We start from the raw sequence: 144,179 nt of genomic DNA, 5'->3' as shown, positions 1-144,179 counted from the left end.
TGACTTCTGTGATGGACCTAAACTAAATACCTTCATCCCGGGACGGGCCGATATTTGCATGTTGGAAGCCTCATATCCCCCCATTACAGTCGAGGCAATGCTGCCAGCGCTCATCAGTCGTCCCGGTCCTGTATATGGGTCAGGAGAAAAAGGCTTCCAGCCTGCCATTTCAGGCAAGTACGTTTTGAATTCGCAACTTTCTCTACCTGACAAGATCATCACTTCTAGTCAACCTACTCCGTGTATTTTTTCTGACGACAATGGATTATCACCGGGATGCGTGCCTGCTAGTCGTAAGGAAGCCCCATATCCCCTCAACACAGTCGAGCCCCTCCTGCCAGCGACCAACAGTCATCCCGGTCCTGTGTTTGAGATCGGAGGAAGGGGCTTCCGCTCTCCTATTGCAGGCAAGTATTCATCTGTTTTGAATCATTCGCTTCCTCAACCTTCAACCGATCGCAGATTTTCTACGTCAACGCATACTGAAGCATGTCAATCGCCTCCAACATTGGAATCGTCACTGGGATGCGCGCCTGCTAGTCGTAAGGAGGCCCCAATTCCCCTCAACACAGTCGAGCTTTGCCAGCCAACGTCCAGCAGTCATCCCGGTCCTGTGTTTGAGATCGGAGGATGGGGCTTCCGCTCTCCGAGCGCAGGCAAGTACTCATCCGTTTCGAATAATTCGCTTCCTCAACTTTCGACCGATCGCAGATTTTCAACATTTACGCTCATGGGTGTTGGGGTCGTCACCGGGATGTGCGTCTACTAGCCGTAAGGATGTTGCTCGTGCTTGGATGTATTACCAAAATGTCAGAGGATTGAGGACTAAATTAGACGACATTTTCCTTGCTTCGATCGACTGTAATTACGACGTTATTATTCTAACGGAGACTGGTTTAGACGACAGCATCAACTCGCTGCAGGTGTTTAGTACCTCTTTCAACGTTTATCGGTGTGATCGGAGCCCACTTAACAGTGATAAGCGTTCTTTTGGTGGTGTACTGATAGCTGTAGTAGAACGACACTGCAGTTCACGAATTGTTGCGTGTCATGGTAGTAGGCTTGAACAGGTGTGTGTTGCTGCCAGCATTGGAGGTACTCGTTTCCGGTTTTGCGCTATCTATGTTCCTCCGGACAAAAGCCGAAATGCTGACTTGATGGATGAGCACATTTCCACCGTTCGTGAGCTTTGCGAAAATGCGTCCGATGATGACATCGTGTTCGTATGTGGTGATTACAATCAACCTCGAATTGCTTGGTGTATTGATGAGAACGGAATCCGTCATGACAATTCATCTTCTGTGACCCCAGCAGGAACCGCTTTGCTAGATGGAATGGATTTCCTGAACCTATTCCAAGCAAATGTTCAACTCAACAGTTTAGGCCGTACACTCGACTTGATTTTCGCTCCAATACACAGTCGTATTTTGGTACATGCTGCAGAAGATCCCTTGCTACCAGTCGATCTCCACCATCCACCACTGAGCGTCCGCTGTGATGTTTCTGGCAACAGACAACTGCCTCTTCAAGAGGCAAATAGATTCGATCAAAAACTAAATTATCGCAAAATTGACTTTGACCTCCTCCTTGCTCACCTGTTTGGTCTGGAATGGAGTTTTATTTACGACAGTGAGGATGTGAATGATATGGCTGCTAAATTCAGCGATGCAATCTGTGATTGGTTAAGTGCAAATGTTCCTATGAAAAGGAAACCGGCGGTCCCTCCCTGGAATACGCCTCAACTGAAAAAAAAAATCTGAAGGGTTATGTACAAGACACGACCGCCCAACGTAAACTACGTAAAACAGTTTGGTGCATTGAGGAATGTAGTCATATTTTAAGATAATTCATTTGATTACTTATGTCACTGGTTTAGAACAAAATTACCATAAAATATAAAAAGTGTTGGATACCGTAGTCAGGGGTGTCGTCCGAGCCCTCACCGACAGTCTGGAGGTCGGATAACAAAATCGTTCAAAAAGGTCACTTATAATTCAGTTTTATTGTTCTCAGATACATTAAATCTATTCTACAAGCCTTCTATGTAGTTGAAACAGTGACCCATTCTCACCCCCATTTGACCCGTTGTCTCCCCGACGACGGTACGATAACTTAAAATTTTAACTTTAAAACCCCAAGTGGTAATAATGCTTTTCGCAATTCCAACTGTTGCATTCGACTTAGAGTAAAATTAGTAGGGATTCAGTTTCATTCCAAATTTTCGACCACTATTCTAGTTTATTTGTAGTAATATATATGTTGAAATAGTGGAGTATGATTATTAAATAATACTATTCTGAAATAAAAATAACTCACTAGTGTTACATGGTTATGATATCCCAAGCAGCACACGTTGAGCCAATCTTGTTGCAGTAACCATAATGTGAGAGAATTCGGGCACATATAAGTTACTGTTATCGATGTGCAATATGTTTGTTGCTGGGGGTGAATACTGGTGAGTGCGTGTACCACGATTTAGCGATTTTACGACAGATGCGAGACGATACGCATCGGCCCTGGACCTTGCAAAGAATCTCTGCTCTGGCTACGGACAAACAGGTGCCTCTGTCCAATGGTAGTCAGAGCATCGAGTCATCGCTGGTGGAAGAATACGAGCCTTGGACCTTTGGCAGAATCTCCGCCTTCTGTTATTTGGAGTGACGAGGAATAGTTGGCAGAGAAGGAATAGTCGTATTGTTGAGTCCGACAAAGAAGCGCGAGTCGATAAAACCCGGTTGCGCCAACTAGAAATCTACAAATACTAGCTATGTACCGTTTTGACTCAAATTCCGAACATGACTCATATTCCGAACTTATGCTTTTAAATGCCCATTTTAACTTTATTCGTGTAATTCTCTCCACAGGAGTTTGAATTCGTTTGTTATCTTGATCCTCAGTGCGGAAAACCAATGACAGTTTTAGTTTTAGGGCGCTAAAACGCCAGTGTTCGGAATATGAGTCATATTCGGGATTTGAGTCAGAACGGTACCAAAAACCAAGCCATTCGGTTGAGATGCGCCAGAGTAGTAAACGCTGCGGACGGGAATAGGGTATTTGTGCTATTTTATTACAATCTAACTCCCACTATCTGGCAGTGGCATTATGGATAACATATTCGTGCAACCATATTATTAATATAATTGCAATAATCTTAGATCCGGGAGCTAGAAAGTAATAGTTCTATTGCAACCTATAGCCCGTTTCAATAAAGTATGCGTTCCGAAGCTATAGCTGTTTACAATAAGCCCCGCATGATTGTACCCACAGAGTATCTGAAGTGCATTCAAACTTCCTGAATTAAAATTGAGTTCTTTTGATTTTGGCGCATATTTAATAATAAAAATATAATTAACAATTTGCAGTTTATCATAAAATGGCTTACCATTTTCCTAAGTTATTTTTGAATCGAACATGTTTGTTCATTTGCATTGCGATTATCGCATTATGACACACACACACCTTGCACAAACATGCGCTTGTATGTATATCACCGACTGCGGTCACTGCTCTGGCCCTACTTTTTGTGGCAAACTGGTGCGAAGCACCGCACAAAAAGAAGAGCCCAAAAACCAACTACACTGAACGACGGCCGAATGAGACTCACGTTGCGAACGGGAAAAAAAGGTGCTGCCAAAATGGTCCAATACCCTACTTTAACGTTGATAATCAAATGTTTCAATATAACTGGAAAATTGGTGGAGAGTTTCCGAGTCGATTGATATATAAATCTCAAAAATCCATCGAAAGATGAATGCGCTATTAACGTTCAAAATCTTACATGATTTCGTGACGGTCTCGGATTTGGAAATTTTCATTTGTCACCCTGTATCCGAGTCTTCCCCTTAGACGTAGTTTACGTCAAAAACTAAAGCGCAGTCGAAGACGTTGGCATCGTTACTGGACAATGCACTATCCGAAAATACTTGCGCGAAATAAGCCTAATGTAAACGCTTGTTAGCCAAGACAATTCCCGTTTACATTATGCTAATATCGCGCTAGTATTGTCGGATAGTACATTGTCCGCTAGAACTAGCCAATATGTAAACGGGCCATTATGGCCCGTTTACATATGAGCTAGTTCTAGCGGACAATGCACTATTCGACAATACTAGCACGAAATTAGCATAATGTAAACGATAATTAGCGAGGACAATTCCTGTTTACATTGTGCTAATATCGCGCTAGTATTGTCGGATAGTGCATTGTCCGCTAGAACTAGCTCATATGTAAACGGGCCATTACTGACCTTGTTGTTTTCTAATTTCTTTGCAACGCGAAAGAGTCAAAGCAGTCCGTGCAGGACTGCAACTAATTTTCCACAGTACAACTTCTCTATGCCGTCGTTGATAAAGCTTAAACACCACTTTTGCATATTTTTTAATGGCAAAGAAAACATAAAAATAACATCCCCACGGCTAAGGAAGGCCCTATCATGAACAAATAACTTAAAGCATTTTTGTCCGTTTATCATTTGTGTGTGCGTCCGCATTTTTTCTACGTTGAGCACAGCACCACGCATGTCAAGAGATGCAAAAACCAGTCTTCACGAAAACATGAACCGCGTTTAAACAAGTGCAGTTTTCCCGTGTGCAAGTTCACACTCAAACATGCATACTAGATCCAAACCGAGTTCATCATAAACCGAACCAAAATCGCACCCGGTTTGAACACGAGTGTGCGCCCAAGTTCAAACACACGGGTTTGAACATGGAAGTTTAAACATCAGTTTATACACAGCATGCTGTTCATCTGTTCATATTGGTCAAGTGGTTTCTCTTCTTGAGTAGCGGTGATGGCCTAGTGGTAACTCGTTTGGCGTTCACTCAGGGCATTAGTGTTTGAAACCTAGTCTATGGATTTTTTTTTGGATGGCACATGAATAGTTTAAGTTTTATAAATGCTACTTTTCAGCCCTTGTCAGGTGGTTTGCGCTTGGTCCGATATTTCAATATCACAACAATTTGTTTGCTCAACATTTTGCATACAATCTTCAGATATTATTCTTAATGTTCATAACAACTGAATATTAGGTGCATTTTCCCGGTAAGACAACCAGCAGCCTCCAATGTAATGATTATTTAAAGTGTCCTTGCGTTTATGTTCTAAACGAGGTAAAATACATAAGTCTCTGTTCGTCTATCTAAAATGTAGCCCCTAATTATTTTATATCGTAACAATGCATTTTGTTTTGTTAGATACGATGGGATTTGCATAGCGTGAATAAAATATAGATGTTGATTCCAAAAAGTTCTAAAACACATTTTTAGCGGGGGAGGGAGGTTGTTAACCAAACATTCAAATTGATAGAAATTTTAATAGATAGTTCATAGATAGTCTGTTCATAATGTATTCTATTTGCTATGTATAAATAATACGCCGATGACATTATACAATACAAAGAAAATTCACAAACGATAGACCACCAAGTCCAAGTGAGAAATGAGCCCACAAATCCTTAACCATAAAAGTCTTATAAAATACATGGCTCTCATAAATGATGAAATCTCCAATTATGACAATCTAAAAAATTACGAAACTGGAATTAAAGCCCCGTTGATCATAAGGTTCTTCAAAAAGGTCGAAAACCCTTTCTCCCTGGAATAAAGAAATCTCTATGCAACCCAGAACTTCGCTTCAGATTCTCGGTATATTTATCAAGTACCACTGCAAAGTAGAATAAATTATCCTTATATAAACGTGTCAGAAAAATCTTATCCCAAAATTTTATAAATATGAACTCATCAGTTTTTTGGTGGTTGCAGAAAAAGAAATGCTTTCCGACCTCGAAAATGGAACAAAAAGTTCCGCTCAGAGCAGATTCGAACCTAAGACGTCCTGAATGAAAGGCCTGAATCAAGACCTCACCTCTATAAATGCTTCGTTATGCAAGTGCGAAAAATTTGCACAACATGTTTCAATTTTTCAATCATACCTTCATTGAAATTTGGTCAAATTCTCTTATTCGAGATATGAAGGTAACAAGGCTGGGAAACGGGAAGAATCAACAATAGTTTCCCTAGCAACCCGTTCATTTATCCAAGCGTAGCTTTCTCGTGTGCAAGCGCACATGTTTGAACCCAAGTTTAAACTCGATGTTTGAACATTGTACATTGCGCCTGAGTGTATCGGAGTTCAGGCTCGTGTTCAGATTGCTATGTGCAAGTTCGAACATAGCAAGCAATGTTTGATTGGGTGCACAAACTTACGTGAACATCTCACACATGTTGCACCTTGAAGACTGGCAAAAACAAAATAACAGAACAGACAGTTTACTGTGATTGGTGAAAAACGGCCGAAAAATGTATCTGACAGCCCTGATCAGTAATGCATCATCCAACGGAAAAGTTTTTCTTTATGCTTTCCTGTCGGCAGGATACCACCCGAGAACCGACGTGGAAGAAGAAAAGGCATTCGTTGAATTCGGTCAGAATTGTTATGGCAACTTGGAAACTTTCAAAAGTGATTTTCTAGCTCCGGAATGGCCAAAAACATTCGAAAAGCAGATGCGTAAACACCTTCTCGTCAAAGTGACAGACACCGGATAGACAGACGGCAGGTCGTCCCTAAACTAAGACGGCTTTTCGCCCGACCGGGGGAAGATTTAATTCAGGTTAACTAAGCAAACCATCTCACCGGAAAGGTTTGGCGTCGTTCAAGGAAAGCCCTACTTGCTTCGAGCGTACCTTTTTGGACCGGAAAAGTTTATTCACGCGCTTCCCAACCCCCGGGGCAAACCAGTTGATCGTCTATCACAGCGCCCATTTCGGCAAAAGGCACTAGAAAAGGATTCACCCGGTCTTGCGTCTTGGTTGACTGGTTGCGGAGCTGGAAAGCGAATAGAAAAGTTGGGTAACATTGGAATTTTCCTTTCTGCCGGCTGATGCCGCTGCCATTTGGCTGTTGCCTCCTTATTTGCCGTCCCGTGCGTGCACGGTGCAAAGTTTTCCGATTTATCGCTCTGGGAAATTAGATTGCCATCAGCGATTACGATTTCAAAGACGAAAGAGTTACTCTTCGGCAGCTGGTCGGGCAAGTTGGACGCACTTTGGAATGGATTGGGTTCACTTTCCATCGCGGCAATCTGTTCCGAATCGGTGGTGAGGTGTGGGTTGCGAATGCGGGGATGGGAGGGCAAATTTGCCAAACCGAAGCTTTGAAGCACGTCTCTAGTTTACTGGAAGGACCGAAGTGTTGCCTGCACGTGAACACTATTGTGGCCGTTCCGGGAAGGTGATGTCGTAATACGGCTCTTACGGAGTCGTTCACAGTGCAGTAGATTACAATGGAATACATTTTTGCTGATTGAAAACTTGTTGTCGTTTGGTTTTCGATCATGCTTCCGAGTGGCTGGGATTTTGTCAAAGAAAAGTAAATGTCTTACCCATGGGCAATGAGATTTATTTTATTCGTTAATTGTTATACCTTGTTGGGAAGTATGTTGCTGGCATTCTGCTAAAACAAGACACATTTGGCAACAGGAAATGAGATACAACTTTATTATTTTACATCTTATTATTTTCTTTAATTTTTATTTTTAAAAGCAAACAATATTTTGCCAGCGATTCTGCAAAAGTTTCCTCTGCATGTTTTTTTGTTACTATACGGTTTTGCTTCCATTTTCTATATCAACATTTATAATTTATTTCCTCAATTTTAAAGCCATATACGATATAATCAATCAAGAACAGTTGTGGTTGACATGTTGAACGTGGGAAGAATTAATCTAAATATATATTTATTGAAATACTTGAAACAAATGAACATGAGTACAGAACCCCATGGCAATACTTTACGGTAATATGTACCACGTCGATTTTCTCACAGTGGGTGGATGTTGCACAAATGTCTACCCTGCAGGGAACGATCTCGATTCGGAAACCAGCAAAACATTTCAACGAATTGGGTCGGGGGTCATTAAAAACGCATGAATGAAAATCAATTTCCGAACGTATAAAACACTTTTTCCCACAGAAGCGTACATATAGTCACATGGGCTATAGTCTGGCGGATACAAAATCGATTGATTTATCATTACACACTATCTCTTGTTCACTGATAACGCTATCGCTAAATATGCACAGCAAGACATGTTTTTCCGCAATCCGTGCTCTATCCGCCAGTCTATTGCAAAGCAGCCGCGCAGAAGTGTGGCTCATTTTGACTCGATTCGACAGGCACAGCGTGCCAGGCGCTTATGCGACTGACGACCGTTCTGTTGTGGGTGTGCGTAGCCACGTGAGTATGTACGTGCGCTTTAAATGGACCAAAAATAGACGCGTTTTCCACCCCGGCGACTAAGATAATAGCAAATTAAGTGAGCGAATTCGGTTTCGGTCTTGGTCGTCTGTTCCGCGAACTCCATCCATTGAACCCGTAAATGGATTTCGGGAAATGGTTGCCATTAAAAATGGTTAATTTGAAAAGTATTAGACCGAACGGGAGTCCTCAAGTGGTTTCCCGCTTTAACTGGCGTGATTGAAGTACGAACCGCGGATTTGATGCCGTGTCTGAATATGCCTGACCTGAAGGAATGAAAGTTGAAATGCTAGAAAGCAAGACTGACGGAAGACTGAAAATAAATTCGTTAGGAGTAATAATCAATAAGAACACGTTTTCGTTCATATACATTTTTCGTCGTTATTCGATGGAAACGACTACATGGGTATTACATTACCGCTCTGCAGATCATGTTCAATTGTCTTCCCCAAAGTCTCATGACTGCATCATAGAAACACAAACAATGAATATTTGATGATAAGTTTGTTTCTTTTCTTCGTGGCAAGTCGCTTCGTTTGTAGGATGCCTCACTGTCTGTTAGCGAATCCGACATTGGACCGAAAAATGTGATCCAAGAAACCGTACATATGCCACTAATGCTTTTTCAATTGGACGTTTGTGAATTAAGACGCATCTTTTTAAATGTTGTTGTCTAAGCACTTAGATGTCGGAGAAAAAACAGTTTGTCATTTGATCGAGAGCATGCGAGTAACTTTTCATAGGTTTGTTAGCGTTCATTTACAAATTACGTTACGCTAAATTTGATGATTTTGAACCCATATCCTTTTGAATGGATCGTGATGCTTGGCCTGACCCTCTCCCTCCCCGTACAGCGCACAGTGGCGGGCCACCATACAAAAGCCGGACAAAACATTATATGTTGTTTGAATTATTCAACAAAGAGTAATGGTTCTCCGGGAAATTTGAGGCATCCGCTTGAATAATTAATTCCAGAAGTTTATCCCAGAGCTCTACATTTTATTTCGACACCATCCATAGCGGGGGAGTAATTGTGCAATCAATAGTGGGAATTTTCTGTGACGTTTAAATGTCCACAAAAACGTCCACCGGGAGATCAGGAATATCGGTGAAAATGGTCAAATCCAAAAGTTTATTCCACAGCTTTGCTAATTTTCGCATTCCTTCATATGGGTGGATTATGTCGTCGAAATACATAAGTATGAGGTCGAAATACATATCTGTCAAAGGTACAATCAAGTGATAGAATTAAATGGATTTGTACAAACTCGTCTTATCACAATAAAAGACATTCCACACTGATAGCTCAAAAAACAATTTTCTTATCAGTAATAAAATGTCCTTCGTAAAATCCGGAACATCCGTAAAAATGGCCAATTCCAAAAGTTTAGCGTAATAGATCATCATCAGCCAGCGACAGCGGCGTTGCGGCGTTCCTCCTTGAATTCCTCCGAAGCTTCTTCAGAAGCTCCTAGCTGGAAGTTCTTCAAGAACTTCCTTCGGAAGTTCGTCCAAAAGTTTCTCCGGTAATCCCTTCGGAAGTTCATCGAGTAATTCCTAGGAAAGTTCCTAAAGGCATTCCTCTAGAAGTTTTTCTAAAACTTCATCCGGAGTTCCTTCGCGAATTCCTCCAGAAGTTCATCAAGTAATTCCTCGGGTAGCCTCAATTCTAAAATTTTATCTCAGAGCTTCGCGATTTTTTCGTAGCAATCCATCCTGGCGAATTGATCTTCTTCTTCTTATTATTGGCATTACATCCCACACTGGGACAGAGCCGCCTCGCAGCTTAGTGTTCATTAAGCACTTCCACAGTTATTAACTGCGACGTTTCTAAGCCATGATACCATTTTTGCATTCGTATATCATGAGGCTAACACGATGATACGTTTATGCCCAGGGAAGTCGAGACAATTTCCAATTCGAAAATTGCCTAGACCGGCACTAGGAATCGAACCCAGCCACCTTCAGCATGGTCTTGCTTTGTAACCGCGCGTCTTACCGCACGGCTAAGGAGGGCCCCACATGCATTTTACTTATTAAAAAAAACTGTTGTTCTTATGTATGACGACAATTGTTACACCCACCCTATATCACAATGGCCATTTCGTTTCCAGAAAAAGTGGTACATGTGGATTTGTTTTTTCGTCGCATTTCAACATAAATTTTGGATATTCTGCTTCAAAAACGTATGCAAACCATGAAAAAGTAGATATAAGGAAAAAAAAATTTTTAGATCCTCTAGGTGTTCCAAACCCCCTCTTGAGTTCAGATCTTGATGATCTACATCAGCGGTTCTCAACCTTTTTCTTGAGAGGTACCCCTTCGAACTTTTGCATTAATTGAGGTACCGTCAACTGGGGGGAAGATGATCATTGAGGTGAAGATGATCATTTGATGTGTCAGTCAAAAGTGCCAAATTTTTTTATGAAACGGTAGTCAACAATATTTTCCGTTCAAGTAATGTTACCGCTAGGTAGAAATCCGAGTTTTTCGATTATAATCATGAAAATGTATTTTGTGGAAGAAAGAGAGAGTTAGTCATAAATGACGCTATTTTCGTTTCAAATATTGACTTGAGTAACTTCAACATTCATACAAATAACCTACACAGCTACTTTATTTTACCGGAGTCGGTAAAATTTTACTGAGTTTTTGGACTACGGATCACCCAGTAATTTCAACAGCAATATTTTACATTACCGAGTTTTCAGCATAAACGAGAAATGTCAAATAAACATTAAAACCGGTAATGAAGGATGTTTGTTTATATGAAAATAACTGAGTTAGTCAGTAAGTGAGGATTAATTTTTTGGAAAATATTTTACCGACTGGACAGTATATCTGATCAATACCTTCGCATGAAATATAAAAGCCTATTCATATCACGATAATTTACGCGGTATTTGACATTATAAAGAGTGTTTTGATGTCAATGTTTAGTCATCGTATTTTCATTTAACTTCTTGTCATTTTTCACGTGAAATACCTCGTAAATTATCGTAATCTGAACAGGTTATAAATATGAAGCAATGAAGACTTTGGCCGGGTATAATTTATCAGTCAGACAGGAATTGAATCCTAGGCTATAAATGAGAAAATCTGTCTTTTATTAACATCATCCTTAGAACACCGACAAATCTCAACACACCGACATCATCCTTAGCACACAGACCTTAGCCCGTCACACCGTCGGTGCTTAGCATACCGTGAAAAACATTTTAAGCAAGCTACATAGTTACGATAATTCAAGGGGCTATTCTCCATGACAAATTCTTTTAAAAATAGTTCCCAGAGGTAGAAGGCACCGGCAGGTTATTTATAATATAACCGGCAGGTTATTGGTTCCTGGCACCGGTTCTCATGATACATTTCACTTGTTTTACACAGCGATCTGTGGCTGAAAAGTTCACTTTTTAAAACGCGTCAACCAGCACGACGGAAATAATTTTCAAAATGGAAGCTCAACCGGAGGAAAAGAATCGAGCATTTTTTAATGACTATTCGGTAAATTTGGTATAGATTTGTACCGACTTTTTGCGTTGTTCAGTAATTTAGGGATTAAATGATTTGTTCAGTAAAAATAAGTAAACGTCAGAATAATAAACATATTTTTTACTGAAACTCGGGAATTTATTACTGACAATCATTTGTGGTTAACTAAAAAACTAATATTTCGGTAAAAACAAAATTTTGCAGTTGAAACTCGGCAAACAAAATACCGAACATCGAAATGCTGAATAAGTGTGTAGTGTATTTTGACTACTAGGTCATAATGATTTTAGTAGAGCTGTCTTGATCAACTTCACCCCAAACCAGATTACTCAAAAAATGTGTGATAATTTAATTTATTTTAATAAATGCGAACGCATTTCAGAAAACTAAAGTTGTTGATTATTGCAACGTATAGCAGTACATGTTTTGAAAATATTTGTTTCGATTTAAAATGTAAACACACATTGTTATTGCATGTTTTGTCTTAAAAATGATCATCTTCCCCCCAGTTGACGGTACCCCTTATTTTTTGCTGTGAATGAAAATAAACGGAACTCATAAGTTATATGAATAAAGGACGTAAAAAATAACAAGATATATAGCTCTCTATAAAGTGGGCTGAAATTTTTATTATTCCGTGAATCTTTCCAACTCACATAAAGTTTAACTATCAAGCTTCCTACATGACTTTTATTACTATTGGAAGCTTCTGGGCCTCTTGAAGGAAGGTTTATGAGCATCTTCAATGGAGGCAATTCGAGCCTCTTGAGAAAAGGCTTCCGAATCTCTTTAAAGAGGGTTTCCGACCGTCTTGAAAGGAGGCTTCCGATCCTCTTGAAAGAAGGCTCTCGATTCTCTTGAAAGAAGGTTCCCAAGCCATTTGAAAAGAGGCGTCCAGACCACTTAAAACGAGGCTTCTGCGCTTCTTAAAAGGAGGCTTCCGGGCCACTTTAAGAAGCTTTTCAAGCCTTTTGAAGGGAGACTTCCGAGCTTCTTAAAGGGAGCCTTCCGAGCCTCTTAAAAGAAGGCTTTCAAGTCTCTTTATAAGAGGCGTCCAAGCCTCTTAAAACGAGGCTTCCGGACCTCTGAAAAGAAGGTTTTCGGGCCACTTAAAAAGAGGCTTTCAGGCCACTTAAAAGGAGGCTTCAGGCCACTTAAAAGGAGGCTTCCGGGCCTCTTGAAAGGAGGCTTCCGGGCCTCTTGAAAGGAGGCTTCCGGGCCTCTTGAAAGGAGGCTTCCGGGCCTCTTGAAAGGAGGCTTCCGGGCCTCTTGAAAGGAGGCTTCCGGGCCTCTTGAAAGGAGGCTTCCGGGCCTCTTGAAAGGAGGCTTCAGGCCTCTTGAAAGGAGGCTTCGGGCCTCTTGAAAAGAGGCTTCCGGGCCTCTTGAAAAGAGGCTTCCGGGCCTCTTGAAAGGAGGCTTCCGGGCCTCTTGAAAGGAGGCTTCCGGGCCTCTTGAAAGGAGGCTTCCGGGCCTCTTGAAAAGAGGCTTACGGGCCTCTTGAAAAGAGGCTTCTGGGTCTCTTGAAAAGAGGTTTCCGGGCCTCTTGAAAGGAGGCTTTCGGGCCTCTTGAAAGGGGGCTTCCGGGCCTCTTGAAAGGGGGCTTCCAGGCCTCTCGAAAGGAGGCTTCCGGGCCTCTTGAAAGGAGGCTTCCGGGCCTCTTGAAAGGAGGCTTCCGGGCCTCTTGAAAGGAGGCTTCCGGGCCTCTTGAAAGGAGGCTTCCGGGCCTCTTGAAAGGAGGCTTCCGGGCCTCTTGAAAGGAGGCTTCCAGGGCCTCTTGAAAGGAGGCTTCCGGCCTCTTGAAAGGAGGCTTCCGGGCCTCTTGAAAGGAGGCTTCCGGGCCTCTTGAAAGGAGGCTTCCGGGCCTCTTGAAGGGGGCTTCCGGGCCCCTTGAAAGAGGCTTCCGGGCCCTCTTGAAAGGAGGCTTCCGGGCCTCTTGAAAGCAGTCTTCTGGGCCTCTTGAAAGGAGGCTTCGGGCCTCTTGAAAGGAGGCTTCCGGGCCTCTTGAAAGGAGGCTTCCGGGCCTCTTGAAAGGAGGCTTCCGGGCCTCTTGAAAGGAGGCTTCCGGGCCTCTTGAAAGGAGGCTTCCGGGCCTCTTGTAAGGAGGCTTCCGGGCCTCTTGAAAGGAGGCTTCCGGGCCTTTTGAAAGGAGGCTTCCGGGCCTCTTGAAAAGAGGCTTACGGGCCTCTTGAAAAGAGGCTTCCGGGTCTCTTGAAAGGAGGTTTCCGGGCCTCTTGAAAGGAGGCTTTCGGGCCTCTTGAAAGGGGGCTTCCAGGCCTCTCGAAAGGAGGCTTCCGGGCCTCTTGAAAGGAGGCTTCCGGGCCTCTTGAAAGGAGGCTTCCGGGCCTCTTGAAAGGAGGCTTCCGGGCCTCTTGAAAGGAGGCTTCCGGGCCTCTTGAAAGGAGGCTCCAGGGCCTCTTGAAAGGAGGCTTCCGGGCCTCTTGAAAGGAGGCTTCCAGGCCTCTTGAAAGGAGGCTCCAGGGCCTCTTGAAAGAGGCTTCTGGGACTCTTGAGGAGGCTTTCGGGCCTCTTGAATGGAGACTTCCGGGCTTCTTGAAAGGAGGCTTCGGACCTCTTGAAAGGAGGCTTCCGGGTCTCTTGAAAGGAGGCTTTCGGGCCTCTTGAAAGGAGGCTTCCGGGCCTCTTGAAATGAGGCTTCCGGGCCTCTTGAAAGGAGGCTTCCGGGCTTCTTGAAGGAGGCTTCCGGGCCTCTTGAAAGGAGGCTTCCGGGCTTCTTGAAAAGAGGCTTCCGGGCTTCTTGAAAGGAAGCATCTGGGCCTCTTGAAAGAAAGCATCCGGGCCTCTTGAAAGGAGGCTTCCGGGCCTCTTGAAAGAAGGCTTCCGGGCCTCTTGAAAGGAGGCTTCCAGGCCTCTTGAAAGGAGGCTTCTGGGCCTCTTGAAAGGAGGCCTGGGCCTCTTGAAAGGAAGCTTCCGGGCCTCTTGAAAGGAGGCTTCCCGGCCTCTTGAACGCAGGCTTCCCGGCCTCTTGAAAGGAGGCTTCCGGGCCTCTTGAAAGGAGGATTGGGCCTCTTGAAAGGAGGCTTCCAGGCCTCTTGAAAGGAGGCTTCCAGGCCTCTTGAAAGGAGGCTTCCAGGCCTCTTGAAAGGAGGCTTCCAGGCCCTCTTGAAAGGAGGCTTCCGGTTCTCTTGAAAGGAGGCTTCCGGGCCCTCTTGAAAGGAAGCTTCCGGGCCTCTTGAAAGGGAAGCTTCCAGGCCTCTTTAAAGGAGGCTTCGGGCCTCTTGAAAGGAGGCTTCCTGGGCCTCTTGAAAGGAGGCTTCAGGGCCATTTGAAAGGCGGCTTCCGGGCCTCTTGAAAGGAGGCGGGCGGCCCTCTTGAAAGGAGGCTTCCGGGCTCCTTGAAAGGAGGCTTCCGGGCCTCTTGAAAGGAGGCTTCCGGGCCTCTTGAAAGGAGGCTTCCAGGCCTCTTGAAAGGAGGCCTGGGCCTCTTGAAAGGAGGCTTCCGGGCCTCTTGAAAGGAGGCTTCGGGCCTCTTGAAAGGAGGCTTGGGCCTCTTGAAAGGAGGCCTGGGCCTCTTGAAAGGAGGCTTCCGGGCCTCTTGAAAGGAGGCTTCGGGCCTCTTGAAAGGAGGCTTCCTGGGCCTCTTGAAAGGAGGCTTCCTGGCCTCTTGAAAGGAGGCTTCAGGCCTCTTGAAAGGAGGCTTCCGGGCCTCTTGAAAGGAGGCTTCCGGGCCTCTTGAAAGGAGGCCTCGGGCCTCTTGAAAGGAGGCTTCCGGGCCCTCTTGAAAGGAGGCCTGGGCCTCTTGAAAGGAGGCTTCCGGGCCTCTTGAAAGGAGGCTTTCGGGCCTCTTGAAAGGAGGCTTCCGGGCTTCTTGAAAGGAGGCTTCTGGCCTCTTGAAAGGAGGCTTCCGGGCCTCTTGAAAGGAGGCTTCCAGGCCTCTTGAAAGGAGGCTTCCAGGCCTCTTGAAAGGAGGCTTCCAGGCCTCTTGAAAGGAGGCTTCTGCTCCTCTTGAAAGGAGGCTTCCGGGCCTCTTGAAAGGAAGCTTCCGGCCTCCTCTTGAAAGGAAGCTTCAGGCCTCTTGAAAGGAGGCTTCTGGGCCTCTTGAAAGGAGGCTTCCGGGCCTCTTGAAAGGGAGGCTTCCGGGCCTCTTGAAAGGAGGCTTCTGGGCCTCTTGAAAGGAGGCTTCCGGGCCTCTTGAAAGGAGGCTTCCTGGGCCTCTTGAAAGGAGGCTTCCGGGCCTCTTGAAAGGAGGCTTCTGGCCTCTTGAAAGGAGGCTTCGGGCCTCTTGAAAGCAGGCTTCCGGGCCCCTGGAAGGGGGGCTTCCGGGCCCTCTTGAAAGGAGGCTTCCGAGCCTCTTGAAAGGAGGCTTCCGAGCCTCTTGAAAGGAGGCTTCCGGGCCTCTTGAAAGGAGGCTTCCGGGCCCTCTTGAAAGGAGGCTTCCGGGCCCTCTTGAAAGGAGGCTTCCGGGCCCTCTTGAAAGGAGGCTTCCGGGCCCTCTTGAAAGGAGGCTTCCGGGCCCTCTTGAAAGGAGGCTTCCGGGCCCTCTTGAAAGGAGGCTTCCGGGCCTCTTGAAAGGAGGCTTCCGGGCCTCTTGAAAGGAGGCTTCCGGGCCTCTTGAAAGGAGGCTTCCGGGCCTCTTGAAAGGAGGCTTCCGGGCCTCTTGAAAGGAGGCTTCCGGGCCTCTTGAAAGGAGGCAAATCTTGAAAGTCTACAAGATCAACAGAGTAATTCATAGGTTCCCGAGCTTGTGTGTTAGTTGGAGAAGGCCCATGGAACATCATTACAACAGTATATTCAAAATACAACATTCTCAAAATATCTACGGTATTCCAAACAATTTTTGAGTTCAAATCTTTGAGGCCTACAAGACCAACAGAGTGATTGATAGGCTCCTGAGCTTGTGTGTTAGTTGAAGAAACCCCATAATACATGATTAGGTCAATATATAAAAAATCTACATTCTACAGCTACGGTACGTCAAACCATTCTCAACAATATTCCTAGAGTTCCTGCGTTAATCCAAATCATTCTTGAGTTCAGATATTGAAAGTCTTCAAGACCAAGAGAGTGATTCATACATTTCGAGCTTGTGTGTTCGTTGGAGAAGCCCCATGAAACATCATCACACCAGTATATACAAAATACAATATTTCCAGAATATCTACGGTACTCCAAATCATTCATGAACTCAGATCTTGGGGGTCTACATGGTGGTCTACGGGCCCTCCTTAGCCGTGCGGTAAGACGCGTGAATACTTATTATACATATTATATAATTTATACGATATGTTTACCATTTCTATAAGTATTGAAACCATCAAGGGATATCATGAGATGACATTCTAACCAATAAATGAGGATTGCGTACCTAGAACTGAAGAAAACTCGCAACACATTCAATCGACAATATAATTGGTTTCAGTATTGCACGGAAGTGGATGTTACTAAGACTAACATTTATATGTAAGAGTAAAGTAATTTACGTATGAATAATATCACAAAATTCCATTTCAAACATTTTTTCACCATACATATTGCAAAATGAATAAAATGTAATACCGTCGTGCGGGGCTTCTTTGTATTTTTGATTTTATAAAAAAGGAAAACAAAAAAAATACCAAATTTGAAACAGAAAGCTGCCATCTAGCTATCAACAAGCAACCCGAATGGTGATAATGGCAATTTGCTAGTAATTCACGTTGTTATTCTTGTTTCAAAATGTCCAAAGTAGCCCCCGATTTGTCAAAAGAAGCCCCGCACGACGGTAGCTAAAACATGTTGTTAAAAAAGCAATGGGTAATGTTTCCAACATAACCGCGAGTAGACGTAGGACTTGTATAAACTAAACGTATTTACATTTAACTTTTGGATATATGGAGTTTGATTATAGGTATTGTTATTGGAAACGACAACTTCCATGCTGTGTAGAATTATTAGCAATTTGTTTATTCAAACTTCTGGAAATAAAACTAATAATCGGCCTCTAGCCGTGAACTCCGAGCGATGCGATGAGCGATTGCATCCATCGCAACCGACACCTTGTCCTTCTGACATCAGCTAGAGTGAGAGGGTGCGTACTGTGGGGTCTGCCTAGGATGTGGTGGGGTTCGACAGTGGGCTCTGTTGAACTTCTATAAAAAGCTGCATGTGTCCCCAAGCAGGCCCTATCAAAGTGACCGTGTGCCACTCAAAGCGCACTAGCCTAGTCCTGGTGTTGGGTGGGACTTTAAACAAATTTGACCCGACTGATCGAGCTTCTGTCCACCAAGGAGGTGCGGCTCCTACAGCGTCTGTTCTGGAATCCAGCGGCTGAGTATGAAATGCTATTCCCCGGAAGCTATACCTAAGATGGCAGCCCTATCCCGGTGGATAGGGAACCTTGGGCCAACAACCTACTGTTCCCGAAACATCAATTTGTTCGAGAATCCGATAATGAAAGAATACGGACTGATTTTACGGCGACGCTATTCTGCGCGAAACAACGGACACGAATAGGAACATGGAACGTTTTAACCCTAGCCCAACAGGGTAAATTGGCACAACTTGCCAATGAGGCACGCCGCATGAAGCTTGAGATCCTGGGACTGAGTGAAGTCCGTTGGCCAAACTTTGGAGAACACAGAACGCCGTCGGGACAAGTTCTGCTATACTCTGGTTTACGAGGTGAATACGCTCCCCGGCATCGCGGAGTTGGCTTCCTACTAAGCGCTCAGGCACACCCTGCGCTTATGAAGTGGGAACCTATAAGTGAAAGGATATTCGTTGCCAGATTTAGAACTCGGGTCCGAAACCTTACTATAATCCAATGTTATGCGCCAACCGGTGCTGCCGATCTGCAAGTCAAAGAGAATTTCTACAGTCAACTCAATGCCGTCGTAGTAGAATTCCGAAGGGTGATATCAAGATCTGTTTGGGCGACTTCAATGCGAAGATCGGATCCGACAACTCGAACCATGAGCGCATTATGGGACGCCATGGTCTCGGAGAAATGAGCGAAAACGGAGAGCTGTTCGCAGAATTTTGTGGTAATAACGACATGGTGATCGGGGGATCGCTCGTGCGGGGGATCGCCCGTGACGGCTTTACAGAAAATCAAATCGACCACATCTGCATCAGCCGAAAATGGAAACGGAGCCTTCTTGATGTACGGAATAAACGTAGTGCCGATATCGCGTCTGATCATCACCTCCTCATCGGCGAAATACGCCTGCGCATTGCGCGGATTCGTCGGCAGGAGGAAAGAGTTGGACGACGATTCAACACACGCCGACTGGAAGATGCCACGGTGAAACGGTCCTTCGTTGAAGAACTGGAGACGCGTGCTGCAGATATTCCGGAAGGTGGCAGCGTGGAAGACCAATGGACCGCCATCAAGAATGCCTTCATCGCCACCAGCGAGAACAATCTGGGCGAACTACGCACCCAGAGAAAACAATGGATCACCGATGAGACCTGGAGGAAGATAGAGGAGCGAAGAGAAGCCAAAGCCGCGATAGAGCGATCGAAAACCAGAGGGATTCTGCTAGAGATTCAAACAGCCATCCAAAGCATGAAATCGAATAAAGCCCCAGGGGTCGACCGCATATCAGCCGAGATGCTCAAAGCTGACCCCATGACATCCGCTCAACTACTGCATCGTTTATTTCGTAATATCTGGAACACCGCAACTTTCGCGGTCGACTGGATGCAAGGTATATTAGTGAAGGTGCCCAAAAAGGGTGACCTGACTGTATGCGATAACTGGCGAGGCATTATGTTGCTGTGTACCGTTCTCAAAGTTCTGTGCAAAATTATCCTAGCCCGGATTCAGGAGAAGATCGATGCGACTCTCCGGCGGCATCAAGCTGGAAGATTCTGTGTGGACCATATTGTCACGCTCCGCATCATTTTGGAGCAGGACCTGAGGTTCCTGAGAAAATCATCGACCTCATCGAAGCACAGTACGAGGCCTTTTCGTGTAGAGTGCTGCACAATGGGGTCCTGTCCGACCCTATCCGGGTCGTAGCTGGTGTGAGGCAAGGATGTATTCTAACAGCGTTACTGTTCCTCATCGTAATCGATGAGATTCTGGTAGATGCGATTGACCGTGAACCAAACCGCGGGCTGTTATGGCAGCCTATAACCATGGAGCACCTAAACGACTTCGAATTGGCGGATGACGTTGCACTGCTCGCGCAATGGCGCTCTGATATGCAGAGTAAGCTCAACGACCTTGCCGATCGCTCCTCCTCGGCAGGTTTAGTCATCAACGTCAACAAAACCAAATCGTTGGATGTAAACACGGTGACCCCTTCCAGTTTCACAGTAGCCGGGCAACCAGTGGAGAATGTTGAAAGCTTCCAATATCTTGGTAGCCAAATGGCGTCAGACGGCGGTGCCAAGATCGACATAGGCGCACGGATCAAGAAAGCAAGGGCTGCCTTTGCGAGTTTAAGAAATATCTGGAAAAACAGGTAGATAAGTGAACGCACCAAAATACGAATTTTCAACTCTAACGTGAAATCTGTGCTGTTATACGCTAGCGAAACATGGTGTGTATCAGTGGAGAACACTCAACGGTTGCAGGTGTTCATTAACAGATGCCTGCGGTATATAATTCGGGCCTGGTGGCCTCACAACTGGATCTCAAACAACGAGCTCCATCGTCGTTGTCACCAGAGGCCGATAACAACAGAAATTCGGGATCCGAAGTGGGGCTGGGTCGGCCACACTCTACGTAGGGGCGGAAACGAAATCTGTAAGCAAGCATTAGACTGGAACCCAGCGGGACATCGCAGCAGAGGCAGACCCAGAAGCTCATGGCGGAGAAGCCTCAATAAAGAAATAAAAGAAGTCGACCGAAATCTAACCTGGCAACAGGTTAAAGCGATAGCCCACTATAGGATTTCGGGCGGTCATTAATCGAAAATGTCATGTCTTCCGAATTATTTTAAAATATTTTCTCTCCATTGTCAATACTCTAATTAAGAGAAATTCTGAATTTGAAGTCTCTAGGTGCACTAGTTCCAAAGATATAAGGTGGCAAAGTCAGAAATGGGTAAAAAAGTTAGCAAATTTTCTGAAAAAATATTTTATTTTCAACTATTTATTGAAATATTTTTAAATGTTTTTCTTCAATGTTAATACATCATTACAAAGGTTATTGTATGAGCTTTTAAATGCTGTGAAAACATTATTGGTTAAACTGTGAAAAAATATTGAAAAAAATGCGGAAGCAATATTTTTTCCAAAAACGACGCTATTTTCAACTTTGATAGTGAAGAACTTTTTTTTCCTCAGGAATCCCAGGTTCTTTTATGATACACATCAAGGACAAAGCTTCGACTAAAATGTCCCGAAAGAATTTCTTGCCAGTATTTGCAATTAACAGAGTTAAGTCACTCTGATTTTTTCATTTGTTTTTTACCGTGTTTTGCCTCTCTCGTACTCCAAGGTTAATGCTCATTCCAAAAACGAATGTTTGATAGAAGGCCCGGAGACCCCTAGTGGTATATATCAACTAACTCAGCGCGAAGAATTGAGGTGATGTCTGTATGTGTGCATGCGCGTCTGTATGTATGTGCGCAAAAGAACGCAATCGCCATTTAGACACTTATTTGTGTCCGATTTTCTCGCAACAAGTTTCATTCGACGGGAAATCTAGTCCCATCGTTTCCTATTGAAAATGGTTCAGACTGAACTATGCGCTCAAAGGGTATGGTCAAAATACATTTATTGGTAATAACTTCGACTTTATTTATAACCATTTGAGCTCATTTAATTAACTTTTCAAAGGAGTAAATGAATAAAACCCCAATGCAATGCAGCACAACGGTAACGGAAGGATTTAACAGTTCGCTCATATATTTCCTGTCAAATTTTACCGTTTCCGTCGCCATTCCGCTGAAATGCGTTTGGGGCTTGAGTGGTTTGAGTCATTCTCTAAACCTAATTTTCTGAGCTATTCATTAGCTACTGATGGAGAACTAAATATGAGATTTCATAATATGTAAATATTTATAAATCTCCTGGAATCAATAATTCCCGACATGTTTATTGCAAAAGTAAAGACGAACAATATCTTAGTTAGAACGGAGCGTATGAAATTCCTGCTAGTGTTCATGAATGTCTGGCTAATGGTAGGGAAATATTTATTCACTCATCTACACTTTGAGGTTCACTGGCTGAACAACCAGCGGAAAGTCAATATAAACAGTTGAAGAAATTTAGAACTCATAATGCAAGAAAATGATCAAGAGAGGCAAATGTTGACATTTTCCTTCGTGCCTTACATGAATCAGATCCATTTTAAGCTCGATTTGGATAACGAGGAGACGTTGGAAAAAATTTTTCACTTAGTTATTCTTATGCCATGCGTAATTTTGTAATATTTGAAGATTTTCAAAAGTTCTTTATCTTCTAATACTTTAGATGAATTTATCTCATCTTCCATCGTTGATGGAATTGAAGAAAATATCATTGAAGACTTAAACCTTGACACAGAAAAAGAATGATGCTGTATATAACTTGTAGAAATCATGAAAACAAATCAAAAGTAATTCAAATAGTGTTGTTATTTAAATTAAAAGAATTTTGCTTTTCGGAAGAATGGAGCATTCTTACATTCCACAATGAATGTCCACATTTTTGAGAATATATTAATCTCATTTTTTGAATAACTTGTACACGTAAAAATGTCATGGGATTGCGATTTCTAATTTGCTAATACCCTTTTTCAAAAGTTATTTTCAATTCTGATTATTTGATTAACATTTAATGCTTTATGATCCTTCAGATCCTAGTACTTTGTCAAACAAATTGTTCTAAATACAAATTGTGAGGCATGAGAGTGAGAACAAAAATATCACGGAATGTCATGAAATTAATGTCATTTAACATGATCGCCGCCATAATGTCCATAAATTGCTGAACTTAGTTTTGTACAGCCCCTTCCTTCTCCTTAAGAAAACGCACGAAATTTCAACTTCCCAAATAGGTTTGCTTTGTCACGTTAATCGAACCTATGAAAAAAATAATTACGTAATTCATAGACGATCCCCAAAGGGGGGGGGGTTGGAAATTGTATATTCATGCTATTTCGACCATACACAGCTAAAACTAAGTGGAAAATCACTTTAAAAGTCCAATTTTATTTTTGACCGCTCGCTTGTATGGGGATCCCCCATAGTGTAGCCGGGCAACGCTCAGGATGGAGATCTTTCAAGTCGGCCCTTTGCACCACCGGAGGTGTACAGGATCCATAACTAACTAACTAACAACCAACACCACTGCATCTGACCATCATTAAGCACAGAATGACAAAAAATGCGCCCACTTCTTTCATGCATATTCGCAGACCCACCGGCAGTTCTACCGCTGCGCTGGTGACTGCATGCTGTCGTTGTGAAGGTAAACACAGCGAATGAACGAACGAAACGAAAAATGTGCGAGTAAATTCATGCTAGACCATCGTTCATCTTCTTGTTGATCCATTTGAATTTAAAGAATTAAACTCATGGACAGTTTAGATTATCGCACATGTTCAACGAATTTTATAATGAGTCTATAATGGTGTAACAAAGTCTCGTTGGGCTATTCCAACTCATAAAAATAGATGGGATGTCGTAGATCTTCTTCAGTACGAAAGCCCGCATGGTCCAACAACAGATTACGAACACTTAAACGCTATCGTTCCTCTGCACTTCGTAGATACTGCAATTATCGTTCCACGTTCCACGTACAACAAGCAGCAGTTCAATATTGCTAGCAGTGCGTACAGAAGTTATAATCAGCTTTTGTATTCCCGATACATATGTCGCACACAACGAAATCTACGACGGAATCCCAAGCAATTCTGGTCGTTTGTTAGGTCCAAACGGAACGAAAATGGTCTTCCTACGTCGATGCAGTTGGATGGTGTTTCAGCTAATACACCAGCTGACAAATGCAAACTATTTGCTACACAGTTCAAGACATCCTTCAACGACTTCACAGCTCCACTCCATCGTGCCATTGAAGCTTCTCGTGACACCCCTCGTGATGTTCTAGATTTAGACATTTTTCCCATCAGTGATGAGGATGTGTGCCGAGCGATTCGGAAACTAAAGTTTTCATTTTGTGCTGGACCAGACGGTATACCCGCTGCTTTGCTGCGCCGGTGTTCAACTGCTCTAATTGAACCGTTAGCAAAAATCTTCAATCTTTCTCTTCGAACCAGAACGTTTCCCCTATGCTGGAAATCGTCATACCTTTTCCCGGTACAAAAGAAAGGGAACAAATGCGACGTGAACAACTATCGTGGAATAACCACTCTCTCTGCTTGTTCGAAAGTTTTCGAAATCATAGTGAATGACACGCTCTTTGCCTGCTGTAGGCAGTATATCTCTACGGACCAGCATGGATTCTTTCCCAAGAGATCGGTCGCAACAAACTTGGCTGAGTTCACATCGACTTGTATTGAAGCTCTTGACGCTGGGAGGCAAGCGGATGCTGTATACTTAGATCTCAAGGCTGCTTTCGACCGAGTGGATCATCGAATTCTACTTACTAATTTGAGAAGCTGGGCGTTTCCACCGCATGCGTTGATTGGTTCAGATCATACCTGACGGATAGAACATTGCGTGTGAAGGTCGGATCATCTCTTTCGGATCCTTTCATTACTTCATCTGGAGTACCACAAGGCAGTAATCTTGGACCACTATTGTTCTCGATATTCGTCAACGAGGTGACACAGGTGTTACCGCCTGGAGTAAGGCTTTTGTATGCTGATGATGCAAAGATCTACATTGTTGTTAACAGCCTTGATGACTGCATTCAACTACAAATGCTTCTAATCCATTTTGAGGAGTGGTGTATGCGAAACTGCCTGTCACTCAGTATCCACAAATGCCAAACAATAACGTTCAGCAGAAAACGAAAACCTATTATCTTCAATTACACGCTGTCTGGAATAGTTCTTGAGCGTGTGCAGCGTATCAAAGATTTGGGAGTTATACTTGATGACACACTTACTTTCCGGTTCCATTACGATAACGTAATTTCAAAGGCAAACCGACAACTGGGCTTTATAATGAAAATTGCCAATGGATTTCGTGACCCATACTGCCTGCGATCGCTGTACTGTGCCCTTGTACGGTAAATACTGGAGTTTGCTGTCATTGTCTGGTGCCCTTATCAGACCACTTGGATCTCGAGGATTGAATCTGTGCAGAAGAAGTTCGTGCGTTTTGCCTTGCGCATTCTTCATTGGCGTGATGGTCAACATCTCACTCCTTATGAAAACCGCTGTCGGCTACTTGGGCTGGATACTTTAGATGTTAGACGCCGTGTGGCACAGGCTATGTTCGTAGCGAAAATCCTCAATGGTGCTGTCGACTCTACAGCAATGCTCAACAAAATAAATGTTTATGCTCCTATGCGCCCGCTGAGGAGGAGAAATTTCATACAGCTCGGTGCGCGAAACAGTCGTTATGGTCAGCATGATCCGGTTCGATATATGTCGTCCAACTTCAACATAGTGTTCCATCTTTTTGATTTTCATCTATCGCCAGCTGCTCTACAACGAGCTTTCGCAGCGCACTTCCGTGATACCACTTGACATAAAAACCGTAGATTGTAAAGTGCTATTTTATTGTGTATTTTATTCATGTTTGCCTTATTCTTAGCGTCATTAAGACACCAGGTGTCAGATGACGATTACAATTAAATAAATAAATAAATAAATAAATAATGATCGATTTGAATATTAAGATCTGTACTCATGAACAGTTTGGAGTGTTGTAGATGTTCAACGAATTCTGTAATGTGTCTATAATGGTGTAACGAAGTCCCGTGTAGCTATTTCAACTTATAGAAATATTGGGGACCTCAAAGATCTTCAGGTTTGATCGATCTGTTTATTGGGATCTGAGCTCAAAGACAGTTTGGAGTGTCGTAGATGTCGAACAAATTCTGTGGTGTATCTATAATAGTGTGACGAAATTCCGTGGAGCTATTTCAACTCATAAAGATAGTTGAGACATCGAAGATCTCCATGTTGATCGTTTTGATTATTCAGATCTGTACTCATGGATAGTTTGGAGTGTTATAGATGTTCAACGAATTCTGTTATGTATTTACAATGGGGTAATGAAGTCTCATTGAGCTATTCCAACTCATACAAATAGTGGGGACATCAAAGATCTTCTTGATGATTGATTTGATAATAAGGATCTGAGCTCAAGGACAGTTTGAAGTGTCGTACATGTTCAACGAGATCTGTGGTGTATCTCTAATTGTGTACCGAAGTTCCGTGGAGCTATTCCATCTCATGAAAATAGTTCAAACATCGAAGATCTTTATGTTGATCGATTTGAACTTTAAGGTCTGAGCTCAAGGAGAGTGTGAAATGCCGTAGATTTCGAACGAATTCTATGGTGTGTATGTAATGGTGTAATGAGGAACCGTAGAGCTGTTTCAACTCATAAAAATAGTGGGGACATCGTAGATCTTTTTGTTAACCGATTGGAATATTAAGATCCGAGTTCAAGAACTGTTTGGAGTATCGTAAATATTGGAAAAGATCTGTTATACCGCTGGACAGGCCTGGGTTATTACCATAAAGCATTTCAATTTCAATTATTTAACCAGAATGTGGTAAAAAATGGTGTTGATTTCTTAGAAAAACAAAATTAGATCTCAAGGATAGTTTGTATGCTCTGGATCATCAAAGTGACTTTAACCTGACCTGGGCAATATTTTTCCTGGATGGAACAGTGAATTTTGAACATTTTTGCTGAAGAAAGCAACGCTCTATCTTTTAAAACTGATTTTTGACAGCTGATTTTCGTCTTGGGTCATATATGACCCATCCATATTGAATCAGTTAATAGTGGTACATGTGCAATTTGTTCCAATAAACTTTAAATTTAGCAATAGAGCAAGACTCAAGCAAGGATGGTGGCTAACTACATACATACATACATACATATGGAAATATGAGTTATTCGATATTTTTGGGAAAATGCATCTCCTGAAAAATTTACTCAATGTAATATGTACCACTTTCGCTGTTTCAAACAAGCCCCCTACATTATATAATAATGAATGCTGACAACTCAAGATTCTTAAGATCATGAGCAGAACGGAGGTAGGCATAACTTCTAGGGATCAACCACCACTAAGATTTCCTAATTGGCTCTAAATTTGATAAATTTTCTAAACTCAGAACCGTTGTTCTACTTCATAGTTTCATAACGAAGTCAGCGAGGAAGAAAGTTTCAAATCAAACGACATAGATCATCGCATTATGGAAGCTCATTTTTCGTAAGAAGCATTCAGTTCTGGAACGAATTACCTTAGTTGAGCATTTTAACCAATAATTTATTTGATAATGTGGGCTGAACTTTGTGTGCATTGAAGCAACCTTTGATTTCGACATGGGCAGTCGAACAGTGTTGGATCCAGTAAAAGAGATAGAGCGTAGGAATAAGCTGCCTCCGAAGCATCACTGAAGCCATGGGCGTCCAGATGTTGGGAGTTAGAGCTTGGATAGCCAGCCATCAACAATTGCCGATAAATATGCGATGAGAACCCAAACAGCAATCCGCACTTTTTTTATCAGTCCTGCACATAAGCTCCCCAGAAAAGCAGTTCTCGTCCATGATTTTCCATAGCTCTATGTGGTATAAACTGTTGTGTCGTCTGTCGCCTTCAAAAAGATAAACAGATCTGGTCCCAGATATCTATGACAATTTTAAAGAATTTGCCGTACAATAAAGGTCTGGTCCATTGCCAAGCGACCATTAACGCAGCCACTCCTCCGTTAGATGTTCTGTTCCTCAGATTCTGACTATCGGTCTGTATAGACACGTGGTCAGATTTTCAGGGCCCATCTTGATGAGCTCAGCTCCGATACCACCCTTATCAGCTGCTTCATTGCTCTTTAGCTGTTGGAAGCTAAACTGACGCAGCAATCTTCTCCGCTATCTTGGCTCTAACTGCTTACACTCTGAGCACCATTTATGTATTCCTCTCTATCCGCAAAATACGCTTGAAATATGGAATCGTAAGTACTCATGTAATACAATACAAAACAAGGCAATTGATTTTTATGCACAGCAAAAAATAATTAAATTTACACGACATGTAAATTAGAAATGATGTAATAATAAATTGATTGAATCAGGAATTTGATTGAAATTTAAGTAGATTTTATAATTGCTGTAATAATAAATTGATTTAAACTTGAATTCGATTGAAAATTACATGTATTTTAATGCACATAATAAGAGCATCGAAAAACACATAATTTTAAATTTTATTTAACATGTTTTTACAATACAGTGTATTTTTCAACTGCTACTTTAAAAATAAATGGATATACATTTAATTTTCAATCAATTTTGATTTAATTTTCAATCGTCGTGTAGAAGTACAGTAACATAAGCATACAGAAATAGTGGATGCCACAACTGCACTTCAGTTTTTTTTTTCAATTAGTGAGGTGGTGGTACATTTTATTTGTTGAGACAAGATTAACTGTAAGTTTTGCAAAGCTTGTTTTGAAGATGAGGAAAATTGATCTGCAATACGCGAGTCAACAATTTCCAAAAGTGTGTTAAATGTACAATTCTTGACTGTGGATTTTACTCGTACACGGTGTACATTTTACGAGTTATATAAAAGTCATCTTCTTTCCAGTGACACTTCTGTTTGAAGTCAAGCCGTATTTCCGTTGTTCTATTTTGACTTGCGGTTCGTTGGATTGCGCTGAATCAGAATATAAAGTTGATGTGACAGGATGTGACCACACACTTGCATTCTGGATAGCCAATATTCTGCGTTGTCGAACTTTGAAGTAATGGGAGAGTGATACTACTGCTATTATTAAGACATGTCTAACTGTATGAATAAACAAATAAAAATCATGAAGCTCGTCATTTTATTTAAATAAAACTATCACATATATTTAGAGTTACCATTAAATTGAATGAATATAATTCTGCATTCACATATATTTGGAATATCATTTTCTCTTTCAGAAATATTCCCAAACTGGACTATATACAGCTTTGGGTTCTAAAATTGTGACTTAGATCGTTCATTTAAGCTAATATATTTTTTCTGCTAAAGGTTCCAAATCTAAAAAAACAGCGTGAGCGAAATGTAAAATTAAATCATTGTTTAAATTTACATGATCGTGTAAAATTTAACGATTGGATAGATTCAATTGAAAATACATGTCATGTAATTATGCATGACTACATTTTCAATCCGTGTAAATTTAAGATCTGACTCGTTTTTGCGTTTATTTTTATGCTCCAAATATGTGCATGAAAATAAACGTAAATTTACACAAAAATTAATACTGTGTGGTGTAGATTGGACACTATAGTGATACTGATACTCATGTTTGTATTTAGATTTTTATCAGAAATTTTATAAAACGTTCTCTACTCTAAAAAATTTTAGAACATCCTCACCGGTTTATATTGCTGATTGTAGACTTTGATTGTAACCAACTTCAGCAAATTGAATAAGCACTCAAATTCCGTATGAATGGCACAAGCTACAATACCAGCTAAAACGCCAGTAAAAAAAAACTACCAAAAAATCAATACTATTTTTGTCTTTAATCACGCCCTACTTCAAACAGGAATCTTACAAAGCCAGATTTTTTTTTTGTAAATTTACGTTTATTCTGATGCTTATATTTGGAGCATGAAAATGAACGCAAAAATAATCAAACACGCTGTAATTTTTAATGAGAATAAATTTAAAATTACACGATCGTGTAAAAATGAACATTTCATTGAAATAAAAATAAAAATAAATTTAAATTTACATGACTGTTGTGATTACATCAAATATACACAGTATAAAAATGCTACAGCATATATGATTTAACATTCCGTTCGATTCGACTAATTTTTTCATCACTTTTTTTAAATTACAGGTCGTCGTTACTATGGAGCTTGTATTCAATATTGCATACAAGAAAAAGTTGGATGTAAAATTAGAGGCTATTGAACACAAAAATTAGCGTTTAAATATTTCCATGTCGTGTAATTTTCAGAATTTTTAACTGTGTAGTTTATTTCTACATAATATGTATCAGTGGCGTAGCCACGGGGTGGTTTTGGACATAAAACCCCCACCAGAGACAATATTTTTAGAAGAATTTTTTTTTTCGAATGTTCAGAAAACCACCCCCAGACCAACTTTTTGGCTACGCCACTGCTATGTTTTAATACACGGTTTTATCGTTTGATTTTCATTTTTTCTGTGCACTGTTGCCACTTCTACTCATTACTGAAATTTTTAATTATTGAAAAATCATTTGAATAAATCCTTAAAAAAAACTTCCAAACCTCGCCATCAATAACTGGTGAGATGCTGAATAAAACTATGCTGCTAAGCGACAATTTTCCAGCAGTAAATGTAATGCCAATAAAAAAGAAAAGGCAGCATAAGTTGACATAATTTAATTAGGTGATTCAGCACGTATAAGCTTAAAAAAAGAACTTTATTTGAAAAGTGCTTGCTCCTATATGAAATGGTCACTAAGTGGAAAGCAAAAAAAAAACTGAAAACGAAAAACTTCGCAGATGGAAAATGCTTTGCACATACGTCGAAGTGAAATAATATTCGAGATTTCCACTTACGCTCGATGCAAGGCACCGTTAGTGGTCCTATACGAATGTACGATCCCTAGGCACCGTGTAAATATTTTTGTTACTTTCGTGCTGACGGTTCGCTTTTTCCCAGATCCATAAACCTTCCAAAAGCACTGTTTTTCAATATTGCTCTTCGTCGAAATGCACATCACACGAAGACGTCACCTCCGTTGGTTCCAGCATCTTGGATACCCCTTCTGGTATGGAGTGCACTTTAATTCTCACAATGTTAAAGCAAAAAAAAAAGTGATATCATGCTGCAGCAGACATCTACTGCACATCGCCGGGAAAATTGTTTCTCCCCTTATTGTTGTGGAGAGACGACAATAAAAATGAAACTTGCTCGAAGCTCGTCACTCAACGCGAAGAACACTGCAAGTCGTGGCCTGCAGTGCCCGATTTATTTATGAACAATCCCGTACACGGAGGAAATTATTTTCCTGTTGACTATACATGCCAATGGTTGCTACCTAGGGATTATATACGGATCTGGTGTAACTTTCGCCACGAAGATCCATAATTTTAGAGTAACAAAGGTGATTCTCAAAGCAGCGATGCGTTTTCAGAGACGTCAGACATCAACAAATATTTGTAATAATCATGTGAAGAAGTGAATTGTCATTATTTTTCATTTTAGATTTACTGAATCGAGTCGGGCACGGGCACCCTCAAACCTGAATAATTTGTGGCATCATTGTTTGGAATCTGGAAAAAATACCCTTATGTGCACGTTTCAGTAATGTTGAAATTCAGTAATGATGCTGTTTGAATTTAATATTAATTCCAACCAGTCAATGAGAATGAGAAAAAAATGTTAAAGAGTGGTTACATTATGTTGCTGACGATGACCGAGGAAAAATACCACGGAAGGGAAGTTTTGTTAGATGGATGAACAGTAATGGATCTGGTTGATAAGACGACAAGAATATTATAACAAGGCGGCCATAACTGACATAGCACTAGTTCAGAATAATTGTAATATGATGCGGACATCATCAGTGCGTCTCAAGCATTGGAGACATGCAACAATTATATAAGGGCCTAGGAGTGGGAAGCGTGTCTGATATTTCCGAACGATTGAAATAATATTTCATGATAAAATTACCACTAGGAAAGATAGGTTAAAAATGAAGTACTCTAAACTGATATGAAACCGACTTCTTTGAGTAAAAGATACTACTTAAAAAAATGGTAATTTCGTGAAAATTAAACATGGCTTTCCATCATTTTTGATACGCCTGATGAGAAACATATTTACCTATCTATGTGAGCGCATTTTACCGCAAACATATTTCTAGTTTAGGCCAAAGACTAATTAGGACGTCACTGTTGAGCTCATCGGAGGGACCACTTCTAGTGCTGCATTCGGTCATATTGTGATCTATAACATATTGTTGCCTTTCTCGTATTTGAATACAATTTCAATATAAATCTTTACATTTCCACAATATAAAAAACCTGGCACATCAACACATTTTCATTATTTAAAGTCGCCATAATCTTCCGCGTTCAGTGATGTCACCATCATCCACCGCTTTCCGAGATATTAAGCATTTTTGTCTACCATCCATGCGAATCGTACCACAGTATTACGTATTCCATAAAAAAGCGTTTCGTTTGACTCAATGCTTGTTTCCGGAGGCAGCATTTTCAATCTTCCAGTCTCGAGATTTCGATCGAAGCGATCGCTTCTAGCGTTTCCTACAAAGGTTTTTTTTCCAAGTTATGTTCTGTGGAATTCCAAAAAAAATGGTGGAATAGTGTTGAAAATTTCTATTTGTTCAGAATAACTTACCTTTCATGCTATTTTCGTTATTCCTGATATTTTCGTTGATTTCTGATTGTCCAGAACTTTTCTCACAAACTGTAGGCAATCTGTCAACACCTTATACATCAGAGCAAATACATTCGCTTTAATTGGTGTTAGTTTATTCTCTATTCTATGGTAGTATACATGTTATACTGAGCAATGAATAAATCTCATTAATAAGAAAATAGTATAGATTTTATTCTATTACCGGTTTCTTTAATTTCTGAGTGTAGACTTTTCCAAAACCCCTCCCCCACCCCCTTGAAGTCTACGTAGACTTTTCAAAATTTTACAAAATATCAAATGTGATTGGACAATCAAAATCTTAATCAAATTTAATCCTGTGTCCACTGCTCCTGAAACCAAACCTTCAAGTCAATTAATTCAATTTATGTTGAATTCGATTCCTCCTAGAGGTGTGCACCACCGCTGCCGACACTTTTGCATCGGCGCGCCACTGCTTAAAATCTGTCACACATCTGACCTACAATTCTTCACGCCGGTTCAAATTTGTATAAAACCGAAGAATTTTCAGAATTTCCGTGAAAATTTAGAAATATTTTCCGAGTTAATTTTAAGTTGAAATGGACATTCCAAAAAAATCTCCGTGGAATTTTGGAATGGTTTTTTTCGTTCTTGCTTGCAGATTTGGAGCAATTTCCTGAGGATTTTTTTTTTTTAATTCTTTAGACATTCCAAAGACTTTTCCGAATAATTTGCGATGGAAATTATAGAGATTTTTTGGTGAATTTCTCGTAAAAATTTCAAATGACAAACATTTTTTGCGGAAATTTAAAGTTTTTAGTGGGAAATTCAAATAATTTCTCGTGGAAATTTTCAAGTTTCTTTAGAAATTCGTATGATTTTCCATCGATCATTCTAAAGAATTCGCATTAGTATTCCCGAAGAAAATGCCCTAAAATATACGAAGAATTTCCCATGGACGTTTCGAAGAATTTCGCTTATATATCCAAAGAATTCCGAAAAATTTCCAAAGTTAAGAAAAATTTCCCGGGGACTTCTCAGAAAATCTCCAGTGAAGGGTTCCCGCGGAAATTTCGCGGAATTCTTCGTTGAAGTGTGACATAATTTCCCGTGAAAATTCTAAAGAATCACTTGTAGTTTTCAAAGAAGCTCATGACGAAAATAAAAAAAAAATAGTAGAATCTGCAATAAAATCCAAGAGGAAATTTTGAAATTTTCTCCTAAGTTTTTATAGAATACTCCGGAGAATTTTCCTGCTCAGCACAGAAGAATTTCCTGGGAATATCCATATAGTTTTAAGCCGTAGTTCAGACTAGTGAAATTCATTAGATTATTAAATAATTTATATATATATAAATTTATAAATTAATAAATTGTCGATAAAGCCTTGCAAAAAATCTGGGAAAATCCTAAAAAAAAATCAAACAAGTGAACTTTGCACATATTGTATTATTATTATCTTTATTAGTGAGGTTTTCGGCCCTGGACCGGTTCTCCTCGTGTGACTTTGCACATAGCTTCTGTATAAATTGATTTCCAAAAAAAAAATTAAAAATAAAACAGTCTACGTAGACTTTTGGTATACCCCCCCGTCCCCCTTCGTAGACTAACGTAGACTTTTTCGAAACCCCTCCCTCCCCCTCAAGAGTCTACGTGGTTTATGGACAGCCCCTAGTTTATCTATTTGCGAAGTTTCGGCTTTTCAGTCTGGGTATTTTTAAAACAATCGTTTAAGATCTGTTCCAACGTTTCAGCAAGTATAAGTTGCCTTCATCAGGGGAGAAATAATGAATGTGGTTCTACGTCTAACGTCTTTGCAAATGTTGGAAGATAGTTCGTGGGGTATCTTCTTCTATTTTTGCCTTTCGCGTATACTAAGTATACGTAAAAGCTATAGGATCACTCCAAAATCGAACTTTTGATAGAAGGCTCGGAGACCCATAGTTTTATATACCAATCAACACAGCTCGACGAATTGAGGTGATGTCTGTATGTGTGTGTGTGTGTGTGTGTTTTTTTTCTTCCTAAGCAATGGAGGGGGAATCTGCTCGACAGACATCCTGGGTTGTCCAGGAAGTGCGGGGTTAGGGACCACCTCCAACAGCAAACGAGAGAAGCAGGACTACATCCCCGACCCGCTAAACCGTTTCCATTGCCGCCAATCCCAAAGTCCCTTCGGTACAACCAGAAAGTAATGCTTCAAAGGGGGCCAGTGCACAACGCACCCTCGAGATTAGCTGCGTGTCCTTGCAGCACCGAACATCGTGACTCGCTTTTTTAGAAGAACACCATGGTATCGTGCCAGCGCATTGCCGGCTTTCCATGTGGCCTTACCAAGCCCTATGTCCTAGGAAGGTTGGAAGGGTCGACTCAGCGCCTGCTTCCCTCTGCACGACTGGTATCAAGAATGATGATGCCGCGTGCACACCAAATTGACCTCTCTGCGACAGGGTCTATTTGCCAACACAGAGAGGGACTTGCCGACGCGGTGCCTACGACTGCCCCAGCTTTGATGAGAACCCCTTTGCAGTCCCATTGCTTGTGCCCTGGTTCCAGCCTGGTACTTAGCCTCGTCCGTTTTGATGACTAGGACATCGCCCCTGGAGCGATTGGCGCCTACCCTAGACTTCTTGCTACCCTCATTCGCCTGGGCCTTCTTTTCGGCCCTTGACGTCTTCGGTTTCCTCTTGTTCTTGACCAGGGTCCAGGAGGCGTCATCCCCCTCTATTTCCCTGGTCTGGGGCGGCGGAGAGCTCACAGCCTGCCGTAACCCTTTACCACCGTCTTTCCTGGGTGGCCGGACCTTTCCAGGTCCTTCATCCACCGGTTTGGGAGGTACCTGGCCGGGGTTCAGCTTCCCAGCCCCACTACCCTTGTTCGGGGTAGTAACCCTTCGCGTTTGGGAGCGGCCCCCAGGGAGCTCATCCCCTGGAGACTGTCTCCCCCGTTTTTGTGTCTGCTCCGTTGGAGCAGTCACCCCAGACGTGCCCGCGAATACTTGAGCCTCAGTCTGGGTAGACTTTGGCACCACCGTCTTCGCTGGGACGCTCTCGGTCGATTCGACCTTGCCTGAGTCCGCGAATCCTTGGGCCTCAGTCTGGGTAGACCTCGACTCCACGGATTTCACGGGTTTACACTTGGCCATCCCGACCGCTCTCTTCAGCTTGGCGTTCAACATCGACTTTCGAAGTTTCTGCAAGCTCCTTTTGAGGTCCTTACTGATATTATGCTTCGATGACGCAAAGTCGATGATGGCGTCCAGCTGTTCCGTCGCCACCTCAAAGGCCGAAATCCCATCGCGTTTGCAGTTCATCGCCTTCACAAGCCATGGGCCGTCTATTACCTCTACCGGCGTTGCCTGGGAGATGGTTAAGTGACCCACGCTGGCGCTGCGCACCGAGCTGCCGACTATTGCTTCTGGCCTGCTAGGCGGAGACCTGAACAACCCACCTCGTGCGAAGGGGTTGTCGCCTACACTACTACCACTAATTGAAGAATTGACCATTTTGGTCCCACGAGTTGCTCGGGAAAAGAGGTCCACCACGCCAGAGCCCAGCATGACGCGATAAGGGACAATTACTGTGGAGGGTACCCAGGTACCCCACAGGCTCCGTTAAAGTCCTGGCTCATTATTTCACCCCCCTGCCCATGCATCCCCTCGGCACGGGTCGCTTAATGATTTGGGATTAGGGGATAGGGACGATGGTCCCTTTGGTTGCACCCACTCACTCTAGCTGATGTCAGAAGGACAACAGTTCCCAGGCTGCACTACCAGCTAAGTACAAAACCCTTAGTTGGCGGTCGATTGTCATCGGAAGACCCGTGGAAGCGTGAGATTGTAGCTTGTGAGAACCAGAGCTGTGTAGGTTGCTCCTTCCCAGATGTCAACTCACTATTTCGCAGCCCGTGTATGTGAGTTCACTGATAAACAAAAATATTTGTCATGTAGATTACAATGAAAATATGACGAATATCTATGGCCATCAGTGTATGAATGTATATACGTATTTGTGTATTTGTGTTTGTGTATATGTGAATGTGCGTGCGTTTGTGTGGGTGCGTGTTTTAATATATTCACAGTTTATTAAAGTCTTACCTCTTCTCCTCAATTATTCTGACGCTAAACATGTTTGAGCATTTACATAGTATTGATCGAAATATTAGCAAGGGCATTGCCCTTGATAACAATTGATCAACCCTGGCATGCACGAACATGCGCGCGTCTCCAGCAGCTGTTGCACTTTTTCAACTAATTTTATTGCACTACACATTTGTCTCGACCGCGATCACTGCACTGGTTCTATTGTTCTATTTTTGTGCGAATCACCGCACTAAAGTAGAGCGCAAAACCAACCGCACTGGATGACGTTCAAAACGAGACCTTCCAGCATACTAAGGCTGTGAACCATTCCAGCGATTCGTTTAACTTTTAGTTAAAATTTGACAGTTCGATGGTTATTTCTCGATGGTTAAAAATAACCCTGCTCCGGAGCATGGTTAGATTTGACAGTTCGATAGTTAAACTTTGTTCGCGAGAAAATTGGCGCAAAATCTATTTTGTTCAAAATAACTATCAATATGTCAAAACTCAAACTCAAATTTTAACCACGATGGGAAAATAACCATCGAACTGTCAAATTTTAACTGAAAGTTAAACGAATCGCTGGAATGGTTCACAGCCTAAGAGGCTAATGAGAAGAAATATGAAATTGAATCTCAGTAGGCTGACAAGGAATTCTAGATTGTTAGCAGGGGACAAAGAAAATAAATAAAGATCATTCAGTGTTCGTTTCTTGAGGCGTGAACACGCCATTTGTTTGCAAGTGTCCAATGCTTATGAGCATGAGCATTAGGGCAGTTCAAATTTCAAAAATGTTCGAAAACTCCAACTCCCATATGTCTATTAGCATCATTTTGATAAAATAGGAGTCCTGGCAAAATTTCAGGCAATTCGGTGGCCATTTAGGGGTGGCGCGAAGTCAATTTATGTTTATATGGAAATTTGTATGGCAAAAACTTAAAATTTATTCAAGTTTCCCTGCAACTGTCAAATCGTGATGAATTCAAATAAACATCCCCAACCTCCCTTTTTGGAATCTATATAAATGAGACCTACGGATAACACATTAGTTATGAGTGGATTGAACGGTTCTATTGACAGTGTGAATATGGGATAAATGGCTAAAATGGTGTTATTAGCCTCAACGTAGCAGTGGAAATATAAATCAAAATTAATGAGTTACCCACTGGTTGAGCTCAAATAGATTCCAAAAATGGAGGTTGGGGATGTTTATTTGAATTCATCACGATTTAAGTGTTGTAGGGGGATTTGAATAAATTTTAAGTTTTTCCCATACAAATTTCCATATAAACATAAATTGACTTCGCGCCACCCCTAAATGGCCACCGAATTGCCTGAAATTTTGTCAGGACTCCTATATTATCAAAATGATGCTAATAGACATATGGGAGTTGGATTTTTCGAACATTTTTGAAATGTGAACTGCCCTAATGAGCATGAGCATGAGCATGAGCATGATTGACCGCCCACGGTTGCTACTCCGTTATTGCCAGGTCAGCTGTAATTACACAGAGAACCAACAGATGAAGTTTGGGACTAACATCATCTTCAATGTGTAAGAACTGGTGACCCCAAAAAATAAGCAATACCAGCGCCGGCCGTGTCCGAATGCAGGTCAATTAAGGAATAGGTAGGAAAATGTTGACGTGATACTCGCTTTGATAGAAGCCGACGAGTCATCTGCACTTCCACGAGAAATCACTGGGATGTTGGATAAATGGGATAGGGATTGTGGCATGGTTCGTTTTGGTAAACGGTATGCGGTGTATAGCGTGTAGTTTGATTGATTTTAAACAAAAACACTTTTGAACGAACACTAATTAGGGTAAATCACTACTTGGGCCTATGGACCCGGTTCCCGGCTCACTGCACAGAAAACTAATGATTTAAACTGTTTGGAAGTCGTAGGTTTATGGTTGATAATTTTTAAAAAGTCTACAATTTATTTTTCACAATACTCAATATTTTTCTATCACTTGTTTTACTCCTAATTGATTCAATTGTAGAAAATAAAAATGTAGAATTCAAAATTTCACTCTCCGATGCCACACCACTGAGCCGAAGTGATTCTTTCCACTTTTACAAAACGGTATTATCGAATAAACACCTACCTGAAAATCGTCACAGTGCTCGATACAACCATTGCATGAAGCTGTTAATCACCACACCATAATTCTAAACACCCACACTTTAATTATTCTTATTTGTTCGTTTCACTAGAACTTATTTAAACATACTAGAATACATTTTAAAGTGTATTCACAAACCGAACAAAAATTCACCTCGGCCCAAGAACTTCTATCCGCACCGTGCTGCCAAAAGGCCAGGATTATAAAAATGATCCTTCATCGTTAATAGGAAAAGTGTCTAATACGTTGACGTTATCATGTTATTTATAGTTCTCTCGATTTTAAAAGGTGAAATAAATATTGTTTTTAAGTATTTGGAAGAAATTTGGATGAGTAAATATATCTTCTAAACCAAATAAAAATGATTATGAATAATACCATCTGGCATCTTGTTGTCGTGGAACGTGCATATTTTTGTTTACATCGCATTTTCTACCGTCCCGAGAGAGAATGAGAGTAAAATGTTGAGAGATTGAGTGAAATTTTGCATAGGCCGGGAAATGGTTTTTTGTATGCCGGATTGGGAATCGCTATGACTGAAATGAATGCTGCACATCGTTAATTTAAATCAAATAACAGCTTCTTTGAACGATATTTAGCACGAATAGCTATTTTTAAGCAGAAGTGAACCCCAATGCAGTATTATACAGCCTACAAATTTCAGAAAAAGTTGCTTCCTGTCATAAATATCAATTAAATAATGCAGTCGTACGCATGTTAGGCCGGGAATGGGGTAAGAAACCCTATTTTAATTACCGACCGCACTCAGCAGAACAAAATTTCGATGACCAGCCGATCGTTCTGCTTACTGAAAAAACACGACCGGACGCGATTCAAATTTTTAATTTCTGATTAATTAATTCACCCGCACAAAGCAGAACAAAATTTCGATGATCGGCCAATCGTTCTGCTTACTGAGGAGACAGGACTGGACGCGAAACAAACTTTCACTTTCTGATTAATTTACACACCCGCACAAATCAGAACAAAATTTCGAAAACCGACCAATATTGGAGAAAACACGACTGGACGCGAAACAAATTTTAACTTTCTCGCAATGCACTAGTCGAAGAAAACTGATGAACTACGCAGGAGCAACTTCAATAATTCCCGTACGATTCTGCAGTTGGGGTATAAAGACAAACAGTGGACCCTCAACCAATAGTGGACCCTCCAGCCATGTTTGCATTATTACAGCAAATTACATGCACACATTTAGCTATGAAACCCCATTGGGAGAACCTACCTTACAGTCCTAGGATTTGACTACATGCATTGGAAATGCCATAGAAAGCAAAATTAGACGATCTTTCATTCAATTTTGTAAAAAATTAGCACAAGAATGTTTATTATAGGAATATTTTGGAGGGTCCATAATAGGGAAGCAGAACGTCCCGAAACGGAACATGAAAATCAAATGAAGTGTCGACTATAAGGAAGCAATTTCCTATTATGGACCCCAGGGGGTCTACTATAGGGCGAATTCAGTCAGACTTTAAAATGTTTATTTCAACGAATAACGTCATATATTTGAGTGGCTTATGTATATATCGTGAAGAGGAGATGCAGAACTTGTTATTAGATATCAAGCGGAAATAATGTTGAAAATTTCTACTCCTTATGACAGGAAGATGAAAATTCCGCTACTAGGGGGTCCACTATTGGGCATCTTACCCCAATTATGGTGATTGGTGACAATGACAACAGCGATCGCGAAGAGCTGCGCGAGGAGCTGAAGGCTTGTGTGTTTGGGGGATCCGGATTACGGGTGTTTTGCACATGGGATACATAGGATTCCCAACTAACTTTTATAGTATGGGAACCATTCAGACAATTCAGCTCATTCTAGCTTTGAGACTTTACAGCACAAACTTAGTATGAGGACACTTGACTTGAGCAATTCTGTATTGTATCCGAGCATTATAAGTTGGTTAGCCGAGATTATTTTTATTTAAATAATTAGGATTGCATTATTCCGTGGCTGTGTCAATCAATATAAAATCAGAAATAGAACAGGATGATGCGCTAAACAAATATATCCAAATATTGTTTTCGTTGTGTTAGCCTTACTCATATTTCCTCTAATTGCTTATTGTTGCATACTTTTTTGTTACGATTCACTTCATTCTCCCCTAATTTCTTAAAACATAAACCTGTTTTATTCCAATAATTTGTATGAAAAATAATTATTAAATATAGATTAATATATGTATAGCAGCACATGCGAAACGCTGAATTTTAAATGCAATGTCCATGATACTGGGGTATTAAATACCCATGTTGTTCTGTGAAAACCGGTCGTTGCGTGTGGTTTTCCGAGATCAAGAATTACTCAATGAGCAGAATAAGGATTATATCAGTTACTGGATTAATCAATATAAAATCAATTTCAATAGGATGAAACATTCAACAAATATTTGTAACTAGCATACCTTAATACAGGTTTCGTTCAAATCATTCCTAATAATACTTTTATTCGTTGCTTACCTTGTGCCTACTTGAAATTATCTTCCCTTCATTAATCAAACAAAGCGTTTTACCACCAATCCGATTGCTAACAATATGGTTCCTTCTCGAAGTATGTTAGCCCCACTCATATTTGCATTCATTACCTATTGCTGCATTCTTGTCTTTGAAAATTCATGGTATTCAGTCTCAATCACGAAGAATTTGATGAATCGAAAATATTAGGACGCGAGGAAAAAATCTGACACTTATAAAAAATACTTGCACACGCGATCACCGTTTGCAAGTGTCCAATGCTTATTTAGAAAAAAAAAAGTTTTTTATTGACTCTACTGCCACTATAAATAGTTCAATGCTCATCTTGAGAAGCGATCCGTATGATTTATTTCTTAATAATTTTGCTTCATTTATTGTTATTTACAGTTTGAAAATAGTCACTTTCGAAATAATTCTAATCAGCACGCCAACAAGTGGCACCAAAAACTACGAGTTTTCTTGTGAAAACTTTAAACAGTTTTCTATGGGAATGCGGCCGAACTCCCAAAGATTTCCCGTTGAATTACAAAGATTTTCTAGATGAAATAAAACTTGTGGCTAAAGGCCACAAGACTGAAAGTTGGTTGGCCGGATAAATGACCTCTTTCCCTACTAATGCTTTGAACATACTTTACGAATAAGACAATTATTTTGAGCTTTTAGTGGATTTTTTTCACACATCATAAGATGAGATCGTACTATCCCATTTAATTCCACCACTTGATTGTAACTTTAACGATTGTAACTGTTAAAGTTACGAGCAAGTGGTGAAATTAAATATAATAGTACGAACCCGTCTACTTATAAAATGAAAACTATGTTAATATGCTTCAGCTCCAATACATTGGCTGTTATGGCTTCAACCGTGCCCATAACGGGAAAAGCAAGCTGATAATGCCGCATGCTGCATCGTGTCATCAGACAGAATTGCTGTTTCTTAGACATGATGTAGAGTATCTATCCAGTTGTTTCGCACTTAAGTCGTTAACAAAAGCTGTCCTATTTATAGGACGCTTGGTTAATATGGGTTATGGTCGTTGGAGTTACACTCCATCCATAAATTGTCCATATCGGTTTCTCGAACAATGATGATTTTCGGAAACTTCCACTGTAATAAGGCACAGATCCCGGGAAAGAGCCTTTCTTATTCAGCCCCTGTTTGCCAGAATAGACGCTGTTTGAATCGCAACTTCTTAGTGAACAGACTGTCGAACATATAGGTATCGAACAATCTAATAAAAATCAAACAACTTCGATTATGTCACTTTTCGGAATAACTCGTGTTGCTTGGGAAAGATAAAAATTGTGCGATGGAACTTTTGCTCCCATTTCGCTTCCCTGCCCTCGAGAACACGATACATATCTCATCAAATTTTTGTTCAGTGGATTTTTTTTTACTCTCGTGAAATGTACATTTTTTTTTTTCAATTCTCTACCTCTCTTCCGCAGGATACTTTCCGCTGCAGTCCGAATACTGTCTGGTGTGGATCTGCCTGGATGTGCTGTTTTGCACCGCGAGCATCATGCATCTGTGCACCATTTCCGTGGACCGGTACCTCTCGTTGCGCTACCCGATGCGGTTCGGCCGGAACAAGACCCGGCGACGGGTGATACTGAAAATCAGCTTCGTGTGGCTGCTATCGATTGCGATGAGTCTGCCATTAAGCCTAATGTACTCGCAGGTACGTTTGATGGGGTTAATCCACCAGCGGGTGAAGGCGGGAGGGCACGGCAGGAGTAACGGGTGAGCGGCAAGATCCCGTTTGCCGATTTCTTCCGCATGATTCGGCTTCACTGGGGATTGGTAAATTGATTGGTTATGGCCCCCGGGGAGGAATGATAAGGAAAATTGTCGTTGGCGGTAATGACGTTTCGTGGTGCAACATCTGATGGAATGCGTTGCATATCGAAAATCATATCAGCTAGAAGGGGGACATTTTTAATAAGAAAAATTTCAAAGTTCCAACACGAAGCTTTTGGATTTTTATTTAGGGTTCATCAACACCACAAGCTGCTAAGGATCCTTAAAGACTTACTGCAAAAATTAGAGTTTTAACAGTAGATCTTTTTTTTAGGAATGCATTATAGGATTAACTCTTATATATGCTGGAAACGTAACGTTCATTGAAACTATAATGTATAACTACATTTTCTTACCTTAGAAAAATAAAAAAAAAGTAAAAATAGGCTGAGACAAGATTTTTGTGTATTAGCAAATTTAATTGAGCGTAGATCGTGTTGGATATTCCTCGATCCCTTTAACTGAAATTATCCTACAAAGAATGTACATTGGAATTGATATGAAATGATTTTCCTTTTCCTTTCATAAATAAAATATCACAAGTCGGTCAAAAAGCCGCTTGATGCAGTTTGGCAGAGCCCAGACCATTTGTGAATAGAAGATATGAATGATTTTCATAAAAAATAAGTTTACTAAATGGCCCTGGGATGTATTACCATAGTAACATTTTGGTATTACAGGTTTACCTCAATTATATGGACCCTCGATTATATGGACCCTTGATTATATGGACTTCGATTATATGGACTTTTTCCCTCGATTATATGAACATTTTTTTTCGCTAGATTTTTTTTTTGTGTTTTGGGGTTTTAAAAAGATGTTGCATATTTTAAGTCATATTTTACATTGATTCTATATTTATTATGGTACATTGGGGCAAATAAAGGCCCTTAAGGCATGTTGTGATGTTATATATGGAGATGCACTCTGAGTCATATGTTCGATTGACTTGATTTATTTACCATTTTCGCGTTGGAAAATTTTATTGTATATAATGATAAATATACAATTCTTTAATCTGCAACAGTGAAGTGAATTGTCAGACTGACAGTATGCGGAGCAAGTGATAAGATGAAATTGTCATATTTAGCTGTTAGATCTTTGCTTCCAACCTTTTTCTGCTTTTGGTGCATGGAATTAAGTATAGAAGGACGGATGATGCATTAACATTTAGCAAACCGGACCCACTGAGACTGATTTTTCAGGTATCCACGAAACTGGAAGAGTTTATTTCAATATATGATACATAAAGCTCCAAATGGTTTTCAAATCTGGCATTATTTCTTCTGGGCGAACTTGATAATTATTTGAATGTAAAAAACTGAAAACTCTTCGAGCAGTCTTGATGTTTAAATAGATGTTGTCGAATATCCTGGTATTCACATTTGTTCAACACAAGGCTTAAGGATTATACTGACGCTCAACGGTAGGAAAAGAAATTGAATATCTTTAGAATGTTCTAGTTAGCAGTTCTTAAATCAATAGCTGCTAAACCATTCAGCAAAACGTGATCCTGAAACGCTCATGCAAACTCGTTCATGCTGTGCGATGTGTTTTTCGTTAGTGTTGTACAAAATACAACAGCGCGTTGTGATGAAATTTTGAATGCAATCTCAAGTTTTGTCCGGGATTTTTATGAGGGCTCGCCACTGTGCGTCGTTTTGAATTTTAAAACCCGTGGCAAAATACAGCCCTGCTTTAATATACGAACATAGTCCAAAATAGCCATAACAATTTATCCTTTAATATTCCACTTAGCAGGTGTAGGTGCACTGTGCACTGTTTCCCATCAACAATATTTATCCGCTCAATCGATTCTTCAATTTTTTGAGGACAACTTTCCCAAAGAACCCATACTTTTTGACGAATAGTGCTGGTTTCCAAGCTTGACCTAACATTCGCCCGATTTTGAATTAAAATTTTAAATTAAAATAAAATAAATTTTGAATTGAATTAAAATATTCTAAAATATTAATCCTGTGAAAAAGTTGAACTTAAATAAGTCAAAGAATTGACTGAGACAATAAAACGAGATACATTTTTTGGCGGGAAATGACGGGAAACGGGAAAAATTGGTTTTTGTAAAAATGACACTGATACGTGGATAAAGCCCCTTATTTACATTGATTTCAATTCTTTTTAAGAATATCAATCAAACGCAACTTGTTGCAAGGAGATCTTTTAAAGATAAGTGTCAGAAAAGTGAGACTGTTTCTACGCGATTTTTGCATAAACAAATGCATTTTGGCCATATCTTCTGAGCCCATAGTCCAATCCGGCCAATTTTCATAAGGAGACAATAGGACAAAATAGACAACTTTTCATCGGTTTCAATTTGCTACGATCAAATCAAAAGAGGACAAGTGTCAGTCCTTCTATATAAAGCCAGTTTTTGAATCTAACATATACCTTTCTCGACCACTTAGTGTTTTCTTTGTTGCTGAAACAGGAAGGCACTGTAGTTAGAATTTGTGAATAATTATATTAGTGTGCTCACATTGAGCTGGCCGAAAAAAAGGTTACGTTCTTATAGAAAATCATAATTTACTGAGTTGTCATAAAATGAGCCCAAACATGCGGATTAGACTGTAAGGCAATATATGGATATTTTCTTTCAACTTTTAAGACTTATTTCATCGTGTACCACAATTTTCGAGAAAAAAAATTTGCTTCGGTTATATGAAAAATTCGATTATATGGACTTTTTTGCATCGAAAAAGTCCATATAATCGAGGTATACCTGTATACTGGTTTTAACACACTCTTGTGAAGCAAATTATGGCTTTCAAGGGCGTTATAAAAATTAAAATGTTACTTTGGTAGTCTCAAATTTCCTAGTAGCTGGACGTTAACAAAATTTAAGGTTTAATTCAAAACGCCAGTTCCTCAATTGTCTTTGTTTTGCATTTGGTAAAAGTATGCTTAGAACGGCAGATTAGGCCTTGGAGATCTGTTCGTTGCCAAGGACTTTACCATCGCAAGCAACTCTTTGCACGTCTTCGTTGTTACTTCGGCCACACCCGCTTGTCGCATGGGACGGAAATAGTAACTCGACAATCTGCAATAACCTCGCCGGAGACCGTTTGGGAGGTGCCATTCTTAAGCTCTTGCATAACCTTTCCTACTTTATACCACCTGTCCATCAACCTCAACCCTAACTCTGGTTGATAGTCCAGTACTCAAAGCAACTCTTCGTAGCAGCAACTTCTGTTCGGTCGGTTAGCAGATTTCCGAAGCTATCATTCTTTATTTATCTTTATCTTTAGAAAGATAGATAAAGGTAAATAAAGATAAAGAAAAGCTATCATTGATCATAATTGGTGCCGGTTATACCCACTCCTAAACTGGACACGAATCCGTCGACGAAACGGTGCTCGTAGCTAATGTATTTGATGGGCAGCAGCTCAGTATGTTGACTGTTGAGGAATGCCAGCTCCTCGTCCCATGCCAGTGAAATTACGTCAGTCATCATGCGCAAGATCCAGTATGTTTGGATCAAGAAGCGGATTATTTTAATGCCTTAGACCGCACTACCTTTCTGTAGTACCCAAATAGAGAGAAAGGTTAAGTAATAAGAGATGTTCATATAACGAATAAAATTATTGTTAAAAAAAACAGAATAATTATACCTATCATTTGAAACCTTGGTGATTCCTAATTTCACATAATATGGACAACAGGAAATTCATTGCGATATGTAGACAACCCTGTATTCGACTTTACCACTTCATATCTCTGCTTCGACTCATCTCCGTGGTAACGAATACTTCTACAGCTCAAATCACGACGAGAAGTACTATAAGCTTTACACACACTAACAACGTAATGCATTACACACATCAGTATAATGCCGAACTCTACGTCGTAGCATCGAACGAACTTTACTTCATTCTCTCGATCAAGTTTGGACCGTGTGGTCGCGCTCGTGAGTCGGTAGGTAAGGAGCGAAAAAAAAAATAAGATGGAGTCGGACAGTTCGAATGGGAGTCAGCCGGAGGTTTGTCCGGAATCCCCGGAAAATTACCACAATGGCGCTGTCGGTGGAATACCCGGGTAGGTATTGGAGTTGAACCTCACATGGAAATGCGAAATGCCGATTGAAAAGTTCTACGACGGAAGGTGGAGCTATTACAAAATGGCGTCTGAGACCATTTTGAAATCCCTTGTATCTTCGACGGAAGGGCGGAGAATACAAAACAAATAGCTACCGGTGGAAAGACGGATAGCGTAACATCTATCGGAAAGGCCAGAGTTAGATTGAATTTGTTTTACTGAAGGAAAACAATATTTACACAAAATGGTGGCACAAATCAATTCCCGACGGAAGGGCGGAGAATGTGCTAGAAACCACGGCAGAAGGACGAAAGGTTTCAAACTGATAACTTATGTGTATTTTCTCCGACGGAAGGACGGATAGATAATACACAACGGCTTCCGATGGAAACACAGAAATTGTCAAAATTTCAATGATTTTATTGAGGTTTAGAAAGAGTGACGATTTCGGGATTGTCCCAAATAGAAAATTTTCAAAATGTCAATAAAGATTTGGACAGAATTGATATAAGAGAACGCGACGCTGAGTCTAAGTTGGTAAGCAAGCAACATGCTGACTCATCACGTGGAGCTAAAAGCTCTAATATTGGAGTTGGTGAAAGAGTTTTGATTTTGCAACAAAAGCGTAACAAGATAGATCCTAATTTCTCTTCCGAGCAGTTTAAAGTTGTCTCAAGAGTTGGGCCGAAAATTATTGTAGTCAGCAACAACGGTGTTCAATATACCAGAAATGTTAACGATGTAAGGAAAGCTCCAGAAGAATCGGTCATCACATCATTTTCAGAACAACATGAGAATGATCAGAGTATTAGTGATTCGGTAACAGAAAATGATGCAGAAACAGTACGGCGGTCCCTACGTCAAAGAGATATGATAAAGAAACCAGCTAAATTTGATGATAAGTTTGTTTACCAAGTTTACAGTTAGAGTAGAGATGAAGGGCAATGTAGTACCCAAATAGAGAGAAAGGTTAAGTAATAAGAGATGTTCATATAACGAATAAAATTATTGTTAAAAAAAACAGAATAATTATACCTATCATTTGAAACCTTGGTGATTCCTAATTTCACATAATATGGACAACAGGAAATTCATTGCGATATGTAGACAACCCTGTATTCGACTTTACCACTTCATATCTCTGCTTCGACTCATCTCCGTGGTAACGAATACTTCTACAGCATGGTTTCCCAAACTGTGGGTCCCGACCCCCTGGGGGGTCGCGAGCGGATTGTTGGTGGGTCGCGTAGAACAAAATATTAATTGCAGCTCGAATGCCGATCCTTTTGATCATTTTTTTCAGGAACATAATTTTAAGTTCGAACCGCATTTTATTTTAAATATTCATCACCACGCTATTTTAGAAAACATTTATGCTTAAAAGCTGTCCCCTTAATGAAGTAAAATAAAAACATTTTGACAAACAATATCATGTTTGTCATTTTTTGCATTTGCACATGAAGGTAACGTGAATATTTTTGTAAAACTTGCCGGAACAGATGACATTCTGATACAATTAATGCTTAATACTGTTGGAATATCAGGTAGTGTGCGACGCTTCGCTGTAGATCGAAGATGGATAGGAGGTTGGCGCCAGTTGGTTGTAGTTGCTCTTTGGTAGATTAAGGAATATTGTTATGGATGTATTGTAGATACCTATTTTAGAATAAAGAGAACTGCAGCTACTGGCAGAAGTATCAATCAGTAGCCTGCCGTGGTGTAGAGAGGGAACTCTAGTATTTGTTATTCTTGGTGAGGGGGTTCTCTTCTCCGGCCAACAAATACTACTTGGTAAAATGCATTTTTTCTTAGGTGGGTCGCGAGACATATAGAATTTTGCTAGGTGGGTCGCATACCCAAAAGTTTGGGAAACTCTGTTCTACAGCTCAAATCACGACGAGAAGTACTATAAGCTTTACACACACTAACAACGTAATGCATTACACACATCAGTATAATGCCGAACTCTACGTCGTAGCATCGAACGAACTTTACTTCATTCTCTCGATCAAGTTTGGACCGTGTGGTCGCGCTCGTGAGTCGGTAGGTAAGGAGCGAAAAAAAAATAAGATGGAGTCGGACAGTTCGAATGGGAGTCAGCCGGAGGTTTGTCCGGAATCCCCGGAAAATTACCACACTTTCCACCATCGGCTGACGCCGCATCGACGCACGCGAATTCAGCTGGGGTAGATGAGAGAAGCCTAGAGGCGACGAGGACGTATTTGTTCAAGTAGCGCCGGTCTGCTAGGCACTTTAGCTCAAATTCATAGAGTAAACTACTGTTAATAATTTCCTATGCGAAGCCGGATCCCCCGATTATTGGTTGAACTAGAGATGGGCAAAACGGATCACTTCGTGGAACGGATCATGATCTGGATCATTCAGTCTAATGATCCGGATCTTTCATACGGATCGGATCTTGGGAACAAACTGTAAGGTTATAGCAAATTAATGAAATGGCTCACACCATTGATCCTTACATAGATTAATTAGTAGACGACATCTTTGATTTTGGGGGAAATTGTACATTGTTCAGAACGAGTAGAAAGATTCGGAAGACGAAAATATATCTGAAACATTCATGTAGACTGCTATCAGATGATTTAAATAAATGAATAAATAAAATAAATTTCATCCTTCTCTAACTCACAAACATATATAACATTTATGGAATATCTACTACAAAAAACTTTTCATTTTGTCATTTTCTTACAAATGGTCCGATCTGGTGAACCGGATCTTTTGAAAAGTGAGGTACGCCTCAATCGCTCACTCCAAAGATTCGGATCATTTGAACGGCTCCGGATTTTAACGCACATATCTAGGTTGAACTAGATGCTGGGAACCGAAAGCTGATGTGTGCTACACGTGACGCACTTTCCAGCTGACAGAAAAAAAAAATAACGTGAGTGGCCAATTAGTGCACCATATCCACGGCCTGAACACCATAAGCAGATTTCATCGATGATGAGAAGCATAATGTTGTTTGCGTACACAACAATGTAAATGTTAAAAGAGTTCTAAAAGCCCGGAAGTAGTGTTCTCGATCAGTACCCAAAGAAAAAAAAGTTCACGATAAAGGTTTTAGCTCGCGAGCAGCCCAAGTACTACTAAAGTTTTAGAGATATTCAAGAAAACAAGGTTTACGTGCTTGCCTTGATACCTTGCAGAAGAAGTAGGTACTGATATCGTGCAATGCCTATACTACCTTTACCCTAGTCGTTCATTAGCTTCCAACTTCTGGCTCAAACGACTTGGTTTTTCGCCTGAATTTTTTTCTGGAAATTGGGATAACGTAAACGCAGAAACTAAATTAACAAAGCTAAATAAAATGTGTTGATAGGGATAGTGCTGGGCGAGATTCTCTACGGCATGATTGGGTAGCTGTCAATTAGCGAAATGATGTATTCATTCATTTGTTTAGTCTACATCTAAACAGATAAAACTGAATCAACAATTTTACGCCACAATACACGGTTCGAGGCCGCATCTCTCCATACGGATACGCCCCACGCTCGCCAAGTCGTTCTGCACCTGGTCTGCCCATCTCGCTCGCTGCGCTCCACGTCGTCTCGTACCTGCCGGATCGGAAGCGAACACCATCTTTGCAGGGTTGCTGTCCGGCATTCTTGCAACATGACCTGCCCATCGTACCCGTCCGGCTTTAGCTACCTTCTGGATACTGGGTTCGCCGTAGAGTTGGGCGAGCTCGTGGTTCATTCTTCGCTGCCACACACCGTCTTCTTGCACACCACCAAAGGTGGTTTCATGTCCGTAGAGGACAACCGGTCTTATTAGCGTCTTGTACATGACACATTTGGTGCGGTGGCGAATCTTTTTTGACCGCAGTTTCTTCTGGAGCCCGTAGTAGGCCCGACTTCCACAGATGATGCGCCTTCGTATTTCACGACTGACATTGTTATCAGCCGTTAGCAAGGATCCGAGGTAGACGAATTCCTCGACCACCTCGAAGGTATCCCCGTCTATCGTAACACTGCTTCCCAGACCGGCCCTGTCGCGCTCGGTTCCGCGCACAAGCATGTACTTTGTCTTTGACGCATTCACCACCAGTCCAACTTTTGTTGCTTCACGTTTCAGGCGGGTGTACACGTACAGTTCTGCCACCTTTGCAAATGTTCGGCCGACAATGTCCATGTCATCCGCGAAGCAAATAAATTGACTGGATCTGTTGAAAATCGTACCCCGGCTGTTACACCCGGCTCTCCGCATGACATCTTCTAGCGCAATGTTGAACAACAGGCACGAAAGTCCATCACCTTGTCTTAGTCCCCGGCGCGATTCGAACGAACTGGAGTGTTCGCCCGAAATCTTCACACAGTTTTGCACACCATCCACCGTTGCTTTTATCAGTCTGGTAAGCTTCCCATGGAAGCTGTTCTCGTCGATAATTTGCCATAGCTCTACGCAGTCTATACTGTCGTATGCCGCCTTGAAATCAACGAACAGATGGTGCGTTGGGACCTGGTATTCACGGCATTTTTGAAGGATTTGCCGTACAGTAAAGATCTGGTCCGTTGTCGAGCGGCCGTCAACGAAGCCGGCTTGATAACTTCCCACGAACTCGTTCACTAAAGGTAACAGACGACGGAAGATGATCTGGGATATCACTTTGTAGGCGGCATTAAGGATGGTGATCGCTCGAAAGTTCTCACACTCCAGTTTGTCGCCTTTCTTGTAGATGGGGCATATAACCCCTTCCTTCCACTCCTTCGGTAGCTGTTCGGTTTCCCAGATTCTGACTATCAGTTTATGCAGGCAAGTGGTCAGCTTTTCCGGGGCCATCTTGATGAACTCAGCTCCGATACCATCCTTACCAGCTGCTTTATTGGTCTTTAGCTGTTGGATGGCATCCTTAACTTCCCTCAAGATGGGGGCTGGTTGGCTTCCATCGTTCGCTGAACTGACGTAGTCCTCTCCTCCGCTGCCTTGACTTTCACTGCCTGTACTCTCAGCGCCATTCAGATGTTCCTCGTAGTGCTGCTTCCACCTTTCGATCACCACACGTTCGTCCGTCAAGATGCTCCCATCCTTATCCCGGCACATTTCGGCTCGCGGCACGAAGCCTTTGCGGGATGCGTTGAGCTTCTGATAGAACTTGCGTGTTTCTTGAAAACGGCACAGCTGTTCCATCTCCTCGCTTCTTCCAGGCGGCGTTTCTTCTCCTGAAAAGGCGGGTCAGCTGTCTCCGCTTCCGTCTATAACGTTCCACGTTCTGCCGGGTACCTTGCTGCAGCGCGACCGCCCGCGCTGCGTCCTTCTCCTCCAGAATCTGTCTGCATTCTTCGTCGAACCAATCGTTCCGTCGACTTCGACCCATATACCCGACGTTGTTCTGCGTCGTTAATGGCTGCTTTGACTGTATTCCAGCAGCCCTCAAGAGGGGCCCCATCGAGCTCACCCTCTTCCGGCAACGCTGCCTCGAGATGCTGCGCGTATGCAGTGGCGACATCAGGTTGCTTCAGTCGCTCTAGGTCGTACCGCGGCGGTCGTCGGTACCGAACATTGTTGATGACGGATAGTTTTGGGCATAGTTTAACCATCACCAGATAGTGATCAGAGTCGATGTTAGCGCCACGATATGTCCTGACGTCGATAATGTCGGAGAAGTGCCGTCCATCAATCAGAACGTGGTCGATTTGTGATTCTGTCTGGAGTGGTGATCTCCAGGTGTACCGATACGGGAGGCTGTGTTGGAAGTAGGTGCTGCGAATGGCCAAATTCTTGGAGGCGGCGAAATCAATTAGTCGTAGGCCGTTTTCGTTCGTCAGCCGGTGAGCGCTGAACTTTCCAATAGTCGGTCTAAACTCCTCCTCTTGGCCAACCTGAGCGTTCAAATCTCCTATGATGATTTTGACGTCGTGGCTTGGGTAGCTGCCGTACTCACGTTCCAGCTGCGCGTAGAATGCGTCTTTATCATCATCAGTGCTTCCGGAGTGATGGCTATGGACGTTGTTTATGCTGAAGTTGAAGAAGCGGCCTTTGATCCTCAACCTGCACATTCTCTCATTGATCGGCCACCACCCGATCACGCGCCTTTGCATATCGTCCATCACTATGAAAGCTGTTCCCAGCGAGTTTCCAATCGCTAGTCCCTTTTCGTCGCAGAGGTCTTCGCCGATGGTTCCGGTCCGTACTCTCTTGTTGATTGTTAGTTGCGTGATTTTTTTTTTGGCTGGCTTGCAGGGCCTGACACCAAACCCCCTAAATTTCCGGAGGACCATTCCTCCTTATTTCCGGTGGACCATGGTGCATAGTTTCACTTAGAGTCCCTCGCTGGCACTCGGACGATGATCAGCCGCCCCTAACATGGAGAACAGACGCTGTTGTGAGCCGATCCTGACATGGAGAACAGACGCTCAGTAAGATTTGCACCTCCGGAGAGGAGCAAACCCCCCTTCCCTGTCAGCATACGACCATAGTTCCCACCGGGGTTGGTAACCCGATCTTCCCTAAGGTTGCTCGTATCCCGGCCAGCACCGCGGGGAGGTAGGGATAGGAGTTGCTGGGTAAGAGGCTAAGGACCGTGAAATGGGGTCTATTTTATTCCTTCAGGTACGCGAAGTACCAATGGTACGCTTTACCCAGCATTTGCCGTGCCAATTGTGCATATGAGGCATGCAAAAAGCCCACGACTCCGCAATGTTCCTTACATATTGTGCAAATAGTAAAAACTAGCTTAGCTTAGCTTGATTAACTGTACACATCGTAGTTGCTAATCATGATTGGCCGAGAAACAGCGAATATGCTCAGCTTACCAATTGAGTAATCTTCTTGGGATAAAAAAGGTCTCATTGTACTTGCTTCGTAGTTTCCAATTCATGATTAATAACGATGCTGGTCAGTGGTCACCTTACAGTCAATTTAGGATTTGGAGAGGAAGATTAGTTTCCCAAGCAACCCAAAGACCGATATGCAATTGAATTTGATCACATTTGAGTTGCTGCATTACCAAATCGGTCAAAATTGAGCTGCTAGGGTTGACACTGGCGGAGACAGAGGTGGGGCACCACACGATGCAATCACACCATTGTTCTCAACGGCTTGCACCAAGCGGTGCCCCACCAAATAACAATAGCTGGCTCCGCCAGTGAGGGTTGACACTCATTGTTATAAGAGACAGAGGAATGCTCTGCATATCCGTGAGCGCCACGGGAAAGGAATCGTTGGTTAGTTGAAAAGGTAATTCATATGAAAAGGTAATTCATATGGTAAGCGACTAAATGAAGTTATTTTGAAAACCCGAAGATGAAAACCGTGTTTCAAATCAATCCGGCGCATAATCAATGTGCTTCGTTTAATAAGCTTAGCTACAACACGATCGATTCTGCACTACATAATTTTGTGCTCTTAAATGCAGACATTATTTTTTTCATCTCGTGTTCTCACGATCGATCGCACACTGATTAAAAAAATGTCTGCTCGGGAGGCAGATTTTGTTCAGTTCGCGTTTCTTAGTTTAGCTGCCTGTGACCAGCAGCAACACCGAAAATGAAAATTCGCCAAATATTGACTTCAATCCTCTGAACTTTTCTCAGGTTAAGGAGCATTTTTTATTGGTTTAAGGAGTATTTCTTCTTTTTAGGGAGCATTTTCCTTAGTTTTCGGAGCATTTTTCTGTTGAATAGGGTTACCAAGCAAAACAATCAGCTTCATACTCCAGGGGCTATACAATGGTGCATAAGGTTCTACTTTATGACAGCCAATTTCAAGGTACTTATTCAACTATTTCACAATAATTCTTATATCAATATACTGCGCAATTATCATTAGTTAAATAGCAAATCTTTGTTTTTCTAAGGAGCATTTTCAATTGTTTACGGTACATTTTTTTCGTTTCTACGGTACACTTTTCAAATGTTTACGGAGCATTTTATATATTTCAAGGTAATTTGTTCAATAATTTAAGGAAAAATGATCAGTTTTTTTAAGGAGCATTTTTCAATTGTTTAAGGATAATCATGATTGTTTCATGATGCATTTACCATTTTCCCCTGCACAATGGGGTCCTGTCCGACCCTATCCGGGTCGTAGCTGGTGTGAGGCAAGGATGTATTCTAACACCGTTACTGTTCCTCATCGTAATCGATGATATTCCGGTAGATGCGATTGACCGTGAACCAAACCGCGACCTTGCCGAGCGCTCTTCCTCGGCAGGTTTAGTCATCAACGTCAACAAAACCAAATCGTTGGATGTAAACACGGTGACTCTTTCCAGTTTCACAGTAGCCGGGCAACCAGTGGAGAATGTTGAAAGCTTCCAATATCTTGGTAGCCAAATGGCGTCAGACGGCGGTACCAAGATCGACATAGGCGCACGGATCAAGAAAGCAACACACTTAAAATAAATCGCCGAATTCGGTAAAATTTTACCGAAATCTCAACAGCAGAGCTGTTCGGTAAATAATTTAACTGATTTTCGGTGATTTTGACAGTTGAGCAATTTAAAAAAACACCTAAATAAAGATTAGAAAAAAAAAACAGTTGAGCAATGGAAAAAATTACAAAAAAAACTGTAAAATAAATTACCGAACAGTTCTGCTCTTGAGATTTCGGTAAAATTTACCGAATACGGTGAAATGAGTTAAGTGTGAGAGGGCTGCCTTTGCGAGTTTAAGAAATATCTGGAAAAACAGGCAGATAAGTGAACGCACCAAAATACGAATTTTCAACTCTAACGTGAAATATGTGCTGTTATACGCTAGCGAAACATGGTGTGTATCAGTGGAGAACACTCAACGGCTGCAGGTGTTCATTAACAGATGCCTGCGGTATATAATTCGTGCCTGGTTGTCTAACAACTGGATCTCAAACAACGAGCTCCATCGTCGTTGTCACCAGAGGCCGATAGCAACAGAAATTCGGGATCGGCAGTGGGGCTGGGTCGGCCACACTCTACGTAGGGGCGGAAACGAAATCTGTAAACAAGCATTAGACTGGAACCCAGCGGGACATCGCAGCAGAGGCAGACCCAGAGGCTCATGGCGGCGAAGCCTCAATAAAGAAATAAAAGAAGTCGACCGAAATCTAACCTGGCAACAGGTTAAAGCGATAGCCGGGCAACGCTCAGGATGAAGATCTTTCAAGTCGGTCCTTTGCACCACCGGCGGTGTACAGGATCCATAAGTAAGTAAGTAAATACAGGGCTGAAACTGAAGTCGATTGTATAGCATAAGTAAGCAAATGATTCTACGATTGTATCACCACTATGTGCTTTATAATTCTCTTAATTCGTGCTCTTGGAAATCAACTGAAAAAAAGCACGTGATTTCCAAGATGGCCGATTTGTTGCTTTGTTGTATAACCACATTAATGGTTTCAATATCAATTTTGCTTCGGCATTTCACTCGTGTCGAAGAAAATAATACTACGTCAAACAACTATTGCTGTTTTGCGACGGAAACAAACTATATCTCGTGGAAGTCACAGTGAAGGTGCTTTGCTCGAAATCTTTAAAGCGCATCTTTGAAGCTCAGTTCCGTTTGATGTCTTGTTTTGATACCTTAGCTGCCTGACTGAGCGGTAAACGGCTTAAATATAACATTCTGAAGGATTTGTGAAGCATGTTTGGTTTTGTGGATGACGATGTCGCAACCACAGAAGTTTTGATCTGATTAGGGGTGACTATTCTACCATCGTTCTCAATGAAGGTAGATTTCGATGTACAACGCTTTCGAGAACGAAACCACACTCTGTCATCATACGGATAACCAAATATGATACATATGTACCTTTATTAATATGGAATGTACTTTCTGGAAATAGCCACATTATCCTTGAAAATATCAGCACTGCTCTCGCATATTGGTCCCAACTTATACAAATTTGCGTGGATTTCATGAGTTTGATGTGGTTTCAAACATCTGTTCGACATGGGATAACACGTTCATGCTCCGAAATAGCCCTCCTCTGCGGAGACTAGCCACATTCCAATAATATATTATTGTTGTTATTACACAGAATCATGCTTCGGTGCTGGTGGAAGGCACCTGCCAGATCCCGGATCCGGTGTACAAGCTCGTCGGGTCGATTGTCTGCTTCTACATCCCGCTGTGCGTGATGCTGATTACCTACACACTGACGGTTCGCTTGTTGGCTCAGCAAAGTCAGAACCTGTGTGGTGCTGCCGGTGCCGTAGCCAATGCCACCGGTAGTTGGTCGAGCGGGTGGCTCGGCCAGGTCCCTGCCTTCGACCGGCGGAATACCTGGAAGCGAATTATTAAACTAAGTCTCCCCTCAACGCCCAACCATGCGCACTCAGCCGCGTCGACCGACACCGAGCTTTCGACGCTGGACAATCACGATCTCTGGTTGCTGGAGTCCAGGTAAATGAGCCCATCTATATTCAATTTGTTATAACGGTTATCACTGCTAACTAATGTCGCGGACATGTACGTTTAATTGAATGTTTTTTTTTTCTGTTATCTTTCCACCCCATGCCCAGCATTCCGGAGCCCACGCCATCAACCATGACCGCGCTGCACCAGTTCGGGGAGGAAATGCTTAAGCTCTCGCGTGGTCTCGAAACGGTCGCTGGCAACGGAAACGGGAACAACGGTGCCAGCAGCAATATCAATAGCAGCACATTGCGGCACGGCGAGCAAACCCGTGAGAGTGGCTGCCCCTCGCTGTTGCTGCCGTTCGCCGTTGTTGCCGCCAGCGAGAACCAAAACGGACCCGGAACCGATGCTGATGGGAAAAAGTTTCCTTTCAGGTATGTAAACAAATTTTTGCGCGCACTCAACAGTTTGTGGAGCGTCGTGTCGGAGCAAACCGCAGCAATGGTCACGGAGGGGAATTATTCAACGAAAGCTGGATAAAATGGACTGCTTTTTTTATAGGAGAATTGCCTTCTGAAAAGTTAGTTTTTTTACTATGCCACTTAAATTTCCCCATTCCAATGTTTTCTTGTTTCTTGGAAAACTCTTGTAGTAGTGAGTGACGAACTATTTTTTCTATGATATATATATGGAAAGTATATGGAAAGTCCAAATCATGAACATTGAAAAAAGAATTTTAGTGCCAAGAAAACTCGTGCATGATTGAATTCATCCGTTCAAATAATTGGAAATTCATTTTGTGTTTCTCATTGTTAGATAACAGTAGGTTGATATTCTTACATGTATCAACAATAACTAAACATCGCGTCGAATGATTTGAAATGATTGATTTTAGTAATTACGATTAATCTTATAGCCAATTCTAAGGAGTAACTTGATGCAAATTTCCATACATTCAATTTTCTTTCTCATATTTAACACGATAGCTATAAGAATAAATGGCGTAATCTGGATAGGCTATTTTGATCACCATCGTACGCCATATGAACGGGATTACTGTTCATCGTGCCTGGAAACTCGATGCATATGGTTTCATATGTTTCAAATATCAATGCATTGCTTCCATTTTTTGTTCTATAGTTGGTACTGAGATGAAAAATGTAGTAAATGAGCGTTGTAATCACAGTTCAGTACACTTTAGTTAAATGAAATCCATATTTTCCGGTTATCAAAATTCGCTGCTCAGCCATCGGCCTCTGTACAGCATTCATCCTGCATCGACGGAAAAGTTCTCTTGGTTTTGAACTTGGAGGGGAGAGCGGGGCGAAGACATGATGGTTGCTACGAAGCGCGATGAGCTGGAATAAACAGATGAAACAAATTGACTAAAATCGAAACGCTGCATGGAACATAAAACATTATTTATAAAAAAAAAAACAATATTCAAAAAAAAAAAAGAAATAATTACCCGAAATCTTATGAAGAGTAATAAACCTGTAGGTATTTCTACACATATGTATCTGTTGCTCTAAATATTTTGTTTGCATTTTTATCCTATCTAAATTCCAAATTTTTATTTTTTTCAAAACTGTTCATTGCTATTTTTGATTTATGTATGGAACATTTTTATGTTTTTGTTGATAATTTATTTCAAGTTTCGCTATGATCAATTGTTTTAAAATTCTTAATTTTTTTGTCTTTCATGGACGTTTTTCAATTTTTCCTGTACATTTTATTCCTTTTATTTACATTAGAGAAATTATTCAATTATGGAGATTTAATTTAGCTGCCGAAATAAAACTAATAACAACTTCCGTATTCAAACCACTGGTCACGTCACACTCCGTCGCTCGTACAACTACGGTTTGTTTATATGCTATGGCTAAAGGAGACGAAATACGGTGGCGACAGCGTGATGTTATTGGGGCTGGAAACTTATCAAACGGAAATGTGAACAGAGTGTGATATTGCGTTTCTGATGAAACTTTCACCGAAGTTTTAATGTTATTTTTTGTTGATTCTGCAATTGTTCCAATATAAGCTGTGGGAACCATAAACGGTTGCGGGAATGTGAACAACAATGCGGTCATTGGAACCAATACAAAAATCAAAACATAATCCATATTTTTATGTGCATCATAATGTAGATCCTGCCGACAAGGAGTTATTTATTCAAGTTGAGTAAAAAATGAAAATCGAGAAGTGAGTGATTCGAATAAATGGTATGCGGTCGTATGTGAAAGTGCTTTATTGGGTAGGGGAACTGGGGGTAGGACGCCCACGTTAAGGAAAATGCCATTTTTATCAATGAAAACCAGCATTTCAGCCAGTTTTCATCAGCGCATACTGAAGAACAGCATATCTGCGACTGACTACCGATAACAGATATCTAATTGTCCATTTTATTGCACAGAAATTTGATTTTTAAAAAGCACCCAAAAAAATGATTTTGAAACCATGCGGGGTGAGATGCGCCAGTGGATGGGTTAAAACGCGCATGTGCTTATCGTACTGATTTTCATTTTAATTGCCTACATTAAGGCAATTAACCGAATGTTTCAGCTGTTTCGGTCATACGAAATGAGCATGGGCGTAATGCCCCACACCGACCTCAGAAGTTTGAAGGCCCATAAAATCGTTTTAAAACCATTTTTGACGACGATTTCGTGTGGAACATAAAGAACACGAGTAAGCAGCATGGCCATGGCTCAATTATTAATTTATCAATGTATAACAGCGACAGAAAGACTAAATTCCACCGAGCTAGAATTGCATCAAAACACGCAAAAATCGTTTTTTCGAGTTTTTCATTTATAACTAGAGAAAAATCATGAAATATATGTATCCAATGGCAATATTTTTCATTGCTTTATCGTATAGACTATTGAAAATAATCAAAATGGGGATATTTAACCTTATTCAGGGGTGGCGCGTTTTAACCCCTATGTGCGTGCTACCCCCACTTCCCCTATATTATTGTTACGCTGCTAACTACGAGAATGGTTTAGCATCGGGTAATTCTACAAAGCTGTCTGAGCTGTTTATAAAAACAGTCTCCAGAATCATCAACATTGGGGAAAATACAGCATTGACAGGGTGTGACTTTTGTTAGCAACCCTTAAAAAACTGCGTAATACGGCAAACATGCACCACTTATGTACATAATTTAGATCCATACACATAATTTTATATCTAGGCTTCCTTTTGAATAAGTTGTTTGTGTAAAATATGTTGCGGAATTATTATTTGAAACAAATGTGCACCAGCGAAATCCTTGCCATTATTGTATTTCCAAAGAAACTAGTGTTTTGATCCCTGGAAGACCCGGAAGATCCGTTAAAAGGTCAATTAGTAAATTCCATAGTGACGCAACGGAATTTTTTTAGAACCACTTTTTCCGAACCCTGAGTACAAAAGTGATGTTTTGATCCACATACAGACCATTGTGTCTACTGGGTGGTCCTCTGGAAGATCCGGAACATCCTTTATCCGAATTTCCTTTAAAAAGTTTCAAACACGGGGAGCACTGGTTCTGATGATGCATCTCAACTTGTTCCACACAGCTGTGCGGTCCCCAACACAAAACGACCGAGAACAAAGCGAGAATCATCACTTCTCGGTGAGGGCTGCCTATCCGATTCTGTTTTTTCGCACTTGTATACAAGTTTGATAAATTTGTTTTCATGGCTTGCTAGAATTTTCCGGGATTTCTTTCAAGAACTCTTCCAAAAATTCTTCCAAGAATTTCTCCAAGAATTCCTCAAAGAATTTTTCCGAAAATGTAATTTTATCGTTGTTTGTTATCTTTTGAGAGTTTTTTTGTCTTTGTTAGTGAGACTTTCAGCCCAAGGCTGGTTCGTCTCGTATTTATTTACTTTACTGTACACCTCCGCCCGGTGGTGCAAAGGACCGACTTGAAAAATCTTCGTCTCGTATATTGAGAGCTATTTCTGCAAACCCTGATTATTACTATTATTCAAACAACTATTATCAATTATTTCGATCCACCTTACATCACACTACTCGTAAGCACAAATAATGTGAAGTAAAATAACATTTCGGCATTTATTAAAAATTTAAAATTACAGTGCTGGCGATCATCATGCCTCATTAAAATCGAACTCCAGCCTGTGCCCTGGTGTCAATTCTTGAACGGCAGTTTCATGTGGCATGAGATTTCCTTAGCAGAACTTTCTGACGACCTGGAAACTTGAGTCATAAACCAGAGTGATGCTGCAACCATATGGAGAAGAATGATTGATAATAATTTAATTAGAATAATATAAAAATATAAAAATATAATATAATATAATATAATATAAATATCTTCTTCTTCTTCTATTCTTCAATGGCTCTACATTCCAACTCGCTTCTTTGTTCGAACAATTGTTTGAAGAAATCCTAGCGTGCAAATTTATGACAAATTGTAAGCTTCTGATTTTTAAAAATTTAACGGTAAATCGTATATTGGCAATTATATTACTCAAATTTCCAGGAAAAAAAGAGGAATAATAATATAATAAATTAACAATCATTTATCATAAAACCAAGAATTTTGTAGAACAACGACTTTTTGGGGAAATAGTATTATTATGCACTTGCAAGCTTGAAAATCACTATAATGGACAAAACGTGAACGGAACGAATCGCAATGTTCACAAGACTTGTAAAACACACCAAAAGCTTCCGTATAGATGTTGTTGCGATAGTTTTTGACGTTTATATTTCTTGTTAGATTTTTTTTTATTTGAAATAGCCCAAAAACACTAAATCGATTTAAGCCACCTCGAAATTTCATCCGAATTTTCTGAACATTTGACAGGAGACTTATTTTAGCATAAGAATTGTGATGCTGGGCTGACCGGTTGAATTTTTGATACTTTTTGAAAACATGAAGAGGTCTAATGTGTATGTCTGTGTGCAAAACCCGTTCAAAAACTCACTAATTTTCAGGCCCTTATCCTTAACGCAACAAGTTGCATTCAACGCGAAATACTTTCCCGTTGTTTCCTATTGAAAATTGGCTAGATCGTTATGGCCAAAATATTATTTTTATAACACACAACAAAGGCTCCATCACCGCTAGGTGGATTAAAGCCTGTCCACGTTAAATTTCAGACACCCATCTTCAAATGCGCTTTTTGAAAATGTTCACAAACCTTTGAGAAGATCAATTTACACACAGCTGAGCCTCTCCGCTCCGTGTGATACTTTCAGCATGTTTCCATTCTCGTACAAATTGATGAAATGGCTAAAAATGATTTGAACATCTTCTCAGTGTCCGAAATTTAACGTGGACAGGCTTTAACCTGGTTTTTTTTTAAATCCATTTTCTCAAATAGTCAAAAAAGCGGGTTGTTAAACTACTCTCAATCGTATAAATTGCACTCGTACAGCATAATGTTCACGTGAACGGGTTCACTCTGGCTTTGGCTCTGGTTGGCAGCAGGAACGTGATGGAATTTCCTTAGTCGATTATGACCGTACAGATTTGTGCTAAATGACTGTGCACGTGCTCTCTCTATCCCTCCTGTCCTGAGTCCTGGGAGTGATGCCTAGCAGTGAGACTACAACGTGAGCGGACGCTCTCTTAAGGCCTATTCTCATTGCGCCCCGGCCGGGCCGGGACCAGAGTCGGGAAGCCTTCGTCTTGATGCTGGGATTTTTACCCGTTCATCAGTTCTTCTGGATATTGCTCAAAAAATTCCTCCACGAATTCCTCCAAGAATTCCTTCAAGATCACCTCCAAGAATTCCTCAGAGAAATCCTCCAAGATTTTTTCCGGAAATTCTTCTAGGAATTTATCCGGGAATTCCTCCAAAAACTTCGAGAATTTCTCCAAGAATTCCATCGAGAATTCCTCCAAGAATTCCACCGAGAATTCCTCCAAGAATTCCACCGAGAATTTCACCAAGAATTCCTTTAAGCATTTCTCCGGAAATTTCTCCAATAATTCTTCCGGGAAACCCTTCAAGAATTCCTCTTAGAATTCCTCCGGGAAATCCTCAGAGAATTTTTCCATGATTTTCTCCAGTAATTCCCCAAAAAACTCTTCCGGGAATTCTTCCAGGAATTCCTCCAAGTATTCCTCTAAAATTTTCTCCGGGAAATCCTCCAAGAATTACTTCAGGAATTCCTCAGGGAATTCCTTTACGAATTTCTCAGGGAATTCTTTTAGGAATTCCTCCAGGAATTTCTTCAAGAACTCTTCTGGGAATTCTTCCAAGAATTTCTGCGGGAATTCTTCCAAGAATTTCTCCGGAAAATCCTCCAAGAATTTATCAGGAAATTCCTCCAGGAATTCGTCAGGGAATTGTTCTAGGAATTCCTCCAAAGACTCTTTTAAGAATTCCTTCAAGCATGTCTTCAAGAATTTCTAAGGGAAATCCTTCGTGAGTTTCTCCTGGAATTCCTCTGTCGATTCTTCTAGGGTTCATCCAAAAAATCCTCGAGGAATTCCTTCGAAAATTCCTCCAGGAATTCCTACAAGAATTTCTCCGAAAACCACGTGAAGAACTCCCCCGGGAATTTTTCCGGAAATTTCTCCTGAGGAATTCTCAGAATTCCCGGAGGAATTTCAAATGAAACTCGTCCGCAAGTGTCCTTGAGAGTCCAACTATAAATTCCGCTGGGACTTGCTGTTATAATTGTTAAGATTTTTAGGTATTTTTTTTTTCAAAGGTATTTTCGAAGTAAGTTCCTAAAGCGTTTTTGTAATAATACAGATTTATTTTAAGAGAAAGTGACTTATAAAGATAAATTTCTGGGCGAAATTTTAGAAAAAATTACAATGAGAAAACCAGTCTCTGAACAAATTTTGAATTCTTAAAGGAATTATTAGAAGGATCTCGAAGAAAATCTAGCAGTATTGAAAAATAACTCGAACCAAATTCCAAAAGGCTTTCTCCTGGATGTCCTGCTGGAATCTCAAATGTATGGAATGCTGACGTGCATGTGTAGAAGTGGATAATTGGGATCAGTAAAAGCAGAAGTAGAGTTACGAATGGTTTTCCCCGCAGTGTCCCATTCCTGACACAGACTCAAAACCCAAGCAAGAACCATAATTTTGCCAAAACTTCACCGTAATCGTGTGTGCTTACTTGAGAATTAACGAAGAAACTAGTAGAAAACTTCAAGATGCAATTGCGGATATATGGATTGCAAATTGAAGAATGGCAGCCAGGGACGTATTATCGTTTATTGATTGAGTCTTACCTAGCGGATGATACTTCAAGATGCAATTGCGGATATTTTTTTTTTCAAACTAAGGCCAGAGTGGCCTGTGCTGCACATAAAAGTCTTCTCCATTCAGATCGGTCCATGGCTGCACTTCGCCAACCACGCAGTCTGCGGAGGGTCCGCAAATCGTCCTCCACTTGATCGATCCACCTTGCCCGCTGTGCACCTCGCCTTCTTGTTCCCGTCGGATCGTTGTCGAGAACCATTTTCACCGGATTACTGTCCGACATTCTGGCTACGTGCCCGGCCCACCGCAGTCTTCCGATTTTCGCGGTGTGAACGATGGATGGTTCTCCCAACAGCTGATGCAACTCGTGGTTCATTTGCCTCCTCCACGTACCGTCCGCCATCTGCACCCCACCATAGATGGTATGCAACACTTTCCTTTCAAAAACTCCCAGTGCGCGTTGGTCCTCCACGAGCATCGTCCAGGTCTCGTGTCCGTAGAGAACTACCGGTCTTATAAGCGTTTTGTAGATAGTCAGTTTGATACGGCGGCGAACTCTATTCGATCGGAGCGTCTCACGGAGTCCAAAGTACGTACGATTTCCAGCCACTATGCGCCTCCGAATTTCTCTGCTGGTATCGTTATCGGCGGTCACCAGTGAGCCCAAGTACACGAATTCTTCAACCACCTCGATTTCGTCACCACCGATAGAAACTCGTGGTGGGTGGCTCACATTGACCTCCCTTCCTATCATGTACTTCCTATCATGTACTTCGTCTTCGACGTGTTGATGACTAGTCCAATCCGTTTAGCTTCGCTTTTCAGTCTGATGTAGGCTTCCTCCATGTTCTCAAAGTGTCAATAATATCAATGTCGTTGGCCAAACCACATAGCTGGACGGACTGCGTGAAACTCGTACCACTCGTATCAATTCCTGCTCTTTGTATTACTCACTTCAAAGCGGTGTTGAATAGCAGACACGAAAGACCATCACCTTGCCGTAACCCTCTGCGCGTTTCGAAGGGACTCGAGAATGCCCCTGAAACTCGAACTACGCACATCACCCGATCCATCGTCGCCTTGATCAACCGTATCAGTTTATCCGGAAATTCGTGTTCGTGCATTAGCTGCCATAGCTGGTCCCGATCGATTGTATCATATGCGGTTTTGAAGTCGATAAATAGATGATGTGTGTGCACGTTGTATTCGCGGCATTTCTGCAATACCTGACGTATGGCGAACACCTGGTCTGTGGTAGAGCGTTCACCCATAAATCCCGCCTAGTACTGCCCCACGAACTCTCTTGCAATTGGTGTTAGTCGGCGGCATAAAATTTGGGAGAGTATCTTGTAGGCGGCGTTCAGCCATGTGATTGCGCGGTAGTTGCTACAACCCTTTTTGTAGATGGGATACACGACACCTTCCATCCACTCCTGCAGCAGAACCTCATCCTCCCAAACCTTGGTAATCACCCAGTGCAGCGCTCTAGCCAGTGCCTCACCACCGTGTTTAAACAGCTCTCCTGGTAGTTGGTCAACTCCAGGGGCTTTGTTGTTTTTCAGCCGGCCGATCTCCTCCTGGATTTCCTGGATATTCGGAGCTGGAAGTCGCATGTCCTGCGCGCGTGCTCCTAGGTTCATTACCATACCGCCACCGTTGTCTGCCACATCGCCATTCAGGTGCTCTTCGTAGTGCTGCCGCCACCTTTGGATCACCTCACGCTCGTTTGTAAGAAGGTTCCCGTTTATGTCCTTACACATATCGGGCTGTGGCACGTGGCCCTTACGTGAACGGTTTAACTTCTCATAGAACTTTCGTGCGTTATTAGCGTGGTACAGTTGCTCCGTCTCTTCACGGTCTCGATCTTCCTGCTGGCGCTTTTTCCTCCGAAAAATCGAGTTTTGTCTGTTCCGCGCCCGTTTGTATCGTGCCTCGTTCGCCCTCGTGCGGTGTTGCAGCAATCTCGCCCATGCTGCATTCTTCTCCTCAACTAACTGCTCACATTCGCCGTCATACCAGTCGTTTCTCTGATCCGGAGCCACCGTGCCTAGTGCAGCGGTTGCGGTGCTTCCAATGGCGGATCGAATATCTCTCCAGCCATCTTCAAGAGACGCTACGCCTAGCTGCTCTTCCGTTGGGAGTGCCACTTCCAGCTGCTGTGCGTAGTCTTGGGCTAGTCTACCATCTTGTAGCCGCTCAATGTTTAGCCGCGGCGGACGACTCCGACGCGTGTTGATCACCGTCGAGAGTTTTGAGCGCAGACATACTGCAACAAGGTAGTGGTCGGATTCAATATTCGCACTGCGGTAAGTGCGTACGTTCGTGATGTCGGAGAAGAATTTACCGTCGATTAGAACGTGGTCGATTTGGTTTTCCGTTACTTGATTAGGTGATTTTCATGTGGCCTTGTGGATATTTTTGCGGGGGAAGAAAGTGCTTCGGACTACCATTCCACGGGAGGCTGCAAAGTTTATGCATCGTTGGCCGTTGTCGTTCGATACGGTATGCAGACTATCCGGTCCGATGACCGGTCTATACATTTCCTCCCTTCCTACCTGAGCGTTCATGTCACCGATGACGATTTTGACGTCCCGCAGTGGGCATCCATCGTATGTCTGCTCCAGCTGCGCATAGAACGCTTCTTTCTCGTCGTCGGATCTCCCTCCGTGTGGGCAGTGCACGTTGATGATGCTATAGTTGAAGAAACGGCCTTTTATCCTCAGCTTGCACATCCTTGCGTTGATTGGCTGCCACCCAATCACGCGTTGGCGCATCTTTGCTTCCTGCTGCAGCTTGAACATTGGCGAATTTACTATAATCAAACATCCGATGACCATATGAAATATGAACTTCCAATATAGTAACATCTACAAAACCAGTAAAACTTATTTAGGTTATGATGTATTGCATACGGATATAGTCATACGCGGCGTGGTCAATATTTGTTCAGCACTTCTATATTTTTGAAATACTGTGATCCGGAAGTCGATTGCACAATCAAATAAAGTTCATCTTCAAAGATGTTAGTTCAGGGATTCTGCTTTTTATCTCCAAGATTGAGTAGAAGGCCAAGGGTAGGGGTCATGGTGTGACGCTTGTTCCAACCGAGCCTAAGTTTCATTGTTAGGTCCAAGCTTTTAGATTTTCTTACTATATCATAATTCTTCTGGTGCAGTTGACAATTATTCAGCAAGTCGGGAAAACGATAAAAAAATAGCGCATCGAATCATTTTAAATCTCGGTTTCATATTGATTTTTGACCCAATTGTCCCAGTGGTCCGTATGTGGGTCTAAACATCAATTCCACTCTCAGGGTTCGGCACAAAATTGTTCTAAAAAAGTCCGTCGCTTTACGAAGGAATATAGGAAGTGACCATTTTTACGGATGTTTCGGATCTTCCAGGGGACCACCCAGTGGCCTTTAAATATACACACACATACACATACACTGCTGTGTCAGACAGATGCTGAATGGGGGACGGATATCGCCGTCTTAGCGGATCCTTCCCGGGTACCCGCCAGGAACGGTAATTGGGTCACCGATGGGTCTAAAATGGCGGCGATATGGACAACGGGGAAATACCCAGTCCAAGAGTTGGTGTCTTCGACACACGAGGGCTTCGTCATTGCCAAAGTCAACGGGGTCTTCTTCTTCAGCTGCTATGCGCCTCCTCGATGTTCGATCGAGCAGTTCGGTCGTATGCTGGATTGTTTGATGGTTATCTTGTGGGGCGGGGTAGCGGGGACTTCAACGCTTGGGCTGTGGAATGGGAAGTCGTTCCACGAATCAAAGGGGCAGATCCTGCTGGAATCACTGGCCATGTTGGATGTGAACTTGGCCAATGTCGGTACCAAAAAGTTCCTACAGCTGGAATGAGGCCGAATCGATTATCGACGTTACGTTCTGGAGCCCTGGCCAAACGAGTAGTTCGAACTGGAAGGTAGATGATGGCTACACTCACAGCGAACACCTGGCGGTTCACTACAGTATCGACTATACGACCAGCATTCAGCGGACGGAAGAAGGGGCGAGGCCTAGCCCTCGTATGTGGAAAACATCATACTTCGACGACGAGGTATTTAAGGAAGCGCTCCGCCGCGAGCACAATACTCTCGGTTTGAGCGGCGAGCAGCTGGTAACAGTAATCTCGCGTGCATGCGATGCCACCATGCCGAGGAAAGTCCACCCTAGGAATGGGAGGCCACCGGCTTACTGGTGGACTCAAGCAATTGCGAATACGCGCCGCGCCTGCCTACGGGCACGGAGGCGGATGCAGCGAGCACGCACAGAAGAGGAGCGTTTTGAACGACGGGTGGCGTTCGTGGCTGCTAGAGCCGCTCTGAAGGCTGAGATTAGATCAAGTAAAAAAGCCTGCTTCGAGGGCCTGTGTCAAAGTGCCAAAGCGAATCCATGGGGTGACGCCTATAGGGTCGCAATGGCCAAGACACGTGGGGGGGGCTCTTCCCACGTCATGACCCAAGTCCCTGGCCTCACTTTGTGGAGCTGCCAGGGGCCAGGGTGGCCGACGAGGGAAGAGTAACTGTGGCGGAGCTTGTGGGGATTGGACAGTCCCTTAGTGTACGTAAAGCGCCAGGACCGAATGGTATTCTGAACCTGGCCATCAAAGCGGCCACTGCTGAGGCTCCCGAGATGTTCAGATATGTCATGCAGAGATGCCTGGATGAGGGAGTCGTCCTATTGCCAAAGGCGGGAAAACCACCGAGGGATCCGTCGGCATATAGAACAATATGCCTGCTAAATACGGCGGGGAAGGTGATCGAGAAGATCATATTCAACAGGTTGTTGATACGCACGGAGGGTGCGGATGGTCTATCGAGTAACCAGTTTGGCTTCCGAAAGAGTAAGTCGACCGTAGACGCTATCTTGTCGGTTACTAAATCCGCGGATATAGCAATCCAGCGTAAGAGGAGGGGAGTTCGTTATTGTGCAGTAGTTACTCTCGGCGTGAGGAATGCATTCAATAGTGCCAGTTGGGAAGCTATTGCAGATGCGCTCCTGCGTCTTGGAATTTCTGAGTACCTGTACAAGATTCTTGGAAGCTACTTCCAGAATCGAGTACTGGTATACGACACGGAGGCGGGTCGGAAGTGCGTTGACATAACCTCAGGGGTTCCGCAAGGTTCCATACTGGGTCCGGTGTTATGGAAAGTCATGTACGATGGTGTCTTGAGGTTGAAGATCCCGGTGGGCGTGGTAATCGTCGGTTTCGCAGACGATATTACGCTGGAGGTCTACGGCGAATCGATCGAAGAGGTGGAGTTGACTGAAGCCCACTCGATCGCAATTGTGGAGAAGTTCCAGGAAGTTAGAACTGGCTCACCACAAGACTGAGGTGTTTGTTGTTAACAACCGAAAGTCGAAGCAACAAGCTGTGATAAAGGCTGGCAACTGCGCGGTCACCTCTGAACGCTCCATCAAACTGTTGGATGTAATGATCGACGATAAGCTCACCTTTGGTAGCCACGTCAATTACGCCTGCAAGCGTGCCTCCACAGCTATAGTGGCATTGTCCCGGATGATGTCCAATAGCTCTGCGGTTTATGCCAGCAAGCGCAAGCTTCTGGCTAGTTTCGCTCTGTCCATACTGAGGTATGGGGGGCAAGCTTGGGGCTGCTACAGAACGAAGTTAGAAAGTACGTATTGGCTCATGTGCCTAAGAGTTGCGAGCGCGTACCGTACCGTGTCGCACGATGCACTTTGCGTCATCACCGGTATGATGCCTATTGACATCGTTATCGGTGAAGACATAGAGTGCTTCGAAATGCCCGGCACCAGAGGCATCCGTAGGACTGTCAGGTTGGCCTCAATGGTCAAATGGCAGCGTGCGTGGGACAGTTCCACTAAGGGTAGATGGACACATAGGTTGATACCGGAGATGGGTACGTGGGTCAAGAGGCGCCATGTGGAAATCACTTTCCACCTTACCCAGGTCCTTACAGGCCATGGTTGCTTCAGACAGTATCTACACCGGTTCGAAGTTGAAGTCGACCCTTCATCTTCCGAGGACATGGGGCGTGGTAAGGCCACCTGGAAGGCCGGCAATGCGCTGGCACAATACCATTGTCTTCTTCTAAAAGAGTGAGTCACGATGTTCGGTGCTGCAAGGACACGCAGCTAACCTCGAGGGTGCATTACTTTCTGGTTGTACCGAAGGGACGATGGGCTTGGCGGCAATGGAAACGGTTTAGCGGATCGGGGATTTAGTCCTGCCTCCCTCGTTTGCTGATGGAAGTGGTCCCAAACACCGCACTTCCTGGACTTCCAACCCAGTCAAATTCCAAAATTTTCTATAGAGGCCAAATGTGAAATGATCATTTGATGGGGTTTGTAAATGAATCAATGTCAATTTTGCAATCAATGTAATAAAATTGAAATACATATCCTATTGGTATAAATAAAGTATTTTTCCATTTGCATTTAATAGTTACAATGTTCAATAGTAATAAAAACACAGTCAACAAACTTCTTTTGTAATTCAGGATAAGAAATTGCTTTTGAAGCGAGCTCTAGAAATGCAAAGCAGTTGAAATCTTTTATTAGAATGGGTTGTGGGTGTTATAAAATGTGACAAAATACTATTTTTGTATTTAGAAAATGCCTATTATTTGATAGTTTGGTTCACTGATGTTGTAATTTGTTTGCAATTCTCAATCAGGCAGATTTGAAGTTTTACAATTGTAAATTTGTATTTTTTTTGCAAAAAAAAAATCAGCTATATTATTAGCATTTAATATTTCACATACTCATGATATCTTCATTTTGAAGTAAACTTGAATTTGGATTTAAAAATGTGAAATTAAAAAAAAAACCCAGATTAATCCGCCTAGCGGTGATGGTGCCTTTCTCGTTCGTTCAAAAGGTTTGGAAAAACCTCAAATAACACCAATATGTGGATTGGTCTTATTTTTCATATTTGTTTATATGCATAAAAAAATTCTCGCCAAACGCAATTTGTTGCAAACAAATCGGATGAGCATAAGAGCTAAAAATGGCATTTTATTTAGTAGTTTTAAAATTAGTATTTTCGCCATAACTTTTGACCCAATTGTACGATCCGGCCAAGTTTCTATAGGAAACAATGGGGCAAGATTCTGCGTCGAATGCAATCTGTTGCGAGCGACCTGAGAAGCACACATATTGCACATCAATCACAGTAACTTATATATGACCGCATTCAGTCACAATATGGTTACTGCAACCAGATTTGTTGAAATTGTGTTGCTTGGGGAATAGATGAAGTATAAGTGCTAAGAAAGTGAGCTAGACTTTTTTGAACTCTTTTTCACAATAAATAGTAATTTGACCATAGCATCTAAGCCCATAGTCCGATCTGGCTAATTTTCAATAAGAAAATATGAGACATTCTGCGTCGAATGCAAATGCGAGCAAATCGGTTGAGGAAAAGTGCCTGAAAAATGAGTGACATTTTTTAGCGATTTTTTCATAAAAAAGTTTGTTTTTGGAGCGATCATATAGCCTTTACCGTATACTTAGTATACGAGAAAGGCAAAAAATGGTATAATTTTCGATCCCATAGTCCGATATGGCCAATTTTCAATAGGAAACAACGGGACAGGATTTTACGTCGAATGCAACTTGTTGTGAGCAAATCGATTGAGGATAAGTGCCCGGAAAATGAGTGACATTTTTTACGCGATTTTTTCGTATGAATTTGTATTTTGGCCATAACTTCTGATCCCATAGTCCGATCTGACCAATTTCAAATAGGAAACAATGGGACAGGATTCTGCGTCGAATGCAACTTGTTGCAAGCAAATCGGTTGAGGATAAGTGCCCGAAAAATGAGTGACATTTTTTACGCGATTTTTTCGTATGAATTTGTATTTTGGCCATAACTTCTGATCCCATAGTTCGATCTGTCCAATTTCAAATAGGAAACAATAATACAGGATTTCGCATCGAAGGCAACTTGTTGCGAGCAAATCGGTTGAGAATAATTTCCCGAAAAATGAGTGACATTTTTTACGCGATTTTTCCGTATGAATTTGTATTTTGGCCTTAACTTCTGATCCCATAGTTCGATCTGTCCAATTTCAAATAGGAAACAATAAGACAGGATTTCGCATCGAAGGCAACTTGTTGCGAGCAAATCGTCCCGAAAAATGAGTGACATTTTTTACGCGATTTTTTCGTATGAATTTGTATTTTGACCATAACTTCTGATCCCATAGTCCGATCTGACCAATTTCAAATAGGAAAAAACGGGACAGGATTCTACGTCGAATGCAACTTGTTGTGAGCAAATCGATTGAGGATAAGTGCCCGGAAAATGAGTGACATTTTTTACGCGATTTTTTCGTATGAATTTGTATTTTGGCCATAACTTCTGATCCCATAGTTCGATCTGTCCAATTTCAAATAGGAAACAATGGGACAGGATTCTGCATCGAATGCAACTTGTTGCGAGCAAATCGGTTGAGGATAAGTGACCGAAAAATGAGTGACATTTTTTACGCGATTTTTTCGTATGAATATGTATTTTGGCCATAACTTCTGATCTCATAGTCCGATCTGGCCAATTTCGTATAGGAAACAGTGGGACAGGATTCTGTGTCGAATGCAATTTGTTGCGAGCAAATCGGTTGAGGATAAGTGCCCGAAAAATGAGTGACATTTTTTACGTGATTTTTTCGTATGAATTTGTATTTTGGTCATAACTTTTGATCCCATAGTTCGATCTGGCCAATTTCAAATAGGAAACAATGGGACAGGATTCTGCATCGAATGCAACTTGTTGCGAGCAAATCGGTTGAGGATAAGTGCCCGAAAAATGAGTGACATTTTTTACGCGATTTTTTCGTATGAATTTGTATTTTGGTCATAACTTCTGTTCCCATAGTTCGATCTGGCCAATTTCAAATAGGAAACAATGGGACAGGATTCTGCGTCGAATGCAACTTGTTGCGAGCAAATCGGTTGAGGATAAGTGCCCGGAAAATGAGTGACATTTTTTGAGTAGTTTTGCGCACACACACACACACATACACACACACACACACACACACACACACACACACACACACACACACACACACACACACACACACACACACACACACACACACACACACACACACACACACACACACACACACACACACACACACACACACACACACACACAGACATCACAGTCGATTGGTATATAACACTATGGGTCTCCGGGCCTTCTATAAAAAGTTTGTTTTTGGAACGATCATATAGCCTTTACCGTATACGAGAAAGGCAAAACGTGAAAGAAATAAAAATTTCGTTTCGTAAAATTTTGAATGAAATGGGACCTAGATTTCGTGTCGTTTCGAAGTCACGGAAGTAAAGCTACGTTTCGTTTCGTTTCTTTTCACCAGGAAAAAGTATGTTATCGTATACCCTTACCGGGTACCCCGTCACCTTTCTACATTGGGTAAAATCGTCACTCACTTAAGGTTTAAAAAGGCAAAAACGCCGTAGAAACTAGAGGCAATTTCTCTTTGAAACTTAGAAGACCTTCATGTGGAAATTGAAAAGAAATTTTCATCCAAGAAAGATTTTGGGAACCACACTTCTAATATACAATCTATCTTAATAAAATCACGTCTTTATAGTAAGGTTTACAAGTGCTTAAGAAGTTGATATACTTTTAATATTCCAGTAGTCGGTGTTTGAGAGAGAATGTTTAATCCCGCATCCATCTCATCTAGCAGATTTCATCTCTGCAATGCAGAATATATATCTCAATAATATTTGTAACATTCACTTTTTCAAATACGTAGTAGTGATGTTCTGTTATCGAAAGCGCACGAAGGAAATGTTCTTGTAAGCTGACATATATTTGAGGGCCCTCCTTAGCCGTGCGGTAAGACGCGCGGCTACAAAGCAAGACCAAGACCATGTGGCTGGGTTCGATTACCGGTGCCGGTCTAGGCAATTTTCGGATTGGAAATTGTCTCGACTTCCCTGGGCATAAAAGTATCATCGTGTTAGCCTCATGATATACGAATGCAAAAATGGTAACTTGGCTTAGAATTCTCGCAGTTAATAACTGTGAAAGTGCTTAATGAACACTAAGCTGCGAGGCGGCTCTGTCCCAGTGTGGGGATGTAATGCCAATTAGAAGAAGAAGAAGAAGAAGCTGACATATCCTAGGGAACAACGTACCTCAATACGCGCATATCCGCTTCGTTTTGGTGTAGCGGCGATAAATGTTTTATATTTCAATATTACATCATCGACATAATTCATGCCAACAGCATGCACCCCAGGTGTTTCCGGGGTTTCGATATAAGTTTTAAGGTGTAGTATTTATTTGATTCCAAATGCAAATCCATCAAGTCAGACCCACAACAGAATGTCTACAATCTACTACACAACAATATACTTTTACAACAGACAAATTTATCTTTGTGAAGTAAGTCAAAATCTTTAGATAGGATAGCGCTCATAATTTTCTCATCAACTCCATTCTAACGGTCCAAACACCTCAAACGAAATATGATATGTTGCCACCCCTCCAGTATAATGATGAACCCGCTGGAAAAAAACAGTAATTTGTCAAAATAGGAAAAAATTGCCACCGATCACCAGAGAAGCGTGACCTACCTAACATCAACCAACCATGGTCGTTATGCTTCATCCGCGCGTACCCACCATAGACGCTCATCGAGGAAAACCGGAGAGTTGATAAGATTATTTTTCTCGACCAAATTGGCTTTCACTTTTGCTTACGCTCCGTCAGCTCGAGTGATACGGTCGAGGATGCAAATAAGCGGATGATGGATCTTCAAAGAGCTGCTGTAATGGGGGAAATTTGAGCTTCTCTAACATGAGAATATTACCCGAACATACATCGAAAGCAGCCCAATCGTTCCGGTCGCCCATTCAGATACCATTCCGAAACCTTATCTAGTGATGGCATCCCGGGCTCGCTGAATGACCCTTTGCCGAAGAGGATCCTTGGTTCTTGGTTCTCGTTACACGGTACTCCAGCGAAATCGTTGTCTCCATCATCATTACCGTCGTCATCATCATCACCATCACTTAGCATCATTATAAATCCGTCCACCGTCGTGCGTGTAGGAACGGATCCTATCCTTGTTGGCTCAAGATTGTATAAGCATTCTGGGATATTGTCCCTGCGCTACTGTTGGTATCTTTCAGTTACCGTTCAAGCGATTCCAGAAGCGTGGAATCCATTTGTTTCCATCGTGTGCCCGCACAGCCAGAGCGGTAATGCCGCGCTGCTCCTCCAACCTCCAACTGAAACGGTGGATATTGAATGGATCCGTTCCTGGTTGCGAAGCATGACAGATGAGAGAGAAAATGCGCTTCAAATATATAACTGGAAAGCTATAAATCTCTGCATTGTTACTGCTCGCGAGCAGTTTGGTTAGGAGGGAATGGGGCTGTATGTGAGCAGTTTCAGCCTCGGGATAGGTTTCTATTATGCTGCTGCGTTACAGGATATTTGTTCCATTATTAATAACATGCTGCTGTGCTGAAAACGGTGTGCTTCCGGATCTTCACAAAATTCTATCGTAAATTTGATTAATTTACACAACTAGAAAAGGGCTATAGTGAAAGCTCGGATCGAATTTCTATACAGCGAGCTCTCAATTAGTGATTCTTCTTGATAACATTAGCGAGGTTTCATTCGTTAAACATTCTGCATGAGGAAATAACTTTCAATGTAGAAGAAATCTTTACAATTACGCCTATCATTCGAGCTATTAGTAACAGCTCAACCCAGCTTGATGAGCTGATCATATACACATCTGCCTTCTTCTTCTTCTTATTGGCATTACATCCCCACACTGGGACAGAGCCGCCAGGCAGCTTAGTGTTCATTAAGCACTTCCACAGCTATTAACTGCGAGGTTTCTAAGCCAGGTTACCATTTTTGCATTCGTATATCATGAGGCTAGTGTGGTGATAGCGACTAAGTTAAAAAAAAATAAAATAATTTAAAGTTGAACAAGTATTTGAATGTACTGAAAAAGCTCAAAAAGAAGTACAAGGCACTTATTATAAATTTTTGCATATCACAAATTCTTTAACATGTGATGTAAGCAAGCTTTGAAAGCTCAGTGCATATTGCTGGCAATTCGCCAAAAAGTAGGCAATTATATTGCAGCTAATGAACGTGAAGGCATTCATGGTAAAATATGGCAACAAGGTATGAATGGCACGAATGGAGTGTTAACCCATCACTACCGGACCATGTCTCATATGTCTATAGCTATGAGTAAAATGGTAGACACAATTTGACATGGTAGACACGATTACGAGGTGCGTCCGGAGACGCCGGAAAGTATCGACTGCCAGCTGTGCGCCATCGAAGAGGCAATCTCGGTGGCCAGAAAGCAGCATGTCCCGACCAGGGTTGCCAAATGAAAATCTGTATTTTTCAACAAAAAAAAACTTTTCATCTGTATTTCGTACTCCAAAAATCTGTATCGATATCTGTGTCGAATTGTTATTACCGCCATTTTTCTACGTCTATCAATCAATTGAAAAAATCAGATAAAATGTTGTATTATGGCGCTTTTATCATCATTACATTCACCTTTAAAATGTAACTATGTGTTACTAACTTTCGGAAAGAAAATCATAACCATCACACAAATATTACTGAAAGTCACAAGACACGTAAAAAGATGTTAAGATTACCGTTAAGAGATATTAACAAATTATATGACGTAAAATTGACGTCTGATCCCCTCCCTCCCCCTTTAGCTTTATGTACTTTGAGAATATTTCTAATACCAAAGTGATTTTAACTTCCAACATTTCAAATCTTAAAAAATGGACGTGCTTGCAAAATAAAATAACAACTGGTGTGTAGTTTTTTTTAAGTTTAGTAAATTACGAAACCATCATCGGCCCGAGTCGCAAAAACATAATATACAGTCACCCGACATACCTGCATCTCTTTACTTTTATGCTTAGATAACTAATTAATCTAATCTTAAATTATTAATCTAAGCTTTTATGGCGAAAGCCAAATGCCACAGACAAACAGACATAACTCATTTAACATGTACTCATAAAATTCATCGTCGTACGAACACTAACGACACCTGTTGTTTTCAATAAGGGGCGGTAGTGAGCAAACGTCAAACTCGAGCAAATCCGATGCGGGCGCCACAAGTGATCGATTAGCCAACTAATGATAATTGAAATTAGCCATTAAATCAGTGAACGATGAAAAATTCACAAGTGTTATGTCTATTTGTCTGTACTATTGCTGTCTGTCCTAATGTGTACGGAACGAGGCCGCCATTCCCCTTTTCAGTTCACCACATTAACATTAAGGAACTGTCAGACTGCGCTAGAAAAAAATGTAATCGCATTTATGAAACAATTAAAAAATATTTTGGATATAATGCGGATCTGGTAAACACAAATTTAAAATATCTGTACATACAGATCATGATTGAAAAAATCTGTATATCTGTATTACAGATTCTGTGTTCAAAAACTAGTAACAAATCTGTATAAATATAGATTAATCTGTATTTTAGGCAACCCTGGTCCCGACGGCTCAGCAGGTAAGCAACTCCTTAAACATCGATACACTCACCAAAGATTTGATTCGATTGCGGAATGTCACTCGCAGGCAGTTTCAGCGTACTGGACTGCCTGAGCTTAAGGCACGCTGCAATCGAATCACAAAAATTATCAAGGCCAGAATGGTGGACCTCAAAATTAACGACTTCTCGAATAAGATCCGCACTCTCCCAGATTATGCTAAGCCGTTCTGGAAAATGACTAAAATTCTAAAATCCAAGCCTCGGCCCATTCCACCTTTGATCCCGCTAGACAATAATGGCTCTAAGGATCGCTTGATAACTCCTGCAGAGAAGGTCGCTGAAATAGGTCGTCACTTCGTCAGCTCACACAATCTTGGGCAGAACATCGTCAGTCCACACGAAGCAGCCGTCAACGAGCATGCTAACAACATCCATTTGATTCCCAACGACTTCTCGGAGGAGTTGGAGATCTCAGCTGACGAATTGACGGCCTATATCAAATCGTCGAAGAACATGAAGGCCCCAGGCTTCGACAGCATCCTGAATCTCGAGCTCAAACACATGAGTGCTCCGTTCTTTGAGCATCTCTCGCTGATCTTTAATCAGTGTGTCCGGATCAGCTACTTCCCATCGTCCTGGAAGTCAGCGAAAGTCATTCCCATCCGGAAGCCTGGGAAGGATCCTTCCTCCCCCAAAAATTATCGACCCATCAGCCTTCTCTTAGGGTTATCCAAGCTATTCAAAAAAGCTATTCATCATCGGTTACTTGAGTCTGCCGAAAATCTCGACATCTTGCTCGAGGAACAGTTTGGTTTCCGACGCGGTCGGTCAACTGTACACCAACTGACTCGAGTTACCAACGTCCTCAGACGGAACAAGTTTGTCTCAAAAACATCCGCCATGGCCTTACTCGATGTCGAGAAGGCATTTGACAATGTATGGCATGATGACCTGATTTATAAACTACAACGCTACAATCTTCCCAGCTACCTGGTGAAAATCATCAACAATTACCTGTCGGCAAGGACATTCCGGGTCTCAATCAGCGGAGCGAGTTCCAATGCGCACAACATCGTCGCAGGCGTCCCCAGGGTAGTATCCTCGGGCCCCTGCTCTTCAATCTGTTCACCTCCGACATGCCAGAACCTCCAGAAGGCGGCATTCTGTCTCTGTTCGCAGATGACACCTCCATCGTCTACAACGGTAGAGTGATCAGAGCGCTAGTGGCAAAACTCCAACGAGGCCTGGATGCCCTGACAGAGTACCTCACCAGCTGGAAGATCTGTATCAACGCGGCGAAGACCCAGGTCATCATTTTCCCCCATTCCAAATCCCCTAAACTTGTTCCGCCTGGGGACTGTAAAATCATCCTCAATGGCACGACTGTGGAATGGGCCAATGAGACCGACTACCTTGGCTTGACCCTCGACAGCAAGCTTATTTTCAGGCAACAGGTTGACAAAACGGTGACAAAGTGTAACGTCTTGTTGAAACTACTGTACCCTTTGATCAACCGCCGGTCGTCATTGTCCCTGAAAAATAAGCTTGCTGTCTACAAGCAAATCATCCTCCCTGTGATCGAATATGGCATGCCGGTCTGGGAGAGCTGCGCTAAAACCCACCACCTCAAACTTCAACGGGTCCAAAACAAATTCCTGAGGATGATCCTCAACACCCCTCCCAGGACAAGAACATCCGAAGTCTACCGTCTGGCCGGAATAAAAACCTTACATGAACGCTTTGGTGAGTGTAAAGAAAAGTTTAGGGTCCGTTGCTTGCACTCGGACCAAGAAGCGCTTAGGGCGCTAGTTCCAATCTAGGTTATCAAATTTTTATTGTAAATATTAGTGTACATAGTAGTTAGGTTATCAAATTTTAAAAAACACACTAGCGCCTCCTGAAGGCCGTCATGATACATTATATTTTAAAAATTAAGTCAAACATTATAATATAATAATAACAATAATTGAAATTGAAGTTGGAGGGCCAAGCCGGCCGATCACTGTACATGTTAAAAATAATTGTAGAACAAAAAATGATTCAAATAAAGAAGAATTTTACTACTTACTAGACACAATTTGAATTTTGGGCCGATGTGTTTAGGCGCATCAACGGTGAGACCTGCACCTGGGCGGAGACTACCGTAGCGTAGTGCCCATTCCTGGACCAGGACCTACAGGAGTAGGTCCGAGTAGCGGTGGACCTATAGGAATAGGTCCGTGTTCCCGGTGGCAGTAGTAGGCAGCGGGTAAGCGGGTGGCGCCGCCCCCTGCTGGTCGAAATGCCGCCGATGACAATCAAGTCAGAGAGCGGGTAGAACTGCTCTCTACTTTGATTGTCGATCGGAGGTAGCCGCAATCGCTCCGATTAGGAGCGGTGGTTGAATCGGTCACGACAGCTAGCACGATGATACTTTTATGCCCAGGGAAGTCGAGACAATTTCCAATCCGAAAATTGCCTAGACCGGCACCGGGAATCGAACCCAGCCACCCTCAGCATGGTCTTGCTTTGTAGCCGCGCGTCTTACCGCACGGCTTAGGAGGGCCCCTATACACATCTGCCTGTCGGTATTTATTCGCGAGTACAGCATTTTTTGTATAAGAATCCTGCAATTCCAACAAGTTATTATTCTGATTTTTTGGTTATCATGCAATGTATGGAAGGAACTTTTTGTTTTGCTGAAACGGCTTATCGAAACCCAAAAATAGTGATGTCAAGCAAGGGAGGATGACCTGTCGAATGAAACCTGTTGCACTCTAATCGGTCGAGTTCTACTGTATGAATCATGTTTAAGATTGAAAAGTCCACATATTACACATTTACACAATATAGAAACTAAGTTTATCGAGCTGATTTGTACAAAATTGTGTATTGGAATGGAATGACCTTCTAGTAAATGGTATTGAGAACAAAAACGTTGAATGCGAGAAAGACAACGTTTACAGTTCGGAAAACGTGTCACAGAATTTGGTCTCCCATGTATTCTCAAAGAGGCTGGAAGGGCGGCCCCTTTAAAAACGCATGGTGGACCAAATCCCGTGACACGTTTCCCGAACTGTAAACCAGCCTTCCTTTGACTAACTTTTGCTATTTTCAATAGGAGATCGTCAGTTGCATTCTAGCAAAAATTCCGCTTGAGGCCCTTCCTAAATATTGTAACAACAGCCACTACACCTGATGGTATAATTGCAATATTTCCATTATCAGGCGACAGGTGGTGTTGCTGTGTGTTTGTATCAACGTAATATTGCATATACACTAGTGACATCTGCTGTTCGATATCGTAAGCTTTCAATGTTCCTTCCACACACACGAGGTGGAGAACAGTCTTGAAGAAATTGAAAGTATACAGCTAGAATTTAGTATGGAGATACAATGAAATCTCTTTTATTGTTTAGAACTGTAAAATAAGTCGTGGGAACAAAAAATCTAAAAATTATTTGTTGCTTTTTGACCTAGGTTTCATATTGATGCGATGCGTAGTTAATGAGAACGGATGATTTATCCATACAAGAAAATTCATTTTACTTTAAATGTTGTGGCGCCATCTCGTTCAAACAGCACCTTTGTCTTTGCCTTATTGTTCTGAATGCAATTAATGCATGTTTAAAAGTGGATTAAAATAAAATTTCAAAATTCCATAATCTTTTCTAAAATATTGAAAAATGTGTAATTTTTTGGAAAAAGTTTTTGTCCGCGCCCTTGTCTGCGCTCCTTTGTCGAGTGAAATATTTGTAGTATTTTTCCTTAACTAACTTAATACAATAAAAGGTTATGGTGGTAAATGTTTGACTCTAAAATTTTCTCTAAATTCTTACACGGAAAATGAAATTTTACAGCTTTTTAATATTGCCACAAGGTTTTTTGACATGTCCTATTTTGCTAGTGCGCTTGTCCCGTTTTTTCACCGAAATGATCTGCTTAGTCTAGAGACACCAAAATGGGTGGAAAAGTAAATTCCTCGGAAGTTCCTTCAAGAATTCCTCCGGAAGTTCCTCCAGGAATTCCTCCGGAAGTTCCATCAGGAATTCCTCCGGAAGTTCCGCCAGGAATTCCTCCGGAAGTTCCGTCAGGAATTCCTCCGGAAGTTCCGCCAGGAATTCCTCCGGAAGTTCCGCCAGGAATTCCTCCGGAAGTTCCGCCAGGAATTCCTCCGGAAGTTCCGCCAGGAATTCCTCCGGAAGTTCCGCCAGGAATTCCTCCGGAAGTTCCGCCAGGAATTCCTCCGGAAGTTCCGCCAGGAATTCCTCCGGAAGTTCCGCCAGGAATTCCTCCGGAAGTTCCGCCAGGAATTCCTCCGGAAGTTCCGCCAGGAATTCCTCCGGAAGTTCCGCCAGGAATTCCTCCGGAAGTTCCGCCAGGAATTCCTCCGGAAGTTCCGCCAGGAATTCCTCCGGATGTTCCTCCAGGAATTCCTCCGGAAGTTCCTCCAGGAATTCCTCGGAAGTTCCTCCAGGAATTCCTCCGGAAGTTCCTCCAGGAATTCCTCCGGAAGTTCCACCAGCAATTCCTCCGGAAGTTCCGCCAAGAATTCCTCCGGAAGTTCCGCCAGGAATTCCTCCGGAAGTTCCGCCAGGAATTCCTCCGGAAGTTCCGCCAGGAATTCCTCCGGAAGTTCCGCCAGGAATTCCTCCGGAAGTTCCGCCAGGAATTCCTCCGGAAGTTCCGCCAGGAATTCCTCCGGAAGTTCCGCCAGGAATTCCTCCGGAAGTTCCGCCAGGAATTCCTCCGGAAGTTCCGCCAGGAATTCCTCCGGAAGTTCCGCCAGGAATTCCTCCGGAAGTTCCGCCAGGAATTCCTCCGGAAGTTCCGCCAGGAATTCCTCCGGAAGTTCCGCCAGGAATTCCTCCGGAAGTTCCGCCAGGAATTCCTCCGGAAGTTCCCCCAGGAATTCCTCCGGAAGTTCCCCCAGGAATTCCTCCGGAAGTTCCGCCAGGAATTCCTCCGGAAGTTCCGCCAGGAATTCCTCCGGAAGTTCCTCCAGGAATTCCTCCGGAAGTTCCTCCAGGAATTGTCGGGAAAATTGTCCAGGAATTCTTAAAGAACTTCTTATGAAAATTAAATTGCGTAATCTATATTAAGAAAATCTTACGCGCATTCATCTGGGAATTCTTCTAAAATTAACCCAGAAATTCCTACCCCATAAATTTTCTAAGGATTCTCCCGAAAAGTCACAAATAAATTCTTCTGGATATTGATTTTCTGGATATTTATTTAAGAGTTCTTCCGAAAAAGTTTCCAAGAACTCCTTCACATATTCCTCAGTTCTTTATTGAAATCTTTTCTATGCCCGCCATTGCATGAGTATTTATCTTGTGTGGCAAGTATAATGAATACACTATGCCCAGGATGTAGAGAATATTTCCAACCTGAAAACATCTTAGACCGGACCGAAACCGAACTCGCCATCTTCTGATTGGCAATCCTACGCCTTTACTCGCAAGGCTACTGGAGACCAGAAAACCCTACTGATTTTTCCGGGAAATTCACTTGAAAACTCCTCCGACATATCATAAGGAAACTATTCCCGAGATACTCCCTTTCACTTCAGGAACTTCTTTATAAGTAGTCCAAGAAATCTCTCAAAACACCTACAAGAATATCCGCAAAAAATCCTCTTTCATGAATGCTCTCCCAGGATTTTTTGCGGAAGCTGCTCCAATTATTCCTCCATGAACTTTTCTGGAAGTTACTTCAGGATTTCCTCTGAAAGTTTCTCCAGGAATTTATCCGGAAGCTCCTTCACGAGTCTCTCAAGAATTTCTTCTGAAACTCTCTCTGGAGCTCTAAGAACAGCTAATAAATTCCTTCGCAAACTCTACAGAAATTACCACATGGACTATTCAGATGCTTCTTTTCAATTTCTTCCAAATTTCACATGGATTTCCACTAAACCCACCTCCCGGGAATTCTTCAGGAAAATTGTCCAGGAATTCTTGAAGAACTTCTTATGAGAATTAAATTGCAAAATCTAGATCTAGAAATTCTTACGCGCATCCAACTGGAAATTCTTCTAACATTAGCTCAGAAATTCCTACCCCATAAATTTTCTGTGGATTCTCCCGGAAAGTCAATCACAAATAATTTTTTTCTGGATATTGATTCTCTGGAAATTTGTTTCGTAGTTCTTTCGAAAAAATTTCCAAGAAATCCATCACATATTCCTCCAAGATTCTCCCCGGAAATTCCCACGGAAACTTCTCCAGTATTTCTTCAAGAATTCTCCCAGGAAACCCTACAAAAAAATTTTCCAGGATTTTTTTTTGAAAACTCCTCCGACAAATAATAATGAAATTATCCCGGAGATTCTCCCGCTTTTACTTCAGATACTTCTTTATAAATAGTTCTAGAAAACTCTCAAAAATACCTACAGGAATATCCGCAAAAATTCCTCTTTCATGAAAAATTCACAACGGAATTTTTGTGGGAATATCCGAAGGAGTTCATAAAATATTTTTGAAGAAATTCGCATTGAAATTCCTGGTTTGAAACTCAGAAGAAATATTTGTATAAATTCTTCAATTAACTCGTGTAGATCGTGTAAAATTTTTAAATCGTGTAGATTTCCCGATGGAGGAGATATTTTCGAAGGAACTCCTAAGAGAATTTCTGAAGAAATTCTTCAAGTAGACTTATTAGCTCATTAAGAATCTCAAGAAAAGATGGTCGAGTTTCCAAAAATCTATAAACGAAATTCTGAAATATTTTCAGGCCGAAATATTCTAGTACGAATTGCCGTTGAAGTTCTAGGAGCAATTCCTTGAATCTCTGAGGAACGATTCCTTCATTTTCTGAATATTAAATGTCAGGTGGATTTTGTTTGAACAAATATTGTTTTGTTTGTCCGAGCATGCGTTGTACAACATGGGATCTAGTGGTTCCTAACAAACAATTCAGGTTGAATAAACTTCTTTTGCTGAAAAAGCCAGTTTTAATTAAAATTAGCCCTTCGTCAGCTTTCAATTCAGTTGGGTCTAGACTTAATTGGAAAGGAAATAAATGCTGCATTATAAGAAAAGGGATAATTTTGCATATGAACTTGGCTGGAAATATGTAATTCCGATAGATGCGAGATAAATCTAGACTTAACCGTAAAAACGTCATCTGCGTAATAAAAACATATTCGGCGGCGTGGATAATTTTCAATCTTTACAATGTTTAAGGATGGATGTTTACATGGTTTTAGGATTCGAGATCAGGGAATTTCAGTTCCGCATACAGGAATTTAGCATGTGGTTCGATGTGGTGTATTGTTGTGTTCGAGGAATGGTTCGACGAAACAGAAAGGCAGAGACTAAACAAAAAATGTAACCGTTATTGAAATTATAAATATTTACGACTGACTCAACTAACCAAGTACCATTGATACTTCGTTTACCAGAACGAATAAAATAGGCCCCATATCGCGGTCCTTAGCCACTCACCCAGCAATTCCTATCCCTAACTCCTCGTGGAGCCGGCGTGGATATGAGCAACCTTAGCAAATCTGATCGAGCGTATGTTCTTCATGTTAGGGCGGCTTACAACTGAGCTTGTTCCCCATGTTAGGGCATCTAATCAGCGTCCGAGTGACAGTGAGGATTCTATCAAAATTTTGCACCGAAAATTTAGGACGGATTTAAAAAACGTGATTTTTCTTGAAATTAGAGTTCATCACTGATCTCGAGGCGGCAAGTCCAGAAGAGGCCCCAATTCGATAGGTGTTACTTGGATGTTCAACAATACCACTCGCTATCAACATAGACTACTATTAGGTATTGAATGTCGGCTGCCCGAAACTCTAAACTTTTCTTTAAATTTAAATTATTTGTAAATTTTACATCCAAACTCTTCGGATAACATTTGTAGTGAATTCAAAGCTTCCATCATTTGTTTGGACTGAGGGGAAAAGGTTTTAATAAGGTTTTATATTGGATAAAATTTGCTATGAAATTCCATGGTATTTCGTACCATTTCGTTAGAATTTAGTTTATTCCGACGAAATTTTTCGATTCACCTGAAACAAAATTTTTCGAAATACCACACATCCTTATTGGTAGGTGCTACTTCCGCACGGAAAATCGTATACTTTTATTTACTGTTCGTGAAGTATGTATGTACTACGTTAAGTCATGTACTATCATTATATTCATTACTCACATACAAGCCGGGCAGAAGCCGTGAACAGAATAACACAACATGATATGGACTTGATTAAAAGATATTTTAGTTACTAGATAAAGATTGTCGCTTCGGTTCCCTTTGTTCTGCTGTCCTGAACATGTTGGGTACCAAGCTGTCAAATCGTATGGATTTTCCTTCTTTGACATTTAGCTCCCCAATCCTCGCCAGCAAAAGATGTTCCGGACAGCGACAATCTTTATCTGGTAACTAAAATATCTTTTACTTGATTGATATAAAAGATAGAAGAATAGGCAACAATATGAAAAATTAGCTTCTTACTCCTTCTTACAAATAACATAACATAATCTCCTAATGATACTTGCAAAATATTGATATTGTGGTCTGATCTTCTATCTCTTATATCAATCATGCCCATATCTCATTTTGCTATCTAATCAAGATTTGACATTATTGAGCTATTTTCGTCTACTCGGGAATTGTACCAACCTTGCCGTGAAAAAGCTTCCCAAAATTTGCATGAGCGCTCATTGTTACCGAAGTCTTCGGTAAAAAATTTCTGAACAGGAAACAATAAAAATTAAAATTCCCAACCATCCCCTTTAGGTATACAGATGGTGGCCCCCATTTAGTATCACGGCAACAATACCCCGCGGCATGAAGAAAATTTATTTATTTTCGCTTCTTTTCCTTCCACCGTTGCTGCGTTGTTCGTTGCATTCTTTCTTATCGCAGCCGCTTGCAGTAGGTACCCTTATACTATTGAGGGAAATGTAATTTTTCTTCTGCTGCTGGACAATCAAGCTCCATCGTTTCTCGCTGCATAACGATGCCTTACAGCTCACTTCCGAATTGACTAAAGCGGAGCGGAAAGTGGGACGCAATCATCAAAGGCTATCCCTGTAGAATTGTCGTTCATTGTATCGCAGCTGCTGGATACATTTCTCGAATAAATCGGTTTATGATGGAAAAGGACTGTTCGTGGGAATTCCTTCGGAGACTAGTTCCAATGTTTATTATGGGTATTCTAAAATTGAGACAGATGGTTGTGGGAAATATTTTATTTTTCAAGCCTGGAAATAATTGGCAAATGGCTGAAAATGGACATTTATTTTTGGAACTCCAAAAGAGTGAAACCTTTGAAGCTGGTAGAATAGCCAAACGATGCGAGGAGCGAACATCATTTCGGATATCACATAGTCATATGTTCCTTTCACCCTAAAAATAAACAACACGATGAAGCCGAATTTATTCAACTAAGGATAATGGTTGTCTGGGGCTTTCCTTGATTCAGCTGTGAAATGCGCGGCAACAAAACAAGGTTATGCTGAGGGCGTTAAAGTTCAGTTTAATATATATTTTTAGGTTAGTTCCTGAAGGGCGGCGTGCTAGGTAAGATAAGCCAGCAACGGCCTGATTACTAGACTCAAATTTATTTAATAAAATATATGTGCAGCTGAACACATTATTCACGCGAGAACACGAGCAAGTACTAGCATATGGATGTCATATACAGTCGCCTCTCCATATCCCTCGATATTGTAGGGACCATCGAGATAAGAAGAGATCGAGGAATGAAAGTAAAATTGAAATGAGCACCTTGTAATAACTGTCTTCACAGTTATAAGACAAACACTTTGCCTTGGGACGTGATCATTAATTAGATATCAAGAGACGACGCACTCCGTTGATGGTTAGAATCAATCTGATTTTATTTTCCATATGCTAATGCTACGTCCCTACTCATACATGGTATGCGGGGTGGATACGTGACCTTTTCTGCAATGGTCAGCATAAATACGGTCGTCGCCCGAGTGGCATGATCATAATGTTTATGTTATTGGATTGTAATGTGCGCTCTTTCAGAAGGCTCGTATCCACCACACGCCCTATCTAATTATTTAAAAATTTTAAGTTTTACTTATAATTTTTATGAAGATTTCTATCATTGAGTTTTCATATAATTCGTAAAGCATTTTTAACATAAATGATTTTAGAAGGAAATTATTGATAATTATATAGATATTGATTGATAATGTAAATAAGCGTACAAATGGGTGATACCTCTGCACACCCACTAGAATACATAAATGATGTGTTCGAATACATTAATGATTTCCTATTAATTGAATATTGATTATAATCCATAATAAAAGTAAGTTATTGATAATGTAATTGATAGAATGGATTATGCCTCTGCATATCCACCACACGCACCTACTCTAGGCTTTTTGTGTATGATGTTTGTATTTGATCTCCTAACATATTACCTCGTCATTCTAATCCCTAAATATCTAATCTATCATAACTCTCTGTACAAAATCGTTCTATTTTTATGAACTGCCTCAATTTTGTCCTTTTTCTTGATTAAAATGTTTGGTCCTAAGTCTTGAATGACTTCGTAAGGACCTTCATTTATCATATCTAGTTTAGTTGTGTCGTGCTTCCTGAGAAACACTTTTTGTCATTTCTCGAAAATTATTACCTTACTTTTTTCTACAGACTTGTTGCTTAAGGTCGTCTTATTTCGTAGAAGCTTTTCGTTCACATCTCTATGTGCAACTTGCATTCTATATTTCAGCTCCTTCGCATAGTCTGAGAAATTGTATAGCGGTTCGGGCGTCGTTTGAATTGTTGACGGAAGATTACATTTTCTACCATACATCAATTCAAACGGAGTATAATGTGACTAGAATGAACTGTCGTGTTGTACATAAATGTCCAAAACGGTATCCATTCTGACCACGTGAAAGGTTTGTCATTAATGCTTACTCTCAGGAAATTTCCTAGTGTCTTATGAGCATTTTCCAGTGCTCCAATGGACTCATGATGATACGCTGTGCTAGTAAGTTTTTCAATTCCTAGCAGTTCAGCTACATCTTTCATGACTTGTGCTATAAATTCAGTACCTCTATCAGTGGCAATGGTCATTGGTACTCCATGTTTTAAAATTACATTTTCAATAAATGCTTTAGCCACTGTATCTGCTCTTTTATTCGATATTGGTTCTGCAATTATGTACTTGCTTAGTTCACATTGCACTGTTAAAATATATTCCCTTCCATGATGGTCTGTTGGTAATGGACCAACAAGGTCCAAGAATAACTTTTCCATCGCATGATTTGCAGTTGTAGTTACTGTTAAGGGTTGTTTGACGGGGTTGTGATGTTTCGCTTTCTTGCACAAAATGCATTTATTCACGAAACTTTCCACGTCAGCTTTCATTCCTTTCAGTAATGATATTTCCTAATTGTATTGAACATACGATGTATGCCTACATGACCTGCTGTTTTTCCAATGTGGAAATCATTCAAAATTTTATTCTTTTCTTTCTCATCTGTTACCAAGATAGCGCTTTGTATAATAATGATGTTGGGATCCCTTATTTTCTTTTTCTTGATATATTCCACGTAAAGCTTTGCTATTGGGTTATCTTCACTAAGAACGATAACCACTGAATTTTGCTTTATATCTCCACATAGCGATCTCAAGTCTGCTGACAATTGCCTGAACATATAATCTAGCTTAAGATCTCTTGTGTTTACTTTCTTTTTCAAATATTGTTCGCAGTTGAATATTATTTTCCCACTTTTAGGTATGTAATAGCATTAATCTGTTCCAATACAGTCTTCTGTTCTCTGTTCATTAGATTTTGGCTTTTTCCTAAATTCCAATTCTGCAATATCTTGTGGCTTTTCAATAATTCAACTATCGATGGGTGATCAGTCCTATCGATAGGAATATCTATTTTCGAATCGTGTTGAATTTTTCCTCGAGATTGTGCCCTCGTGGTTATTAAACATTCGTCTTCATGAATTTTACTGATGTTTCTGATGTTATTGTTGCCCTTTCCGGTTCATAAGAAATTCTAGACAATGCGTCTGCTGCGCTATCTGATCCTTTCTTATAATAAACGTCGAATGAAAAATTTTCTAGCATTAATCGAAATTTGATTAGTCGGCTAGAAGGGTCAGTCATACTAAATAAGTAGACTAATGGTCTATGATCGGTGTAGATTTTGAACTTTTTGTCATACAAGTAAGGCCTAAAATGACGAACTGCCCATACTATGGCTAATAGTTCCTTTTCAATTGTCGAGTAGTTCCGTTCAGCAGGATTGAGCATTCTGCTCGCATACGCTACAGGTCGTCCCGTTCCATTATGTAGTATTGCATCTAATCCATATTTCGATGCATCAGTATGCATTTCAAATGTATTGTTCTCAGAAAAATCAGGATACTCTAACACTTCTGAACTAATTAATTTTTACCTGTGCGTTAGAAACGCATTTTCTTCCTCTTCACCCCATCTGAAGTGTACTCCTTTTCTGGTTAATTTGTTCAATGGTTGTGCTATTATTGAGAAATTTTTCACATGTCTTCTGTAATAATTGGCAAATGCTACAAATCGTTTGCACTCGTCAGCTGTTTTTGGTATCGGAAAATTTTTTACCACCTCAATTTTAGCTGGGTCTGGAGATATTCTTTTGTCTGAAACAATAAATCCTAAATATAGCATTTGGGTTTTAAAAATTTACATTTCTTGGCATTCAATTTCAAATTTGATTCTCTCAATCTTTGGAATACATCATGAAGGTTTTATAATGATCTTCAATATTCTTACCAAATACAATGAGATCATCCAAATAAATAAAACATTGATTATAATTAAGACCTGACATAGCTACGGTCATCAATCGCGAGAATGCTGCCGGACTGATCTTCAATCCCATTGGCAATCTCTTCATTCGATATTGTCCCGTATTAGTAGAAAATGCCGTGCAATCTCTATCTTTAGGATCAATAAGCATTTGATAATAACCTTGATTCAAATCAAGATGTGTGAAATAAATTGCACCTGACAATGCATCAAGAATGTCAGTGATATTAGGTAATGGAAATTTGTCGTCTTTCAAACTATCATTGATAGCTCTATAGTCTATAACCAATCTCCATTTCTTTTGACCGTTTTCATCAGATCTTTTTATACTAAAAGAACTGGTGATGACCAAAACGAAGATACTTCTTCAGTTATATCATTTTTCAACATCTTTTCAATTACTTCTTCTACTATCTGTTTCTGACTATGTGGTATTCGGTATGGTTTTTATAAATAGGGTTAACATTTGATTTTAACGGTATACTTTGTTTGAAAACATTGGAGTAAGTTAATTAAATTTTATCTCCTGGTAGCAAAAATATGTCGGAAAACTTTTTGCAAATCTGCTCAATTCAATTTTATCTTCTCCTTTTAAATGATCTAATTTCACATTCTCAAGAAGTAGTTTTTCTCGATCTTTGGTTTGTGATTCTGTTTTTTCTAACATGTAAAATTCTGAAAGTGGTTTCATAAATGGTTCAAATTCAGTAATGGTAACGGTCGTTTCTCGGGTATTGAGAATCCTCAAAGGTATCCTACCATTTTTCGGTCGGACTATTGTTGACGCTACAAAAATATTCTTAGCAATCTCGTTTGGAAACACAACGTATTATTATTATTATTATTATTATTATTATTAATTCAGACTAAGGCCGAAGTGGCTTGTGCGGTATATAAGAGTCTTCTCCATTCGGCTCGGTCCATGGCTACGTCGCCAACCACGCAGTCTACGGAGGGTCCGCAAGTCATCTTCCACCTGATCGATCCACCTTGCTCGCTGCGCACCTTGCCTTCTTGTACCCGTCGGATCGTTGTCGAGAACCATTTTCACCGGGTTATTGTCCGACATTCTGGCTACGTGCCCGGCCCACCGCAGTCGTCCGATTTTCGCGGTGTGAACGATGGATGGTTCTCCCAACAGCTGATGCAACTCGTGGTTCATTCGCCTCCTCCACGTACCGTCCGCCATCTGCACCCACCATAGATGGTACGCAGCACTTTCCTTTCGAAAACTCCGAGTGCGCGTTGGTCCTCCACGAGCATCGTCCAGGTCTCGTGTCCGTAGAGGACTACCGGTCTAATGAGCGTTTTGTAGATTGTCAGTTTGGTACGGCGGCGAACTCTATTCGATCGGAGCGTCTTGCGGAGTCCAGCCACTATACGTCTCCGAATTTCTCTGCTGGTATCATTTTCGGCAGTCACCAGTGAGCCCAAGTACACAAATTCTTCTACCACCTCGATTTCGTCACCACCGATGCCAACTCGCGGTGGGTGGCTCACATTGTCTTCTCTTGAACCTCTTCCTATCATGTACTTCGTCTTCGACGTGTTGATGACTAGTCCGATCCGCTTGGCTTCCCTCTTCAGTCTGATGTAGGCTTCCTCCATCTTCTCAAAGTTACGTGCCATAATATCTATGTCATCAGCGAAGCCAAATAGCTGGACGCACTTATTGAAAATTGTAGCACTCGTGTTAATCCGTACTCTTCGTATTACTTCTTCCAAAGCAATGTTGAATAGCAGACACGAAAGACCATCACCTTGCCGAACCCTCTGCGTGTTTCGGCGGAACTCGAGAATGCCCCTGAAACTCGAACTACGCACATCACCCGATCCATCGTCGCTTTGATCAACCGTGTCAGTATATCCGGAAATCCGTTTTTTCGTGCATTAGGGAAACACAACGTAATCATCTTTAATACTTGTGTTAATATAAGCAATAAATTCACTCCTTGGAGGTACTGAGATTACCTCTCTGGAATTATTTTTCAATTACGTGGATGTTATCCCATACACATTGTTCAAAGTAAGTGTATTGGTTTCAAAATTAATATGAGCTCCGTACTTTATTAGAAAATCGTTCCCTGGAATGCTTTCAAAATTACTTACTTCATTGGCATTGACTACATGAAACTTGCATAAAAATTTCAAATTATTCAACATTATTATTAAGAATGTTGTTCCAATAGTTCGGATTCCTCCTCCTATACCAGTAATGGGTAATGTTTCAGTTACATTCAGTTTTGCATTATTAGTTAATAAGTCTTTTCTTATGATACAACAGGATGCACCTGTGTCAATGATAAATTGAATTTGCTGGTTATTGCTGTTGAGTGTGAAATTTGCTCTTGACGCTACAACAGAGTTATTCACGAAATAACTACTGAATAACGTTCACCTCTTCTCGTGCGGGATTCTCATTGCGAGTGCTAGGTTCTCTTTCTTGTTCATTACCACCATGAACACTATTACAAGTGTGCTGGGTATTTCCGTTCCTTCTATGGTTGGTACCAAGATGAATACACCACTAGGTGTTCCAATCTGCCAAATTCACGATTCAGCCATCTTGGATTTTAGTATGGGAGAGCCAGCCGGTTTGTTTTCGTTTTGCACTGAAAATGAATTTTTCACCCCCGCCTTCTTCTCTTCCACAAACTAAGCAGATTGCAACACCTAGCTGTGTATTCATCTTGGTTGGTACTGTTACCATGCGACGGTCCTTGATAACTGTTTCGGAAGTGGCCTCTACCACCTCGTCCACGTCCATGTCCCCGCTGGGAATGGTGATTAAAGTTATTTTCCGGACCATGATGGTAACCTCTACCACGATAATTTCCACGTCTGTTGAAATTACCGTTTCCCGGACGCATTCCTCTTGAATGTCTGTAACTTCCTCCTGCCTTGTAGGATTTGTACCAGTTAATCTCTTCATTTTTAACTGGCACTACCTCCAAAGCATCAGAAATTGCCCTATTCAAGGTAGGCGTATTCCTAGCTTTGACGGAAAAGGCTGTTTGTGGATTCCCCAATCCAGTAATAAAAGCATTAATCGCAACAGTTTGTACAATAGCATCTGCTGCTGCTTCATTTGCAAATGTTTTGGTAGACACATGAGCTGTGGCAAGTTTTGCTGCCAGCTGCTCTACCGATTTCCCAAATTCGGTAATTGTCTGCTTATGCTGTCTAATCTGTTTCAATTCTGCTTCACAAGCCATTGGAGTCAATTTGACTGCAAATTTAGTTGTTAGCAACTGCTTAGCTTCATCAATTGTGGTTGCTCCCTCAATTGCACCATGGGCCGAACTAACCAATCTTGTTTTAATAAAAGTGATTAGATTGGCCTCTGGTACATTTGCAGAGTATGCTTTCAACAAGTCGACAGTTTCTAGGAAACGTCCAAGTTCCAAACTGTCACCATTGAATTTATCAATGATCTTCAAGGTAAGTCCTAAATCGAGTGCAGCCATTGTAAAATTTTCAACTTCGCAAAAGGGTTCAGACTCTTCCTCTTCTTCTTCTTCTCCTATCTCTTCTTCTACTTTTCCTTCCTCAAATAAATATTGTAAATTTGATTCCTCTAATTGTTGTTCCTTCAATAGTTCTAGACATTCATTGATAGTTCTGCTTAAAGTTTTATATCGTTGGAATAGAACTAATTGTACACTTTCATCAAGACTTTTACTTCTTAGAATTCTTTTAGCATTATCTTTAAGAATCTTAAGTTCAACAATTTTTATCTGTTTAGTCTCTGGTCTAAATCTACAATATTTTTTTTAAACTGTTGTGAAATTTATTTACTTTGTCTGCAATTTGTAAAAATTCGTCCATTTACAGGCAGAGTAAATAAATTCCGGAATAAAATTGGAAAATTTTTACCTGAATCTCTTTTTGTCCATCTTACGCCCCTACACGTCGTCGATATTCTTCGATTGTGTCCGTTAGCTCTTTGTAGTGGAACTCTAGGTCTCCCATCCACATAGTGTTTCCCGTTTCCATGACAGCGACGGCTGCTACCTGATACACTGCTTGCACTAAGATACTTTTTGCTTCGAATTCCTCCGGCGTGACGGGAATTCGTTTTGCCATCAATCGGCACCAATGGTTTATTTCACGCGCGAAAAAGTCTTTGCACTGTTTCAGTTTTTCTTCCGGCAGTGTTCTACGTTCTGCCATTTTTACTTTAAGAAATTGTCCTCAACACATTATTTTTTCAAATTTACACTTTGTTCACATCAATGAAGGAAACAGCGGCCTTCAAATGGCGCTTTTTCATTTTCTTCGCGTGTATTTTATACAGAGTCACCATCAGCTGTGCAGATGTGTTGATGAGGATCGCCCACAATTTCCTCGTGACTCTCATGGTATTCACTGTGCTGCATCTGCACAACGGTCACCTGTGAATCCCCATTGTGGTTTCTTCTTTGGACGATGATTTCCCCATTTTAGTAATTATGACGCATTAAATTATCAATTTTCCGTTTTCACTACGCATAGGGGAGTTTGTGATAGTTAATCGGTTCTTGTTCGCCACTTTTATCTCACTACTGGGAATCTTTCCTTCACTTGCGACGAGTAGGAGCGCTATCACTCAACCGATGGCACACTCACTACATTTCATTATCACCTTCATATTTTACGGCTGGGTTTTGTTGCCGCTTTGTCCACATTCAAGGCACACTCCTCGCACCGGTGTCTAAGTTCTAGGCCGAAGCCTGTTAGTCACACTAAGAGATCACCATTGGCAATTTCCTATCCGTTTTCTCACTAAAAATTAACACTTTTATGTCCCGGATTTTTCAAACTGGCAGGATCGCCATGTAATAACTGTCTTCACAGTTATAAGACAAAAACTTTGCCTTGGGACGTGATCATTAATTAGATATCAAGAGACGACGCACTCCGTTGATGGTTAGAATCAATCTGATTTTATTTTCCATATGCTAATGCTACGTCCCTGCTCATACATGGTATGCGGGGTGGATGCGTGACCTTTTCTGCAATGGTCAGCATAAATACGGTCGTCGCCCGAGTGGCATGATCGCGGTTATGCTGATCATAATGTTTATGTTATTGGATTGTAATGTGCGCTATTTCAGAAGGCTCGTATCCACCACAACCTACTAGATCCAGAAAAGCTTGTTGTCATGAAAAACGACACCAAAACAAATTGTTGTTGATAAGTTTGATATTGTCCAAAGACGGTCCAGTAGCCTAAAAATTTGAACATATCGACATAAGGAGAGTGAATCCAGAACAAACATGATCAGAACACATCGAGATAAAGAGACATCGAGATAGGGAGATTATCGAGATGTAGAATGCCCATGCCCAAATGTATACGCTTAAAATCAATAACACAGAGATGTGTTTGCTTCCAGTGATGGGAAATGTCAAAAAAATGTCATGGCTTTGCTATTACTAAATTCGTAATAACTTTTTCCAAAAGTCATTTACAGTTAGGATTTTTTTATTAACATGTAGTACTTAAAGGGTCCTAGAACTTCGTCGAACAGATCATTGTTCTAAATACAAAGTGTGAGCCATGAGAGCGAGATTAAAAAAAATGTCACGGAATGTCATGACATTAATGTCATCTGACACTAATTCGGCTCTCACGCCGCCAATATCATATTTAGAGAAATTACCTATTAGAAAAAGTTTTCGGGTCTTTTAAGGGCTACATGTTTATATGGAAAACATAATTGTAAATGACTTGTGAGAAAAGATATTAGCAAGTTAGTCCCATGACATCGATATGACATTTCCCGTCACTGTTTGCTTCACACAAAACGGACCTAATGCAGAATATCACCTAGATGAGCGACAGTTACACAGGCACACAAATGGCTCGTACGGTCGTGATAACGGTCCTTATTAACATGTAAACGTTTGTGCAGATTCCTTGTTTCATGTGGAACCAAATACTGTTTGAAAATATTGAAATCCAAGCTTTAATGAAACCACACGAGGTATTTTTGTGGCTGTGTAACTGTCACTCATCTAGGTGTAGTTCTGCATTAGGTCCGTTTTGTGTGAAGCAAACATATCTCTGTTAATTGCATATTATTCGGCAACTCGGCCGTACGAAAACCATTTTTTGTAACCAATACAATAGTAAAGCGCATGTGGAGATTGGACAAATCAAGCATCCGAAAGATATTCAATTTGCAAAAAAGAGAGCTAACCGCGGTGGAGGTTGGTACTCAGATTCTGATGGCTTTTCCGCAAACGTGACCTTTAAGTGGTCTTGTTGTGTAGGGGTTATCACGCCTATCTAGAGAGTAGGAGGTTGATGACTCCAAGACACGTGGATTCTTTTTCGCAAATTTCATATCAATTTGTCCATTTCGAAACATATGCTGTGCATATGCACAGCCAACATATCTCTGTGTTATTGCTTTTAAGCGTGTTTTAAGGAACCTAGGAAACCATCGAGATAGGGAGAGATTTCGAGATACAGAACATCGAGATGTGGATAGTCGACTGTAATATACTTGATACTTGATACTTGATGGGCTACAGCTCTTCGATGAACCTACGCCGAATGGAGTATCCTTCTCCACTGGACTCGATCCTGGGCCAATCGCTCCCAGTCGCCCTGAACATTGAGCGCCCTCAGGTCCTCTTCAACTGCAAAAAGCTATCGTGTACGCGGCCTTCCACGAAGCCTGCGGCCTCTTCAGGGTTCTCTACTAAATATTATCTTCGCTTGTCGTTCTTCCGGCATACGAACAACGTGACCAGCCCACCGTAGTCTGCCGTGTTGAATAAGCTTATTAATATCCAGCCCTTTATACACCTGGTACAATTCGTGATTCATGCGACGCCGCCAGATACCGTTCTCCTGTTTACCGCCGAGTATTGTCCGCAGCACCTTACGCTCAAACACTCCGAGAGCTCTCCGATCAGCCTCCTTTAACGTCCATGTCTCATGGCCGTATAAAGCCACCGGAAGAATCAGAGTAGTATACAGCGCGAGTTTTGTTTTCGTTTGCAGACTACGGGACTTAAGCTGGTTACGAAGTCCGTAATAAGCCCTATTTGCAGCTGCAATACGCCTTTTCACCTCGCGGGTAACATCATTATCGCACGTCACTAATGTTCCAAGATACACAAATTCTTCTACCACTTCAAATTTTTCACCATCCAGCACCATTTCGCTACCACCACCACTAATGAACCCACGTTGATTGCCAGCAACCATGTACTTCGTTTTGCTGGTAAAATCGTGAGTCCAATCCTTCGGTCACTTCCTCCATTCAACAAAGTCTCGAAGTGTTGCTTCCACCTGGCAGCCACTTCAGTTTTATCTGTCAGCAAATGTTCAGCTGTTCAACAAATCGTTACATCAAATGGAGTTTGCTACTAGCTGGAAGGCATCGTTTTTGTCCCTAACCACAAAAAGGCGATAAAAATATCGTAGCTAATTACAGAGGAATAACATCACTGTGCGCCTGCTCCAAACTATTTGAGATTATTGTTAATAATGCCCTCTTCGAATCTTGCAAGAATCATATTTCCTGTGCCCAGCACGGGTTCTATCCGAGAAGATCAGTCAATACTAACCTTGTTGAGTTTTCCTCTGTGTGCATACGCTCTATGGATGCGGGTTTGCAAGTCGATGCTGTTCGGGTAAATCGGGTAAATCATGGCGTCCTACTACACAAGCTCCAAAAGTTAGGTGTTTCACTAGCAATCGTCAATTGGCTAAGATCATACCTTTCAGGAAGGTCAATGAAAGTGAGACTTGGCTCGATAGAATCCGAAGCTTTCTTCATCACATCTGGTGTGCCTCAGGGGAGTAACCTTGGCCCATTATTATTTTCCCTGTACATCAAGGACGTCACATATGTATTGCCTGCTGGCAATCGAGTTTTGTACACAGATGACATGAAAATCTATATGATTATTGCGGGTATTGATGATTGCCTGGAGCTACAAAACATGCTGGATTCTTTCGAAGAATGAAGCAAACTTAATTGCCTGGAACTGTGTGTCGATAAATGCAGTACCATTTCCTTCACAAAAAAAACGATATCCGTTGCACCATGTGTACACTTTATCTGGACAACCGTTGGAACGACTCGATCAAGTTAGAGACCTTGGCATGATGCTCGATAGTGAACTAACGTTTCGACCTCATTACGAAAACGTTATCTCTAAAGCTAACAAACAGCTTGGCTTTATTCTAAAGATGGCCGATGGATTCACTGATCCCCTCTGCCTCAAAGCTTTGTACTGCGCATTGGTACGATCAATTTTTTATAATCAGCAGTGGTGGTCTGGTGTCCTCATGCTAGGAGCTGGATCGAACGAATCGAGGCGGTTCAACGAAAATTCGTTCGCATAGCTCTGAGAAATCTGCCGTGGCGTGATGCACCCATTCTACCGCCATACGAACATCGCTGCATGCTGCTCGGAATCGAAACATTGGAGAAAAGAAGGACCACGATACAAGCAGTCTTCGTTGCAAAAATACTGACCGGCGGGATCGATGCCCCTGCTATTCTAGCTGAATTGTATATTTATGTTCCAGAACGACCTCTACGACGCAGAAATTTCTTGTATCTCGCTCCTCGTAATAGCCGTTATGGTCAGCATGATCCAATAAGGTTTATGGCTTCGCGCTTCAACGATGCATTTAGGTTTTTTGAGTTTGATGAGGGAGCTTCTATATTTGCTAACCAGTTAAGGCTGCGAATGTGAAGTCGCGCGGAAAACAACAGATGCTGTAGAATATAAATGTAGATTTTTTTATAGTAATTGACTGTTTTGTAAGTTTCTGTGACTATTTTGTAGACATGTGTGAATAGCTGTTAGTAAACTTCATTAAGACTATAAGTCAGATGGAGGTAACAATAAAATAAATAAATAAATAGATAAATAAATAAATTCCCTTGTTGGTCGTTGCACATGACGGGAGATGGCGCTGTCTTTCTCCGCACGCCATTAACAGACTCATAAAACCTCCGCATATCGTTCTGCTCCATTGTTTCCTGCGCCTCACTAATAACTTGTTCTTTGTACTCTTTTTCTTCCTGCGGTGGGTTCGTTTTTCAGCTGCTCTTGCTTCCTTGTACCGATCTCTATTCGATCGGGTACCCGACACCAACATCCGGCTTCTGGCAACGTTCTTCTCGTCTGTCACTCTCTGACACTCCACATCGAACCAACCCGTCCTGGGTTGCCTCTGTGCAGTGCCTACCACTTCTCGTGCTGTTGTGCTCACCGCTCCATGGATCTACTCCCATAGATCGTTGATGTTGTCGCTAACGTTGATTGCACTTATCCGTCGTTCGAGCTTCTGGCGGTACTCAGCCGATACTCCTTCCGCCGACATTCGCTGGATATTGTAACGCATCGTTCGCTGTGATCTTTCGTTCGATACAGATGACAACCGTGATCGAATTTAACTGACAACGAGGTAGTGATCAAAGTCAATGTTCGGTCCTCTGAATGTCCGCATATCGATAACATCCGAGAAATGGCGCTCATCCACCAGAACATGGTCTATCTGGTTGCAAGTTTCACCATGTGGGTGTCTCCAAGTGTGCTTTCGGATGTTCTTTCGTGCAAAGTAGGTGTTACTAATGACCATCCCTCTGGCAGCAGCAAAATTTGCTAGCCGTAGGCCGTTGTCATTGGTAGCGGAGTGAAGGCTCTCCCTACCGATTATGGGACGGAAAAGGTCTTCTCTACCGACCTGAGCGTTAGCGTCTCCGATAACAATTTCCACGTCATGCTTTGGGCACTCTCCATAGGCTTTATCAAGACATTCATAAAACGTGTCCTTCACGTCGTCGGATTTATCGTTTATCGCACTATGGGGATCCCCATACAAGCGAGCAGTCAAAATAAAATTGGACTTTTAAAGTGATTTTCCACTTAGTTTTAGCTGTGTATGGTCGAAATAGCATGAATATACAATTTCCAACCCCCTTTGGGGATCGTCTATGAATTACGTAATTATTTTTTCATAGGTTCGATTAACGTGACAAAGCAAACCTATTTGGGAAGTTGAAATTTCGTGCGTTTTCTTAAGGAGAAGGAAGGGGGCTGTACAAAAACTAAGTTCAGCAATTTATGGACATTATGGCGGCGATCATGTTAAATGACATTAATTTCATGACATTCCGTGATATTTTTTTGTTCTCACTCTCATGCCTCACAATTTGTATTTAGAACAATTTGTTTGACAAAGTACTAGGATCTGAAGGATCATAAAGCATTAAATGTTAAGAAAATTATTTTGAGCTTTTTAGTGGAATGTTTTCACCTGTCATAAGACGAGTTTGAACAATCCCATTGAATTCCACCACTTAATTGTATCCTGACAGATACGTATTTCGACCTCAACAGTAAGGCCGTCTTCAGTGTCTTGTACTTGACTCGAAGTCGAGTCAAGTACAAGACACTGAAGACTGCCTTTGAATCGTATCTGTCAGGATACAATCAGTGAAATCAATGGAGATATTCAAACTTCTTATTTCAAACGATAAATATTAATCAAATAATCAGAATTGAAAATAACTTTTGAAAAGGGTATTAGCAAATTAGAAATCGCAATCCATGACATTTTACGTGTACAAGTTATTCAAAAAATGAGATTAATATATTCTCAAAAATGTGGACATTCATTGTGGAATGTAGAATGCTCCATTCTTCCGAAAAGCAAAATTCTTTTAATTTAAATAACAACACTATTTGAATTACTTTTGATTTGTTTTCATGATTTCTACAAGTTATATACAGCATCATTCTTTTTCTGTGTCAAGGTTTAAGTCTTCAATGATATTTTCTTCAATTCCATCAACGATGGAAGATGAGATAAATTCATCTAAAGTATTAGAAGATAAAGAACTTTTGAAAATCTTCAAATATTACAAAATTACGCATGGCATAAGAATAACTAAGTGAAAAATTTTTTCCAACGTCTCCTCGTTATCAAATCGAGCTTAAAATGGATCTGATTCATGTAAAGGCACGAAGGAAAATGTCAACATTTGCTCTCTTGATCATTTTCTTGCATTATGAGTTCTAAATTTCTTCAACTGTTTATATTGACTTTCCGCTGGTTGTTCAGCCAGTGAACCTCAAAGTGTAGATGAGTGAATAAATATTTCCCTACCATTAGCCAGACATTCATGAACACTAGCAGGAATTTCATACGCTCCGTTCTAACTAAGATATTGTTCGTCTTTACTTTTGCAATAAACATGTCAGAATTATTGATTCCAGGAGATTTATAAATATTTACATATTATGAAATCTCATATTTAGTTCTCCATCAGTAGCTAATGAATAGCTCAGAAAATTAGGTTTAGAGAATGACTCAAACCACTCAAGCCCCAAACGCATTTCAGCGGAATGGCGACGGAAACAGTAAAATTTGACAGGAAATATATGAGCGAACTGTTAAATCCTTCCGTTACCGTTGTGCTGCATTGCATTGGGGTTTTATTCATTACTCCTTTGAAAAGTTAATTAAATGAGCTCAAATGGTTATAAATAAAGTCGAAGGTATAACCAATAAATGGAGTGTGACCAGACCCGTTGAGCGCATAGGGCAGTCCGACCCATTTGCAATAGGAAACGATGGGACTAGATTTCCCGTCGAATGAAACTTGTTGCGAGAAAATCGGACACAAATAAGTGTCTAAATGGCGATTGCGTTCTTTTGCGCACATACATACAGACGCGCATGCACACACATACAGACATCACCTCAATTCTTCGCGCTGAGTTAGTTGATATATACCACTAGGGGTCTCGGGCCTTCTATCAAACATTCGTTTTTGGAATGAGCATTAACCTTGGAGTACGAGAGAGGCAAAACACGGTAAAAAACAAATGAAAAAAATCAGAGTGACTTAACTCTGTTAATTGCAAATACTGGCAAGAAATTCTTTCAGGACATTTTAGTCGAAGCTTTGTCCTTGATGTGTATCATAAAAGAACCAGGGATTCCTGAGGAAAAAAGTTCTTCACTATCAAAGTTGAAAATAGCGTCGTTTTTGGAAAAAATATTGCTTCCGCATTTTTCAATTTTTTTCACAGTGTAACCATTAGTTTTTGCACACCATTTAAAAGCTTATACAATAACCTTTGTAATGATGTATTAACATTGAAGAAAAAACATTTAAAAATATTTCAATAAATAGTTGAAAATAAAATATTTTTTCAGAAAATTTGCTAACTTTTTACCCATTTCTGACTTTGCCACCTTATATCTTTGGAACTAGTGCACCTAGAGACTTCAAATTCAAATTTCTCTTAATTAGAGTATTGACAATGGAGAAAATATTTTAAAATAATTCGGAAGACATGACATTTTCGATTAATGACCGCCCGAAATCCTATAGTGATATCGGTGCGTACACGTTGATTAGGCTGTAATTGAAGAATTTGCCCCGTATCCTCAACACACAGATTCGTTCGCTAATGGGTTTCCACCGCATCACTCGCTTCATCTGCTTGCCCATCACTACGAAACCAACTCCATGCTCTGATTTTTCACCGCTGCTGTGATAGATGTTATACTTGAATGCAGTGTTGGTCGTGGGGTCCACGGCTCGGAATTCACGTTCTCCGGATCTGGGCCATCGGACTTCTTGAATAGCGGCCAAGTTCACTTTAACCTTCTGCAGTTCGCGAGCCAGAAGCCTCACTCGTCCAGGTTCATTTAGGGTCCTGACATTCCAGGTACCGAGTTTGGTACCGTTGCCGGGTCGGTTGCCAAAAATAACGTTCTCTTTTTCTTCTATCTCCATCTTTCGTGGTATTTGAGAGGTTTCAGTAAGCTACCTTACCGGGGTCGCGTTACCTGCATCGCGATGATGGGGCTGCCACCTTAGGTATAGCTGACGCGATACAGCATTTCGTTAATCAGCCGCTGGGTACCAGGCAGACGCTGAAGCGTACCTTCTCACTCTAGCTAATGTCAGAAGGACATCAGTGCCCAGGCTGCACTACCAGCTAAGTACACAATGCTAATGCGTGTTTTTCCGAAAAGATTATGTCGTTTATATATCATTATTGATGGGTGTTATATTCCGGGTGTTTTTTCAGCACCATCTAGTCGAACAACTAATTTAGTGAAAACAAAAATATTCCAAATGTCCGTTATGCCAAACAACTTTATGTCAAATGGCGTTATGTCAAATGACTTTATGCCAAATAGCCCACTCCCGATGGTCTTGGTATATAATTTGATGTATAATATGTTGCCTTTGTGGTTGAAGAGATGATGTGTGAGCACGTTGTTTTCGCGGCGAACTCCTGGATCCATGGTCCAAAAACTGTGTTGCAAGTGTTATTATTCGACGATATAACCTTTTGGAGAGTACCTTGTAGTCAGCGTTCAGCGATGTTATTGCGCGATAGTTGTTAATGCTGTAGCCAGTTCCTCACCACCGTGTTTTAGTAGCTCTCCTGGTAGTAGGTCATAACTACATAGGTAGGAACTTTGTTGTTTTTTAGCCGACCGAATTCCTCCTGGAATTCCTGCAGAGTCGGAGCTGGTAAACGTCTGCCTTGCGCGCGTCTGCCAGTTTCGTCGTCACAACACAGGTAGCAAAAACAAACTTCTCCAATTCGAGAGGCGATATGCTTATGATACCTCCTATCTAGGATCGAAGCTAAGACTTTTTATTGACTGGGAAGGAACTCCTTTGAAGCTTCGTGGAATCTTTACTTTATTGAGCAAATGTAATTGTTCGAACCACATTATACACCTTGTCCTGCAAATTCTCCATTATTGGCTCATCACAGTCGGTGATAGACATTTTACGGTCGCACATCTTTCCGTCTCAATCAAAATTGCCGCTATTGTGCGAAGTTTTCACTGTCTGTAAATATGTCTCAACGCTTATTCGCGCTCATTGACCGTTAATTGAAGCTGACGAAACCAGCTGGTTTCCACGAAAATATTATTGCGATGATTCCATAACTATTAGTACGCTTCTACGTGGAAAAGGAAATGTAATTAAATATGAATTAGTCATGGAAACAACTCAAACAGGAAAAAGTCAATCCTCATATACCTAATGGCTCAATACCGTAGCGTCCACACGATTCATAGAGTCAAATTAGAACAGCTATCCACCAAAGGGTGCTCAACAGACACGGCAACAAGCGAGCAAGCAGCTGTCCGTCCCACACTCGATGTTTGTTCCTGATTCTGTGGTTTCCCGTCCGTTGACGCTTACATTGTTTATTACTACATAATTCCCATATTAGGCACAAATAGATTGCTAATAATAAAGAGCCCGGCAAGATTATAACTGCTATTATCCTGTTCCGGCAGTGGGCTCTGGCAAAACAAATAACAAGCACCCCTCGAACCTCATCCGACCACATCGACTACGCCCCATCGAGGCCATTGAAAATGAGCCGGATGGTGTACGGCTTGACGGCTCTATTCCCTACGGGGTTACCGGCCTGGCGGGTGACGTCCTGGATTATGCCACCCATTGACTGCTGATGCTGGTCACTCTATCTACGTCGGTGGTGGTTTAGCTCGAGGACGCTGACTCGGAGTTGCAGCAGTTCATATATATTCAGTTAACTGGCAGCCACAGCAATGGCCAGTGATTCCTGACGGTTGACATACATCCCAGCATCATGGACCGCCTTGGTGGTGGGGTTCGGATGACTTTCCAATCTTCTCTCCCTTTTCTTGGATCGTGACTTTACATTGTTACTGGACCTTGACCTGCCTTCCAAAGTTATCATAATTTCGTCAGATAATAATTGAAGACTTTTGTTTTGTCTGCCGCTGCATGATTATGTGTCACTGAGGGGAAATAATTTCATGTCGTTGCAATACTTGTGGACTCTGCTCACAATGCTAGCAAACGTCAGCTACTCATTAGCGAATACCGATCACTAATGAATTGTTGTTTGTTATTAGTCGCTATATTAATCGCTCTATCGAGCAAATACGGAAATTTGGACTTGATTAGAATTGTTTTTATTGTTCATTAAAGATTAAACTTGTTTTTATATTATTTCATTTAAACTGGTTCCATGGTGTAACACTCAATTTGTTTCTTCTGAATTCAAATGCTTTTTACCCACTCATTCTCTGCCCATGATCGCATATTTGTAACACTCGCATTTTTGTTCATTTTGAAAAATGGCTGTGACTCGTTCAGATAGCTCAATTTACTGCATCTAATCCCACAACAGTAAAATAGGCTTTACTATCTTGCATATCTGTGGTAAGCTGTAAATGATTGAGTTTGTAGGGAGGATTGACAAACGATTTACAAAATCAAGCAAAATGCAAATGTTACATTTATGCGATCATGGGCAGTTCTGCCTACACGTAATCTGGCATCAACAGGAATGCGAAAACCTTCTGTCCGCCATGCTTATGACATTCCCTGCCCACCATATTTTCCACCAAGCGATATGAATATTCATTTTGCCATCACTTGCATCGACAGTCAGTAGGCTTTTCCATCGTTGACTTTTACTTATTTTTTATCAGATAGGAATCCCACGCATGCTGTCGAAATTGCAAGCCAAATTCCATCTAAGCATAGCCATGGGTACCTCAGGCAAAAACAAATTAAGTCTATGAATTGGAAACAAAATTATCAACTGATTATGAATTATGATTCATAACGACAAATTGTGTTTATTTTACAATTTATCATAAACAGATTTTTTTTTGCTAAATTATTCAATCCTTGAAAACGGAAATAAAATAATGATTTGATTGATAATCAGTTGGGTCTCCATTTAGCCTTGCGAGCAAAGTAGGGATTGCCAATCCGGAGATGGCCAATACATTGTACTTACCACCCATGAGATACATACTCATGCAATGGCGGGAAAAGAAAAGTTTTCAATTAATAACTGAGGAAATGCTAATAGAATACTTATTTGAAAAGCCGGCCAAGTTTCAGTTGGAATGTGAAGCCATAGAAGAAGAGAGAAAGACGATAACCAGTTGGTACAATAGTTTAGTTCTGATCAAGGAAGAAACTGCTGGAAATTTATCTACATCGCCGTGTTTACACCTTGGTTTACACCCAACGATTTGGGGTTGTTGACGTTCCTGACAGAACCTGCCGAAGAGGAGCGCTCGGAAGCGAACTTACTCTGCATATCAGAGCGCCGTTGTGCGAGGAGTGCAACGTCATCAGCCTATTCAAAGTTGTTTAGGTATCCATGTGTATAGCCCGCCATAGCCGTCCACGAACCGGATAGGGTCGGACGAGACGCAATTGTGCTGCACTCTACACGAGAAGGCCTCGTACTGTGCCTCGATGAGGCCGGTGATTTCCTCAGGAATCCTCTTGCGTCTTAGGGCGCCCCCATTCTCGTGATTGAGACGGCCGAAAACTTTTTCGTAGTCAATGAATTTTAAGTAAAGTGACTCTTGGAGTTCATTGACCTGCTCAAGAATGAAACGGAGCGTGAAAATATGGTCCACACAGGATCTCCCAGCATAGAATCCGGCCTGCTGCCGCTGAAGATTTGCATCAATCTTCTCATGAACCCGGGCTAGGATAACTTTGCATAGAACTTTGAGATCGGTACACATCAACATAATGCCCGTTATCGCAAACAGTCAGATCACTGTTTTTGGGAACCTACCCCAGCAACATTTTTATTTAATGCTGGTAGAGTAAATCATGGATTTCAAGACTGTTACAAAACTAAAATTGTTACTTGGGTAAACTAAGATCCAGTACAGTCTACCGGGAAACTTGCGGTGCCCCAGATATCACAAAACAAACGATGCACCACGAATTCATTCTGAATTCCACCAGGAATACATTCTGAATTCCACCAGAATTCATTCTGAATTCCACCAGGAATTCATTTGAATTCCACCAGAATTTACTCTGGTGGAATCCTGGGAGAATTCAGAATGCATTCCTGGAGGAATTCAGAATGCATTCCTGGAGGAATTCAGAATGAATTCCTGGGGGAATTCACACGCAAAAAAAATCGTTCCCGAATTCGTGAACCAGCAAAAATACACCATGATTTAATTCATGGATTCGGGACCACCAGTCACGTTTTCCAGAACGTTCCAGAAAACGTGACTTTATTCCCGAATCCGTGGCTGTTGTTCACGAAAAAATACACCGTGATCTTGTTAGTTCACGAATTCATGAACGCGTTTTTTTGCGTGCAGAATGAATTCCTGGGGGAATTGAGAATGAATTCCTGGGGGAATTCAGACTGAATTCCTGGTGGAATTCAGAATGAATTCCTGGGAGAATTCAGAATGAATTAGAGGGGGAATTCAGAATGAATTCTTGGGGGAATTCAGAATGAGTTCCTGAGGGAATTCAGAATGAATTCCGGGGGAATTAAGAATGAATTCCGGGGGAATTCAGAATGAATTCAAGAGAATTCAGAATAAATTCCTGGGGAATTCAGAATGAATTCCTGGGGAATTCAGAATGAATTCTGAAATTCAGAATGAATTCCTGAAATTCAGAATGAATTCCTGAAATTCAGAATGAATTCCTGGGGAATTCAGAATGAATTCCTGAAATTCAGAATGAATTCCTGCAAATTCAGAATGAATTCCTGGAATTCAGAATGAATTCTAGAAATTCAGAATGAATTCCTGGAAATTCAGAATGAATTCCTGAAATTCAGAATGAATTCCTGAAATTCAGAATGAATTCTGAAATTCAGAATGAATTCCTGGGAGAATTCAGAATGAATTAGAGGAATTCAGAATGAATTCTTGAAATTCAGAATGAGTTCCTGAAATTCAGAATGAATTCCGGGGAATCAGAATGAATTCAGGGAATTCAGAATGAATTCGGGAAATTCAGAATGAATTCAGAATTCAGAATGAATTCAGGGAATTCAGAATGAATTCGGGGAATTCAGAATGAATTCAGAAATTCAGAATGAATTCAGGAAATTCAGAATGAATTCCTGGGGAATTCAGAATGAATTCTGGGGAATTCAGAACGAATTCAGGGAAATTCAGAACGAATTCGGGAATTCAGAATGAATTCCTGAAATTCAGAATGAATTCCTGAGAATTCAGAATGAATTCCTGAAATTCAGAATGAATTCCTGAAATTCAGAATGAATTCCTGGCGAATTCAGAATGAATTCTTGGGGAATTCAGAATGAATTCCTGAAATTCAGAATGAATTCCTGGAAATTCAGAATGAATTCCTGGAATTCAGAATGAATTCCTGAAATTCAGAATGAATTCCTGGAATTCAGAATGAATTCCTGAAATTCAGAATGAATTCCTGGGGAATTCAGAATGAATTCCTGGGGAATTCAGAATGAATTCCTGGGGGAAATTCAGAATGAATTCCTGAAATTCAGAATGAATTCCTGGGGGAATTCAGAATGAATTCCTGGGGGAATTCAGAATGAATTCCTGGGGGAATTCAGAATGAATTCCTGGGGGAATTCAGAATGAATTCCTGGGGTAATTCGGAATGAATTCCTGGGGAAATTCAAAATAAATTCCTGGGGAAATTCAAAATAAATTCCTGGGGGAATTCAAAATGAATTCCTGGGGGAATTCAAAATGAATTCCTGGGGGAATTCAAAATGAATTCCTGGGGGAATTCAAAATGAATTCCTGAAATTCAAAATGAATTCCTGAAATTCAAAATGAATTCTGAAATTCAAAATGAATTCCTGAAATTCAAAATGAATTCTGAAATTCAAAATGAATTCCTGAAATTCAAATGAATTCCTGAAATTCAGAATGAATTCCTGAAATTCAGAATTAATTCAGAAATTCAGAATGAATTCAATTCAGAATGAATTCAGGGAATTCAGAATGAATTCAGAAATTCAGAATGAATTCGAAATTCAGAATGAATTCAGAAATTCAGAATGAATTCAGGAATTCAGAATGAATTCGGGAATTCAGAATGAATTCAGGAGAATTCAGAATGAATTCGGGGAATTCAGAATGAATTCAGAAATTCAGAATGAATTCAGAAATTCAGAATGAATTCAGAATTCAGAATGAATTCGGGGAATTCAGAATGAATTCCGAAATTCAGAATGAATTCAGAAATTCAGAATGAATTCGGAAATTCAGAATGAATTCAGAATTCAGAATGAATTCGAAATTCAGAATGAATTCAGGGAATTCAGAATGAATTCAGAATTCAGAATGAATTCAGAATTCAGAATGAATTCGGGGAATTCAGAATGAATTCAGAATTCAAAATGAATTCGGAGAATTCAGAATGAATTCGGGAATTCAGAATTAATTCAGGGGAATTCAGAATTAATTCGGGGAATTCAGAATTAATTCCGGGGAATTCAGAATTAATTCGAAATTCAGAATGAATTCCGGGAATTCAGAATGAATTCGGGAATTCAGAATGAATTCCGTGGAATTCAGAATGAATTCAGGGAAGTTCAGAATGAATTCCGGGGAGTTCAGAATGAATTCAGAAATTCAGAATGAATTCCGGGGGGAATTCACAATGAATTCCGGGGGGAATTCAGAATGAATTCCGGGGGGAATTCAGAATGAATTCCTGTGGGAATTCAGAATGAATTCCTGGTGGAATGTAGAATGAAAGGCTGGGGAAATTAAAAAAATAATTCCTGGAAAAATTCAGAATGAATTCCTGTGGGAACTCAGAATGAATTCCTGGTGGAATTTAGAATGAAAGCCTGGGGAAATTAAAAAAATAATTCCTGGGAAAATTCAGAATGAATTCCTGTGGGAACTCAGAATGGATTCCTGTGGGAACTCAGAATGAATTCCTGTGGGAATTCAGAATGAATTTCTGTTGGAATTCGGAATGATACCCTGGTGGAATTCGGAATGAATTCCTGGTGGAATTCGGTATTATTCCTGGTGGAACTCGGAATGAATTCCTGGTGGAATTCGGAATGAATTCCTGGTGGAATTCGGAATGAATTCCTGGTGGAATTCGGAATGAATTCCTGGTGGAATTCAGAATGAATTCCTGGTGGAATTCGGAATGAATTCCTGGTGGAATTCGGAATGAATTCCTGGTGGAATTCGGAATGAATTCCTGGTGGAATTCGGAATGAATTCCTGGTGGAATTCGGAATGAATTCCTGGTGAATTTCGGAATGAATTCCTGGTGGATTTCAGAATGAATTCCTGGTGGAATTCAGAATGAACTCCTGGTGGAATTCAGAATGAATTCCTGGTGGAATTCAGAATGAATTCCTGGTGGAATTCAGAATGAATTTATGGTGGAATTCAGAAATTGATTCTGAATCCCTCCAGGAATTCATTCTGAATTCCTCCAAGAATTCATTCTGAATTCCTCTAGAATTCATTCTTAAATCCTCCAGGAATTCATTCTGAAATCCTCCAGAATTCATTCTGAATTCCTCTAGGAATTCATTCTGAATTCCCCCAGGAATTCATTCAGAATTCTTCCAGGAATTCATTCTAAATTAACTTCAAGATATGTTTCTGGAAAAGCTAAAAAAATTTCATGTGAAGCTTCAGGAGGAAATACTGAATAAAATCCAGGATGAATTCCAGATGGAACTCCATGTCCAATTCTAGGAGAAGTTTCTGAAGGAACTTTGAAAAATATTCCCCGAAAAACTTCAGAATGAATTCCTAGAAAACCTCTTGAAAAATTAAAGGAGTAATATTCGGAAGAACTCAAAAAACCAGAGAAATTCAGGAGAAACTTCAGAAGGGAATTCTGAAGGAACTCAAGGAAGTAATTTCTGGAGGAACTTCAGAAGTAGTTTCTGGAGGAACATCATTAATAATTTCTGGAGAAGCTCAAGAAGATTTTTGGAAAAATTCCAGGAAGGATTCCTGTAAGAACTCCAAAAAGATATCCTGGATGAACTTCAGGTAGAATTCCTGGGGAACGCTAGGAAGAATTCCTTGATTAACACTAGGATGAATTCCCTAAGAAGCTCTAAGAAGAACTGCCGAAGAGACGCCATGAATGAATTTTTGAGGGAATTCATAATAAATTCCTGGATTAATCTATTTCAAGATTTCTTGGAAGAGGCTCTTCCAGGATTTCCTTCTGAAGTTCTTTGAGGAGTTTTTCATCGATTTCCTTCAAAAATTCCTCCTGGAGCTCCTCCAGGAATTCCGCCTGGAGCTCCTACAGGAATTCCTCCTGGAGATTCTTCAAAAATTTAGGCTTCAGGATGAATTCCTAAACGAGCTTGCCTAAGAATTTCTGGAAGAACTCTAGGAGGTATTCAACGAAGATTCCTGAATTCCGAAATTTCCAAACTTCTCAACTTATGAATTTTTAAATTCATAATTTTCTAAACTACCAAATTTCTAAATTTTTAAATCCATATATTCCCAAATTCCTTTGGTCGTGGTTTCAAAACTCATAAATGCTGAAAGTGCTAAATTACTTAATTCCCTAATTCCAAACTTCCTGACCTTTTAAATTCCTGAATCCCTGATTTCATAAATTGCTAAAATCCCAAATGTCTATATATCCTTCCTTAAATTCCTGAAATCCGTAAGTTCCTAAACTATTAAATTCCAGCATTCAGGGATTCCCAAATTTTAATTTTCCAAGTTACTCAACTCCTGTGTCTAAACTACTGAATTCCCAAATGATTAAATTCTCGAATTCCGAAATTCCTAGATTCCAAAATTCCTAATTTTCAACAGATTACACGATCGTGATTATGACGATTAATTTCTTTATCGGCGATGGCAGGTCTGTCTCGGCATGGTCTTCTCTTCTTATTGGCATTACATCCCACAATGGGATTCACATTCATACAACATTATATACTATTGGTTTCCGTAAGGTCAAGGGAGGGGGTGTAAAAATAAAAATAAATATTAAAATGAAAAAAAATCTCGGATTTGTTGAAGAATGTTTTGAAAATGCTCAAAAATTATCCTAATTTAATTTTGTTGCCACCTCAAAATATTACTTTGAGGCAAAAAAAAATCTAAGGAAGGAAGCTTAAGATAAAAAATAATGTTGATCTTTATTTGGCATCAAATGTTGTATGATTTCAATAAGGGACTAACTTCGACGAAATTTACTCCCAAATGGCAGCAGCACTAAAAAGTGTAGACAACAACCTTGCACAGTTAAAAGAAATAGAAATCTATAGGGAAAAAGCTTGGATTCTATTGCTTTCTTACATTTTGTGGAAAGTTTTAAATCTCTGTGGAAAATAATGGTTTTGTGAAAATTTTGTAGTTATTAATTGTTAATAATGATTTATTTTTGAAAATGTTGTATTATATTCAATAGAAAACTTCAATATTTTTATATGAAATTGTTCTTTTATTACTGCTTTTTTGGAATGCTAACATGTATTCGTTTTTTGGGATTTTCTTAATTGTTCATGGAAATTTTGTATTATTTATGGAAATTTTATATTTATATCCACAGAGTTTTGTTATTATACGATTTTCTTTTCGTTCGTAATTTTGATCGTGTGACTTCAATTTGCCCACAAAGTGTTTGCAGTATGTTTCAAAAAAATCTAAATAATTTAAAGAAAAAGCACATGGTAATTAATATGCCGTAAACATTGAAAATGAGTGCAAAATTAAGATAATGTAAAACGTGTAAAAACCAGTGTATTGTTTTTCACCTGATTCCTTTATGGGCAATTTCCTAACTTTTTATAGAAAAATTCTCATTTTTTCAGGAGACTTTTTATTTTAGTCGATTGCAAGCATGTTCAGGACTAAAGGTCTCTAAAAATATGTGGTGCTGAATGGCACAAGGAAAATAATAAAAAGACTTTAGGCGTTGATGATTACTTGCATAAACAAGAGAGTCTCAATGCTCATTCCTTTCTTCAGTTCAATCAAAGTTAATTGCCTAATATATACATTATGGGGAAGAATATGATTTGAAACATGTATTGGAGGTAACCACTTTCCTTCGATGGGACTTGAACCCATGACCATCAGTTAGGCGTTAGACTGCAGTTTAGCACCAGTTTAGCAGCACCATACCGTAATCCTTTTGGCCAGTTCGAGAACTTCAAAGCATTGGCACGGAACTTTCCATCAATTTTCTCTCACGTTAGCAAGTTCATCTTTGTAACCCCGCAGCTTACGACTGACCTATGAAGAGCCGCGTCAGTCAGCCGTAATATCATTTCGGAAAACATCACATCAGTTTGGGAAACTCTGTCCAGCCAGCAGTCCAGGAAAAATCCCACATCTTAACCACCCACTGCTTGATGGTGTGATCGCCCCGAACATCAAGCTGTGGCGGTCAGTAAATCGCATTTGCCGTGCGAATGGATGCTTCCGCATGATGCGACGTGACAGAGTGGAAGGATTTGCGTTCACCAGGAATGGGGTACAGCCATGTTGCTGGACCCACACCTAATCCAATTTGGGCGGACTTGATGCGTGCTTTTTGCTTCTTGAAGCTAAACAAAGTCTTCTCCCTGAGCTTTAAGCTGACGGGGATGGATGAGCGGCTCAACGTGTTTGACAATCTATCAACTTGGAGTCACCCGGCTGGGACTTTCCACATCCGGCCATCATCCGTCACAACGGAACGGTCACAGGAATATTCAGCTTGATATTTACTCTCGGAATGACATGGCAACTGCTTCGGGCTATTTGTTGGTATTGCGTTTACCGAAGAACATTAGGACTTCTTCAATAGATGTCGAAAGTTGGTGTATTTCTCTGAATAGGAAATACGGAACTAGGTCCAGTTGGTCATACATAATCGAAAACTTATTTCCAGAATACCACAAAGGCGTTTGTGGCACTTGTAGAATCCAATGTAGTTCTATTTTGATAAATGTCAGAGAATCTTTTCAGCTATTTCCGCACAATAAATAGCTGAATAATATGAAAAGGAAGAGCAATGATGATGAAGCCAAATAAAATTCTACGTGGATGGCAGGTGGCATCAAATGATAAGGATATACAGTAGTTGATGAAGAAAGCCCAACGCTATTTAATAAATATTTTTCAAACTGTAATGAGCAGCTCAATTTAACGTATTTTATGACAGATAATTCATCAGCCAAATTATTAAAAAACTGAGACCTGCTTTGGTTTTTCGTTTTGTTCGTTACTACAATCCTCCTAATGTGACACGCTTTTGTTCATAAGCATCAGACCCAGAAACCATTTGATATACCACATCCCTAACACAAAAATGAATACAAAAGCCGGCCATCACCGTTCGGTGGAATGATTTATGATACCCTGGCACGGGTCACTCGGCAGGCAGAGACACTCGAGAACCATGGACTTGTCATGTGTGCTGACCAGTTGGAATGTCGGTATGAGAGAAATGATTTACATCTGCCATTCTGACGGTGCTTTCGTCTGCGGAGGTGTTACCATTAGCGTCAGCACTATTCCGTGGTAATGAAATTTTCTACTGATCCTTGTTAACACGATTTCACGAGGAAGTTTAAGAGTGATGCTTTTTACTGGTGTATAAAAGTGTTTCTATTCATACTGATTTTAAACTGAGATAACTCGGATTTTTTTTCATTCATTTCCATAGCGACAGCTATTCAAGAGGCTTGTATGGTATTTCTAGAGAATGAATTATTAATGTGATGCATGTATGAGATGAAAATTGCATAGGGGGTATATTGAGTATTCCTTAACCTTCCAGGACTAGTATGAGACCATGGATCACTTACACAGTCTCAGCGCTGTTGTTAACGATAAGCGTGCTTTTTTCGTGTTAGAGTCCTTGAAGGCTAAATTATGCGTCAACCATTTCATACTGGAGAAAATTCTCATTAGTTTATGATATAATTAAGATCGTGGTTATCGACTGTAATTAACTCGTTGATGTGTTTATCAGCTTTGCAGTCTGATGACCAGCTAAAACGCTAAATTAATTCTGTTTAGACGTTTCGGTACCTTTATCGGTCCTTTTTCAATGGATTAAAATCGCTCAGCGTTTCATTGTCATAAGTGTCCTTCGTATAAGTCAAATAATTGAGTGTTCTAAACATCAGCTAATCCGGTATCCGTTATATTATGTGAACTGTTAATTAAAACACCGGATTGTTATCCCGTCAGGTTATTATCTAATTAATATAGCGTTTTAGCTGGTCATCCAGACTGCATAGCCGATAAACACTTCAACGATATAATTAAGATCCATAGAACATATTGTAGCTTGACTCGCGGGTACCCAGCCACCCACAAAACTAAAATGCGTACACATAATTTTTTTACCGGGATCTCAGCAAAATGTTGAACTTTTACCAAAATTCGCACAGCCGTGCCTCAGCAAACATGTTTTTTGCCGAGATTTCTGTCAAAATTGCTGAAAATCAGCAATTATTTTGCCGAAAATCAACAAACAAACGCCATTTTGTTGAAATATCAGTTTTTATTTTGATGGCGCATGGCTGTGCAGATTTTTGCTGAGCTGCAGAAATAAAAACTAAGTGTGTATATCTCAGGCAATTTTCACCCGATCTACATAATTTTGGGCTCGTTCAATTTGAAGCTTCTTCTTCCATCTAGTTGTTATCAGGTGGACTGATCCGGCACTTTGGTATCCGGAAAATCCGGATTTTTCGGGACATGTCCTACTTAGATGATATTGTTTGTTGATTTCGGTAGGGGTCTGGGTCATTTGGCATAAGGTCATTTGGCATAACGCCATTTGGCATACGGTCATTTGGTATAATGGTATTTTGGCATAATGGTCATTTGGCATAACAGACATTTGGCATAATATGGAACTGTTAAAGGGAAAGGGTTATTTGATGTGTTTTTCACATAGTCAGAACAAATCGAGGATATTTTCTGATAGATTTTGACTGATGATAGACATTTTTTGGAAGTACGGACAAACGAAGCGGCAGAACTTCTTCCGACGAAGGGATCACATCCGTCATTGACTTAATCCCGGAAAACGACTAAACTAAAAAAATGGATCTTGATTCCCCTTGCTTGATTCCGATTAAACACCTACTTTTGAAGAATGGATCAATGCCTACTTTCAAAGAAGGAATCATATCCTCCATTGCCTTACCCCGGGTCAACGTCCGGGAATCAAATTCACCATCTTATTCCAGAAAAACGCCTACATCCAAAGGATGAATCACATCTACCATTGCCGTATTCTGGATAAATTTCTATTTCCATAAAGGGAATCACTTTTACTCACAGAGGGATTTAATCCACCATTGCCTTAATCCGGGACAAACGAATTACATCACCACTGCTTTAACTGGGTAATCGCTTACTTGAATAAAAAGGGATCACATCCACCATTGTCCAATTTTAAAGAAGGGATCACATCTATTATTGTCGGGAAAACGCATCCCGATAGAAACTTTATTTCCAATGGAGATTTAACATTTATCGTTGCTTCGTACCCGGCCAATACATGCTTTCTTCGAAAAGATTATGTCTTTTTAATATTATTAACAAGCTGTGTTATATTCACCATTCCGGGTTTTTCAGCACCATTTAGTCTAGTAGCTAATTTCATGAACACCAAAAAAAAAATATGCCATATGTCCGTTATGCCAAATGACCCTCGCTTTTTCTTTTTCGCTTTTGTTCTCAATTATGCCAAATGTAGCCTTTCGGTAGGTATTCCGCAATATGGTTATCAAACTTCTTGAAATTTCATCAGCAGATTGATCTTTCTTTTTTTGGGTCCATCAGAAGTGCAAATCTTCGATTGGCGATTCCAGAACAGGTTCCTCGAGGGATCATAGTTGGCCTAAACATTTTTCAATGAAACATCATCAATATGGATATCAAACTTCTTGAAATAATCTCAAGCGCATGTTCTTGATGATCCTGTGTTCACCAGTTAATTAGACTTCGGTGTGTCCATTCCGGAATAGGTTTCATGATGTGTCATGAGTCGTTCCAAACAATTTTTTTAATGGTTCAGAAAACTGCAACCTTTCTTGAAATCGATTTTCTAGTAAGATAAATGCATAATCAATGCAAGGACCACTTATTGACCTTCCAGTACTTGGTGGCAACTGGTCCACCAAATGATTCAGGAGATTCGGAGAAATGTCCAATTTCGTCTTAGACAGCCGATATTTTTCTGGAATCGTTTGTTTTAGTATTCTGAGAGCAAAATCAATGCATGCACTACTTTTCGGCCTTATATAGCCAGTAAGTTGTGCTCCGGAATAGAACTGTATATCAGTGGTGGAAATACTCGCTCCACAAGTAAGAAAAGAGTGTAATTTAATCTACTAAAAGCGCTGCTTACGAGCGAACCTTCTGTTTGCATTTTTCTGGTACTTGCTTTTTACGCGAGTATTGACAGAGCAAAGACTAAAGTATGCCAGTGTTTTGTTCGCGAGTAAAAATCACTGTCGCGAGTTCCTCCAGAAGTTCCACCAGGATTTCCTCCGGGAGCTCCTCCAGTGATTCCTCCGGGAGTCCTTTCAGGAATTCTTCCAGGAATTTCTCCAGAAGTTCCTCCAGGATTTCCTCCGGGAGCTCCTCCAAGATTTCCTCCTGGAGTTCCTGCAAGAATTCCTCTGGGAGTTTTTCCAAGAATTCCTCCGGAAGTTCCTCCCGAATTTCCTCTGGGAGCTCAACCAAGAATTCCTCAGGAAGTTCCTCCAGGAATTCCTCTGGAAGTTCCTCCAAGAATTCCTAAGGGAGTTTCTCCAGGAATTTCTTTGAGAGCTCCTCCAGGAATTCCTTCCGGAGTTCCTTTGGGAATTCCTCCGGGATTTCATCCAGGAAATCCTCTGGGAATCCCTCCTGGAGTTCCTCCAGAAATTTCTCCTAGAGCTCCTCCAATAGTTCCTCCTGGAGTTCCTCCAGGAATTTCTTCTATAGTTCCTCCAGGAATTTCTCTTGGAGTTCCTCCAGGAATTCCCCCAGGATCTCCTCCAGGAATTGTCCGGGAGTTGCTTCAGGAATTGTCCGGGAGTTCCTCCCCCTCGCTTGATAGCTCCATCATAGCTCCAGCTTGTCTAATCAGTTTCTTCATTTCTATTTCAATATTTTATCTATAAAAACTCACAGTTTTCTAGTACGTTAAAAAAAAGTCGCAACTTTCAGAGGTGAATTTCTAGAATTGAGTTTCTGAAGCACCATGTTTGCAAAGATGTTTGCTTATTTTGACACAAAAATTGTTGTGTGAACCACCCAGTAAACCACATATCGTATATGAAATGATAAATTGTATCGCATATATTGCTATTTTCTTTCACATTCGTATATAACTGCTTATGAAGATGGCTAAAATATGAACATTGTTGTATAAGATACCAGTGTGAGCAATATTTACGATTGCGTTTATGGAAGTCATAATCCTATATAAATAATATTAGTTTTATCGGATCAAATCGGAAATATCGTTTATGTATACAAATATTGTCATACAAATCATATACCGATGTGCGTTGTACGTATATAGCTTCCACCTTCTGCGTGTTGAGCACTGAACCACTGAACCTTACCGATTAAATTAATTTCAAAATTACTTACTTCACTACATCCGATATGCCAAAATTCCGAATATTGCCGGTGTAATTTTGGAATCTATGACAAAAGGTCGAAAGACAAAAGGTCGAAAGGACAAAAGGTCGAAAGACAAAAGGTCGAAAAGACAAAAGGTCGAAAAGACAAAACGTCGAAAGAGACAGAAGGTCGAAAGGACAAAAGGTCGAAAAGGCACAGAAGGTTGAACGGTACAAAAGGTCAGAAAGGGACAAAAGGTCAGAAAGGGCAAAAGGTCAGAAAAGAACAAAAAGTTCGAAAGGGAAAAAAAGGTCTATCAAGAACAAGTTAATAACAATTTGGGTGTATTCCAAAAGAATTTATGAAATGCATTTAACTTTAATCAAAAATAACTCACTCATCTAATCAATCAAAGTTGAAGAATCACCAATTTTCTAAGAAGGAGTAATTACTATAAGACAATATTATCAATATCTAGATAGTTCTAAAATAGATAAAAAAGATTGTTAATACAAATGAATAAAGCTTGTATTCTGCGAGACAGAGTTATCCTATACCACGCAGGCGCACGCATTGAAAATACAGGCAGCTAAGAAAAAAATATTGACAGTAAGAAAGTAAGTATTCAAGTAAGTAAGAAGAACAAGGTTTATCGAACGGGTACTCAAACTAAGAGGCCGTTCCATCATTTCTCGTGTTCATTCAGCACTTCCACAGTTATTAGTTGCAAGATTCCTAAGCCGACTTACCATTTTGCATTTGTATATCATAAAGGCTAACACGATGATGCTTGTATGCCCAAAAAGTCGAGAAAATTTCTTACACGTAAATTTCCTAGAACGAACTCAGCCACCATCAGCATGGTCTTGCTGAGCCAACCTAAAAGGTTTATATCTCCCAACAAAACTGTTACTCAAAAGCTGCTCAGCCTATCTAAAAAAGATTTAAATATCTTTTGCGGCTTAATAACAGGACACTGCCCGAGTAACAACTATGTTGAAACTTGCCTGCTCAGGGATTAAGGATCTCGGGGTCGTTTTATGCGGACTTGTCTCTCAATTCCGTAGCTGAGGACTGTATAATACACGCCGGTGTATTTGATCGAAGTGACATTTAGAAAACTCAAACATCCATCTATTAGTGGTACTTATTGAATGAATTTCATTTAATTGTTAAAAATTGTAAAAACAAAAGAGCAGAGTTTTTGCTAACTGTGTAGGGCAACTCTGGTGCGAGATTGATTCTCTCCGTTACAGTTTCTTGTTAATTTCAAACTTATGTCCCTTTCGACCTTTTGTCCTTTCGACCTTTTGTCTTGTTCGACGTTTTGTCCTGTTCGAAGTTTTGTCCTTTCGACCTTTTGTCCCATTCGACGTTTTGTCCTTTCGACCTTTTGTTCCTTTCGACCTTTTGTCCTTTCGACCTTTTGTTCCTTTCGACCTTTTGTCCTTTTCGACCATTTGTCCCTTCGACCTTTTGTCTTTCGACGTTTTGTCTTTCGACCTTTTGTCCTTTCGACGTTTTGTCTTTCGACCTTTTGTCCCTAACCCGTAATTTTGTGCTGCCAACCATTATCCCTCAATATCTGCACTAACATTTCATCGAACAACTAAAATGTAATTGAGCTGTAAACACAGTTCGAAAATAAACACGATGAAAGACATTACTGATGTTGACATTTCAGAATCGTTTCTACGTGGGTTGAACCGTTTGGAATGATGCGCAATCGTTGTTATGTACGAACATTATCAGGATAATCATAATTTGTTATCATATACGATAGAAGCCACATTTGTACGTCCAACAACAAGGCATCCGAATCGTATCAATGTAGTTCATATCGTACACTGAAGCTCTTGTCAATAATAAATCTCCATCTAGATTATGATTGTCAAAGTTTTGCTGCTTTTCAAGAGTTGCTGAGTAGCGCAAGGGTAGAGCACCAGCCTTTAGTTCCAGAGGTCAAATGTTCGAGACAGGGTTGTTACCATTTATTTTTTCAAATATTCATTAAGTCGTATAAATGATCATGAAAACTCGAGAAAGTCCTTATTTAGCACGTATAAGGCCTCCACTTTAGTAGGTATTTAGCGATTCGGTGCATTATATACATAATATCTTATGTGTATATGATGACCTATATCAAGAGCAATAAGTATAATAATGTTGACTGGGCAGTCGCTACTTTTTGAGGACGAGTTTCAAAATTTTACTTTGGGTGTCTTTTACTCTGGATGGTGTATAAAAGTCACAGGACTCTAGGACAATTTCCAATTTGGTCACGTAAATGGAGAACAAAAAAAACTGGCAACAATGGAGAAGTCGTGCAGCGGATCGGCGAGAGAAAAGCAGCAGCGTCGACCAATCACGGATTGGGGAGATCAACATAAACAAACACCAGCCGAGTACATTCAAAGTTAATTGCCTGTATGCCGGGTATTAAGCCACCCGGTGTGGAAATTAATTACTATGTCTGAAACTTGATTATGCATATGTACAACATGTGATAGATTTAGTTCGGAAAAGGTATTGGAGGGTAACCGCCCCTTCGGTGGGGTTTGATCCCACGACCCCAGTTCGCATGACAGGTGCTTTCCCTACTAAGCTACGAAGGACCTCCGTCGTCCACCGCAGCTTAGCGGGTACTGATGAAACCAAATTCCCAGCACCAGGTATCAGCCGATCTCTCGCAATACATTTTCAGTCTGCATTTTCAGTCAAACAAAACAAATAAGTCAAGTAAGACAAATAAAACAAAAAAGACATATTAGACAAATAAAACAAATAAAAAAATAGTAAGTTTTTTTTCCTGATATTCCTCCAGCTATAGGTCCAGGAATACTTCCGGATATTCATCCAGGAATTTCTTCGGATATTTCTCCAGGAACTCCTCCGAATATTCCTTCAGGCATTCTTCCATATATTCCTCCATACATTTTTTCAGATATTCCAGTATTCCTTCGAATATTCCTCCAGATATTCTTTCGGATATTCCTCCATGAACTCTTCCGGATAATCCTCTAGGAAGTCCATTGGATATTTCACCAGGAATTCCTGAGGATATTCCTCCAAGAACTCCTCCAGGAATTATCCCGGAAATTCCTCCAGGAATTCGTCCAAATATTCCTACAGGAATTCCTCTGAATATTCCTCAAGAGAATATTCCTCAAGACATTCTTTTGGATATTCCTCCAGATATTCCTTCAGGAAATCCTCAGAATATTATTCTGCTATCTCTTCGGATATTTCTTCAGTAGTTCATCTAGATATTCCTAAAGAATTCCTCCAGAAGTTGTTCCAAATATTCTCCAAGTATTCCTCTTGATATTCCCTCAGAAATTCCTTCGTCAAAATAATTCTTTGGATATTCCTCGAACATTCCTTCAGGAACTTCTCCGGATATTCCACCAGGAATTCTGCGTGAAATTTCTTCAGGAAGTCATCCGGACATTCCTCCAGGAATTCTTCCGGATGTTCATCAAGGAGTGCCTCCGGATATTGCTCCACATATTACTACGAATGTTTATCCAGGAGTTCCTTCGGATATATCTCTAGGAAACCCACTGAATATTCTTTCAGAAATTCATCCGGATGTTCCTTCTGGGATTCCTACGAGTATTCTTCCAAATATTCTTTCGGAACTCCAGGACTTCGTCCTAGAATTCCTCCGGATATTCCTCAAGGAATTCTTCCGGACATCCCTACAGGAATTCCTCCGGATATTTTTCCACGAATCTCTCAGGATATTCCTTCAGGAATTCTTCCGGAGAATTTCCAGAGGAATTCCTGAAGGAGTATCCGGAGTAATTTCTGGTGGAATATCCAAACTAATTCTTGGACAAATATTCGGAGGAATTGCTGGAGGATCATCCGAAGTAATATTTGTCTTGTCCTATCTATCCTATTTGGCTTATTTGTCTTATTTGTCATTGGAGAGAGGTATCCTGTAAGTACCTCGCATTCAATTGGTTCTCAGTGTGGATCAAACAATCACTAGAAGCATGTTTAATTTCTAAAGAAAATATACATACCTTTCGTTATGTATATTGACTTTAAAGAGGTATACTCAGGGAATTCTTGAATGACTTGAAAAGGAACAGCTATTGAAGGCGTATCAAATTTGATTCTACGGATTGAAAAGGGCATGAACCATTTACTTTCTTACTGATCAACATTCTTTATTGGTCTTGCTATCTTATATATTAGGGTTTACACTTCTTTGCTTATACTAGGTACATGTTTTGATGTTTGTTGTTCATGACTGAGTGTTCTTGGCATTGGGTGCCGTTACGCTTGGGATCCCCGGAAACTCCCCGGAATCAAATTCATTAGAAGAAGAGGTTCGTTCAAACCTTTATACATAAAAATAGGCTGCGCCGCTAGATACAACGGATAGTAAATACATAATCCTATCTTACTGGAAAATCGAAGGTACTAAATAATGAATAAGTCTTCCAATAACAATCCGGAAACTTATTGAGATTTTTTTGAAGTTGCAGGCGATAAATCGACCTCCACTTAGCAAATGCATGCATCTTTATTTCTGTAGCATTTTGTTTAATCAATAACATATACAATCGTATGAATATGTATCGCAAAGCTACAGATAAGTTATTGAATTAAATGAATAAATTTGCAATTTATTAAAGGCAGCAAAATTAAATGTCCATGAAGTACTAAAAATTTTCCAAAAAAAAATAGGAGATTGCCAATGAAGAAATCAGGGTATGAGCAACAAATAAATATAAAATTTTTCCAAATAATACAACAGTTCCATATCCCTAGTAACATTTTGGTTTTATTCTGTTTTTGTAGCACTCTTGCAGAGCAAAACATGGTCTTTAAGAGAGTTATAAAACTTAAAAAAAACTGTTAAGATTTTTTCACAAAACAAAAAAATAGCACTAATAAAAGCAAAAATTGCAATTATGAAAAAGAATTGTCCATATAAAAATCAAAAGATTCCACGGATAGAAATACAAAACTTCCATAAACAAATCAATATTAACAATAAACGAAACGAATACATTTTTTCCACGAAATAATTATTTTTTTCCACTAGAAATTAAAAACCTTTCCGCGAAATAATCAATAAAGAGCAATACAACAATAAAGAGATTTTCATTAAAAAAAATACATAAAGGCATGATGAAATTTTCAATGAATGCTCAGTTTTATTGCTTTTTTATATTTCTTTATGGAAATTCTCATATTTTTTAGTGCTCTTTATTGATTTTTTCATCAGAAAGTTTTAATTTTAGTGAAAAAATAGTTATTTTGAAAAGTTTGTAATTGTTTATTGCTAATATTGATTTATTTATAAAAATTTTGCATTTTTTTCGTGGAGCATTTTGATTTCTTTATGCGAAGCTTTTAAAATTGCAGTTTTTGCTTCTAAAAATATATTACCAACCAAAGACCAAAAAAAAAAAAAAATATATATATATATATATATATATATATATATATATATATATATATATATACTATATTTATAGTATACTATATTTTTTGTATTGTGGAAAATTCTTGATTGTGTTTGGAACTTTTGCATTATTTGTGTAAATTTCATATTTACTGGACTGGCAACGACAACAATAATTAGGTAATTGGAAATCTAAAATTAGATTCTGTGTGGATTCTATACAGCAGAATTTTACAGTAGATCTCGGCACAGTAGCGGTTAAGTTAAGTGAAGACTAGACCAACATTTCAAAAGGGAGCAACAGCCAAAATTTATTCCTTCTGATTCCTCGTCTACGTATACATATTTTTAAATCTATCTTTTTATTTGGAAGGCTTACATATACATATATGTAGACAAAGAATCAAAGTGTGTGAATGGTCTGCCCATGCAGAGGTATTGGCGCAGCGGGTGGCAACCGAGTTCGTCACCTCGAAGCATGGCAGAAGTGTGAATGAATAGGTGTATGTATGGACTGCACACGCCGCGCTGGGAGTAGCGCAGGAATGTTGGTTCCTATGACTACTGATACCCCGTGGCGTGGCAGAGGAAGTGTGGGTGAGCATCCAAGTCAGTCTCACTCGGTACGAAAGGAATGAGCATACAAATCAGTCTCACACGGTATGTTTGAGTTGAGCGAGGTGAGTCAGACTCACATGGTATGTCAGAAGTGGGAACCTAAGCGAAATGTTCCACAAGGGATGCCAGAGCAGTGTTAGGTCGAATGACTAGAGTAGTATGTGTCAGCAAGAACTGAATGAAAGAGGTGAGCAGACTCACATTGCATGAGAAGGGTGGGCACACAAGTTAGACCCACACGGCATGACAGAGGTGCAACAGAGTATGTAGGGGTGTGTTTGAGGGTGCAATAGAGTGAGCACCCAAGTAAGACTCGCATGGGACGGGTGCCTGTGTGAGCGAGAATGAGCAGAGTACGTTAAGTACTGCCATCCCCAGAAGTAGTACTGGGAGGAGGTAGTTCCTGGGGAAAGGATGGCGGAGCCCAAGGGAGTTTAGTCAGGTATTACCGGTACGGTCAGATCCGACACTCCAGTACACTTCCGTGTGGTAGTTTGGCAACTACAATGCACGTGTGCTGGGTTAGTGTGTAAATGCATTCTCCCTTGTAAAAGACAAAGAATCAGAAAAATAAATTTTGGCTGTTACGCCCTTTTCAAATGTTGGTCTAGAAGTGAGAATTGGAAAATGATCTGTCGCGATCCGGCCCTGTTTCGTTTAAAGTAGACTGTATGTGATTTGAAGTGATGGCGTGTCCCAACATCGATGGGTTCCCTGGATACGTATCTGAGTAATTGCCACGCCTTGAGTCCATTTAAATGCCACAATAGTCCTTAGCTTTAGAGCAATAATTTTCAACCCGACTTATTATCAAAATAAAGAGTGCATTGATTTACAAAACTATATTTACAGGACTGTTAATTACAAAATAATAAAAGACGAGACAACACTAACAATAATTCTATGTCTGTTAATGGTCAATTATTATATTTGCAACTGTGCAACAATTGTTCCTGCAGTTGTTATCGAAACTTCCCAAAACCTCATCCAATAGAATGATCTACAGTATCGACGGCTCAAAGTATTTGTCTATCTAAAATAAATGAGGTTTGGCAAAATCATTGCAGAATCAAAGTAGAATAAAATTCATATCCAATATCATAGATGAAATTGAAATATTGGATATCAATTTCACCTTAAGTTAGATTTGGTTGCTGCAACTTGAATATGACTGATTTTAGTTCTATATGAGTAACAGAAACCTACTTATGACAAGCATGTTTCTCAGGAGAATGTTCATACATGAAAATTTTCACCGAAACCGGGTTTCGAAAAACATTTCGTATGGATTGATTTGCACCGCACGTACAACTTGACGATTCTCATAAAATTTAAAAATTTACTGATCTGATTCAAGTTTTTATTGTTGTGACCAAAATTATTTTCAGGGACAGTACGAAATTCGTGATAGCTTTTTATAACATCTACCTACTGCTCGAATTGAATATCTATAACATTACCATAACATTCCCCTTCCTTTCTACTCCCATTTCAGGAAAAAGTCCGTTTGCATGGCAGCAAAACCACCACCACCACTGAAGAAACGGCGCAGTTCAACATCCGCGTGGATCAACCGACGCAACTCGACAACGCCACCCTCGATAGCGGTGCGCAAACGTTTCAAGAGTCTTCCCTTCGCGTTGGTTCCACCGGAGGGCTTCGACGCCGACATCACAGTCGACGAGTTCTTCCTCCAGGAGGCACTGAAACGTTGCAAAGAAGCCTCGCGCAGACACACCGACGATGAGGTCACCCAGGCAATGACGGAGAATGACGACAGCAGTCGTAGCTATAGCGAAAATAGCGAAGGAACGTCGTTGAATCCGCTCAAGCTGCCACCACCGTGCAAGTGTCCATATTTTGGCGAAAGTTGCAGCAAGCAGCAATTCGAGGGAATTAGACCTGCCGAGATTAAGATTATCAAAACCACCTCAATTTTAGCTCAATCTCGAACTTCGATACCCAGATCTACAGCAATATTTCAATCTCCTCACAGCCTACGAGATCGACTTCGAGTAGTCTGTCAACTCTACCGGCATCGTCCGTGGTGTCTCCAAACAAGAAGAGCAATCACCTGAAAAGTGTGTCAGTGGTGACGTGGGACTCCCGTCGGCATCAAAGACGAGGTCCAGTTTCGGAGGAGCTCGTACATCGCTGCTGTTGACTCCGACGAAGCCAAACGTCGCTAGCGCTTCTTTGCGTCGATCAGCTACGCTAAGGCATCATAACGAAAGTACGCCGTCAATCGTTGTTTCTGGAGCACCAAAGAAGAACAGTTCGTCACCGTGTCTAATCCAGAGGCAAGCCACCATTCGGTCCCATCACTCGAGAAATTCTAGCGTCATTTCACGGAACTCCTCGAGGCATGGGCGCATAATTCTCTTGGAGCAGAAAGCGACCAAGGTGCTGGGGGTGGTGTTCTTCACCTTTGTGATACTGTGGGCTCCGTTCTTCGTGCTGAATCTGCTGCCGAGCGTGTGCAAGGAGTGCGAGACAGCATCAACCACTGGGTGTTCGAATTCGTTACCTGGCTCAGGTACGCCAGTAGCATGGTCAACCCGATTTTCTACGATTTTCAACAAGGCATTCAGGGATGCCTTCAAGAAGGTGCTGCTCTGCCGATATGGAACAGAAACCAACGTGGCAACCCAGTAGCTAGCAGCACTGTGCGACTGTTACTCGTACGGTAGCCGTTTAGTGTAGCACAAGGCCAAAATATAGGAACGCTTCCGTTTTACCGAAGTGGGGCTCAATGTTGCACAACTATTTTTCTATCAACGTACCTTTGTAGCGAATTTTACGAAACTTGTGATGTCGTCGTGTGTTAGAGCGGAAAATAAATGTTTACACTGTTAGGGAAACCCACGACGGATGAGTCAATTATTTATGCCGAACCTGCATGGGGGCCGTTTGGCGTTTGGACGCAAGACTTACCGCGATTGAGTGATGATGGAAAAAGGATTCCTTCTTTCGCACTAGTATGGCATAAGCCCAAGATTTTTTTATGTACTTTTATGACTTCGTCAGTAGATGGGAATGACCAGCGCGGGGGGGAAACATACATTTTCAGTGCAAAACATAAAAAAACGAGCATAAATTCCATACAAACATCCAAGATGGCTGAGTTGGGGATATTGACAAGTCGGATAACCTGTATACATAAAAAAATCTTGGCATAAGCCCCATTCTCTCTGTCTTGTTGGTGCAGAGTATTGCACTATAATGTACACAGCTGGGGATGACAGTAGCGAAACGCAGCGGGACACTATTGAGCACCACCGGATTGCATATCTTTCAGGCTTCCTGTTCAATATAAAATATGCTTCTTTTTGTATACAAGGGTTACAACAGACCGGCTATAGTCATGCATCTCAAATAAAGGGATTAAGTGTAATTTATCAGAATATTGCTTCTTGTTGAAAATATAAAATTAAACCGAAGTAACCAAGGGCAGTCCATACACGAAGTAACCAAAGGGCTGTCATAATACCCCATGGACAGAGTTTTGATTAGATTTGGATACCCATCTTCCAGCATGGACAATTGTTTTAATATTGCGACTTGCAAATGAAATTAGCATTGCGGATAACCTGCAAGCAACTTTAACAGGAACGAGCTGTCAAAATCCTATCTGCTGTGTCTACTTTAGGCGTGTTATTCATCGGACTTACGTTAGTTTTGAATTGATGTGCACATCCTGGCAGTGGTGCTAAAATATTTTACTTTCTTTTCAGAAGAATGTCAAACATTGGCATTAAGATGAATACACCACTAGGTGTTCCAATCTGCCAAATTCACGATTCAGCCATCTTGGATTTTAGTATGGGAGAGCCAGCCGGTTTGTTTATGTTTTGCACCTTCTTCTCTTTCATAAACTGGGCAGGTTGAAACACCTAGCTGTGTATTCGTCTTGATTGGCACTTATTTATTAGTTTTATGATAGGAGGAAAGACGGCCTTGGCAGGCTTTGCTCTATTATTGGCAGGGGGGGTTTTGTCGATCAAATTTATGTAATTTGGCCACAATATTCTTTTATATGCAAAGAATGTTTAGGCCAAATTTGAGCCTAATCAGTCATAAAACCCCTGCCAATAATAGAACAAAACCTGCAAATCATTCCATACTTCCTATTAAAAATAACTTTCTATCACAATATCTTAAATGTGGAGTAAGAGCTCATTATATTTTGCTTAAATAGAATGACAAATCATAACGACTTCAATTATAACATAATCTTCTTAAAAGATAAAATAGCCAGCAACACTGTATGTAAGATCTTTTGCATGTTTGCTGCAACTTCGTGCATTTGGCGAACTCAACGCAAACTGCAATAAATAAAAAACTCAAAGGTGCAGCCCAATCGGGTTGTACGCAAAGGTGACGTAGGACTACGTAGCTATTCGAAATTGATGGAATTTGCCATAATAATTTGTGTCGTTTTATTAACATTGAGCAAACTGCTCGGAGGCCAACTGAATCAAGAAGTCGAATATTTGTTCCCCAGTTGGATGGACTTTGAGTCTCTAACCGTGGAATTAACATGACTCATTGGTCGCTGAAGCCACTCGATTGGCGATTGACATCACAATCCTTACTTTGCCACGAACGCTTACATCGCGGGCGAAAACCAAACGCTGCATATAAATATATTTGCGTTTGGTTTCACGCCACTTCTGATTCTGCTTATTTCTCCTTTATTTCGGCCATTTTTGAGGATGGTGTCCTCCATAAAGGTCTTTACTAGCAAATTTAATAGCGTGGCGGAGGAGATGATGCAATTAATTTGAACGGGTGGAATCACTAACAGCAACCAAGCTACCACGCAAACCCGATGCTGCCGAAACAATCCATTTTCGCAATTAACTCTTTCTTTCCATAAAATGCTGGTCCTGAGAAGAACCAATTTTTATTTCCCAATGCGTTTTTCCAATAACTAACTGCATCCAAACGCTTGACAGCACCTTGCGTTGAAATTGTCCGACCGCCTTCGTGCTGCTGTGTCCGCTCCGCTGCATCGAATGTCGAACCGCTCTTTGTGGAATCCCTATCAAAATGGCTCGCGCGCAACGAATAGCAACTTTCTTATATTTAATAAATTAAGCCCGTTGGCCCCACCCCTTTGTTATCTGATATGGGTGTAAATAAAATGTGCACTCATAACGATTAATGAAGGGCGAGGCTAATGGAATTACTTCATTAGATATAAGAAAGCTGCTCTAAGACGCGCGCGAGTCATTGATCGAGATTCCTGAACTTCTGGACCGTTCAAGAATGACAAATTCTAAGAATCCTATGAAATTTTCTCGATTCTGAATTTGGTTATGAGATATAGTTTATCTTAGATGCGTATTATTGCGAGGAATAACAGCAGAAATTTGACTCAAGACGAAGTTTCTTCATATTAACATTATCTCTTGGCATGTGTCTGTCCAGTGACGTTCACCGATGGAGTGGTTGCTGTGTAAAGTTTCCACTGAGGTGGCGTCTTCATTGATTCAATACAAAAGCCACCATTTTATACAAAGAAGATTGATCCGACTATCCGAAATAAACTTTCTTCAAAGTATAAAACTCAATCGTAAATAGCGAATTTGATACCGCGTCGGAAGGAGATGATGCAGTAAATTTGAATGGATGGAATCACTAACAGCAGCCAAACTACCACGCCAAACCCGATGCCACCAGAAACAGTCCATTTCGCAATTAACTCTTTAAATAAAATGTTGGTCCTGAGAAGAACCAATTTTCTTTTCCCAATGCGCCTTCTGTCCAATAACTTGTTACATCAATCGCTTGTCGACACCTTGTCCGACCGCCATTTGATGATTTTTCGCTAAGCCTCAAAGTTAGGAAATAAATTTTCAGCATTGTCACCCCACTCCTTCGTGCTGCTGTGTCCGCTCCGCTGCATCGAATGTCGAACCGCTCTCTGTGGAATCATGAGTCAAAATGGCTCGCGCGCGCATCGGAAAGCTAACTTTCTTGTATTTAATAAATTAAGCTCGTTAGCCCCGCCCTTTGTCAGTTGATATGGGTGTAAATATAATGTACCTCCATAACGACTAATTAAGAGGCGGGCGTCGAAGATCTCATTTCAGTTCGAGACAGCAACACGTACGGACGTGCTTTTTGCTCTCGTATTTTGCAAGTATTTTTTCTCGTTCGTTCGCTGTGTTTACATTTTCGCTTCGTCGCGTTGGCGTTATTTTCTCGGACCCGTCATGGGAGACTCGGTGGCCGATTCGGTCGCTGGAAAAGTGCCTAAGCGCACTGCTCTTGGAGAGCGCGGGTAACTCCTCCAAGCAGCTTTTTGCAGAACAACGTGTTCTCTCCGTTGCCACTTGATGAGCGCCAGCAATCCGCAGAAAAGAGGAAGAAGCAGCAATCGCAGCTACCGCAGGTGCAACCGGAGCGGAAGGAGAAGTGCCCGACCGTGTTTGTCAAGGGCGATCCACCAGTTGCGCCCAAAATTCGCCAGCTGATCGCTAAAGGGCTGAAATGTACTTTCGGCTCTGCAGCGAGGCGTGAAAGTAATTCCGGCAAACAAGGACCATCATCAATCCGTCATGGAGTTCCTCGAGGTCCACAAGTATGAATACTACACTTACCCGGCACGAAGCCGCCGCTAAAGGCTTTGCTGCGAGGACTCCACGACATGAAGGAAGTGGAGCTAAAGCAAACTCGAAAGTTGCGGATTGAAACCGGTGTGAAATCAGCGTTATAAATTACACCGTCGTTGACTGGGAGCGATATCGGCCACGACGTCACGCAGTGCACCAACTGCTTCAATTTCGGGCACGGCACCAGGAACTGCCGCATGAAGCCGCGCTGCAACAAATGTGGCGAACTCCATCCGACGGATGAGTGCGACAAGATGGTGGTTGCTGATCCCAAATGCGCCAACTGTGGCGACAAGCATCAGGCTACAACAGGACTGTCCAAAGCGGGCGGCGTTTTTGGAAGAAGGCCTCTTCCAGGTCCTTGCTGAAAAGAACCGAGTTCCTCCTCTCAACGAGGTGAACTTTCCCGGTCATCCGTCATCCAGCTCCCCGGCGAGCGATAATTCTTCCACCTTTGCAGCCACACAAACGGCTGGCGGCTGCTGCAGCATCAGTTCAAGCTCCAACACCATCCACCAGCGAATGGCCCCGCTTTCTCTCCCTGGATTCCATCGTCAGGATAATGGGCCCCTTCGGCCGAGGGCAGCCCACCACTCTACATCGGAGCAGATGGTTCCGGTTTTCACCCAATTGGCAACGCGACTACGCGGTTGCAAAACTCGCTTCGAACAGATCTTCACCCTGGGCATGTTCGTCATTGAAAATAGCTGCTGCTAGGGGTGGGTCTGGTCGATTAGAACACTGCTCACTTAAGAGAAAATCATCGAGCTCAGCGATTTCCTTCAGGAGAAGGGAGATTGACGCAGCTTTCATCACCGAAACCACTTGAAGCCCGTGCTAAGTGCAACAATTCCGGGTTTTAGGCTGGTGAGGTTCGATCGAACAAGCTCCACATGGGGAGGAGTGGCAATCGCCTTGCAGAAACAATATCGCCTGCCGCCTGCTGCCGGACTTCAAGCTCAAATTCATCGACGCCGTTGGACTGGAAGTCACCACTTCCGTCAGGTCGTCACTTTCATCGTGGCACTGTCCCACACAAGCCAAAAGTCGACGATGGCACGTCAGCGAGCTACGAAGGGATATAGTCAAAGCTCAATCGGCGGCAGGGCAGTTCATCATCCAAGGGCGTAGCCAGAGGGGCAGGGGGGCGTCGCCCCCTTTAGATGTGGAAAAATTGAACGGGTACTGAAATGAATTCCTTCAAACATGTACCTTACGATCCAATCATATACAGAAATAGGTGGTTGAAATTCAAAAGATTCCCAAAACTTATTAGGGCATCCAGGATCCATAATATATGAAAGATCAAAACAACTCAGAAACATTTCGGGCTCAACAATACTTCTTGAAATCCTTCTAGAAGCTCCCTTTCCTCCGGAAAGTTATCCACAAATTCCTCTGAAAATCGTTCGAAAATCCTTCTCATGTAATTGTAATTCCTCCTTATCTAGAAACCTCCCACTAAATTTTTTAGGAAATTCACGAGGAAATTCATTGAAGATTTATTTCTTCTCTCAAGATTTACTCTTAGATTTTTCTCAGCTATTCTCTCTTCAGGAAGAATCAAACTTGACATTTCCTTCAGGCGTGCATTCGAGAGTTCCGTCAAGAATACATACGGAATTTCTTTAAAATTCTACCAGAAGTTTCTTCAAAATTTATGACGCAAATCCTCAGATTTAGCTCCATAATTTCACTTGTAAATCTATAAGAAATTCCTTCGGAAATTCTTCTAAGGAACTTCTCCAGGCATTCCTCTCGGAACTCTTCCTTTAATTCCTCCGGGATTACTTCAGGAATTTTCAGAATACCTCAAACATTCAATAGCGAAATCATCTAGCATTCCAATCTGAATTCTTTTCGCAATTACTTTAGAATATCCTTCAAGAAATCCTCTAGAAATATCTTCATGAATTTCTCCTGGAATTCATTCAAGTATTTCCCAGAAATTCTTACAGGTATTTTTCAGGAATTTCTTGGTACTTCTCAGGAATTCCTTCAGGAATTTCTCTGGGAGATTTTCATGAAGTGTACTAAATTCCTTCTGGACTTCACTCGGAATTTACTCGGATATCTGCCAAGTTCTTCGAAATTTATTCGGAACAATCCGCAGAGATTTTCTTCAGCAATTCATATGGGAATACTTTCAGTTTCATCTGAGGAATTTATGTATTAATTCCTGCTGGTATTTTCTGGGAATTCCTTCAGATATTTTCGGAAATTCCTTTAGGAACTTCCTAAGAATTATTTCAGGACTTCCATGTGGAAATTCCTTCGGAAGTGCTTATGGGAGTTCCTATGGGAGTTTTTCAAGAAATTACTCAGTAATACCTCCAGGAACTTACAGGAATTTCTGGACGATATTTGGCAGGATTTCACGGGAAATAGGATTTCAGGTTCCTTCAGAAATATTTTTCTCTTCCTCTAGGGTATTCACCGGATGTTCCTCTGATGTTCCACCAGTAGTTCCTTCGTGAATTCAATCAGGCTTTCTTCCAGAAATTCATTTAGCATTTCTTTAAGCATTTTATCTACAAATTCCTCCAGAAGTTCCTCCAGGAAGTTCTTTTAAAATTCTTCAGGAGTTCCTCCTTCTTATGGAAATTTCTTTTGGGAGTTTATCCTACGAGAGTTCCTCAGGATTCGCTCCGGAAATTCTTCCTGTAGTTCTTCAATAAATTCTCAAGTTCCACCGGCAGTTCCTCCGAGAATTCCTCTGATAATTCCTCCGGAAATTCCTATAGAAAATCCCAGGAGTTCCTTTTCAGAAACTTGGAGCTGCCAGTGTAAACTCCCGGAAGATTCTCGTAGAAACTGCTGGTGGATCTCCCGGAGAATTCCCGAAGGAACTGCCGGAGGGAGCTCCCGTAAGATCTCCCGTAAGAACTCGGAGGAATTTCAGGAGGGAACTCCTAGAAGAATTCATAGAGGACCTCCCGGATGAGCTCCCAGAGACACTATCGGAGGATTTCCAGCTTAATTTCTGAAGAAAGCCTACATGATTTCTGAAAAAGCCTGAATAATTTCCTGGAATAGCTTGTGGTGGAACTCTCAAAGCAATTTTCTGGAAGAATTTCTGAAGAAACTCCCTGGAGAATTTTCAAAGGAACCCCGGGAAACTACCAGAAGCATTCTCGAACAAGAGAATTCATCCTACAGACAAATCTCGTTTAGCTGAAACCTTTGTTTTGGTTTGTAGCTGGACCATCATCATCATCAGAAGGACCTTCCGGAGATTTCCCTGAGGACTCGCAGAGAAATTCTCAGGGGAGCTTCTGATGGAAAATCTATAAATTCTGAAGAAGCCCAAATAAATTCCAATTCTGCCGAAATTCCCGGAAGAATTTTTAGAGGAACTACCGATAGAACTACCGGAATAATTCTCGAAGGAAATCCTAGAGAGTTTCTTGGTGGAAATACCGGTGGAACTCTGAAAGAATTTCAAGAGGAATTTTCGGAGAAACTCCTGGAGGATCTTAGATGCAAATCTTGAAGTTTCCACGGAATTCTTTCAGGATTTCATTGCGAATTAATCTAGGAAATCCTCCGATTTCATTTTCGGTATAATTTCTGTATAAATTTCCGGTGGAATTCCTGGAGAAATTCTTTAAAATTTTCACAAGAAATTATTCGAAACAATTCACGGAAAATTTTATGGAATTTACAAGAAATTGAAGATTTTTCGTGAAATTCTCAAGGAATATTTACTGGCAATTCTGCGGAATTTCCATGGAATATTCTTATTCTTAAAATTATGAAACAGCACGAAATTATTTGAATTATTGCGAGAATTCTGAAGAACCTATAAAAAGTTCGTGAAGATTTTCATGGTGGAATTTTCAGATCAATTCCAGCAAAATTTATGGTGAAATTCCCGAAGACACTGCCAAAGAAGTTGCTTGAGGCATTCCTAAAGAAACCCGGATAGAATTTCGGATAGAATACCAGGAGCAATTGTCGAAGAAATTCCTGGAAAGCTTGCATATTGATTTTCTGCCTATTTTATAACAAATATTATTTCAGAGAGGTTGTTTAGAAATTCGGATGTATGGTTCTAGTTTTCTTAAACTTATGGAAGAATGCAGGATTTTATAATAATTGTTACTTAGCCGATTTTATATTTTTTTTGAATACTAAGTTCGTTAATATTTTTCTCGCTTTATTTAAAAAATATCTGATGAGCAATAAATCAAGCATTTTTCAAATCCATTATTGTTTTAATCATTATTGTTTCGATTTGGTTTTGGATTTGGTTTCATGTATTTTATAAAACTACTATGTAACTACGATTTAGAAGACCAAAAACTGCACCCCCCTTCTCGAAATCCTGGCTACGCCCTTATGTCATCATCGCCTGAGACCTGAATGCAAAGCACCAATCGTGGGAAACACCGTCTCAACCGGAACAGGTCGTCTGGTCAACGACGAACTAGAGAACCACTACACCATCCTGAGCCCTGACAGCCCTACCCGGTTGTACGGTCAGGGGCCCATACTACGCTCGACATCTACATCAAGAACATGTACGATCACGTTTCCCAGCCGGTCGTCTTCCAAGAACTTAGCTCGGACCACTATCCGGTGGTGGCGGAAGTTGGAACTTCAGTAAATCGGCACGAGCTAACAATGCGCGAAACTACCATTGGGTGAACTGGCAGCGGTTCCAGCAGTTGCGTCGACAACACCGTCGATTTACGAAGAGGGGTGCGTCCGAAGACGCAGGAAAGTATCCGACCGCCAGCTATGCGCCATCGAAGAGAGCAATCTCGGTGGCCAGGGAGCAACATGTATCCCGAAGGCTCTGCAGGTAAGCAACTCGCCAAACATCCGATACACTCACCAAAGATTTGATTCGATTGCGGAATGTCACAGTCCAGCGTACAGGACTGGCGGAAGCTTAAGGAACGCTGCAATCGAATCACAAAAATTATCAAAGGCCAGAATGGTGGACGGCCCCTCAAAAATAACGACTTTTCCGAATAAGATTAGCACACTCCTCTCCCAGATTATGCTAAGCCGTTCTGGAAAATGATCAAAATACTAAAATCCAAGCCTCGGCCCATTCACCCCAGTCCACACTAGACAATAATGCCAAGCTCTAACGATCGCTTGATAACTTCTGCAGAAGGTCGCTGAAATAGGTCGTCGTCTTAGTCAGCTCACACAATCTTGAGGCAGAACATCGTCGGCAGTCCACACCTTGAAGCAGCCGTCAACGGAAGCATGCTAACAACATCATTTGATTCCCAACGACTTCTCGGAGGAGGTTGGAGATCTCAACTGGCGAATTGACGGCCTATATCAAATCATTAGAAGAACATGAAGGCCCAGAGGAAGCTTCCGACAGCATCCCTGAATCCTCGAAGCTCAAACACGCAGTGGAGTGCTCCGATTTTTTCCAGGCACCTCTCGCTTCGATCTTTAATCAGTGTCTCCAGCTCAAAAGCTACTTCCCATCGTCCTGGAAGTCCAGCGAAAGTCATCCCCATGCGGAAGCCTGGGAAGGATCTTTCCTCCCCCGAAGTGTGATCGTCCCATCAGCCTTCTCTCAGGGTTATCAAGCTATTCGAGAAAAAGCTTCATTTCATCACAGTTGACTTGGAGTCTGTCGAAAATCTCAACATCTTGCTCGAGGAACAGCATGGTTTCCGACGCGGTCAGGTCAACTGCCCATCAACTGACTCGAGTTAGCAACGTCCCTCAGACGGAACAAATTTGTCTCAAAAAGGCATCCGCCATGAAAGCGCTTACTCGATGTTGAAGGCATTTGACAATGTATGGCATAGCGATGGCGGCCTGAATTGTACAAACTACAACGCTACCAATCTTCCCAGCTACATGATGAAAATCATCAACAATTAGGGAAACTGGGGTAATATACCCCAAAAGGGCAAAACGACCCTTTGGCATTTTTAAGTACATTTTTCAGCAATTTTCGAGAGCAGTGACGAAATGTCATATCGAATGTCCATAGGACTAACTTGCTTATAACTTTTCTCACAAGTCATTTACAATTATGTTTTCCATATAAACATGCTTAGCCCTCAAATAACACGAAAACTTTTTCTAATAAGGTGAATGTTCTCTAAATATGATATTGGAGGCGTTGAGGAGCCGAATTAGTGTTAGATGACATTAATGTCATGACATTTCCGTGACATTTTTTAATCTCGCTCTCATGGCTCACACTTTTATTTAGAACAATAATCTGTTCGACAAAGTTCTAGGACCCTTTAAGTACTACATGTTAATAAAAAAAAATCCGAACTGTAGATGACTTTTTGGAAAAAAGTTATTACAAGGAAATTAATGTAATAGCTTAATGCCATGGCATTTTTTGACATTTCCATCACTGTTCGAGGAGTATTCACCACAGCGCATGTAGTTCGGATCTCGAACTACCAATCCAGTAGTAAACATTCTTGAAAACTATTCCTAGAACACTGCTAAAAAATGCTAAAAAGGTCGTTTTGCCCCAGTGAAATACTACCCCAATTCTACTATCAACAAGGACATTCCGGGTCTCAATCAGACGGAGCGAGTTCAATGCCTGGCACAATATCGTCATAGCAGGCATCCCCAGGGCAGTATCCTCAGGCCCCTGCTTTTCAATTTGTTCACTTCGACATGCCAGAACCTCCAGAAGGCGGCATTTCTGTCTCTGTTCGCAGATGACACCTCCATCGTCATTCTACAACGGTATTGGAGTGATCAGGCCTTTACACAGAAGGACCAATCTTCAAAAAGACGGTCAAAACCATTTTTTCAAAATGATCAAATTGATAACTTTAGTCATGGGTTGTTAGTAGAATACTTGACGATGATGTAAACATAGTTTTGAATCATTTATTCGGGTGGATCTTACCTTTACAGCTACAATCTTCCCAGCATGAGCATGTTGTCGATTTTAAATTCTGTTAAATCTTGTAACATTTATCTTACTGCTTCATTATGTTAGCCACAACGTATGCCATCACCAAACCTATTATATTTAGCTTTCTCATTTACAAAGTATGGTCAAAAACTAATAAGAGGCCACGCATATACGTTCGTGAACCTTTTGAGTCGCGCAAGAAAATACTCGGTTTTTACCCCAATTATGTACTAATGAATTATTGTTGTATTATCTTCTTGCTGTATTTATTGAAATTCAAAGGGTACCCATCGGTACCCATCAATGAAATTCACATGGTTTCATTTTTCTGTCAGGAATCCAATCCCTGCAGAAATTAGGTTCCTCCACCCTCCACCCGCACAGTTATTTCGGTTTTTACTGACGGCAGTGGTCGTTTTTCGGTCCTTTGCCAATCAATTTTGATAAAAATCAACGCACAATATGTTTTCCTCTTCTCCTTCTACTTCTCATTTTCCACAATACAATGTAATTGCGACACTCAATGAAAATTGTCTAGGGGTCGTACACTTATTACGTAAAGCGTTATTTTTGGGTTTTCAACATCCCTCCCTTCATGTAAGATTTCTTACATACAAATGATTTTATTTATAGATAAAACGACAGATCCCCTCTCCCATAAGGGCATGCGTAATATATGTACGGCCTCCCTAGTACCATTCGTTCTTGTCTCCACGCATACTTTAGTTAAGGATATTCCACGTGATCATGAGTTTTTACAGGCACTTGCGCACTCATTACAGGCATTTCAAAAATATTGTTATTAAGGAAATGGACAAAGCCTATAAAGTCAAGTAAAACAATGCAGGGAGAGTATCTTATTTGACCCCTACATCTAATTTTCCATGCTTACTCTGTAGAAAGATCATTGGAGTTTTTCACATGAACCGTAATATCAAGAAACGATTTGCGCCTCTACAGCTTTACTTTTTAGTGGAGTTTCGGTCACCGTATAAAAACTTTATATTTTCCTGGTTTGTTGATTTTTAGCTTTTACTTTGTGTGGAACGAAACAAAATCGTACTATATGTTTTACAATTTCTAATAATGGAATACACTTTTCCGTTAGCAGTGCAGTGAGGTGCAGCAGAAATTGGTAATTAAAGAGTGAAGTGGTGATTAATTCCTGTGGAAGTGCTCATAGAAATAGAAGACTCTACACTGGCGGCGCCAGCTATTTGATGTTGATGAGGCACTACTTGGTGCCCAAGCACGTTGTCTTTGAGAACACGATTAGCGTGCTTGCGACGACTGATGCTTCCCACCTCTCGTTCCGGTAGCGGATCTCACAAAGCTTACGGGTCGGTGATGCCGAGAAGATGAACCATCCGTTCAATGAATTATCATCATAATATGTGGCCTGCTTGGCCATTTTATTCACTTCTAACATTTTGACCGTCTTTTTGGAATTGGTCCCACTGTGCGCTAGTGGCAAAAGCTCCAACAGGGGCCTGGATGCCCTGACAGAGTACCTCACCAGCTGGAAGAGGTCTGTATCAACGCCAGCGAAGACCAGATTTGTCATCATTTCCCCACTCCAAATCCTAAACTTGTTCCGCCTGGGGACTGTAAAATCATCCTCAATGGCACGACTGTGGGAATGAGCCAATGAGATACATTCACGACAACCTTTCGAGCTGGCCTCGATTGTAGCAGAGCTTAACGGTTTCAGGCAACAGGTTGACAAAACGGTGACAAAGTGTAACGTCTTGTTGAAACTACTGTACCCTTTGATCAACCGCCAGTCGTCATTGTCCCTGAAAATAGAGCACTTGCTGTCTACAAACTCACAATCAGGTATCCTCTCTGTGATCCCGAGATACGGTATGCCGGTCTGGAAGAGCTGCGCTAAAACCCCACCACACCTCAAACTGTCAACGGGTCCAAAACCAAATTCCTGAGGATGATCCTCAACAAGTTCTCACTTTCACGGATAAGTTGAAGGCATAATTTGGTGTTGGAAAGGACGAACAAAGCACTGAAGCGAAATAATTAAATTGCTTATTAGGTATTGTTTTTACACCTAAACACAGTCTGCAAACACAATTTCATCTATTAATGATAATCATATAATCGAAAGAAACATCCATAAATTACATAACGCCTTTGAGCTGGGAGGGTTGCGAGATGTATAATGATTCAAATCATTTTAGAAGTTCATATAGAAAAGGGTAAGATAGGAGTTAGAGGTAAGTGAACTTTTTTTTTTTCTTTAAGAAAAATTCTTTTGTTTACGCCACGCGAAACTGGGTATCATTTTTTACCTCTATAGATTTTTGCCTTTCTCGTGTACAAAGTATACGTAAAGGCAATATATTCGCTCAAAAACCAAACTTTTTATAGAGGACCCGGAGACCTATAGTGTTATACACCAATCGACTCAGCTCGACGAATTGAAGTGATGTCTGTGTGTGCGTGTGTATGTATGTGTGTGTGTGTATGTATGTGTGTGTGTGTATGTATGTGTGTGTGTATGTGTGTGTGTGTATGTGTGTGCGCAAAATAATCTCACTCATTTTCAGGCACTTATCCTTAACCGATTTGCTTGCAACAAGTTGCATTCGACGCGGAATCCTGTCCCATTGTTTCGTATTGAAAATTGGGACAATCGGACTATGGGCTTCTGAGTTACGGCCACAATATATATTTATTTACAAGAAAAATTCTCACTCACTTTTTAGACACTTACTCTTGACTGGATTTACTGGCAACAAGTTTCATTCAACGCAGAATCATGTCCCATTGTTGTTTCGTATTGAAAATTGGACAGATCGGACTATGGTTTTCGAAGTATATGGCCAAAATCCACTTTTGCACATGATAACCGTACCAAAATTCTCACTCATTTTTCAGGCACTTATCCTTAACCGATTTGCTCGCAACAAGTTTCGTTCGACGCAAAATCCTGTCCCATTGTTTCGTATGTTGAAAATTGGTCGAATAGAACTATAGGGATTCGAAGTAATGTGTAAAATACATTTATTGACAAGAAAAATTCTCCACTCATTTTTGGGCATATGCTTAACCGATTTGCCTGTGATGATTTGCTGTGTGTGTATGTATGTGGCTGCAAAATATTCTCACTCATTTTTTTATTGCACTTATAATTAACCGATTTGCTTACAACAAATTGCATTCGACGCGAAATCTTATCCCATTGTTTCGTATTGAAAATTGACCGAATCGGACTATGGGCTTAGGAGTTATGGCCAAAATATATTTTTTACAACAAAAGTCTCACTCAGTTTTAGACACTTATTCTTAGCTGATTTACTCGCAACAAGTTTCATTCAACGCAGAATCTTGTCTCATTGTTTCGTATTGAAAATTGGACAGATCGGACTATATGGGTTTCGAAGTTATGGCCATAAAATCCACTTTTGCACATAGTAAACACGTACAAAATTCTCACTCATTTTCAGGCACTTATCATAACCGATTTGCTCGCAACAAGTTTCGTTCGACGCAAAATCCTGTCCCATTGTTTTCGTATTGAAGTGAATTGGTCAAGATAGAATTCTATAGGATTCGAAATAATGGCCAAAGTACATTTGTTGACAAGAGTAATGCTCACTCATTTTAGGCACTTACTTTTTTAAGCCGATTTGCCTGCAACAAGTTGCATTCGACGCAGAATATTGTTCCATTGTTTCGTATTGAAAATTAAACAGATCGGTATTAAACAGATATGGCCAAAGTTGATTTTTTGCCTTTTTGCCTTTCTCGTATACTAAGTATACGTAAAGGCTATATGTTCGCTCAAAAGAACGAACTTTTTTGGTAGGAGTCCCGGAAACCCATAGTGTTATATACCGATCGGCTCAGCTCAGACGAATTGAGGTGATGTCTGTTTTTTTTTTTTTTGCAAGGGTTAAAGGCCATCAAAAATCTGCGCGACAGACACCTCGAGCATCCACACTATGCTCGAAGGCGAACAGAGATGGGCTCCTCCCGACCTGCTAAAAAATGTGCCTCCCGGATAAACCGGGTCACATATCCTCCTTGCCTCGATCCCCCGGGACCACTGGATACTGCGACGCTACTTCCAGAGGCTGTGCTCATGCACTTCTTCTAAAATTCCGGCCCCTAAGCTTGGGCTAGTTCGCCGACTGGCTTGCTGAGATCCACTGCTACGTCTCGATCCCTCGGCGGTTTGTGCCTGCAAACTTCCCCTCCTCGAATCCTCCTGACTTCCCCCGGCGTCGAGGGTGGTCCACCAGTTCAGTGAGAGGAAACTTCCGCACTGATGGTGCCCCACGACTACCGGCGGCTATCGCAGGGGACCTTTTCGCGCATTGCGCCGACGCTGATCTTCAGGTTGCAGAGGTGGTCAAACGGTTCAGGGTGGTGGATGGCGTCAACACTGGCGGTGCCCTACATACCAAGCATGGAAGCACTTCCTTCTTCTTTCTTCTTTCTTCTGCGGGTTGACGGTTTCGAGTGCCGAGGTCGGTCCGACGATTCCGGTTGGCAGAAGGCTTCCAATTCGCTGGCACTTGACGACTCAAGGATGACGCACTGCTCACTGTACTGGATTTTTGCTCCAAACCGACGCTTGCTTGCTGGTCCCGCTTCTCCATCGACGCTGCAGCTCTGACATTATTTGATGTCACGACTCTGGTTACCACATGCCACGTACCTTCATCGCGACACATTCGCTCTGCGATGTTGTCCGCCCTTATGGCAGGGCATTCTCCTACGTGCCTCCGCAAACCTCGGGCGATCGAATATCACGTGCTCCTGGAGTCTCCTCCCGTCGGCCCGCCGGGCAGAATGGCGATGACGCATGGCCACACCGAAGATTGCAAAATATTACTTGGAAACAACCGTGTCCGGACAGGAACTGTTAATGGTAAAAGTTCACCACTCACTGTGTTCCCTGTTCACCCACAATCGACCCGGTGGGGATTGAGCCGATGGGTCCACCTTCCATTATCCGCATTGTCCCACTCCTGCTGCCACTTCACCATAGAGTCCAATCTCCACGCGTACCTCACGTTTCTGAGTATCCACTCCGTTGGTAGCACTTGAACAGCATCCTCTGCTGGGGTTTATGCAGACTGGAATCATCCCTGCGATAACGCAAACTGCCTCCGACGAAATAGTTCGGTACGCACTCGCGACTCGAGTGGCCATTAGACAGAAACACGCTATTCAGCGCCTCCGGTTACGTTGCGTCTTGAGCCGCAGCTCTCCAGGATGGAACTCCGTACCTTAGTATCGAGGATGATACTGACCGCGAGAAGACGCCTACTGCTGCCTTTCGGACCGCCGACGTTCAGCATGATCCTTGCTAACGCACTGATCATTTGAGCCGCCTTTTCACAGGAATAGTCCACGTGATTGGCTGAAGTTCAAGCGGTCATCAATCGCGTCCACACCTAGATATCTCAGAGTCCGCACCGACAGGATGTCGTGCCACTCCAATGGTAATGTCCATCCGCTGGATTACTTTGCAGTTGCTGACCAGCATCACTTCCGTTTTGTGACTGAGCCAGCTGCGGCTTGACTCCATTCATCCAGGATTCTACTGCGATGGTCGCTTCCGCCACCAGCATTTCCACCTCCTTGAGTGACTCACCAGTTATCGTTAGGTGAGGCATCGTCCACTGATCGCGTATACCTTTACACCTTTGGGCAACTTCAGCATCAGCACCCGTTGTGCGTAACATTCCAGAACGTCGGGCCTAGTGTGGACGCATGTGGAACTCCACG

General features: G+C 41.1%; 1 pseudogene; it reads left to right on the top strand.

Annotated features, from left to right (window-relative positions):
* The first annotated feature begins 40,904 nt into the window (after positions 1–40,904).
* LOC134204011 (uncharacterized) lies at positions 40,905–127,590 on the top strand (annotated as a pseudogene).
* Positions 127,591–144,179: the final 16,589 nt, after the last annotated feature.

Source organism: Armigeres subalbatus, unplaced genomic scaffold (assembly GCF_024139115.2).
Source record: "Armigeres subalbatus isolate Guangzhou_Male unplaced genomic scaffold, GZ_Asu_2 Contig328, whole genome shotgun sequence".
NCBI classification, from domain to species: Eukaryota; Metazoa; Arthropoda; class Insecta; order Diptera; family Culicidae; genus Armigeres; species Armigeres subalbatus.
The sequence above is the reverse complement of the archived record's forward strand: the minus strand, read 5'-3'. Positions and strand labels throughout refer to the sequence as shown.